The sequence below is a fragment of the Ruditapes philippinarum genome, unplaced genomic scaffold (assembly GCF_026571515.1).
Source record: "Ruditapes philippinarum isolate M1 unplaced genomic scaffold, ASM2657151v2 ctg1656_1_1_1_1, whole genome shotgun sequence".
Taxonomy (NCBI): domain Eukaryota; kingdom Metazoa; phylum Mollusca; class Bivalvia; order Venerida; family Veneridae; genus Ruditapes; species Ruditapes philippinarum.
In genome coordinates, this window is record NW_026863252.1 from 107,692 (window position 1) to 229,587 (window position 121,896).

At 34.9% G+C, this 121,896-nt stretch overlaps 5 protein-coding genes and 1 long non-coding RNA gene across 6 annotated transcripts in view; 4 read left to right on the forward strand and 2 right to left on the reverse strand.

The window, feature by feature from the left end:
- The window catches only part of LOC132721595 (uncharacterized), a 3,079-nt gene extending 2,580 nt beyond the window's left edge, over positions 1 to 499 (forward strand). The window contains 1 exon segment of the mRNA XM_060705916.1: positions 1 to 499. This exon segment is cut by the window's left edge and continues 191 nt beyond it. Within this exon segment, the coding sequence (XP_060561899.1) occupies positions 1 to 49 (49 nt within the window). The 3' untranslated portion in view covers positions 50 to 499.
- Positions 500 to 1,929: 1,430 nt separating this feature from the next.
- Positions 1,930 to 2,868, forward strand: LOC132721597 (uncharacterized). The gene has a single exon (XM_060705917.1). It carries the CDS (start codon positions 1,930 to 1,932, stop codon positions 2,866 to 2,868), a length of 939 nt encoding a protein of 312 aa, XP_060561900.1.
- An 18,424-nt stretch (positions 2,869 to 21,292) lies between these two features.
- On the reverse strand, positions 21,293 to 120,366 carry LOC132721599 (uncharacterized). The gene is made up of 18 exons (XM_060705918.1): positions 120,274 to 120,366; positions 115,116 to 115,237; positions 114,477 to 114,615; positions 113,792 to 113,824; positions 111,642 to 111,734; positions 109,799 to 111,014; positions 108,867 to 109,000; positions 106,218 to 106,354; positions 105,483 to 105,687; positions 104,190 to 104,698; positions 103,437 to 103,786; positions 102,804 to 103,115; positions 102,119 to 102,267; positions 96,891 to 97,007; positions 48,684 to 48,782; positions 47,304 to 47,489; positions 44,828 to 44,888; positions 21,293 to 21,488 (listed from the first exon to the last, which is right to left on the reverse strand). Exons 2-18 carry the CDS (start codon positions 115,230 to 115,232, stop codon positions 21,293 to 21,295), a joined length of 4,053 nt encoding a protein of 1,350 aa, XP_060561901.1. The 5' UTR covers positions 115,233 to 115,237; positions 120,274 to 120,366.
- On the reverse strand, positions 39,367 to 44,172 carry LOC132721602 (uncharacterized). Its single transcript, XM_060705922.1, has 6 exons — positions 42,286 to 44,172; positions 41,545 to 41,830; positions 41,175 to 41,291; positions 40,918 to 41,020; positions 40,434 to 40,589; positions 39,367 to 40,217 (listed from the first exon to the last, which is right to left on the reverse strand). The coding sequence occupies exons 1-6, from the start codon at positions 43,054 to 43,056 to the stop codon at positions 39,923 to 39,925; spliced, it is 1,728 nt and encodes a 575-aa protein (XP_060561905.1). The 5' UTR covers positions 43,057 to 44,172; the 3' UTR covers positions 39,367 to 39,922.
- On the forward strand, positions 81,513 to 85,849 carry LOC132721603 (adenosine receptor A1-like). The gene is made up of 2 exons (XM_060705923.1): positions 81,513 to 81,825; positions 83,813 to 85,849. The coding sequence occupies exon 2, from the start codon at positions 83,863 to 83,865 to the stop codon at positions 85,213 to 85,215; it is 1,353 nt and encodes a 450-aa protein (XP_060561906.1). The 5' UTR covers positions 81,513 to 81,825; positions 83,813 to 83,862; the 3' UTR covers positions 85,216 to 85,849.
- Positions 117,327 to 119,317, forward strand: LOC132721596 (uncharacterized). The gene is made up of 3 exons (XR_009624484.1): positions 117,327 to 117,523; positions 118,548 to 118,650; positions 118,911 to 119,317. It is a non-coding gene; the product is annotated as an uncharacterized LOC132721596 (long non-coding RNA).
- Positions 120,367 to 121,896: the final 1,530 nt, after the last annotated feature.

A 121,896-nucleotide genomic window follows, 5' to 3' on the forward strand; every position in this document is an offset into this window, starting at 1 on the left:
AATTTCCGGTCTGGATTATCTTAACTACAGATTTAGTCTCACATATTAACCTTGATATATATATGATACATGTACAAGTAAAAACGGATTTTTTTGCGTTGGACCTTAATATTTGACTGCAGAAATTTGCCAAGTCGGTTGTATAAATTGTAATAGCACTGATCGGTTGGCTGGACTGACTTTAAAGACATTTGTTGCATTGGGTGGGTTACTGACATTATCTATATTTCAGTTATCTCATTTTGTTTCATTTCGAAATATTTCTATTCAAGATATGGGCTTCTAAATAAAATTCAGAGTGAATGACAACTGGGAGGAGTGTACTGACAAAGAATCGTAATTGTAGTCATATCATAATCTCACATACATGTAGTTTGTAATGAATGCACAGAGCACATCTATAACCATTTCGACCTTCGGGTTTTCATTAACAAAAAAAGCCAAAAACACAGACAAACAAAAAAACGTTTCAACATGGCTCTTGTCTTGCATTTAATTTACTTAATAAATTGATAAGCAGATGTTAATCTATAATGACTTGTGTTGTTTTTATTTTTGTTATTTCTTTGTGTGACTATACAATGTATTTAAAATTCATTTCTTTACCTTAAACTAAATCATTGTAGCTTGATAATTAGGAAAGGCTAAGTGCGAAGCTTAACTGAACCACTATTATTACTCTTTCTCTCAAGTCATCCGCTATACACCAGAATTTTGTAACACCTTTGGTCAGCCGAAATGATATTTTCTGATTTGGCGCCATATGACCTATACTGCGTTGGTGCTCCGTAAAACCAGACTTATTTATTGGCTATGATTACAATTTTAATTTACCATTCACATGAGTCGGCTTCCTAAAAGTATTTTAAGTCGAAACATGGTCCAGGCCGTCATTAATAGGATTGAAAGCCAAGTTGCCTGGGTTGAGTCAAAACATGTTATAATTTAAAATTCCAAGTCTGCTAGTGGCAACATACTCTACCTATGCAACCAGTGCAGACCAAGATCAGCCGGCACATCAGTGCTATCTAATCATCATAGTCTTCAATATTCAGTGATTCGTTATTCAGTCAGTACATATTTTGAAATATTGCCTTAAACTGACATAGTTTTGTCCAGGTTCAAACATAAAGATATATGTCGCGGTAGGGATTATTGTGCAAAAGCTATGCTTACTGATTAGCCAGCTTCGAGATTAAATAATGCATGAGCACATGTACGTGTTTATTGAAAGTTTAAGTAGTATATATGTCATATATACGCCTGTCAGTTTAAAGAGGTCCAATTTAAGCAATACCAACAGCAGAACATGTCTATGAATAATGAGATAGTACTTCAGGCAAGTCACCTATCGAATATGTTGTTTTTAAAGCAGCATATGCCTCCATATGCATGCGTATTTTTATCAAAATTTCTAAAATGTATTGAAAGTAAAATTCAAGTAAGAAAAGAAGGTAAAAGAATCTGTTTTTACTTTTCTTAAAATCTTGTTACATTTTTCTCAGGTTTGATTTAAAAAAAAAAATATTTTGGCTTCTCAAGAGGCATGCAGCTTTAAAAGTTACTAGTCCAAACAGACACATGTACTTGCAAATATCTGGTGTACATGTAAAACGTAGTTTTATTTGCAGGTATTGTCCCAATAAATATTTGCTACATGGACCAGAAAATATACGAGTTCATACAAAAAGAGGCCAGATAATATAACACTAACTAAATACGGAATGTATGGGCATGTCAAAAAATCTTACTATGTTTCATATACAATACATGACTTTATTTATGACCTACATTATTTATACACTTTGGCCTATTTTTAAATAAAGATTGTAAACGGTTATGGCGTAACTTGTTGAGCATGACATTTACATAGTTAACACGATACTGCTTTGTGAAAAATCAGCAATAGCTATATAACCTAGAGGCAAAATGGCTAATTCAAATTCAACAATTCCAGTAATAGATTTTGATAATATTGGTGTGCACAGAAAGAGTAAAAGTATTGGCAAGAATGAAATTAAACATGTAGGTAATCTTATGAAAGAAGCATTTACCGATGTTGGATTTTGCTATTTGAAAAATCATGGAATCGAACAAGATATGGTTGATATATATATGGATATATCGAGAGAGTTCTTTGAACAGCCAGAGGAAGAAAAGATTAAACATGTTCGCGAAAAAGATCAAAACTATGGATGGGTTGGTGTTGAAACTGAGAAATTAAACCCAGCAAGACCCGGCGATTGGAAGGAGGCATTTAACTTCCACCCGGCGTTTGACCCGAACGATTGGCCGTCGGTGACATTTCAACAAGCCAGCAGGGATATGTTTTTGAAATGTACTGAACTTTCCTATAGGGTGTTAGATGTACTGTCCGTTGGCTTAGGTCTTGGAGATGACTTTATGAGAAACGCACATAAGGACATTGGTACTAAAGACAATCCTACCACGCTTCGTAGTGTTTACTATCCACCTATACCATCTAATTTAGACATAAAGTCGGGCCAGATCCGTCTTGGAGAACATACTGACTGGGGAACAATAACTCTTTTATTTCAAGACGATATTGGCGGCCTCGAGGTAGAAATACCAGGTAAAGGGTTTGTTCCAGTAACTCCAATTCCTGGAACGATTGTGGTAAATACTGGTGATTTGATGCAGAGATGGACGGCGGATAAACTACTTGCAACGAGACATAGAGTAGTTTTTCCAAATAAAGAAGAGAAGAAAAAGAAGTCCCGGCAGTCTGCTGTGTTCTTTGTTGATCCACACAACGAATATATAGTTGAATGTTTAGACGGGTCCAAGAAGTATGAGCCTATTTCAATTCTGGAATATTTGGCCTACAAATTTAGTTTAACATATTGAAAAAAACCCAATGAAACTGATGTACGACGTTTTAAAGACATAACTCGGATAAATAACATATTAAGCTATAATTTGTATTAAATAATATTCGCAGCTGTAATTAGAAACAGAGAAAATCATATTGTCTCAAAACTTTCCGAACAACCCTCGTACATTGTACCATGAAGTTTTGTCATTTTTGGTTATAATGGTTATTTTTTTGTCGTCAGACGATAAATAAATGTCCCCTGTAATTTAGTTTTAAGTTGTAAACGTTAAACAACAGGGGCATGATGGTCCTGAAATCGCTCACTTAATTACTGTTAAAACAATTTTATCACATTTTACATGTTCTTGTACAAATATTTTTTCAATTATTGTGACCAAAATATACATGTCTAAAAAGTACTTTTACCCTAGACAAATAGTGCAAGTGATTCAATATAATACTGTGGTGTTTGGAATATTTTAAAATGATACTGAAATAAAACATATTAAACTTCATTTTACATGATTGTAGCTTGTGTTACTTAACAAGAGGGCCATGATGGCGATCATCTGAAGATACGGTCTACATTGACAAGACGTTTCAGAGCTAGTGTTTAAAGGTGTTTTTTCATTATTTTTATCTCTGGCGCCCAAGTTGTTCAACAGACTGGAACCATTTGAGCAACTTTTATAGACGACTGTCCGAGGATCATTGTTCTTCACTTTGTGCTCTGGTGAGCTAAAACTCAGAAAAGTAGCCAATTCTATGACTAACACAGCCTGTCAAAATGCCTTACCATAAGCTGTTCAATTTCAGTTCTTAAATACAAAAAATGTAGCTGGGAAATTGACTGAAATAAAGAATCAGCAATACAAAATTTAAACTTCTTTTATTTAAGATTTGCATATAACAAAGGAAAGGTTTGAATTAATATCACAATCTATAACAATATAAAATGTATTTACATATAAAATAAGGCAAACAAAAAATATAAATTTCTTGAATGTTGTATGGCAAAAACAATTCTCTACAATTTGACCCAACAAGGCACTTTATTTACACTGATGGCAAGCACAACAAATAGAAGCTAGATTCTAGGAAATTGATGGCACTTTCTTGCTGAACATGATAGTAGAATAATATCAAATATTTCAAATTAAAAAAAAACCAAAAAAAAAACCTGAAACAATATAAGCAAGTTTAGCACTTCAAATACCTGTAAGGTAGCACCATGTTAACATGCCAGGCTGCACCACATTAACATGCCAGGCAGCACCGCATTAACATGCCAGGCAGCACCACATTAACATGCCAGGCAGCATCGCATTAATATGTCAGGGCAGCACCACAATAACATGTCAGGGAAGCACCACATTAACATGCCAGGCAGCTACACATTAACATGTCAGGGCAGCACCACATTAACATGTCAGGGCAGCACCACATTAACATGCCAGGCAGCACCGCAAATAAAATGTCAGGCTGAGGATCACAAATAATAATTGTACAAAAATACAGTCTGTATATCGTTATTCTAAAGATGTATATCATTTCTATGGAAATTATACTTTAAAGTTAACCTATAACTGGTTAACCTTTGCCATAAATGCTTTAATTTTCAAATCAACTTTTAAAAGTACAAAGCACAGTGAATAAAGCAAGGTTAAAAATCAAAACAATTTAGCGCAAGTTTCATGGAGAAAGTAACATTAGATCATTAACTTTCTAATCTATTCTTTAAATGCTTTAACAGACATTTCCAACACATTTTGTGACATACCTGGGAGGTCGGTTCACCAAACCAAATTTCCTTGACAACTTCAAAATGTAACCAATAATTACCACTTTCTATGCAAGCGATTGATTATTAAATTGAAATGATTTGAGTGAAATCAGTGGTGTGAGACAAATGACCATACGACTAAATGTCCGAGATAAATTGTCACAGGGAAATTTCCCCGTGCCCTAGACGAAACCAGCTACTCCTGAAATAGCTTGTCCCATAAAGTCAAACAGCATTATATGAGATTTTTTTTTTAAGAGAAAAAAAGAGTGATTCAGATTGCTAGACAAATTTTCAAAATGATATAACTAACAGGCTTATAAAACTCTGAATTTATTGCACTTACTTAACCTTTTCCCTTATATAAGCTTATTTTGACGGCTTTTTGCCCCCCCCCTTTTGAGGTCTCAAACAGTGAAAAAATGCCCTATTTAAACCCCAAACACTCTTTCTCGTTTGAGAAATGTTGTTAAAAAAGTGAGCATTTTTTCAGCGCCCTTCCCCTTCCAAATGTTACATCAGGGGGTTGCCAGAAGGGGGATGTGCCCCCTTCTGTTTGGGAGGTTTGAAGGGGGACGGCAGTCCCCCTCATCGCCAAGAAAATTTTGGACATGTGACAGGCTAAAAATGGCCTCAGGTCGATCTTAGGATAACTAGGAACTGACGCTGAAAAGCCTTTTACTCTATCTCAATTCATTGAGAAGTTGCAGCACTTTGAAATCAGTTTTGATGGAAAAAAAACCCAATGCAAAATAGTGATTTTTGGCAATTTTGAGACGTCCCCCCGTTGCCATGGTAACAGAAATTTACGATTGAGCATGCTGTTACAGAGGCTATGGTCTAGTCAACATTTGTGCCAAGTTTCATCAGTATTGAAGCATTTTTCATAGTTTCATAGCAGTTTAAACTTGTTGCAGGAGGCTTTTCAATGAAAACGACCATTTTTCGCAATATGCTCATGGGGTAAAAGGTTAAACAATTTCTGCATTTTATAAAAAAATTCTGTGTCTGATAAACACATTCTGTGTCTTAATAAACAAATTCTGTGCCTTAATAAACAAATTATTTATTAAATACAATTTCTGTGAGTAATAAACTATATTCTGTGCTTAATAAACAATTTCTGTGTTTAATGAACAATGTCTTTTTTGTGTATAGTAAAGAATTTCTTTATCTAAAACACATAAATGCAATTCAACCAAACACATAAATGCAATTCAACCAATCAGAAATTAGTAATTTCCCGCCATTTCAACGATTAAACAAATCTTCCACAGCTGCAAAAAGACCTCTCACATGCTCTTTTTAAAGAAGCAAACTTGTAACTATTTATTGTAAAAAGTGCATTAAAAGCAGCAAGCCTCCAGATTAATGCTTATTTTCGTGAAATTTTTTAAAATGTTATTAAGAGTATAACATTGTATAGTAACCAAAAGAACGCAGTAGAAATATAGTTATGCATAATGAAAAATTAACCATTAATCGCTCATAATATGTAAACAAGCAAATTCGTTGAATTTATATCCCCCGCCGAGTACTGGTTATTATTAACACAACAACTGAAGACATAAGGCTTTATTTATATATTAATCATGGCATAAACAGTAATATTCTTTGAACTTGATAAATATTCAGGGAAATAACAGAGCCATAACTTTGTGTTAAATAGTAAAATCTGGAAATGCCAATGAGATGTATGCATACTACATAACTAATCAAGGGCCATAAATCTGAGTTATAAGTATCTGACTGGAACAAGGCGACTATATGCACATCTCCTCTTAATATCCCATAAAGTTTCATTGAATTCCAGCCGTTGGTAGCAGAGAAGTAGCAGGGAAACAAATATTTTTCTATATTGATACTGCATAACTAATCAAGGGCCATAACTCTGAGTTAAAGTGTCTGACCGGAACAAGCCGATGATATGCGCATCTCCTCTTGGTATTGAAGGTTCCCATAAAGTTTTGTTGAATTCCAGCCAGTAGTTGCAGAGAAGTAGTGCGGAAACGATTTTTACTCTATACGCATACTACATAACTAATCAAGGGCCATAACACTGAGTTAAAGGGTCTGACCGGAACAAGCCGACGATATGCGCATCTCCTCTTGATATTGATGATTCCCATAAAGTTTCGTTGAATTCCAGCCAGTAGTTGCAGAGAACTACTCCGGAAATGATTTTTACTCCATATGCATATTGCATAACTAATCAAGGGCCATAACTCTGAGTTAATGTGTCCGACCCGAACAAGCCGACGACATGCGCATCTCCTCTTGGTATTGAAGGTTCCCATAAAGTTTCGTTGAATTCCAGCCAGTAGTTGCAGAGAAGTAGCGCGGAAACGATTTTTACTCCATATGCATACTGCATAACTAATCAAGGGCCATAACTCTGAGTTAAAGTGTCTGACCGGAACAAAGCCGATGATATGCGCATCTCCTCTTGGTATTGATGATTCCCATAAAGTTTATGTGCATCTCCTCTTGGTATTGAAGGTTCCCATAAAGTTTCGTTGAATTCCAGCCAGTAGTTGCCAGAGAAGTAGCGCGGAAACGATTTTTACTCCATATACATACTGCATATCTAATCCAGGGCCATAACTCTAAATTTAAGGGTCTGACCGTAACAAAGCGATCATATGCGCATCTCCTCTTGGTATTGATATGAAGTTTACCATTAAGTTTTATTGTATTCCAGCCAGTAGATTCTGAGAAAAAGCGCGGAAACGATTTTTACTCTATATGGCATATGCATAGTGCATAACTCGTCAAGGGCCATAACTCTGTGTTGAAGGGTCTGACCGGAACAAAGCGACGATATGCACATCTCCTCTTGATATTGATGATTCCCATAAAGTTTTGTTGAATTCCAGCCAGTAGTTGCAGAGAACTACTCCGGAAACGAAATTCGGACGGACGGACGAACAGACGGTCAGATGAGCATCTCCTCTTGATATTGATGATTCCCATAAAGTTTCGTTGAATTCCAGCCAGTAGTTGCAGAGAACTACTCCGGAAACGAAATTCGGACGGACGGATGGACGGACAACGCCAAAACTATATCCCCCTCCCGATTCCATCGGCGGGGGATAATTATTACTTGAATCATGAAATTTTCTACTTTTCCTAAAATCTTTTTCTCAAGTTTGAATTTATTGAAATATTTTCCCTCATCTGGAGGCATGGTGCTTTAACATTAGTCTCTTAGTGGCAACTGTGTCAAATGAAGACCAAGATCAGCCAGTACATCAGTGCCGTTTGATCATGGTCTGCACTGGTCACTCTTCAGTCAGTACTTGTTTTGAATTTTTTTCTAAAACTGATGGAATGAATCATTTTGTCAAGATTGAAAGATTTAGTGTATTTAGCTTTCTATGAATTTAAAATCCGGGGTTATTTAGCAAAATCACCAGAGACAGAGATAAGCAGCTCCTAATTAATAAGTAGTTCTCTTTAAAAATTGATGTATCATTTATTTAAATGGGAAATGTAAATATTTTTACCTGCAGCCATAGACAAATGCATAAGCTTTCAGAAAATGTATTATTTTCCTGATTTTAATATCTGGTTAATAAGGTTTACTTGCTAAGTTTTAAGTTTAGCAGGCACGCATGGTATTTTAACTGGTTAGGAAGTTGCCCATCTCTGTTATCTATGTCTCTGAAATCACTTACTTTATAATAAAGTCAGTATAAAACCAAAATCATTACCAGTAGCTTTTGACTAAATGACACTTAGTGGTTAACATACTATAAACTTCCTCCTCTATATAGTCCTGCCAAGTTTAAAGACAAAACCAAATTTAACCAACCAATTCCAAGATAAGGTTATGAACAGACAGACCAACCAATTCCAAGATAAGGTTATGAACAGACAGACCAACCAATTCCAAGATAAGGTTATGAACAGACAGAGGAATGGACAAGACAGTTTCAATATCCACCTTTCAAATTTTTGTCATCTAACAGGGGATAAAAATTACTTAACTACTGAATAAACTACATGTAAGTACAATTTTACATTTAAATGCTGACTTTTACATATGGCTGAAAAATATCAATGACAAGAGCACGGGATGTGGTGTTAATGCTCGTTTATTACATATTCAAAGCTAAAATGGGGCACAACTCAAAAAATTATGCTTTAAAAAAAATTATGCCCCTTGTCTGACAATTGCATCTTGTCATGATAAGCAAGTATTCCAAGTTTCATGTTGATACCTTTTAAAATGTTTGAATAATGGGCTACATTAAAGTTTTTGCACAACAATGCCACAGTGATCATAATAGTTAGACTTTTTCATCTCAAAAGACCTGCTACAATGATACAACTAAACAATACAATGATATAGAATGTATAATTTTATGAACACAGAACAGTTTGAACACAAATATTGGTGGAAATTGATCACTAAATGTCTTAAAAGACATTTTAACATAATCATATATAAACAATATAACATACTTATAAACAAACAAAAAGCTGTAATATCGTCCTTTCCTAAGAACAACAACAAAATCATAATAACAATCTCATCAATTACTTCTCCAATAATTTTACTATAGCTGGGAACCAGCTGCTCTTTCATTTAGTGCTTGAGCCCAAAATAACTGCGTCCACTTCTATTATTTCAAAATACATTTGAGCCGCGTCACAACAAAACCAACATAGTGCGTTTGCAACCAGCATAAATCAAGACCAGCCTGCGCATCCGCGCAGTCTGATCAGGATCCATGCTGTTGGCTATCAGTTTCTCTACTTGTAATAGAGTTGGTAAGCGAACAGCATGGATTCTGATCAGACTGCGCGGATGTGCAGGCTGGTCTGGATACATGCTGGTCGCAAACGCATTATGTTGGTTTTGTCATGACAAGGCTCAAAGATATTTGCTTTTTATTCATTAATGGCCCTGAATTGGATCGAAAAACCTTCCTAAACTTCCTGAACTTAAATTTCTCATTTCAGTCATTTAATAATTAAGCAGAATGCTTCTTCTCCATCCCTTGATTTATCAAGTACAGGGAACTTCTCTGCATTGAATTTTTAATCCATTGCCAATTTCAAATCTTAACCTTTGAGAAACAAAAGTGATTATCCTTTGACATCAGCAAAACAAGAGGGCCATGATGGCCCTGAGGTCGCTCACCTGTATATAGGCCCCCCCACCCCCCCCCCCCAACCTTGCAGGGCCAATTTAACCCAAGGGCTTTTATTTGCACAAACTTGGTAGACACCCATAAGAAGATGTTTCATGCTAAACATCTAAGCTCTAGCTGATTGGGCTTTTTAAAAGAAGATTTTTTTTAAGTTTTTACTATACACATATAGTTAAAAACAATGACACCCCTGGGGCCGGGCCAGTTTTGACCCCAGGGCTTTTATTTGAACAAACTTTGTAGACACTTACTAGAAGATGTTTCAAGCTTAATATCTAAACTCTAGCTATTTGGGTTTTTTCAAAGAAGATTTTAAGTTTTTGCTATACACAAATAAAGAAAATCAATGACCCCCGGGGCGGGGCCAATTTTGACCCCAGGTCTTTTATTTGAACAAACTTTGTAGACACTCACTAAAAGATGTTTCATGCTTAATATCTTAACTCTAGCTATTTGGGTTTTTTCAAAGAAGATTTTTTAAGTTTTTGCTATACACATATAAGGAAAATCAATGACCCCCGGGGCGGTGCCAATTTTGACCCCGGGCTTTTATTTGAACAAACTTGGTAGACACCTATTAGAACACGTTTGATGCTAAATATCTTAGCCATAGCTCTTTGAGTTCTTTAAAAGAAGATTTTTTAAGTTTTTACTATATGCATATAGGGAAAATCAATGACCCCCCGGGGCGGGGCCAATTTTGACCCCAGGGCTTTTATTTGAACAAACTTGGTAAACACTTATTAGAACATGTTTCATGCTAAATATCTTAGCTCTAACTCTTTTGGTTCTTTAAAAGAAGATTTTTAAGTTTTTACTATATGCATGTAGGGAAAATCTATGACCCCCTGGGGCGGGGGCCAATTTTGACCCCAGGGCTTTTATTTGAACAAACTTGGTAGACACCTATTAGAACATGTTTGATGCTCAATATCTTAGCCATAGCTCTTTGAGTTCTTTAAAAGAAGATTTTTAAGTTTTTACTATATGCATATAGGGAAAATCAATGACCCCCGGGGCGGGGGCCAATTTTGACCCCAGGGCTTTTATTTGAACAAAACTTGGTAGACACTCACTAGAAGATGTTTCATGCCAAATATCTAAGCTCTAGCTCTTATGGTTTTTTAAAAGAAGATATTTAAAGTTTTTTTCTTTCGGTTGCCATGGCAACCAGAGTTCTGCATGGAATTAAATTCTTTGAACAATTTTTAAAGGTGACCACCAAAGGAACATTCCTGTGAAGTTTGGATGAAATTGGCTTTGTGGTTTATGAGGAGATGTCATTTAAAGTAAAAGTTTACGGCCGGACGCCGGACGGACGGACGCCGGACGAAAAGCGATCACAAAAGCTCATCCTGTCACTGTGTGACAGGTGAGCTAAAAAGAGTCAACCTACATACCAGATAATCCGTGAAGTATGACCGCTAGGTCTATACTGTTGGTTTGCTCAATTTCTGTATTTTAATACTGAAATTTCTTCATTTATAATGGACTGTTCAAAATTCAAAGCAGGGCAAATACATTATATATTAAGCCACTGGGTTAAGGACTTTACTGGATTGACTAAAGACAGCTGGTTCTACAATGTATATATATGCTTAACATTTTTTGCTGATAGCCCTAAAACATTAAACATTTTGTCAATCCAAGATGGTAGCTTAAAAATTTCACTTTTGTAAGAACTTGACAATGTTTTTCAAAATACTTACCAATTTCCAGCTTGATTATGTTCTGAAGACACCAATGGTCTCAAAGAAATAAAGGTTTATGTGACAAAAAATAAATACACTTTCGTATAAACACTGTTACTAGTTTTCATTATCACAAAAAAAACCCTACTAGTAGGCTAATCCGATGTTCAGGTGTAATAAATTTGAAAACTTTTGTCTAGTAAGTTTTTCTCCCCTTTTCTTCTTCATTTATCAATCATGTACCATAGTAAAATGAGATTCAAATATATAAATCAAAATCAAAAGAACAGGCTAGACCTTTTTTGTGTGTGTGTGTAAAATAACTGTTGTACTAACATTATCACAGAACTAGAACTAATCAGGTTAGACTCCTACTCCTGAAAAGCACTGGCGCACAACTGATTAAAGTTGAACCGTATTCATCAAGGGAATAAACTTTAACATGATGTTCGTCAAAGCTTTATCCAGGTACCAGTAAAACCTCTCCAGAGGCGGGACTTAAATTGCTTGAATAATCTGTATGGGACTCTTGTGACTCCGCCTTCAATGCATGTCCTTGTTCTATAAGCTCCTCCTTAATGTTAATATCATCATCAGTGGACGTGTCATAAAGCTCCACCCACAGGCATCCATTCCAAGACCTAAATAAAATATAAGAAAAAACATAGAAGATCGTATTAAATCAAAACTGTATATGTTATGAATAAATATCATGCCTTTTATTTTATATTCATTTAACTTCAAACAGAATCACTTTTACATAATTATCCCTGTATATATCACAAATTCAACATTATGTTTGTAGATCTTTATAAAATCAAGCCTCACTGTGCAAAAATATCAATACTTAAAAATAGACAAAAAATTGAATGTCACTTTTTTGAAACATTTAAGCCTAAAGTGATGGTATGAACTCCAATAAGGAAAGAGGTGACCTAGTGATCGAAACATCTGCCTTTTAATATAGAGAGACTTATGGTTTGAACCATACTTGGGGGGTAACCACCATGTTTCCATCAAAAACTCACGAAAGGTAAGAAATAGCCCTCAGAGTGAACAAAATACCTCTTGTATTGAAAAAATATTCATTCACTCAATAAATCAAAATTATATTGACATGTATATAATATATGGGGGAATGAAGGCTTTTGTCAACTTTTGGGGTTTTTTAAATAAAGGTAAGGAGTCAGGAGGGGATGTATTTATCTTACTTTCATATAATTAATACACAGTCACAAGCTTCATCAAACCTAAAGCAGTAGTCATTTCTAGATGTCCATTACCTTGGTGAGAGTCACTTATATAGGCCAGAAAACCATCATCCATTTGGGCTGATGGCTGGCAATATGTAATAACCTAGATAGGGTTTTTGCAAGTCAGAAAACTTTTTAACTTCTCAAGTTGTAAGTATAGTCAACAATAAATATTTATACAGTTTTTTTTTTGTTGTTTTTTTTGTAATACGAGTATTTCTAAAATGTATTTATAATGTAATTATATATAAGTTGTGTGTTTTGAAATTCAGTAATATCTATGCCAATAAAACTTGGACCCAACTGGTCTATGCAAATAAAACTTTCTATGCCAATAAAACTTTGATCCAACTGGTCACCAATGCCAACAAAGCTTGGAAGTTTCTTCAATCAAACTTACATGTATATTCAATCCATAAAGATAGAAATGTGTACAAACTTCTGTTCATGATTCATACATTTAATTCCCATTCCCATAAAATAATCAGCTTATACAACATCTGCTTACATAAATAAAAAAAAAAACTCATAAAATTTACCGATTTCACAGATTTTCATTAGATACATCCAACTGAATATAACATAGGAAATGAAAACGTTGCGTAATGGATTAAACGAGTTAAAAGTCATTTGAAAAAGTAATACATTACCTCGATTTTATATAACCCACCAACATTTTGCCGTCAACCAACTCTCGAAAGGCCAGCCTTAAACAAAAAGGAAACAATTACTTTCATTAACTAATTTTGATGTATGAATTCTGCGAAATTGTTATCTAACAATTTGGATGTCTGATGGGACTACTTTCACCAGATTTAGTAGTCATGTAAATTAAAAAGCACTTAAGTTCCCATCCTCTTAAGACATTAATAATTTGTATTAGACCAGTGTTCTTGTGTAATGAAAGTGGCAAGATTTAAATAAATGCACTTTTAATAAACTTTTTTTCCCAATATAGGCAGATTCCCATATGTATTTTGTACATTATTTTTCCAATTCAACATAAAATTCATAGATTTCAATATTTATCCGTGATAAAAATCTTTTACTCAAAGATGGGCATAGTATATCTTTAATGAGAGAAAAATGTTGAAAATCTGAAAACCTATACAATGTACAGAACAAGTAAAATGGTTTCCTGCGGTGAACATTTTAATGATATAAAGATATTTCATTAAACTATTTTCAAATTTTTTTTTTTTGGGGGTGGGGGGGGGTGGGTGGTGGTGGTGGCGTGGGGAATAAATAAACGTTTGTATCAGGAATATAGTTGACAATTGAATAAACGATCAATATAGAAGAAGGTCTACGGAAACTGGTAACCGTTGAAGACCGGAGAAGGTCGAACATAAAACATTTATTTCTTTTTAAAAAATTGATTAAATAGGCCTACCATTTTATGAAATAATTCCGAGCAAAAAATAAATAACGTAAACACACAAGTTTACGCAGAAAATATCTCTATTATTATGGCAGATGCCCCTACGAATATTTTGATTATGTAAATTTTCAGTATAAATAATTCATTGTTTGTAAAATTTGAGATAGATATTAAAGAAATATTGATAATTTTCAAACACATCATTCAAATTTTTCCACCTTAAAACGGTAAAATAATTATAGAGAATTAGAAATATCACGTAATAGTTTTTTTGTTCTTGATTAAGCTGTAATTCGGACTTAAATCCGTAACGTACCGGCAAACGGTATTTAGCTAGGTTTTCGAAAAGGTCAATTAACCAATCATGTACGGTTTACAGATCACATGCTCCTCCATGTACCGAAAACAGGTCACGTGCTCCTCCATGCCTCAAAAGTTAAACGCGTACCAATACCCTGCGGTCTTCAGACCGCAGGGAATGATTGCCCTTGGAAGAAATTCATAAATCACAAATAACAAAACCATTGAATGGTTATCTTAAAAGGATACCAAACCTGTTTTAAGGATTAGTCGACATCTCTTTTTAGAGGCATCACCCTATGACCTATCTTTATCAGGCATCACCCTATGACCTATATTTTTTAAGACATCACCCTATAACCTAAGTGAGGCTTTACAGATCTAACTGTATTGCCTATAGCAAGTCTGCACAAAATCTGATTAAAGACAGCTAAACAAAATTCTTTCAATTTTGAGCTCCTTAAAAGGGGCATAACAAATTGACCAGACACGGATGTTTTATATACCACAACGCTATCTTAACCTATTCCGTCATGAGCATTTTGTGAAAAATGGCCGTTTTCATTGATAGTTACCAAATTTAAAAATACTAAAATTGGGCCACAACTAGAATAATTTCCTTCCTTTTTAAACAGTTTTAAACCCCCCTTTTTAGGGCCCGAGCTTTTCCCTAGCCCCGAGATTTTCTCCCTTTTTGAATAAAGCAAAAAACAAAGGGAGGTCTAAAAAAATTTTTAAAGTCTAAAGATACATAAAATATATAAATTGAATCTGATTTCTTTTTTGGTTTTTTTTAAGGGGGCCGGGTTAATTTCTAATTTGACGGGAGTAAAAATTTTTAATTTTGGAAATTTTTGTGTCCCCTTGTCGGGCTGAAATTTTTGGGCAACTAAAACATTAACAGCCCTTTGGAAAAAGGGAGATGTAGAAATCAAAGGGTTTTTTTTTGTATTTTTCTTCTTTGGGAACCCCTCAGTGTTTCCCAAAAAAAACAAAAAATACCTGAAAAAGGAAAAAAAATTGAAAAAAACTAGAGCTGTCATCGATAGAAATAATATTGATGCATCGTTGATATTTTTCTGTTGATTCAATATTTGATAAAAATTTCAAAAAGTCATATGTTTTGACTTATTAATTAAATGTCTAGAAATTAGAAAAATTCACCCAAAACATATACTAAAGCAGGTGCCCACGTCTTACATTATAAGTTGTTACATGGTGGAAATATTTCAATGATGGCAAAGAATGATCTGGATAAAAATCATACAAACAAGACACTGAACAGAACATGTTTTCAACTGAAATCATTTAAACAGGTATAAAGGTGAATGTAAGTTTAGGTAATTATCGATATATCAGTGTATCATTGATAAATGTCATCCAATATCAATATATGATTGATATGCCTTGTCTTGAATCAATGACAGCTCTACAAAAAATCTGCATATTTACTTTAAAATTACATGCAAACTAATAATTTAAGCATAGGCACTGAGCAAGTTTTTTAAATGACAGATTTCTTGTATTAGTACATCAGACAGACACCAGACGGCAGTTAACTTACAAGTGCTCTTGAATTTTCTACCAATATTCTAAAAAGCGATCAACTAAAATACAAATGTTACTGTAATCAGCAATCAAGAAAAACAAGAGCTGTCAAAAGGACAGCATGCTCGACTATTTTCAGTGCTTGTTAGTAAAATGGATGACAATGTAAGAAAAAACAAAGAGAAAGATTTCATTCACAAAAATACAAGTTATTCAAGTGAATACAATGAAAGATTTATGTCGCAATCAAATCATGTATTAATTTTCAAGTGAATACCTTCAGTATTTTTTAAGATTGATGTTGCACCAAGAATTTTCTATGTTTAAAAAAGGGCTATAATTCAGTTAAAATCCATGTCAGAATTATGGGTCTTAGATAGTGACCCCTGGTTATGATCTCAAAGACATAGATATTTATTAGATATTTATTCAGGTTAAAACACACATATACATAATACAAACACTTAAAACTGATGACACAATTGTAACAAGAGCCATGTCAACATGGCCATCCCCCGCCGAATGTGTTTGCTCATTGGAAGAATGTATATGTAGTAGAGCAGAATAATTCCATTTTAAGAGGTCTTTTGGTAATGAAAACTGATGGCTATAGTGATTACATACATTACATTACATACATTTGAAACCTATGTGAATACTGATGGCTGAAAATAACAAAGGGCAATTACTGAAAAATAATGCAGGGTAGGTTATCATTCTTGTGTGCTGCATCCCTCCTCAGTAAAATCTATCCACCTATGAAGTTTCAAGTTGATACCTCAAATACTTTTTGAGAAAAAAATGAATTGAAAAATTAAGTATGAAAAATAACAAAGGGCAATAACTCAAAAATTATAAAAGGTAGAGTTATCATTCTTGTGCACTGCACACCTCCTGAGTTAGATCTATGCACCTATGAAGTTTCATGTTGATATCTCAAAGGACTTTTGAGTTATGCTCTGGACAAAAATTAATTTTGAAAAATAACAAAGGGCAATAACTATACAATTATGCAGGGTAGAGTTATCCTTCTTGTGCACTGCACTCCTCCTCAATGAGATCCATCCAGCTATAAAGTTTCAAGTTGATACCTCAAATACTTTTTGAGATAAGCTCCGGACAAAATAGTATGAAAAAGAACAAATGGCAATAACTCAAAAATTGTATAGGGATGAGTTATCATTCTTGTGCACAACATTCCTCCTCAATAAGATCTATCCACCTATGACATTTCATGTTGACATCTCAAACACTTTTGAGTTATGCTCCACTCGGGCGAAAAATTAGGTATGAAAAATAACAAAGGGCAATAACTCAAAAATTATGAAAGGAAGAGTTATCATTCTTGTGCACTGCACACCTCCTGAGTGAGATCTATGCACCTGTGAAGTTTCATGTTGATATCTCAAAGGCTTTTTGAGTTATGCTCTGGACAAAAATTAATTTTGAAAAATAACAAAGGGCAATAACTCAAAATTTATGCAGGGTAGAGTTATCATTCTTGTCACTGCACTCCTCCATGAGATCAACCCACCTATGAAGTTTCAAGTTGATACCTCAAATACTTTTTGAGATAAGCTCCGGACAAAATAGTATGAAAAAGAACAAAGGGCAATAACTCAAAAATTGTAGATTGAAGAGTTATCATTCTTGCGCACAGCATTCTTCCTCAGTAAGATCTATCCACCAATGACATTTCATGTTGATATCTCAAACACTTTTTGAGTTATGCTCCACTCAGGTGAAAAATTAAGTACGAAAAATAACAAAGGGCAATAACTCAAAAATTAAGAAAGGTAGAGTTATCATTCTTGTGCACTGCACACCTCCTGAGTGAGATCTATGCACCTATGAAGTTTCATGTTGATATCTCATAGGCTTTTTGAGTTATGCTCTGGACAAAAATTAATTTTGAAAAATAACAAAGGGCAATAACTAAACAAGAGGGCCATGATGGCCCTAGATCGCTCACCTAACTTATCAAACTCATCCAAACAATTACCAAGACAAGCATTCTGACCAAATCTCATGACAGGTGAGTCAAAAATGTGACCACTACAGTGTTAACAAGGATTATCCATATTTGAGCAGTGCGACCTTGTTTTTTACCAAGGTGACACATATTCAAACTTGACCTAGAAATCATCAAAACAAACTTTCAGACCAATTTCCAGGATACTTGGATCAAAACAGTAGCAACTAGAGTGTTAACAAGATTTTTCTATTTTTAGCTCCGGTGACCTAGTTTCACATGCGATTTCGAACTCATCCAAGGAATTACCTAGACAAGCATCCTGACCAAGTTTGATGATAATTGAGTCGAAAACGTGACCACTAGAATGTTAAGGTTTTTCCATATTTGGGCGGTGTGACCTAGTTTTTCATCCAAGATGACCCATGTTCGATCTTGACTTAGAAATCGTCAAAACAAACTTTCAGACCAATTAACAGAATATTTGGATCACAACAGTAGCCACTAGAGTGTTAACAAGATTTTTCTATTTTTAGCTCCTGTGACCTAGTTTTTCATCCGAGATGTCTCATGTTCGATTTATTCCCAGCAATGACCTAGACAGGTTTCCTGACCAAGTTTGATGACAATTGAGTCAAAATTGTGACCACTAGAGTGTTAACAAGGTTTTTCTATTTTTAGCTCCTGTGACCTTGTTTTTCATCCGAGATGACCCATGTTCGAACTCATCAGAGCTATCACCTAGACAAGCATCTTGATCAAGTTTGATGATGATTGATGCAAAAATGTGACCGCTAGAGTGTTAACAAGGTTTTTCTATTTTTAGCTCTGGTGACCTACTTTTTCATCCGAGATGACCCATGTTCAAACTCATCCGAGCTATCAACTAGATAAACATCCTGACCAAGTTTGATGATGATTGAGGCAAAATTGTGACCTCTAGAGTGTTAACAAGGTTTTTCTATTTTTAGCTCCGGTGACTTAGTTTTTCATCCGAGATGACCCATGTTCGAACTCATCCAAGCTTTCACCTAGACAAGCATCTTGACCAAGTTTGATGATGACTGATGCAAAAATGTGACCGCTAGAGTGTTACAAGGTTTTTCTATTTTTAGCTCCGGTGACCTACTTTTTCATTCGAGATGACCCATGTTCGAACTCATCCGAGCTATCACCTAGACAAGCATCTTGACCAAGTTTGATGATGATTGATGCAAAAATGTGACCGCTAGAGTGTTAACAAGGTTTTTCTATTTTTAGCTCTGGTGACCTACTTTTTCATCCGAGATAACCCATGTTCGAACTCATCCGAGCTATCACCTAGACAAACATCCTGACCAAGTTTGATGATGATTGAGGCAAAATTGTGACCGCTAGAGTGTTAACAAGGTTTTTCTATTTTTAGCTCCGGTGACTTAGTTTTTCATCCGAGATGACCCATGTTTGAACTCATCCAAGCTTTCACCTAGACAAGCATCTTGACCAAGTTTGATGATGACTGATGCAAAAATGTGACCGCTAGAGTGTTAACAAGGTTTTTCTATTTTTAGCTCCGGTGACCTACTTTTTCATTCGAGATGACCCATGTTCGAACTCATCCGAGCTATCACCTAGACAAGCATCTTGACCAAGTTTAATGATGATTGATGCAAAAATGTGACCGCTAGAGTGTTAACAAGGTTTTTCTATTTTTAGCTCTGGTGACCTACTTTTTCATCCGAGATAACCCATGTTCGAACTCATCCGAGCTATCAACTAGATAAGCATCCTGACCAAGTTTGATGATGATTGAGGCAAAATTGTGACCTCTAGAGTGTTAACAAGGTTTTTCTATTTTTAGCTCCGGTGACCTACTTTTTCATCCGAGATGACCCATGTTCGAACTCATCCGAGCTATCACCTAGACAAGCATCTTGACCAAGTTTGATGATGACTGATGCAAAAATGTGACCGCTAGAGTGTAAACAAAGTTTTTCTATTTTTAGCTCCGGTGACCTACTTTTTCATCCGAGATGACCCATGTTCGAACTCATCCGAGCTATCACCTAGACAAGCATCTTGACCAAGTTTGATGATGATTGATGCAAAAATGTGACCGCTAGAGTGTTAACAAGGTTTTTCTATTTTTAGCTCCGGTGACCTACTTTTTCATCCGAGATAACCCATGTTCGAACTCATCCGAGCTATCAACTAGATAAGCATCCTGACCAAGTTTGATGATGATTGAGGCAAAATTGTGACCGCTAGAGTGTTAACAAGGTTTTTCTATTTTTAGCTCCGGTGACTTAGTTTTTCATCCGAGATGACCCATGTTCGAACTCATCCAAGCTTTCACCTAGACAAGCATCTTGACCAAGTTTGATGATGACTGATGCAAAAATGTGACCGCTAGATTGTTAACAAGGTTTTTCTATTTTTAGCTCCGGTGACCTACTTTTTCATCCAAGATGACCCATGTTCGAACTCATCCGAGCTATCACCTAGACAAGCATCTTGACCAAGTTTGATGATGATTGATGCAAAAATGTGACCACTAGAGTGTTAACAAGGTTTTTCTATTTTTAGCTCTGGTGACCTACTTTTTCATCCGAGACAACCCATGTTCGAACTCATCCGAGCTATCAACTAGATAAGCATCCTGACCAAGTTTGATGATTGAGGCAAAATTGTGACCTCTAGAGTGTTAACAACTAAATGTGAACGGACGGACGACGGACAATCATCAATCCTAAAATCCATGCTCAGGTGAGCTAAAAATTATGCAGGGTACAGTTATCATTCTTGTGCACTGCACTCCTCCTCAATAAGGTCTATCCACCTATGAAGTTTCAAGTTGATAACTCAAATACTTTTTGAGATATGCTCCGGACAAAAATGTCGGACGGAAGGACGGACGGACGAAGGAAGGACGGAGACTATTACTATATCCCCGCCGCCTTTTCGGCGGGGGATAATAAAATATTTCGGAAGTTTGTCAAACATAATATGAAAGGAGGCTCATTAAATAATAAAATATTATAATAAAGAACAAAATCTGAAACTCTTATGACTAGATATCAATTTACCAGTTAAATATAATGTGACAATGTAAGTGGAAGCAAGTAAAAAGTAGTGAAAGCCCAAAGGCTTATTTCCAATGGGGTCCTTGGATATATACTTACTAGAATATACAATATAAAAACAAAAAACTTGAAAAAAACAAAACTTTGGAAACTGGAAGATGTCATATAAATAAAATATTAAACTTTAATATTTCCTTTACATGTACTCAGTTTTAAGTGAAAACCTTCAGTAGTTTTAAAGACTGATGTTGCAACAAGAATTTTCTGAGTACAAATAGGGGCAATAATTCAGTCAATATCCATTCCATCAAAGCAATTTAGTAAATAAGGTACAATCAACTAAAGTCATACAAACGATTGTTACCTTGACCTTTTCTTCTGTCACTTCTATAATTCTTGCCCTATACCAATTATGGTCCTCGGAGAATCTAGCCACTACTACTTCACCAATGGCTCTAAGTAGGAGATTTCCAGCATGTGCAGGCCTTTTACTGTATTCTGTACTGTTAAATACGTAAACATATTTAAATATCATTCATCATCATGTAGTACTGATTTTCTCATAACTTTCATCTAAAGAATGGGACAAAGACAAAAGCCCTCTCATCTAAAACTGGCATAGTGGACAAAAGCTGTTACTTGGGGGTGGCATACATGTTAAAAACTAGAAATGTGTCCATAGGACACTGATGCCCCCACACGCCACTGTTCTGTCAATCTTATGACTCTAGGTCAAATATTTTTTGGACTACATGTGCCACAAGTTGAAAACTAAAAATCAACAAACGGCCATAATTCTGTTAAATTTGGTCGCAGCAAAATATCCTTCCTTTACTATGATCTACACATTAAGGTTGTTAATCCCTGGAAGTTTAAGCAAAATCTGCCATCCGGTTTAAGAGGAGTTGCGTTCACAAAATTTCTACATAGTATAAAGTGAAAAAATCAACAAAGGGCCATAATTCTTTAAAATTTGGTCGCAGCGAAAATTCCTTCCTTTACTACCATCTACACCTTAAGGTTGTTAATCCCTGGAAGTTTAAGCAAAATCTGCCATCCGGTTTAAGAGGAGTTGCGTTCACAAAATTTCTACATAGTATATAGTGAAAAAATCAACAAAGGGCCATAATTCTGTAAAATTTGGTCGCAGCGAAAATTCCTTCCTTTACTGCCATCTACACATTAAGGTTGTTCATCCCTGTAAGTTTAAGCAAAATCTGCCATCCAGTTTAAGAGGAGTTGCGTTCACAAAATTTCTACATAGTATCTAGTGAAAAAATCAACAAAGGGCCATAATTCTGTAAAATTTGGTCGCAGCGAAAATTCCTTCCTTTACTACCATCTACACATTAAGGTTGTTCATCCCTGTAAGTTTAAGCAAAATCTGCCATCCGGTTTAAGAGGAGTTGCGTTCACAAAATTTCTACATAGTATCTAGTGAAAAAATCAACAAAGGGCCATAATTCTGTTAAATTTGGTCGCAGCAAAAATTCCTTCCTTTACTACCATCTACACATTAAGGTTATTCATCCCTGTAAGTTTAAGCAAAATCTGCCATCCGGTTTAAGAGGAGTTGCGTTCACAAGATTTCGGGACGTACGTACGGACGGACGGACGGACGGACAAGTGCAACGCTATATGCTCCCACATTGTGGGGGCATAAAAATAAATAATTCACATGTATGGGGTGGGGGGCTTTTGTTTTACACTCCAATAGCTCAACCTCTATTTAAAACTGCTGGTAAGCTTAAGCTTCCTTGTGGCACAAATATTTGAAAAACCAAGAAATTAAACCGAAAACAAAACAATTTCATATGCACTTTGATAAGGTGAATGTTCTAAAATCAGGGTAATTTCTCCCCCAACCACAATATCCCAGGTTTTAAAATATTTGTAAGACATCTCTAATGGTAAATGAGTACATTGTCAAAGAACAATAAAATGGCAGTGACTTTCTAACACTTAACTATGGAGGAGCAATAAAAAAACTTTGTCATTATAGTCAATAAATGAGACCCACAACTAGATCAAGTACAATGTATATAAATCACCAGAGGACATTAGCAACATTATTCTGAACATTGCTTTTTTATGACTGACATAGTGGACAAAAATTCTACTAATGTGGGTTTTGGGGTGGAGCTTTTGTTCAATTCTCCTTTAAATGAACTACAATAGAGAGAAATAGAATTCTTAAAGAAAGCCCAAAACAGCAAAATTGAAAATGTTGCAGGCTCTATTTGATTGAGCCTGTTCATGGATGGTACTGGAAAGTGCAATCTACCATCCACACCCCCTAGCTCTTAATAACAATACATTTAAACAAGAGCGATCAGTAATCACATGTGTCGCCTCATGATGGCCAATTTCATGTTGGGACAAACTTTCTGACAGACGGACAGACAGACGGACAGTGCACAACTAGACTTGGTACTGATCATTCCTGTAAAGTTTGGATAAAATTGCACCAGTAGTTTATGAGGAGTAGTCCCGACAAGCTTTTGCGTATCTGGCAACACACAGAAAAAAAACACCTTTTTATCAAAGGGCCATAACTCGGCTAAAAATCATTCAACCGGAAAACCCGTGCAATATGCGCAAGGACTTGAGCTACAGATCAATCCTGTAAAGTTTCATTGAAATTGCATGAGTGGTATAAGAGAAGTAGTCCGGACAAACTTTAAAATTAAAAATTATTAAAGGGCCATAACTCTGACAAAAATCATTGAACCGGAAAATGCTGACAATATGCACAACTAGACTTGGTACTGATCATTCCTGTAAAGTTTGGATGAAATTGCACCAGTAGTTTATGAGGAGTAGTCCGGACAAGCTTTTGTGTATTTGGCAACACACAGAAAAAGAAACCTTTTTATCAAAGGGCCATAACTCGGCTAAAAATCATTCAACCGGAAAACCCGTGCAATATGCGCAAGGACTTGAGCTACAGATCAATCCTGTAAAGTTTCATTGAAATTGCATGAGTGGTATAAGAGAAGTAGTCCGGACAAACTTTAAAATTAAAAATTATTAAAGGGCCATAACTCTGACAAAAATCATTGAACCGGAAAATGCTGACAATATGCACAACTAGACCTGGTACTGATCATTCCTGTAAAGTTTGGATGAAATTGCACCAGTAGTTTATGAGGAGTAGTCCGGACAAGTTTTGTGACGGACGGACGGACAGACAGACGGACAGACAGACGAAGGAGAAGTGATCCCTATATGTCGCCACTACTCCGTAGAGGCGACACAAAAACTGCTGATTAACTTAACTTAATCCTTAAGGCACAAATATTACTGTTACAGGCCAAGAAATTAAAGTAAAGATAAAACAAATTCATGTATACATTTTGATAAGGTGAATGTTCCAAAATGGGGGTGATTCCACCCCCACCCCCTCCCCAGCCCAATATACCTTCAATATCCCAGGTTTTAAGATATTTGTAAGACATCTCTAATGGTAAATGAGTACATTGTCAATGAACAATTAAATGGCAGTGACTTTCTAACACTCAACTATGGAGGAGCAATAATTAAAACTTTGTCATTATTGTCAATAAATGAGACCCACAACTAGACCAGAGGACAAGCAGAGTTACTCTATAAATTGCTTTTTTATGTAGCTATTTTTTATTATGATTGTTTCTACATCAAAAGGCCATGTTTCATTCTTGTACTTTCATCAGATAATGACCTGTTCTTAATTAATGGACATTATCAATGTTACTGACCAATCAATGTGCTTTAAGTAGTTCTACCAAGTACTCAAAATGTAAGACACATTTGAGTCGCGTCACGACAAAACCAACATAGTGTGTTTGCGACCAGCATGGATCCAGACCAGCCTGCACTACTGCGCAGTCTGATCAGGATCCATGCTGTTCGCTGTCAGTTTCTCCACTTGAAATAGAGTTGGTTAGGGAACAGCATGGATCCTGATCAGACTGCGTGGATGCGCAGGCTGGTCTGGATCCATGCTGGTCGCAAACCCACTATGTTGGTTTTGTCGTGATGCGGCACATTTATACATGTAGGGCCTACATACCAAAATCTATCACATGGAAATAGCGCTCAGCAATTCTCAATTTTCGGCAGTTAAAAAAAAAGGGCTATGTGAATTAAAAATTATATCTCTTGGACCCAAGTGGTCACCTTCTAAGCCAATAAAACGTTTTCTCAAAGGGTTATAGAATAGTCAAGGGAGTTGCACATTTGTATAATAACAGTACTCTGACAACATTTCAAGGGGTAGGGCCAAAATTTTTGTGTGCAACCATCCATAGCTTGACTTTGTGGTTAAGGTAATGTTACGCGTTAGCGGTCCTGGTGTCCGGATGGCCTTGGTATTGTATAACACAATATGCTATAGACAATGTAGTGTCCGGATGTCTGAGTGCTCGACCTTGATACCAGCTCCACTTATTAAAAATATATGATGCGCTAGCGGTCCTAGCGTCCGGATGGCCTTGGTATTGTAAAATACAATATGCTATAGACCATGTAGTGTCCGGATGACTGAATGTGTGAGTGCTCGACCTTGGTATCAGCTCCACTTATACTGCTCAGTTCACCAGGCTGGTTATCCCAATGCTCAGAGTCCCTTGCAATATTGTCAGGATACAGGACTTAGGCTTCAGGGTGAAGGGGAAACAAATGGGCTATGGACTTCAGTACTCAATAAAGGGGGGGGGGGGGTCTCAACCAGTATGGGTAAATAATAATTAAAATCTATTTTCGTACACAATGACAAAAGACAAGCACTTGATAAAGTATAATCAATTTAATTTTCTGTTAAATCTAAAGCAACCAGAACATGCTCATAAATTAATAACAAAGTTTCATGTTTTAACAACTTGAGTAACACTCATTAAATAAATTATCTACCAACCTATGGCTAACCACTATATTTACTGAAATGCTAAACCCTTGTGCAAGTATATGAATAACTTATAATTTACTGTTCACTGTATATAGAACTTACAAGCCTCAAACTCATATGACAATGTAATAAATGATTTAAAATGCACAAGTTTACTTAAAGATATTTAGAAAAAACTATTATTACTTATCAATGAGAAACCTACAAAAACATTATAAGATTTCTCTTACAAAAATATTTCTTTGAAGATATAAAATCTTTTATTAAACCAAGAAAAATGACAATCAATAATTTTTGTCTAGTGTCTATTCGCTATTTTGTTAAGTCACACTAACCTTTAAGAAAAATCAATGCTTTAAATTGTTCTTAAAATATAGCTACTAGAGTAACGGATGCCCAGGCCGAAAAAATATCTGAAGTCCCCGAACGCAGCAAGAAGTCTGGTATTTATACAAAAACTGAGTGCTACCGATGTAGCATGCAACAAAATGATGCATAAATGCATCATTCTTGTAGCATAACACAAGAACGCATCAATGCAGCATTAATGACGTAGCTAAAGCGCGCATCTACTGCAGCAGTGATGCAAACTTAAAATTTTGATAACTGTACCATGTAGACACTAGAAATAATGATAGAAATGTAAGACAAAAATAATTACATGATATGGACGTTTTCTACAGTTTAACAAGCTGGCCATAGCTATCTATTCTCAAATCAAGACAATATAAACGATACGGAAAAAATATCCTTAGTGCACCGGCGTCCGTAGCAATACAACCGGAAGTTGTCATAACAAAATGGCCGCCTCCTGTACAACAACAATGTGCAAGTGCTTTACAAATTAAATCAATAAATTAGGAAGGTTTAACATGGATTTTAAGGTGACAACAGACACTTTCCGTGGGACTCACATAAATGTCATTTAAACCAACTTATTTTAGTAATAATTGTTATTTATTTAATCTTTGTGCATTAAATGTCGCTGATCATCATAAAAAATAACATATTTGAAAAAAAATGCCTTTGTAAATGATTGATTTTTAATAAAAATCCTAAAATTTTAAATCGTCATATCAAAGTCATTTTTTATTTTTTTGTTATCAAACTTTTGGAAAATAAACATACTTATAATATCTGGGGAACCGTGTCTCAAATTTTTTCTATCTTTTCTCAAAAAAATATTACGTAACGTCAAACATTTTATGCGACTTTTTTCACCATACATATTACGTAATTAAAGATAATTAAGTCGCTGAATGAGCAAACAAAATTCCCTGACACGGTTCCCTCCGTAAATGAATTCCTTTTCATGTGCTTTAAACCGCATGTTAATTGTTTGATTATTAAAAAAGTTATGCCGATTCAAAGTTAGTCCGACCCGCATCAAACGAAGTGTCATAATCGGCTGTTCTCTCTCGGACCCCTAAGTTTCATGCTAAATAATTGCATAATACACAAATATCGCACCAGAGAGGGTCACAGGTTGCGGTAACATACTCTAACAACATTTTATGACCCAGTGACATCTGACCAATTAAAAAGTTAATGATTAATATCAGTTTATAACAGAAATTTCTTCAAATCTTAACGTGATTTACTGTCGTCGCACATGTCACGTGACTTTCGGTAAAATTTGAGGCACTCGGTGGGGGGAAATGGAACGTATTTGCGCAACGCTAGCGGGGTATTTAATTGTTTCAGCATTATTATTATATTATAGCAGTGTCACTCTGTATGTGTATTCGTGTATGAAATTCCATTAAAATAACAAAAAACTGAGCTTCTGACGGTATTTTAAAGGCCATGGTAGATGTACAAATAAGAACGGGATATTATATATTTTTCCTCCAAATTGATATAAATGCTTCACATATTTTAGAAATGAAAGGTATCACTCGATCATTATGATCTGACATTCTTGACTTCTATTATCATGAAAATCATCTATGCAAGGCATAGAGATCCAGTTTCTACTGGGATAAACAATAAATTCCATAATTTGTCCCAGGTTTATTAGTACTGTGTTCGATTTACTGGCGAACAATTTATTCAAAGCATTCACTGATAATATATATTAATATCTTTTTTATTGATTCATAGAGAAATAATCATCCTTAAACAATCTAAAATGGTTTAGAAATTTGTCAGGGACACCTTACCACAAGTCATATAGGCGTTCACATAAAAAATGTTGTCTGTTTTTGTTGTTGTTTTACTTGACATTGTTAGAAAACGAGGTTGAATGTTAAGCAAGCCGTTGAATCCGTACTAAAGTCCATAAACTCAATATAATATCTATCAGATTAACGGGACAGACAAATTATTTTCACACATTATGGATATTTTAGCAACTATATTTTTAATCAACCCCGTGGTCGTGCGATTTGCCGCTATGCTTAATTATCTATGTTTCATACATTATGTTACGTACTTTGGCCGACAATTTCTTATTTAATAAAAAATGCCAAATAAAACGTAAACGATATTCATAAAAGATGTACGGTATTTGTACGATACATGAATTACGAGTAGTATGGACCAGTATGGACCGGTAATTCACGGATATATGGAACTACCGATTTCCCTCATTGATGCCTCAACAGGGGGCGGAGCGTTATCTATAACTGACAGGTTACGCGAATAGCAGATAAAAATGATACAGGTACCGTTTTAAAACGTTTAAAAACACATTTTTTGGACTAACTGCTTCCAAAATTAAATCACGAATGTGTTCAGAAAAGGTTGATAAATCTACTAAGCAAAAAATCTCATTTTAGGTATTTTCAGAGATAATTGACTCCGTTGTCACCTTAAGCAAGTTACTTCACACAATAAAAGAAAACATGTGTTATTAACGATTTAAACTGGATTTATCACAAATACATCACGGACTAGGATAAACGGAGCAGCAAAAGTGAAAATACAAACTGTTTACATTTTGAACGAAGACAGTGCGATGTAAAAGCTAAGAAATCCTGGCAAAAACACATAGATAGGGCAAGTTGAGCTGAATATTTAAACAGTCCAACTGTCTTGATTTATACGGGAAGCCAGTGAAAGCTGCAAATCTATTTACTGTTACAAAAAGAAAAAAATAACAAAAGGTCACAGAATAGATCTATGAAAATCACCAGGTAGGTATCAATTACCATTTAAATACCGGGGCACTACATTACCCCTGACTTCAGATGCAGCAACTCCTGTTGCTGGTATTTAACTACAAATTATTAACAGGTAAGTAAATAAAGACATCTTAATATGCATACAATATACACAATCAATAACATTTAAAAACAAGTTCATGATAAATTAAATATCACATTCTAAAATAAAATGACTAGATAAAATATTTTGATTAAATAATCAACACTGTTTCACAGAATCTATATAGTCCATTTATATGAATGAAAGTTCCTTCAGCGCGTTAAACTTTTCACTATTTAATAAGTCCAATAATTTAATTTCACTATGAAGCACTAATAAGTTTGAAGTATATAGTAGAACACAATATAAGTCTTTCACCGGTAGTAGTTAAACGTCCATTCCACCGAAATATTACGTTTACCAATCTTAAGATTAAACGAAATTGTGGTAAGTTCACAATTAATAGTTCACAATATAATTATCCAAGTTATAAGTTCATTTCCCCGATCTTTTTGGGTCCTTCACTATCGATTGCATTTTGGGCGGGCGGTTCTCCTTTGACTCTAGACGTGGCTTCTTGTTACCCGAATCTGAGCTCTCACTTCGGCGGCCCTGGACACTTTGCCGCATAACAACATTATCCACGGACCGCTCCATCCTAGTGATTGAATCTGCAACCGTTCCCATTGTACGATTCACCTCCTCAATTCGTCGGCTGTTTCTCTCCAGTGCCTGGTAAATCTTCTCCATACCAATTCTTATGGTTTCCGAGAGCTGGGTTATGGCCATTGATGACGCTGTAGGGGTCAGGTCCGTCTTAGTGTGAGTAACCTTGGTCTGTGACCCTTTATCAACCCTGGTTGTTACTGGTGAGAAACAAGACTCACTCTCATCCCTGCCTAGAAGTTGCTCACTGATGTCTTCCACTTCCGGTGTACTGGTAAAAATCCAAGGGTGTCCTGTGGATCACTGGGGTGTTGAGTGTCTCCTTGACAGCAGACATGACACTAGCGACTGTAGTTGTTGTTGTTGCTGGAGCAGAAGTTGTCGTCAGGGTCGGAAAGCTCAATAACGTATCCAGACTAGCATTTGTCAATGAATCCCCAAATGATGGCACATACTGGTAATCAGCAGGAACATATGGTGACGTGCTCACTGCTGTGAAAACAGAAGTGGAAGAGGCCGATGACACAGCTGGTCTAATAGGCATGAAAGGGCTGCTCACTGTAGCACTTGACTGGTACACAGGAAGAGTTGCTGTGGTAGCTGTCACTGCCTTGCTTCGTATCAAAGGGCTTCTCTCAGGAACTCCGACCATACCTGACGGACTCTTAGGCACTGCTGGCTTGAACAGGTTTGCCTGGCCAGACAAACCTGTAGGCGTGTACTCCGGCATCGTTGGATCGTACCCGGGTACGGAGATCTGCCTCTTGTCTGTAGGGGTATGGTTTTGCCCAAGGAACCTGCGAGCCTCGCCTCCCCTCATGCTAGCGTCAGACAGATGCTTCGGCTGAAGCGCATGCTTCTCAAGCACCCCCATCGTCATACACCGGAACTGGCACAGTGAACAAAAGAATGGTGCTTGATCCAAAGCCATATGATTGCGGTACACATGTATCGTCATCCGGTAACGCTCAGATACATGCACCCTCTGACCCCTCTCACAATGCAGACAAGTGTAAAGTCTTCTCCCAGAGCGTCTAGCGTCCATGACAGCCTGCAATATACAAAAATAAGGGGGCTTTTACTTTAAGGAATCCCTCAGCAATACATGAAGAGTTTAAGGCTTGTCGGTTCCAGTGTTCCCAAATTAGTTTTTCCCTTCCAAAACCCCTTGCACTTTCATTAAGATTGCTACTCTTGTACTTATGGCTCCTTTACCTCTACTGCTGTGGTGGTTTCTACCTACTGGCTACTATGTGTGTTACTCTACATTATTTTAACCTATTTAAGCTTTTTAAGTAATGCCTTCACCCATTTAGGCCTATTAGTACCCTCATACACTTTCAATTTGTCATGATGGGCTAATCTTTGTTCACCTTTTTGATTAATTTGTATTTTAAAAGTTATCGGCGACAGTTTTTGTACAACAATACATGGTCCGTCAAATTTCTTTTCAAGTTTTGGGGTAACGCCAACTTTTCTCGCTTCATGTAATAACCACACCACATCTCCAACTTTATAGTTAGTTAAAGAGGCTTTGATGTCATATCGGTCTTTGCTTCTCTGAGCGCTCACTTTAAGATATCTCCGTGCCACCTTGTGCGCTCTTAACATGTGATCACGTATATCTTGCACGTGCTCAACTTCTGATTTTGGTTCATTATGCAACGCATATCCGTGAACTAAATCCACAGGCATCCTTACCTCCCTACCAAGGCACATAAGGTTTGGCGTGAGCTTTGTCGACTCATTTGGAGCTGACCTATAAGCACCAGCGAGGCATCCGAGGTACTTGTCCCACTCATCTTGCTCCACTAGGTATGCTTTAACCATCTTGATCAGGCTCCGGTTAAATCGTTCACACTGTCCATTGGCCTTCGGATTCCGTGGCGTGGTACGCGTTTTCCGCACCTCAAACAGGCGGCAAAGTTCCCTAAAGATTTTGCTTTCGAATGTCGCACCTAAGTCCGAGTGGATTGAAAGCGGACATCCCCACCTAGCAATGAACTCATTTGCAATCTTCAGTGCGCAAACATCAGCCTGCTGAGAAGGAACCGGAAACACCTCGGCATATTTCGTGAAGTGGTCAGTGAGCACCATAACATATCGGTTGCCATTTTCGGTTATCGGCAAAGGACCCATAAAGTCGATGGCAAGCACGTCCCAGGGAGCACCACTTGGTAGATGTCCCATTGGAGCCTTTGGTGTCTTCTTTGGATCTGCATTGGCGGCACAAATATCACAGCCCCTAACAAAGAGCTTGACATCATCTTTCAGTTGATACCAGTAATAGCCTTGCAAGATCCTATGTTTGGTCTTCTTGGTACCAAGGTGACCCGCCAATAAATTTTCATGAGCCTGCTTCAGCATTTGTTTTTTCATCAAACTCGGAACTATTAGCTGTATGTATATGTCTGTGCCATTTTGCTTCTCAAACTTTTTGCACAAAACCCCCTCATACAGCACTAATGAGTCCCAGATCATCACATAATGTCTGGCTGCAGGGCTTTCAGACTCCATTTGTGAATTGTCTGGCTTCATATTTGCCTTCATTGCTTTGTATACTGTCGCAATATCTGGGTCAATTTCCTGTTGCTTTGCGACCTCTTGTGCACTGGTTGCTTCTGTCCATGGCACGTGCCTTTCTACCTTCTTGTTAACCGTAGCCCTGATCTGTGCCATGGACGTGTCCGGCTTTTGAGATATGCTTTCCTGTTCTACTTGATCTCCGGGTGGCTCACCTGTCACCTCAGGCCAGGACAACTCCATTAGATCTGCCCGCCTACGGCATTTACTGCAAGGCCCGCACTTTAATGGCTCACTAGTATCAATTTCGCTGCAAGTGCATGCCCTTGGATCTTCGCATCTGGATAGTGCATCGCAATGTGATTGAAGTCGACCAGGTCTGTACTGGATCGAAAACTGGTATGCGGCAAGTATCTCTATCCACCTTGCGATTTTCCCACTCGGTTCTTTCAAGCTAAATAACCATACTAGGGCTTGGTGATCGCTTCTCACGATAAATTTTCTACCTAGCAAATATTGCCTGAAATACTGAATGTAATACACTACAGCAAGCAACTCCTTTTCCGTTACACAATATTACGCTCGGCCTTGTTCATTGACCTGCTGGCATAGGCGATGACTCTCTCACGACCAGACTGCAGCTGTGACAACACTCCTCCCAGCCCAACCCTCGACGCATCAACATCTAGGTAAAAGTCTACTCCTTCCTTTAAAGGGTAGCCCATGATGTCAGCACCTGTGAGCTTTGCCTTTAAAGTTTCAAAGGCCATTTGGCACTCAGACGTCCAATTGAACACTGTGTCTTTCTTAGTTAACTCTGTCAACGGCTTGGCAATCTTCGCAAAGTCTTTAATAAACCGCCTGTAATAAGACGCGGTCGCGACAAACTGCTTTACTTGTTTCGCAGTTGATGGCCTAGGCCAGTCCGCCACTTTTGCGACATTTGTCCTTAGACACTATATGACCAAGGAAGGTTACTTCTGTCTGAAGCAGATGACATTTCTCCGGACGAAGCTTCAATCCCACACTATTTATTCTTGAAAGAAGCGTATCAACACGACACATGTGTTCATCAAAGCTGGCACTGTAGACAATAATGTCATCAACATAAACAAGACAAGTTTGCCATTGAAGATCTTTCAGTACCAATTCCATTGTCCTCTGGAAAGTACTGCTGCTGTTGCTTAGGCCAAACGGCATCCTGGTCATTTCAAAACAGTCCATACTTGCATGTAAAGGCGGTCTTGGGAATATCTTCCTTCTTGAGGGGGATCTGAAAGTAACCCGAGGTCAAGTCAAAATAACTAAAGAGGCTCATACCTGCCACTGCATCCAGGCAGTCCTGGACTCTGGGCAGTGAAAGGCATCTTGCTTGACAAGTGCGTTAACCTTTCTATAATCTAAGCACGGACAAACAGCACCAGACTACTTACGCACAAATACAATTGGGCTCGCCCAAGGCGAAGTGCTTTTCCGGATGACGCCTTTCTTTAGCAAGTCCTCAACCGCGGCCTTTTCTTCAGCAGCAAACGCCAAGGGCACACGTCTCGGTCTCTGCTTAACTGGCGCTGCATCGCCTGTATCAATAGAATGCTCAACAACGAAGTTACTCCCAAGTCCCATTCATCCTTAGAAAAATGTACCACTATGCTTGCACAGGAGGTTCTTAACCCGAACCTTCTCATAAGTGCTCTTGCCTTTTGTCGCCTTCTCATAAAGGCTCAATAGGTGGACTGGTACATCACCTTTATTCACCATCTCGGCATTGGCCCTAACACCCGGATCACTGTTCCCCTTCGGACCCACTCTTCGAACTCTATTCAGGTTTTCTTCCTCGTCATCATGCTCTCTCTCGGCTAACACAGGGTTCGTACAGACATCCAGTATCAAAATTCAAGGACTTTTTAAGCACTTTTTAAGCATGTTTTTCCATTTTTCAAGCACAATTTGTTGCGTGTCTATCCTACACAATGTTTAACCAGTATTAATTTATAAGTCATTTTTTGTTGAAAACACATTTTCTGGCTACAGTACACTTTAACAGTTCCTATAGAATAACAAGAAAGATACTGAACTGCCACCCTGTTTTATGGCCCCCTGTTAAAACCCTAACTTCAATATATCACGCTCTTTTGTAGGTTTTCCGTTTCTTTTAAATATAAATACTATAACATGATAATATGATATATATCTACATTAGTAAATTGTCTTACAAAAATAATGTCAATATTCATTGAATGGTTAAGTAAAAATCATTAGCACTATACAAAATCGCAGTGAGTGGGGTATTGCGATGATCTTGCGATGAGGGCTACATATCAGAATCTAGCTAAATTCTGTGTTGAAACCTTGGAACACAACATGAGCATTATAGAGGGGTTGCAGTGAAGTTCAAATTAACTGCAATTTGTGTCTGTTACATTGAGCAAACATTGATTTTGGTACTGAACAAGATCTTTTTTTATTGGTTTTTTTTTGGTAACTGTTGATTTTTACTGACACTTATCTGTCATTCAATCATTTTCAAGCACATTTGTAGCGAATTTAAGCACTTTTTTAAGCACTTTTCAAGAGAATAATCAAATTCAAGGACTTTTAAGCACTTTTTATCATTTTTAAGCACTTTTTAAGAAAGGGACTGAAATTTAAGCACTTTTTAAGACTGTACGGACCCTGTAACACACTCACTATTCTCTCGATTTGCTCAGCCTCGCCGATACAAGCATCCTGCTACAAAGTTACATCTACCGGAAAAGGATTCATTATTCGCACCTTACAAGTGGGACCGCAATTAATATCGATCAGTGTAGAGGCCATCAGTAAATTATATCGCTCTTTGAAATTTTCATTTGGTTCAACTAGATATTCGCAATCCCTCAGTAGATCATCATACTCGAGCCTCTCAACAAAAACATCAACTATTGTCTCAGCTCTACCCGGAAGGCTTATATCATCGGCCACGGTCACTCGCCTAGGCCCTTTCATCCCACCAATCTTTTGGCATGGTATTTGTACCCCATCAATAATTATCAGACCTTTACTCAAGAGAAGGTCAGCCGGTCCCTTCTCTCCACCCATGAGAATGTCAAACCCAAGAAGCGCATCATCCTCGATGTCAGCCACGACAACCTCATGAGTAAGCTCGTAACTGCCGAGCTTCAAAGTAAATTCCGCCTTTCCGAACTCTGCTATCGGTAAGCCATTTGCCCCGCGAAGGTTACCAGATTTAGTTAACTTGGGCCTCACGCCCTCATCCATAGCCTCGAACACCCTCGACGATATCACAGTCCTGACAGCCCCTGTGTCCGCTGTGAACAGGATGTTAACCCCTTGTATGGATCCGTTAACATACAATCCTTCACTTAACCTTCGCTTCGCAGTCCTATTTTTCCTCCCTAACTTTACTTTATCCTCAGCTTCTCCCATTACCCCCTTACTATCATGGCCTTCTATCTCTAGTTGGACCGCCTCCCGGCCACCGGGGCTGGTCCCTTGAAGTTTAAATCCACTTTATTACCCGAACCATTTTGACCCCTACCTTCACTTCTTTTCACATTATGTGAAGGTTCAACATTTACCCTTGGTCTCTTTTGAGGGCAGTTCCTCGCATAGTGCCCCATGGCATGGCAGTTAAAACACTCCACCGAGTTACTATTTCGAGGTAACTGGTCTCTTTTAGGCTGCTGAGCTGCAGATCTACCTGTCCCTTCCAACCTATCGAGTCTTTCCAAAATGCTAGCCAACATCTCTTCTTGCTTATTTTGGACTTGCCGACTACCGCTACTGCTTGAATGACATCTATCGCCTTCAGTTGGAGGTCTAGACCATGGCACCACTTTCTCCGGAACCCTACAAAGACTCTCGCTCGGACTTCCAAAGTCGATATCTGAGTCCTCGCTTCTCTGTATCGCACGCCTCGCAGCCCTATATTTCCTGTCAGAGCCTACACTGTTCCGTGTCTGCACAAAATTGACAACATGGTATACCGCTTCGTCAATTGTTTCGGGCTCCTTATGGAATTCGATTTCGAACCGTACCTCTTCATCGCGAAGTCCATCAAGAAACCTCCTGACTAGGTCTTCATCCCTGGTTCGCCTATCGCGATACCCATGAGCTTTGTCGTAAAGCATTTTCAGGTCAGCTGCATAATCTTCGGCAGTCTCTCCTGACTTCTGATTTCTACGACTAAATTTGGCAGCAAACGATCGAGTAGTTTCAACGACACGAAATCTATTGTTCATCTCTCTAACAAGCTCTTCATAGTCATTTATAAGGTGCCTTGGTAACTGTCCGTATAAGAATTGGGCGGCTTGACCCTCCATGCGGGGCAATAACTGGTCCAACCTGTCTTCGTTACCCCATCCAAACCTATCTGCTATGGCCTCAAACCTCGCTATCCAGACCTGCCAGTCCTCTTTTCCTGTAAATGATGGAATCTTGACGGTATCTGGCAACCTAGCTCCGGACGCATACCTCCTACCTGATTGGATCACGCTTTCCCTCGCGTAAGGTCTTCTGGGAGCAACATTCATCATGGGCTCCGCAGAGTTGAAATTAAAATCATGCCCATAACTTCTTGGTTCAGCTCTCCCATAGGGATACTGATGATCATTCCAAGTATTACGGTCTTGGCGCCTATGAGGCTCGTAATCTCCTCGACCTGGATCGGTTTGTCGATGAATAGAAGTGGGGACTCCATTTTGCTGAGCTGGGTGCTTCAAGTTCTTAAGTTCAACGACCACCTCTTTCAACACCCCTGTTATTTCATTAAACATCCTATCAGACCCTGCTTGATACTGATCAGTTGCGACAAATGGTGAAGTATTTGCCGCAGCATCTGTATATCTAGATGCGCCTGGATTTGTCGCTTGTCCTTCATATGGCCGAATTGTTAAAGACCCCTCTTCATCGGACAATGTTCGCAAACTGCTTGCTCTAGACAATCCGCTATGGGTTGACCCTTCATGATCTTGCCGTCTGAAAAATACCTCCCCTTCACTATCCCCTGGTATGTAATTTTCCATCATATCGAGATCTTGCGTGCGGGTTTGTATCACTGGATCCTTTAAAAATCAAGGATCCCACTTCTGACACCAAAAATATGTTACGCGCTAGCGGTCCTGGTGTCCGGATGGCCTTGGTATTGTATAACACAATATGCTATAGACAATGTAGTGTCCGGATGTCTGAGTGTGTGAGTGCTCGACCTTGATACCAGCTCCACTTATTAAAAATATATGATGCGCTAGCGGTCCTAGCGTCCGGATGGCCTTGGTATTGTAAAATACAATATGCTATAGACAATGTAGTGTCCGGATGACTGAGTGTGTGAGTGCTCGACCTTGGTATCAGCTCCACTTATACTGCTCAGTTCACCAGGCTGGTTATCCCAATGCTCAGAGTCCCTTGCAATATTGTCAGGATACAGGACTTAGGCTTCAGGGTGAAGGGCAAACAAATGGGCTATGGACTTCAGTACTCAATAAAGGGGGGTCTCAACCAGTATGGGTAAATAATAATTAAAATCTATTTTTGTACACAATGACAAAAGACAAGCACTTGATAAAGTATAATCAATTTAATTTTCTGTTAAATCTAAAGCAACCAGAACATGCTCATAAATTAATAACAAAGTTTCATGTTTTAACAACTTGAGTAACACTCATTAAATAAATTATCTACCAACCTATGGCTAACCACTATATTTACTGAATGCTAAACCCTTGTGCAAGTATATGTATAACTTATAATTTACTGTTCACTGTATTTAGAACTTACAAGCCTCAAACTCATATGGCAATGTAATAAATGATTTAAAATGCACAAGTTTACTTAAAGATATTTAGAAAAACTATTATTACTTATCAATGAGAAATCTACAAAAACATTATAAGATTTCTCTTACAAAAATATTTCTTTGAAGATATAAAATCTTTTATTAAACCAAGAAAAATGTCAATTAATAATTTTTGTCTAGTGTCTATTCGCTATTTTGTTAAGTCACACTAACCTTTTAGAAAAATAAATGCTTTAAATTGTTCTTAAAATATAGCTACTAGAGTAACGGGTGCCCAGGCCGAAAAAAATATCTGAAGTCCCAGAACGCAGCAAGACGTCTGGTATTTATACAAAACTGAGTGCTACCGATGTAGCATGCAACAAAATGATGCATAAATGCATCATTCTTGTAGCATAACACAAGAACGCATCAATGCAGCATTAATGACGTAGCAAAAGCGCGCATCTACTGCAGCAGTGATGCAAACTTAAAATTTTGATAACTGTACCGAGTAGACACTAAAAATAATGATAGAAATGTAAGATAAAATATAATTACATGATATGGACGTTTTCTACAGTTTAACAAGCTGGCCATAGCTATCTATTCTCAAATCAAGACAATGTAAACGATACGGAAAAAATATCCTTAGTGCACCGGCGTCCGTAGCAATACAACCGGAAGTTGTCATAACAAAATGGCCGCCTCCTGTACAACAACAATGTGCTAGTGCTTTACAAATTAAATCAATAAATTAGGAAGGTTTAACATGGATTTTAAGCAAGTTACTTCACACAATAAAAGAAAACATGTGTTATTAACGATTTAAACTGGATTTATCACAAATACATCACGGACTAGGATAAACGGAGCAGCAAAAGTGAAAATACAAACTGTTTACATTTTGAACGAAGACAGTGCGATGTAAAAGCTAAGAAATCCTGGCAAAACGCATAGATAGGGCAAGTTGAGCTGAATATTTAAACAGTCCAACTGTCTTGATTTATACGGGAAGCCAGTGAAAGCTGCAAATCTATTTACTGTTACAAAAAGAAAAAAATAACAAAAGGTCACAGAATAGATCTATGAAAATCACCAGGTAAGTATCAATTACCATTAAATACCGGGGCACTACAGTAACTGCCTTGGAATCACTTTAAACCCAACAAAACTAGAACTGTGTCCAAAGGACACGGATGCCCCCACTGACAACATATATATGGTATATAGTGAAAAAATCAACAAAGAGCCATAATTCTGTTAAATTTGGTCGCAGCATAAATTCCTTCCTTTACTACCATCTACACATTAAGGTTGTTCATCCCTGGAAGTTTAAGCAAAATCTGCCATCCTGTTTAAGAGGAGTTGCGTTCACAAAATTTCTATATGAGCGCCGTCACGACAAAATGACCCTTCGGGCAATTTTCTTCGATTTTTTGGTTTCATAATTTTCATAGAAACCAATTATTACAGATGATTTTACTTTTTATTTGACGAAAAAATCTTGAAAAATATCAAAGATATATATTTTTATGTACATAGACCAATGTGTTGCTTCGACGTCGGCGACGACGTTTGTTTAAACGTTGAACGTTTTTAAGAACGTCGTAGTTTATTGCTGAATTGCTTTGTTTTAAAAATGGATTTTGTAAGAATCAATAAAGACAGTAACTCCACGTGAATTTATTTTACAGTCCTATGAAGTTACAAACTTCAAATTCATAAATATTAAAAGATAACAGAAGAAATCACATAAACAGATCAGCACTAATGTGCCCAGTATATTGGTTAATTTATTACTAACGAAATTTTAAAACTTGCAATATATACATCATTCTTATTTCAAATAATATCTAGTTTATTGATAACACATATAAGGACTAAACACACAGTCAAAGATAATGCATGTATACATTTGTACATTCAAATCTAAATTGTCATTCTTCCCGTAACGGTGGGCACGTCACATCACGGTACGCCTGACGTACAAAAGGTCGTACATTCTTGTACAGATATTGCTGCCTTGCGCGGGAAAGTCCACCCGGTAGCAAAACTGCAGGGAGAATATCTGCTGGTACTGAAGCATTTCTCTTCAGGATTGTGACCCGCTGCTCTACGTCAGTTGAGCGTTCTTTCACGTATATAGCATCCTTCGTAATACGGAAAGCGTGATAGCGCTGTATACCCCGTAATGGTAAAAAGAAACGCGGCAGAAATGTCTTCCAGTCATACCTGTAATATATGTATTACGTAGTTAATAATATGTCAGTCATAAATTACTTGATATTTTACAATGACAAGCAGGTATTAATACACGTACAAGTAATATGCCAGCATTTATGCCGAGGCCGAATTAAGCTCTCTATTAATTTGTTTTGCTGTTTTATTGTACAAACTTATTTAAATGGGGTGTAAATTTTAGAAATTCAAATATTTGTAATAGAATACCAAGTCCAATTCTGACATCCATCCTCCTTGCGGAAGAGCACGGGGAAATTGCTTGAAGCAGACTTTCTCACGACAGATGCCACCTGCGAAATACTGTCGCAGTCCGTGCGCCTATACAGCTTCTTGATATGTCCAAATCCTCCATCCACAAGACACCTGAAATCGAATAAAAAACTATATCAAAAATTGCTTATTTATAGTTTATGTTGATTTTATTTTTATTTATATAGGAACATAATGATTGCAAGTAGATTTGTTCTGGAATAATCGATTTGTTCGACAGTGTTTTAATTTTAATCTAATGGCCAGATTGTCTAAAACATGCCCGCTGGTGTGCAAGCACATACATATTTAAACACATAAAAAATAGCAAATGCTCGTTTTGTGCCGACCAGAATTATTGTAGAGGACTGTCATAAACTAAAATACATAAGTTCGCATTATACGAGTATAAAATAAAATAAAACTTAAAAATATAAATTACTTTGTATGACCAGGAATTCCCATCAGGAGTGTTATCTCATCATGGAGCCCCATATGAATTCGCCATGCCAGATACGCTAACATAAAGCGATTTTTATTCTGCGCTGTAATAAAAAATATATTTTTATTTCACCATTTGAACTAAAACTTATAAATTAAAAATTATGCTTTGTAAAATGTAGCATTTTGAATATAAAACGGAATGTTCAATGCTATACTATTATTTAATTAAAAACACAAATACGGAAAAATACTCACAACCACAGTTGTCGGCGTGCATGACGCAAGCTTTCTCTCCAAATCCCTGGTTTTCGAGGCAATGATGTAGCATACTTATAACTGAGTTTGGCCCGTGAGTTCCTGTACCATCAGCACCTGTTAATTTACATTAATTCTAAGTATATTTCATATTTCGACAACACACATTTAAAATGACATTTTATTTATTATATGTTTATATGAAATTAATATTTTACAATACTGAAAAGCAAAATATCTCTATTATAGACAATGATAGAAAAAAAGCTAAATTTATTTACTTATTTATTTATTTATTTATCTATTTATTTACTTATTTATTTAATTATATTTATTTATTTATTTATTTATTTATTTATTCTTAACATACCAATTGATTCATCCTCGTCTATAAGGTAATTATATTGTTGTGACACAGAATCAACACGGACGCCAAAAATTTGTATTTTCCTGCCAGTAACAAAATACAAAGGGCCCATTTGTTGACTATGGTGTGGTATAGTCACATTTTGAGAATAGTCGAAAGTATAGTGCACTTTTGATAAATCACTAGTGCATGCCTGGGCAGGTCGATTGACTGTGACTGATGTGTGCCTCATTTCCTCACGAGCCTCTTCTATAGTCTGTCTATAAACCTGTCGCTCCCTCTGGGCATCCTACATAGTTTGTGTAAATAAACAAAAATATAAACAAATCACTCCAACTCTATAATTATTAACCTTACAATAAAATATCTATAAACATGTAATGCTAGTTAACACAAATATTATCTTAATAAATGTTAAGTTGTTTATAGCAAATTTTGTATCACATGTATCAAACTATAATTCAATTGATATGTCAATAATTTCAAAAGTATGGTTCCATTACGCAGACAAATAATTACCGCAAGAACTTTGCAAGGAAAAATCAGTGTTACTAATAAACATCTGGAAAAAGGTGATCCTTGAAAGCATTAATAACAACAAAATGACATGAAAATTGCAGACTTGTTTTGATTAATTAAGCGTAATAGGTGTTAAAGTCAGATTAAATTCCGCTGTCGAACGGATTTTAAATTTTAGTAACGCATATTTGTAGATGGAAGTCAGTATGATATAATTAATATTACCTGTATATGTTCTCGTAAAGCGTTTGCTGCCTCAAGTTTGTCCACCTCATGTATAGCATCAGCCACCCTTTTCCTTATCATCTCGCACTTATGACAAACGTCATCTTTTGCCGTCATTATCTTAATGTGTGGAAGGCATTGCTTCCAAACACATTTAAATGTAGTTATACCAAGAACTCTTACGCCGGCTTCTACACATGCTTGTTGGTATTTTGAATGTAAATCCACTTTTGTAGTATTACATGGTAATAGAACAGGTGCAGCCTCGTCTGCTCCGCGTGGTGCTGCTGGCATTGATAACCCGTTGATTTCTGCATATAATACCAGGAAATCAACACAGAAACGCACGTCCTCGTACTTAACTGCATGGCCTGGCTTTCTCCCGGTATTCCCATGTATTCGCGGCACCGGTCCATTTGAATTTAAATGTTTCAGTAAAGATTTAACAGTCCTCTGCCCAATATCATTAACGTGGCAGAACACAGATTTACAGACAGTTTTGCCATCAAATGTATATCTATATCTAACTCGTTTACGTTTACCTTTCCTGGTTTCCTGTGCACCTATTTTCAACAGACTTCCCATAACAAACATCTCCTTTTGGTCTTTCTCCATTTCCCTGAGAGACAAAATATGCCCTTGAATGTGTTCAGCATCAAACTGCGTCAAACAATTGGTTTTACACTTACATTGTACACTTGTGACATCATTATCGTCCGACTCTGATTCTAAATCGCCCTCGCCCCTCTCCTCATCTGATCCTTCCGGCATGTTCTCTGCAGCACTGTAGACAAACTCATGGACACGCCCTATGATTGACTCTGCATGTTGGTCGTCATCATCGTCTCCCCAATCACCATTTAATTCGTCCTCTGTTACATGTGCATGTGGCCCCTTCTCGACTGTCTCATTAACAATGCCAAATTCCTCATATAACTCATCTAATTCCTGCGTTAAAATAAAGTAAAAAATAATAATAATAATCTTTTGATAAAATTGTATGATCGATGATAGTTATAATCGATATAATCTAGAATAAAATATAAAATGATATTATATGTTGTCCCAGTTATCCAGTTAAAATAACTCAGGTAAGATAGTAAATGAGGTAATATATCTATTCCTTAAAAAATATTTCTTCCCTTCTTACAAAATATCTATGAAGCACTGTTACATGTACAATTTATTTACTCTATGCATACCATAAAGAAAATTTAAAAAAGAAAAAAAAAAGGAGGTGCGAGGTTTCGAACTTCGGTCCTCTAAGTCGTCAGTCCTTCACTCTCCTGACTGCGCTACAGAGACATTAGTATTGATTGTATTATTATAATTCCATAGTACAGTAAATCGATCGATAACATGAACGATTACTCTTGGTCTGTAACTATGTTATGAAGGGAGGCAATTCCTTTGTATATACTGTTGCTATGAAGTAAAACCACTGAAAATCGGGATTATTCGATAAAATTTGCATCTTAAACTTAAACTGCTAAATACTTTGTTCTATATATTACATGCAGGATGCAAGTTGACGAATAAAAACATGATTTCACCATAAATAAACTCATTTTTTAACTGAAGCGCTCAAATCATCTGTCAAATTTGACAGCAGACGCAACATCTTAAAAAAAATTAAAAAATCTAGTTTTGCACTTTAAATCTTTGTATTTTTTGTTTTTTAAATCATAAAAAGATACAAAAATACCTGAAAATCATTCTTCTCAGACATGGTGTCTAAATTCCGCCTACAAAACACGGAAAATCATGATCTAGCGACAACAAGGTACTTGAAAAGCCGTCATAAACTGCGAACAATTTCGCGGACTTTTAACCGGTGTTTGAAAAACTTGTCCGAAGGTACAAAATGTCATGACGGCGCCCATATGGTATATAGTGAAAAAATCAACAAAGGGCCATAATTCTGTTAAATTTGGCCGCAGCAAAAATTCCTTCCTTTACTACCATCTACACATTAAGGTTGTTCATCCCTGGAAGTTTAAGCAAAATCTGCCATCTGGTTTAAGAGGAGTTGCGTTCACAAAATTTCTATATGGTATATGGTGAAAAAATCAACAAAGGGCCATAATTCTCTTAAATTTGGTCGCAGCGAAAATTCCTTCCTTTACTACCATCTACACATTAAGGTTGTTCATCCCTGGAAGTTTAAGCAAAATCTGCCATCCGGTTTAAGAGGAGTTGCGTTCACAAGATTTTGGGATGTACGGACAGACGGACGGACGTACGGACGGACAAGTGCAATGCTATATGCTCCCACTCTGTGGGGGCATAATAAAATCATCATGATCTCAAATTATCAGACAAATCACTGTTGCCATAGTAACAATTTTTCATCTGGATTATCATCTGGTATATAATTTTGCATTGCTCCAAATTAATATCATACCAATCGCAGATATGTCTCTTCTATAATAAACAAGCCGATAATGTCAAAACTTTCTTCATTCATTAAAAAAATAATTTTATGTAACATGATGTAACATTATGCTTTATTTCATCCAATCATATAAAATAGAAATCTTACTTTAGGGCTTCTAGAAGGTCATCTAAAGTTTCTTCATTTCCCGATACTCCAAACGCACCTGCTAAAATACATTAATAACATATGACAATATTACATCAGATGTGATTTATCTCATTTTTCATTATGCTGAAATATCACATGTGAGATACAATATTAACGTGAAAGTTTGCTTGTACTTAAACATTATTTTAGCAGGATTCTGTAAAAAAGCCTGAAACATAATTATCTAAACCCCTCTCGACCGGCTTCCTGGAACTAACCAGTTCTAGTGTTTTATGAAGAAACATGGTCCTTACACAAGTAGGGCTCAAACCAACAATCCCTGGAGTGAGAGAAACATTTTAACCACTAAACCAACATTCCCACATTTAATACTTACAAAATAGCAAACTTTTACCCTTACCAACTGCTATCTATCTTAAACAGACTTGTTCATCGTTCAATCTCAACAAAACTATTCATAATTTTTAGGATTTTTTAGGAAAAATTCAAATATACTGACTGAATACTAAACAGCACCAACAATGATCAGATGTGAAATCTGATCTCGGTCTGTACTGGTGGTAAGGTTAGACTTTGTTGCCACCAGCCTTCTTATAAGGAATAAATATTTTTTTACTCTTTTTCGAAAGTTACCAACGCCAAATAAGAAATGCTATCCAGTTTTGTTTTTTGTTTTTTTTGCATGGTTTTATGTTGCACCTAGGTATTGTAGTTACTTTCCAGTGTTACTGATGGGAGGAAAACCTCAGTACCCTTCTGTGCATTAATTTAGGCACGAACGGGGCACCTTAGTAGAATCACCAACATTCCTTAAACTAGCTGGATAGCTTCCTCACATGAAAGAAATCTCGTTACAAGGTGTCTATTTATAGCAAACGATATAGACTGATATAACTCATATATTTTTTGTGTCTAATATGATTACAAAATTTATAAACGTCTGCTTTCATTCAAAATATCATGCTAAGTGCACCTGCTACATGTTTGTTTTTGTCCAATATTATACTAAACAACATGAATGAATTTTCTTCCTATATATGCATTGTATTATTTTGAAAATGTCATTTCAAATGCAAGCAAACATACGCATTCCAGATATATACATATATTTTTTGTTCTCCTTTAAATAAAGTCTAACATTTTAATGTTGCGCTTAAATGTTATGAATCTAAAATGTGGCCCAAATAAGCCTATCCTATTTACATGAATAAAAACAAATGTATGTAAAAGAGCTCCTCCTTCAGACTCAATTCCAGGATACGTTTATTTTCTGGTTAGGTTTTAACGTCAAATCAACAATGCTATGGTCATATGGGCACTTTCCAGCTTGACTAGTTGAGAGATACCTCAGTTTCCCCTCTTGGCATCATTTCTGGCAAGAAAGGGCACCTGAGTAGAACCACCGATATTCTATAAGCTAGATGGATAGCATTAAACATGACAACATGAAAGAATCTACAGTTTCTAGCCGGATTCAAACCCACAACAGTGTGGGGCACATGGGTTTTTTCGAAGAAGATTTTTAAGTTTTTGCTATACACATATAAGGAAAATCAATGTCCCCCAGGGCGGGGCCAATTTTGATCCCAGGGCTTTTATTTGAACAAACTTTGTAGACACTCACTAGAAGATGCTTCGTGCTTAATATCTAAACTCTAGCTATTTGAGTTTTTTCAAAGAAGTTTTTCTAAGTTTTTGTTATACACATATAAGGAAAATGAATGACCCCCGGGACGGGGCCAATTTTGACCCCAGGGCTTTTATTTTAACAAACTTGGTAGACACTCACTAGAAGATGTTTCATTCTTAGTATCTAAACTCTAGCTATTTGGTTTTTTTCAAAGAAGATTTATTAAGTTTTTGCTATACACATATAAGGAAAATCAATGACCCCCGGGGCGGGGCCAATTTTGACCCCAGGTCTCTTATTTGAACAAACTTGGTAGACATCCATTAGAACATGCTTCATGCTAAATATCTTAGCTCTAGCTCTTTGGGTTCTTTAAAAGAAGATTTTTTAAGTTTTTACTATATGCATATAGGGAAAATCAATGACCCCCTGGGGCGGGGCCAATTTTGACCCCAGGGCTTTTATTTGAACAAACTTGGTAGACACTCACTAGAAGATGTTTCATGCCAAATATCTAAGCTCTAGCTCTTTGGATTTTTAGAAGAAGATATTTAAATTTTTTTCTTTTGGTTGCCATGGCAACCAGAGTTCTGCATGAAATTAAATTCTTTGAACAATTTTCAAAGGTGACCACCAAAGGAACATTCCTGTGAAGTTTGGATGAAATTGGCTTAGTGGTTTATGAGGAGATGTCATTTAAAGTAAAAGTTTACGGACGACAGATGACGGACGGACGCCGGACGAAAAGCGATCACAAAAGCTCACTTTGTGACAGGTGAGCTAAAAATTGCACAGCTCCTGGAAACATCTACAAAATGCAGTCCATGTAAAAACACCACTTACTTTCTTTCTTTTCCGACTCGCTGCTTGTAGTATCAAGTGATTTATTTCCCAGCGGCAGTATAGCATAGAAATGGCAAGGTGACAGGATAGTGGCTATCTCCATAGCAACCCAATTTCCCATCTGAGGTAGAAATTCCTGTTGATTGTCACCAACAGCATAAACTGGTTCCTGGTCGTAAGTCCTTCCTGCAATACAAATTAATAGCTAGACGTAATCTTTATTATCAGTGTTAAACCTTACCCTGTTCAATTTTTTGAATGGACTTGTCCAGTTTCCATTTCTAGAACTGTCCATTATCAATTTTAGGGGGTATCAAGATGAAACATTTAAGCCAGTCAGCTAACAATACAGAATCTACATGTCGGACTATAAGATTATCTTATATCACAATGTAGGAAAATACTAAAACTTAAATCATTATTTACTTTCCAGTTATCTTTTCTAAAATTAATTAATAGATCGATCTGTTATTTGAATGACAATATATTTATCCACAAAATTTTGACATGACTGTATTCTTTTGCTTAGAAATTTTTTGAGGCAAATTCTCATTGTAATTCACAAATCAAATAATTCAAATTGAACAGATAAGGGTCATATAGGGATCTATGCATTTACCTCCTTAAGTTCAAAATTACAGGGAAAGAACATTTAAGAGTTGTCAAAGGTTTTCTAAGAGGGCCCCTTTTGAAAATGAGATGGTCATTTTTTTGGTCTTTTATGGCTGGCCAAAATGCCACATTTATTTTGGCCTAAAGCTACCGGACTTCTTATAATGATAACCCTGAACACTCATGACCTTCAGTTATGCTATGACCTTTGTCCATTTTCTATATCTAGCAACTAAAACCTTCACATCAAGAATGTCTATTTATAAGCATCCATTTGCATAAAATGTGAGGTGAAAATTTAATTTGTTCCAGACAACTTAACACTTACCATGCTAACTATCTTAAAAGGGCTTGTCTATATTTCAATCTGGTTAAGTTATTTTTTCTTAGGGAGAGTGCAGACCATGATCACAGGGTTTTCATTATCAACAGATTGGCCATCCATATCATCGGTTGAAATGCTGTTAAAATTGGTTGTAGATTAAAATCATGATAAAGTGTGATCCCTCGGAAGCATTAATCACAACCCTCGGTAGCATAAATCACAACAAAATTACATGAAAATTGCAGAATCGGTTTGAAAGTATCATCCCTTGACCCTTGGCTAAATCGGTCATTTTCATTGGCACATCTGTTGCCTCAGATAAGAATGAAAACCCTGTGATCAGACTGCACACTTGAGTGTCAGCTGATCTTGGTCTGCACTGTGTGCACAAGTATAACCTGTTGCTGGAAGCATGCCAAGGGTTTAGATATTACTACAAATACCTGATTCTACAAGGATATGTCTGTATGGACATTGTTCACCTCTCCAACAATCTCTACCAGAACTGAAAAACTTGCAAATCCTTTCTTCATCTTTTGCCTCTGAAAGAAAATACCAAAAAGATTAAAACCTGCTTTGCTGATTTAGATACATATAATTTTGTATATCCAAAGTAATAATTCTTTCCTCTAGCACAATGGCATAGTTTTTAAGGTAAAAGTCCTCTAGCATAACTGTCAGAGTTATATAAAATTGTTACAGTAATAATTGTCAGTTTTGTGAAAATAACACATAACAAAACAATGGCACATAATAATAGTATTTCTGTAAAAATCATGCCTGAATAACTCGAATAATGTATGAAAATCTGCCTTGAATTCCTTGAGAAATGTATGAAAAGGTTATAAGGCATTTTTAAGCTCAAACTCAGATCTCTGGTATTTGATTGAAATACCTGAGCAACCAGTTTCTGACCTATCAAATACATGAGATCCCAGTACAAAAATTATATTGAGTCCAAAAATATTTTTATAACCTTGAGGCAAGGCTTGAATTCCACAAGAAATATGGGAGAAAATGCTCACAAAAAGCATATGAATATTCTTCTGTCTAGTACATAATAATGTGGGGTACATAATTATGTGGGGAAAAAAACAAAGGGCTATAACTCTGCCAAATATGAATAAATCACACTTAATAACCTTACTAAAGTAAATCTTTGACTGAAAACCCAGGAGAAAGGTAGCGGGAATAACACGGAAGAAAATTGTTAACACTCAGTCCCTTGCCAATCAATATTTGCCAATGTAACAACAAGATTTTTCTGTAAAATAATACTTTCACCGCCTTATGTTTTGTTAATCAATTATGTTCTTAGTAGATAATTATGTCAACCAATGCGAATCATTTCCTTTTTTTAGATATTGTTACATTGAAACAGAAATGCACATGCTTCATTCTCTGTTCAAATTTTTTTTCAATATTCTGTTCAGTGCACAAAGGTAAAACCATTTTTATGTCTGATGTTCTATTTTCTTGAAACAATTAATCAATATCATATTAAAGGCAAGTCAAGATTGCCAACAGTATCAGTGGTGGTAGTTTTTGTTTAACCTGCAGATCACAGCCACGCACAAGCCACTTTGAATTCACAGGAGCAAAGTTCTGCCTTCAGATCTTTCTGGCATGGGCTGGTGGTCAAGTAGTTTACCAGAACTAGTGCCTTAACAATCCCAAATAAAAGATAAATTCTGTACATGACAGAGTAGAGGTACATTCTGAATGATCATAGAATACATTTCATGATCCACACAAGGAAAGTGACCTGCTTTGTCTGGGAATCGAACCAGAGTCCCTCGCTTCACATTCAAACACTACCAACTGAGCAAACATATTCCCTGAGTTCAATATGTACACAAACATGAGTAACAGAGCCCCTTTAAGCACTTTTAAAGATGTAAGTCTGAAGTAAGACAAAATTCAGTCAAAAAAACAACAAAAAAACCCATTTCAATTGAAAACCAGAGACATTTCTTGGGATTCTAACTGTTAATTTATAATAAATTATGAACAGACATATAGGTAAACTACCTCAACTGGCAACGCACCTTTTAATGAACACTCTAAATCATTTATCAGGGACATTTTGTTGACAGAATCTTAACAGTTCTTTTACAATGAGATGACATAAAAATGCTTTTAATCTGAACTAGAAACAGACAGCCTGTGGAAATCTTGGTTAGTAAATGACTGAAATTGTCAACCTTGAAATCAAGTTCATAAATAACACGACATAACAAACCATTTCCACAGGAAATAATATAGGACCATCAATACTCTTTTTCTAAAGTCATCCAATATAAACCAGAATCTTTAATGGCATTCAGAACATATCAATATATAGCACAGACAGCGATGATGACCCATTAAATTTACCATTTATATAAGAATATATAGACAGTAACCTTTCTTCATCTTTTGACGATGGTCAGATGGGTGCAAGCATTACTTTATGATAAAAAGTAGAAAGAAAACTACTTTAAACCTCTGTGGCATTGATATGATGTTTGTTTTTGATTGGTTTTACTAACAAGTGTCAAAACCACTGGAACCATTTAGATCACACAGGGAAGCTTCTAGAATTAATACTCAACATTGTTGCAAAGAGGTTTTGCTATGTGAGGTTGCACTTGCACTGTATATCAAAATGTCATACATTAATATGAGTGAAGGATTTCTTGCCTTGAATGTTCTCCTTACCAAAGATTATCACTAGGAACACATCTTTTATTATCATTCTTATATTTAAAAGGCTTTTAAAGACAAACACTTCTACTATAATATAGCCACTCTTTATCATATCTAAAGATAATGCTAATTGATTTCACAGTTTTCAAAGCAAATGGATTCTTAGGTAATCATTTAAAAACGCACCTCTCTAGTGGACAGAATCAATAAAACATTGCAGACTCCAGAAAAAAAGCCTAGTAACCGGAAATATTATGAAACAGTGATTGTCACGAAGCATTTACACTGTAAATAAGATAACAAGATCTTATGTCATCATCTCAAACATCTTACATGATTATCCTAACTTTATACTGGAGTACTGGAGATGTAGTAATCTGATATTCTGATCATAGAATAAAAGGTCCAAAGTTGGTTATGCAGGGTTTCTACTAGGAATTTTTATTTAAGAGTCCCAGGGACTCGTGCTCATAAAATATGAGGGTCCCAGAGAAAAATATGAGGGTCCTCATCATTTATTACTTTAAAGTAAGGTATTACTTATATATATATTGTCTAGGTTTAATTCTTTACATTAATATACATTGTTCAACTACATATGCATTTTTATTGACCTTGTTAAATAAAATAAAAAATATAAACTATTAATTATTTATTGTTACTTTTTCATTTCTTTCATTTGGCTGAATGTTTGTGCAACTTTCATAATGTCAAGATCTTTCACATCTGGTCCGACATACGTCTTGATGACGGACAAATGTATCTACTATTTTGGAAGTTCAAACATCCATTTTCCGAGGCAAATGGATTACATTGTTTGGTTGAGACGCAATGGCTGCATTTCATATCCGTGGTCGTCTCGTTTTGGACGAGCCACGGGTAAGTTAACTTAGCCATTAAAATTAGGGGAGCAGCCGACATGTTTTACGATTTATTTTAGAACAAAAAACGCATAGACTGGGACGCTTTTTAAGGTCGACTAAATTCTAGTGTGCGCCGTTTTATTCCGTATTTAACTGTAATTAATTGAAAGAAAGATAACTCTGCTGTGTTCAATATTAGAACCCGTCTACCAAATTAAGTCATTTCCTTTAAAGAAGCGGAAGAATTTCCAAATGATATTTACGGAGGAAAATTTAATTTGCGTCCCCATGGACGCACACTTAGAGTAATTAAGGGTCCTAGGTTACTATTTTAGCGTCAAGGACGCAGGAAATGTGCGTCAATAGAAACCCTGGTTATGGTTAAAGTTAAACACTTGCCTCTTATCAAAACTAACCTTTATAATCAACAATTAAACACTAGCCTTTAATAAACACTCAAAGTTAAACACAAGCCTTTTATTAACATTCAAAGTTAAACACTAGCCTTTAAAGAACATTAAAAATTAAACACTAGCCTCTAAAGAACATTCAAAATTAAACACTTGCCTCTAGAGAACATTTAAAATTAAACACTAGCCTCTAAAGAACATTCAAAATTAAACACTAGCCTCGAAAGAACATTCAAAATTAAACACTAGCCTCTAAAGAACATTCAAAATTAAACACTTGCCTCTAAATAACATTCAAAATTAAACACTAGCCTATAAAGTACATTTAAAATTAAACACTAGCCTATAAAATACATTCAAAATTAGACACTAGCCTCTAAAGAACATTCAAAATCAAACACTAGCCTCTAAAGAACATTCAAAATTAAACACTAGCCTCTAAAGAACATTCAAAATTAAACACTAGCCTCTAAAGAGCATTCAAAATTAAACACTAGCCTCTAAAGAACATTCAAAATTAAACACTAGCCTATAAAGTACATTCAAAATTAAACACTAGCCTATAAAGTACATTCAAAATTAAACACTAGCCTCTAAAGAATACTCAAAATTAAACAATGGCCTCTAATATCACTTATTTAAGTTAACGCAAGCCTCTAAAAGGGAGACGACACTCATAAAAGTTAAACATAATCAAGATTTTTGATTTAATGGAGAATAGAACTTTGACATCCTAAAACCATACAACATCAAATGTAATAGTGTCAGTATCAAACCTGTAAAGTGAAGTCAGAACATTCAATGACAGGTGAATCAAGAAATGCCTTATTCAACTTATATGACTTCTTCCTTAATGTACAGATCTTAAAAAACCAGACTGTTTTAAATGCCAGCATCTAAATCATCTTCATTAATTCATTTGTTACAAACATAAAACCTCCCCCCCGCAAGACTGCTTCAGAAAATTAATCAGGAAGTCACTAGTAACATAATACCTTGCAAAAGAACTGAAATAGAGTTATGGTTGTAGGCAATTAAAGATAGTTGTAATTCTTGTATGTTGCATTTCCTTTCAATGTAGTTGACCATTGAATTTATTGAATTACTCTGTAATAAGTCAAAAAAAGTTACGCTTGCCTTCTTGAGCACTGCACTTCCTCTCATTTTGCTTGACCATTGAATGAAGTTTCTTTGAATTCTAAACATTATTTTTTTAGGTTATGCACCTGACAAGGAAAAGGAACAAAGGGCTATAACTACAAATACTGAAGATGGAATTATGTTTATTGAACACTGCACTTCCTCTCATTGCGCTTGACCATTGTATGGAGTTGTATTGAATTCCAAATACTAATTTTCAAGTTATGAAATGGACAAAAAAAGTAACAAAGGGCAATTACTGTAATTAGTCCAAATAGAATTATGGTTCTGCTGCACTGCACTTCATCTCACTGCCCTTGACCATTGTATGAAGTTTCTTTGAATTCCAACCATTTATTTTCAAGTTATGCACTGGACAATGAAAAGTAACAAAGGGCAAAAAAAAACTATGAGTCAAGAAAGAGTTATGGTTTCTGTGCACTGCGCTTTCTCTCAATATACTTGACCATTGTTTGAAATTGTATTGAATTCCAACTGGTAGTTTTCAAGTTATGCTCTAGACAAGAAAAAAGCAATGGAAAAGTAACAAAGGGCAATAACTCTGAAATTAATTTAGATAGAGTTATGGTTCTTGTGCACTGCACTTCCCCTTATTGTGTTTGACCATTGTATGAAGTTGTTTTGAATTCATACCATTAGTTTTCAAGTTATGCTCAGGACAAGGAAAAGTATCAAAGGGCAATAACTCTGTAATTTGTCAAAATGGTGTGATTGTTCTTGTGCACTTCAATTCCTCTTAATGTGCTTGACGATTGTATTAAGTTGTATTAAATTCCAAACATTAGTCTTCGATTGTTTGAAGTTGTATTAAATTCCAAACATTAGTCTTCAAGTTCCGGACAAAAAAGCAATGGAAAAATAACAAAGAGCAATAATTACTTTAGATAGAGTTATGGTTTCTCTGCATTGCACTTTCTCTAATTGGGCTTGACCATTGTATGAAGTTGTTTTGAATTCCAACCAGTAGTTTTCAAGTTATGCTCCGGACATAGAAAAGTAACAAAGGGCAATAACTCTGTAATTAGTCAAGATGGAGTTATGGTTCTTGTGCACTGCACTTCCTCTCAATGTGCTTGAACATTGTATGAAGTAATATTGAATTCCAACCATTAGTCTTCAAGTTATGGTTCGAACAAATATAAAAAAATGGAAAAGTACCAAAGGGTAATAACTCTGTAATTAATTTAGATAGAGTTAGGGTTCTTTTGCACTGCACTTCCCCTTATTGTGTTTGACCATTGTATGAAGTTGTTTTGAATTCCAACCAGTAGTTTTCAAGTTATGCTCCGGACAAGGAAAAGTAACAAGAGCGATCAGTGATCACATGTGTCGCCTCATGATGGCCAATTTCATGTTGGGACAAGTTTTGTGACAGACGGACGGACAGTGCACAACTAGACTTGGTACTGATCATTCTTTTAAAGTTTGGATAAAATTGCACCAGTAGTTAATGACAAGCAGTCCGGACAAGCTTTTGTGTATCTGGCAACACACAGAAAAAAACACCTTTTTATCAAAGGGCCATAACTCGGCCAAAAATCATTCAACCGGAAAACCCGTGCAATATGCGCAAGGACTTGAGCTACAGATCAATCCTGTAAAGTTTTATTGAAATTGCATTAGTGGCATAAGAGAAGTAGTCCGGACAAACTTTAAAAATAAAAATTATTAAAGGGCCATAACTCTGACAAAAATCATTCAACCGGAAAATGCTGACAATATGCACAACTAGACTTGGTACTGATCATTCCTGTAAAGTTTGGATGAAATTGCATCAGTAGTTTATGAGGAGTAGTTTGGACAAGCTTTTGTGTATCTGGCAACACACAGAAAAAAAGCACCTTTTTATCAAAGGGCCATAACTCGGCCAAAAATCATTCAACCTGAAAACCCGTGCAATATGCACAGGGACTTGAGGTACAGATCAATCCTGTAAAGTTTAATTGAAATTGCATTAGTGGTATAAGAGAAGCAGTCCGGACAAACTTTAAAAATAAAATTTTTTAAAGGGCCATAACTCTGACAAAAATCATTCAACCGGAAAATGCTGACAATATGCACAACTAGACTTGGTACTGATCATTCCTGTAAAGTTTGGATGAAATTGCACCAGTAGTTTATGACGAGCAGTCCAGACAAGCTTTTGTGTATCTGGCAACACGCAGAAAAAAAACACCTTTTTATCAAAGGGCCATTACTCGGCCAAAAATCATTCAACCGGAAAACCCGTGCAATATGCGCAAGGAATTGAGCTACAGATCAATCCTGTAAAGTTTCATTGAAATTGCATTAGTGGCATAAAAGAAGTAGTCCGACAAAATTTAAAAATAAAAATTATTAAAGGGCCATAACTCTGACAAAAATCATTCAACCGGAAAATGCTGACAAAATGCACAACTAGACTTGGTACTGATCATTCCTGTAAAGTTTGGATGAAATTGCATCAGTAGTTTATGAGGAGTAGTTTGGACAAGCTTTCGTGTATCTGGCAACACACAGAAAAAAGCACCTTTTTATCAAAGGGCCATAACTCGGCCAAAAATCATTCAACCTGAAAACCCGTGCAATATGCACAAGGACTTGAGCTACAGATCAATCCTGTAAAGTTTCATTGAAATTTCATTAGTGGTATAAGAGAAGCAGTCCGATCAAACTTTAAAAATAAAAATTATTAAAGGGCCATAACTCTGACAAAAATCATTCAACCGGAAAATGCTAACAATATGCACAACTAGACTTGGTACTGATCATTCCTGTAAAGTTTGGATGAAATTGCACCAGTAGTTTATGAGGAGTAGTATGGACAAGTTTTGTGTTGGACGGACAGACAGACGACGGAGATGTGATCCCTATATGTCGCCACTACTCCGTAGAGGCGACACAACAAAGGGCAATAACTCTGCAATTAGTCAAGATGGAGTTATGGTTCTTATGCGCTGCACTTCGTCTCAATGTGCTTGACCATTGTTTGAAGTTATATTGAATTCCAATCATTGGTCTTAAAGTTATGGTTCGGACATATATAAAACAAGAGCCACCGCCGGGCGGGGGCAACGCTCGACTTTTTACTTTCTCTAAAAGCAAACAAAGAAATGTTTGAACAAAATCTTAACGTTTCCTTTTTATAAAATTAATCGATCTGTCTTGTCACATAAGTTTTGTCTATATATTTTGTATATATAAATATATTAAATTATATATATAAATAGAAACACGCAAATCTATAAATAGAAAATTCTATAAATAGAAACATGCAATTCTATAAATAGAAAATTCTATGAATAGAAAATTCTATAAATAGATACATGTGGTAGAGTCATGTGGTTGAGTCACGTGGTGGAGTCAAGTTGTGGAGTCACGTGGTAAAGTCACTTGGTGGAGCCACGTGGTGGAGTCACGTGGTGAAGTCATGTGGTGGAGTCACGTGGTGGAGTCATGTGGTTTCACGTGGTGGAGTCACGTGGTAAAGTCACGTAGTGGAGTCACGTGGTGGAGTCACGTGGTGCAGTCAGAGTCACATGGTGGAGTCACATGGTGATGTCACGTGGTGGTGTCACGTGAAGTCACACGGTGAAGTCACGTGGTGGTGTCATGTGGTGGTGTAACGTGGTGGAGTCAGGTGGTGAAGTCACGTGGTGAAGTCACAACAAGGTCTTGTCCTTAAGTATGTTCTGTTATAATATGAAGTTGATCCCTTCAATAATAGCAAAGTTACAGCCAGTTACAGCCAAAACAATGGAAATTTCAATTATTTGAACTTCAAAGTCAAGGTCATTAATGAGTGAAGGTCAAGGTCTGTCTGGTTATTGTTAAGGGTTATCCTTGAAAATTATTATGTTCAAGTTTGAAGACAATCCATTCAAAAATAACAAAGTTTCAGCCAATAATAGCCAAAAAATGAAAATTTCAATAATTTGACCTTCAAAGTAAAGGTCATTTATGAGTGAAGGTCAAGGTCTGTCTGGTTTTTTTTAAGGGATATCCTTGAAGATTAGTATGTTCAAGTTTGAAGACAATCCATTCAAAAATAACAAAGTTACAGCCAATAACAGCATGAACAAGCAAAATTTGGACTTTTAACCTTGAAGGGTCAAGGTCATTTATGGATGAAGGTCAAGGTTAGTGTGGTCTACTGAAAGGTCTTGTCCCAAGGATTGTTGTGGCCAAGTATAAAGACAATACACCAAGAAATAAAAAAGTTATGGTCAAGGTACAAGTTTGCGGCCGGCAACGGCAATGCCGCTGCGACTATAACAATACCTCTACTTTTTTTTTTCAAAAAAAAAAAAAAAGTCTAGCTAAAAAATGGAAAAGTAACAAAGGGCAATAACTCTGTAATTAATTTAGATAGAGTTATGGTTCTTGTGCACTGCACTTCCCCTTATTGTGTTTGACCATTGTATGAAGTTGTTTTGAATTCCAACCAGTAGTTTTCAAGTTATGCTCCGGACAAGGAAAAGTAACAAAGGGCAATAACTCTGTAATTAGTGAAGATGGAGATGTGGTTCTTGTGCACTGCACTTCCTCTCAATGTGCTTGACCATTGTATGGAGTTTTATTGAATTCCAATCATTAGTCTTCAAGTTATGCTCCGGACAAGGAAAATGCAACAGACAGCTGGACCGACCGACCCACCAACCGACCACCGAGCGACTCCTATATACCCCCCTTAACTTCGTTTGGGGGTATAATAATCGTTGACAGTCGTTATTGAATACCTTGTTTGCCTGTATAGTTATGGAATGCTATTTATTAATTAATTAAGACAAGATCTCTGCATTTAGGAGCAATATTCATTCATGGTATACGTAAAGATGTAAATGTTAAAATTTTATCATACTCAAATGAAAAATAAAAGAAAACAACCAATATAAGATACAACATAAGTGTTACTATGACCTTTGACATAATGACCTCAAAATCAATGGGGTTCATGTACTGCCATGGGCTTTGGACTTAATAAGTTTCACAAACCTAGGCTTATTTCTTCAGTGGAGTAGACACAAATTTTTTTATCAAAGTGTCACTTTAACCTTGATCTTTGACCTCAAAAACAACAGGGTCATCTACTTGACTGGCCTCAAGGTTTTAACTTTTTTCTGAGTTTATTGACTCTAAAATTACATTTTTCTGTGTATTGCCTGTAGAATTACATTTTTCTGTATATTGTCTGTATAACAAGATATGTTTGTAGACCATGTATGCCCCCTACCTGCAGTCAATTAGTCATGTGATCAGGTTATTAAGACTGACGTTTTACCCAGTGACCAAAAAAATCAATCTGACCAAAAAATAAATCAGGGTTAATTACTGGTTATGACTAGTCACTAGGTAATAGTGACTCCAAAGGTTGTGTGCAGCAATTTTATGACAAAGTTATTACAAATCTTACCTAATAATATAAGCATAAGTTTTATGGATCATGTAGGCCTCAAAAATGACAGCCAAGTTGTTATATTACATAAGACCTTGAAATGTGTCTATCAAAAGCATTTTTAGTTTTAACAAGATATGTTTGTAAAACATGTATGCCCCCTATGGGCAGCCAATTAGTCATGTGATCAGGTTATTATGCATGACTTCTGAACCAGTGAACAAAAAATTAATAAGGGTTATCTACTGGTCATGACTAGTCACAAGGTAATAATTATTGTGACCCCATAGGTTGTGTGCAGCAATTTAAGTTATTACAAATCTTACCAAAAAAATATGCATAAATTTTATGAATAATGTAGGCCTCATTAATGACAGCAAAGTTGTTATATTACATAAGACCTTCAAATGTGTATACCAAAAGCATTTTTAGTTTAATATAAAAATATCAACCAAGGCAACTTGACTTGTTGAGTTATTGGTCAGAAACCATCTTAAAGTACAAGGTCAATTTGACACTGACCCCTTGACCCCAAAATCAATAGGGGTCATCTACTGGTCATGACATATCATCATAATTATTAAGTTTGAAGTTCCTAGGCCTAAGTGTTCTTTAGTTATTGATCGGAAACCGTTTTTACTAACAAGGTGAATGTGACCTTGACCTTTGACCCCAAAATCTAAGCGTCCTTTAGGTATAGAGTGGGAAACCATTTTTAACTTCAAGTAAATGTGACCTTGACCTTTGACCCCTTGACCCCAAAATAAATAGGGTTCATCTGCTGGTCATGACCAATCATCATACCAAGTTTGAAAATCCTAGGCCTAAGCGTTCTTAAGTTATTGATCGGAAAACCATTTTTACCTACAAGGTGAATGTGACCTTGACCTTTGACCCCAAAATCAATAGGGGTCATCTACTGGTCATGACCAATCACCATAGCAAGTTTGAAGTTCCTAAGCCTAAGCGTTCTTTAGCAGAAACTGAAAATTCAAAATTTTTCCAACACTCAAGAAAGATAAGTTTGTCTAAAATCATTGAACCACAACCAAATTCAAACTTATATGGCGGGGCATAAAAGTATCAACCAAGGCAACTTGAGTTGTTGAGTTATTGGTCAGAAACAGTCTTAACATACAAGGTCAATATGACATTGACCTTTGACCCTTAGGGGTTATCTATCTGCACCTGTGAAGTTTGAAGGTAAAGGGCCCATTAGTTGGGATATTGATCAGAAAGCTTTGTTATCTATAAGGTCAATGTGATCTTGACCTCTGACCCCTGAATGCCAAACATCCATTGAGGTCATCTTCTGACCAAAAGCAATGCATCTGTGAAGCTTGAAGGTCAATGGTCCATGGGTTGTCCAGTTATTGATAGAAAACCATTTTGAAATATAAGGTCAATGCAACCTTGAACTTTGACCCCCTGACCCCAAAATCAATAGGGGTCATCTACTGGTCAAGTCCAATGCACCTACTAAGTTTGAGGGCCAACAGCCCATGGGTTGTCAAGTTATTGATCGGAAACCGTTTTAACCCACAAGGTCAGTATGACCTTGACCTGTGACCCCAAAATCAATATGGGTCATCATACCAAGTTTGAAGTTCCTAGGCCTAAGCATTCTTTAGTTATTGATCAGAAACCATTTTACCTACAAGGTCAATGTGACCTTGACCTTTGACCTATTGACCCCAAAATAAATAGGGGTCATCTGCTTGCTATGAACAATCATCATACCAAGTTTGAAGTTCCTAGGCCTAAGCATTCTTTAGTTATTGATCAGAAACAGTTTTTACCTCCAAGGTCAATGTGACCTTGATCTTTGACACATTGACCCAATAATCAAGAGTGGTCATCTGCTGGTCATGAAGAATCACCATACCAAGTTTGAAGTTCCTAGTTCTAAGCATTCAAGGGGCACATAATAATTACATTTTTTCTTTGTATTGACTGTATAATAAGAATTTGTCTGTCTATTGACTGTCGAATTACATTATTTCTGTCTATTGCCTCTATTATCTACTGCTTCTATAAATACATTTATCCCTGTCTATTGACTGTAGACATTAATTTCATGTTTCCATTCATTTGTTTTTTTTTTTTAAATCAAATAAATCATCAAGAGAATGTATCAAGAACAGCTGTTTTAGTTTAAGTTAGTTAGAAGTACCAGCTTCATTCAAGTAGAAGACTTACACGTCCACAAATAAACAGAAAACCAAGTACTTCCTTTTTTTTCTAATATTCTCAAGATAAGATGGAAATCTGTCTTCAATAAAGAGTCACTAAGCTAATATCAGATTTGATTAAATGTAATTCAAGAATCAACAGACTGCAACATTCCCAGCAAAGTTTCAGTATTAAGAAATAGAACACTTGATATTTTTTACTGGAAAAGGATTAACTGCATCTACAGATTTATTCTCCCGGCTGGAAACATAAGCCTAAAAGTATTCTTCTTTTTTTCCCTTCAATTACAAGTTTTTTAGGTCCATGCCAATTTTGACCCATTGGGTATAACTTATATAACAGTAAAATTTTGTTTTTGTATTGTGTCAGTTCTTGGTCTTGTAGTTGAAGAAGATTTTGAAAAGGAATACCTACATTTATAACAAACGTAACTCAACAGGTCCAAGGGGCAATTACATTTTTGTTAGTTTTGTATTGGTGCACTACAAAATTATGTTAAATATTGTCACTTTAGTGCAGTAACGTATTTCTTCTAAATTTAATAGGAGTTAACCAATTATTGCACTAAGGTGATGATATGTGTTTTCTTTTAAAGGCTATGAAAGAGTACCCAGGGCAGCTCAAATTCTAACTTTAGGGGCATAATTTATAAAATGTGATGTTACATGCTAAATGTCTTTGCAATGCAGATCTTTTTTTTATAAGATTGAATATTTGCTACTGTGACCTATTTACGCCTCCAAATGCCTCAGAATGGAACCCTCAAAGTATTATATAACTTCAAAACTATGGATCATTCCTATGGATTATGGTCAATTAGTTAAAAAGAAACTGGATAATAGCAAATGATGGACAACATGTAATACATGGAATCACAAAAGCTTACCTCTGAGCTCTTGTAAGCTATTGCAAGCAAGATTATATCAAAATACCTCTAATGGCTTCTATCTAATTAAGCATTCTATAAACTGACAAGCCCTAAATTTCACTCTTTTTAAACAGATTAAAAGTAGAGAGATTTTTATAATGATTCCCTGATAAGTTAAGTTATGATACCTTGAGGAGAGACATAGTGATTTATGTCACAGATTTCTACATTAATTGGATAGTGTAACAATATCATATATAGGTAATATTATTATCACTGTGAAATAACTGGTTTCTTCAATATAGTTAAATATTTTTATATTACAGTAACACTACAACAGATGTTAACAATTACTCAGCAAATATGGGTTTTCCCCATCTAATCCCAGTGTTCAATGTACTTACATGGAATAGACTTACTCCGTAATTAAGAATATTTGGGGTTTTCCCAGCTAATAACGTTAAGTACAAAAAAACTTTTACAGTAACAGCTCCGAAAATAAGCGCAACAGGTTGACTAATCTTTTGTGACGGGTAGTGCACCTTGAAGATATAACAGTAAAAATTAGTTTGTACCTACAGATTAGCTGGGAAAAACCCACTTTGCCGAATTCCGGATAATCTCTATTTTGTTCCCCATCTTTTACAGTATAGCTTTCAAATGTAAACACAACAAGTTGACTAATCTATTTTGAACGGATGGTACTGTGAAGCTTTAAGGGTAAAAGTTTGTACTGGAGAATAAGCTTGGAAAGACCTGCATTTGTCGAGTTCTAGATAATGTCTATTCCCAGCTAATTATACTGTTACACAAGAATAGAATGGTCAACATGGTGCAATAAATATCAATATATTTACAAAGTGGAAACTTAAATTTTTTTTTTTACCTAGATTAGATGGGAAAACCCAGATTTGCAGAGTTCCTGAGTATCTCTATTGCAAAAATATCGGTCAACTTTGTCCTTTATCATAAAAATATTGGTCAACTTTGTCATTCCACTCAATTTATATCTTAGTTCAATAAATGGAAAATAGTGACTTTACAACTTTATGGAATGATTTATATCAACTTCATTGGGGTAAACACAAATATGGTATTATTTCTTTACTGCAAATAACAATCTCATACGCAAAGCAGGAAAAAAAGTTCCATCATAATAATCATTCCTGGTCATACTGACATTTACCCTAATTTTAATTCTAAACCTACCTAAATTTGTGAAATGGCTTTTACCAGCTTTGAATTTTGGTCAGTCCTTCCAAAGTTTAAGGGATTGCAATATCAAAAATACAAAATTTGAGCTACTAACAGGATTGTGCCTGGTCAGACTGCATTGAATGTCAACAGGATTGGCTTTATACTAGTGAGAACTATAATTTCTAGACTTTCCTGAAGATCTTAAAATGCCAGACTGACAAACCCACATAGTGTAGTCATAATATATTTTTGAACCAGTTCTGTTATCTAGCCTTATTAACCCTAAGTCTGGTGGCTACAGAACCTACCAACACCACCAGGGTTAACCAAGATCAGCTGGTACATTATGTGCCACCTGATCATGGTGTTGCCTGCAAATTGTTCGCTGATTAACCAGTACTTACTCCGAAACTTTTCCCAAAACTGATGAATGCTTTTGTCCATATTAAAAAATGGACATGTCCTTTTAAAATATTAAGCATGTAAACTATAGGGATACAGATCCTGGTTTAAACCTTTCTGTAAAGGACTTCATTCACTGTAAAACTGAATAACACTAAGAGTTCATATATTTATTAAACTCCGCACCTTAGGAAATTTTTCACCAAAAAAAAGCTAAAAATGTAAATACTTTCAGTTTGTCTTTCTAAAAAAAAAAATCAATATAAAAGAACAAAAGGAAAAAATAAAAAGTTTTAAAAAAATGAAAAGAAAAAAAAACAAGCAAACCCTTTTTTTAAAACAATGAAAAAGAAAAAATGTAAATGAACAAACATTATTAATTTTCACATTGTAATTTCCAATAGTATTTTAAAATGTTAATTTAAAAATAAAACAAATGAAAAACAATAATTTTTTTTCCAAAAACAAACTTCTCATGTATTCCTTCAAATATCATAATAAAAATTTCCCTTTTTCCATAATCATCTTATAAAAAATTAGTTTAAAAATGTCAAATCAAACGGTGGGAATCGGTTTCCCGTCTTGTAACAACTAAAGACTGCTTGTGGACCCAGGTCACGGTAATGTCACCCGTGCAGACACTCTCCTTTGATGCTTGCCAAGTCCATACGGAGACGTTTCTCAGAAAGAAGTTTTGTTGAGTGAATGTTCTGACATAGAGATTTGTTATCAGTAAAACATTTAATGGAATGTCTTTTACTCTGAACATTTCTTGAAGCATACTTCTAACAAAATAACATGCATCAAGTCCCTCTACCAGTGATAGGGCTTCAGCTGCAAGTGTACTCTTCACAACTCGCTTTATCTTCTTTGCACTCCAAGCTATTGGACATAACTTCCCATTCTTCCCTTTTAAGAAGATAAGATAACCTCCAGCGCTAGAAAATCTATTCTGAAAGGTTGGCATAAGAGGCATCTGTGTAGAGTATAAGTTCAAAGTCCTCAAATGCTCCTAAACTTGAAAACACAATCTTGTTACTGATTGCACAAGGCTTTTCTTACACTTTGTTTGATTTTTGCCGGATGTTTGGGATACCCAAATCACAAAATATGTTGCTAGATCTATAGGACATCAAACGAAAGATCTGGTTCTACTCTGTGTGGCTATCCAGTGAAGCTGACCACAGTTTCTGGATAGATGTTGTTTCTTAACATCATTGGGATTTTGGATATCACGGTCAATTGCTTTATTTCTTTCTGTTGTAATCCTTTTGGCCCTCAGGTATATTCTGTCCATCAGTTTTGCTCAATGTCAAGTCCAAATATACCGAAAACTGCAGTCTAACTCTTTTCCACAATGAAAAACTTTCATTCCGTAGTGGGAAGGAATTACATCTTGCTTTTGAAACCTGTTCCAACTACCCAGCCCATAGGAAGGTCATCTACATTGCCATAAGAACATCCATCAAGTTTATCTCCTTTTATTTAGCTAAACAGACTTATTTCATTTCATCTATCAAAATGTTATAGACTAAATTTTTCTCATAAAGGCATGGAAACATGATTTTGTGTGTTCGAGTGTGTCAGTTCTATATAAGACGGCACTTGTCTCAATAGGGAAAATATTGGATTTGTAAGTTTGATCCTTGGGCGAGGCAACATCACTTTAAACGAACTCTACTAAAGTAAAAAATCCTGAAAGCATAAAATTAAAAAATTTCTTACATAAATCAACTGGGACACTTAAAATGGAAAAGTATGCAAAACTTAATAAAGAAATGTATTCAAAATTAAATTAAAAATAATTTTGTGTGTACCTCAAATCAATTTAAATTAAATACTTTGAATAATCATTTTGCACATTCAATTAAAATGATATTTCTTGAATAATGGAGTAATTGAATGATCTTAAAATTTGCACACAAATTATTATTATTGGTTCGGACATTTACAAATGATACATGAAGCGTCACTTTGACCTTGACCTTTGACATAAAGACCTGGTAACAGATAGGGGTCACCTACATACCATTGGCAATGTACATACCAAGTTTCACAAACTAAGGTTTATTTCTTTCTCAACTTATAGAATTGCCTGCTAGCATATGACTATAATGATATAAAATTGATGCCTAAACCCAAACAAAACAAGACATTCTAAACAACAAAATAAACGTAAACAAAATGCAGTTTGCATATTAGCACATTACATGTATATTTCTTGTTTCCAGATTATAAAATGTTCTATGACGTAAATATTATACACTCCTATACAATATTAACACTTTCTTACAAACATAATAATAAATTAAATAAATTCCTTCATCAATAACATATGGTAATGAATTTTATTGGGAACATGAAATTTATGATATACATGGCATAATAACTGTTATGATATTATTTTATCAGAATTATGCTTAAAGGCCCATTATGCCTCAGAAATGCTTTTATTTTTATTTCTCAAAAACTTTTCTAACTTTGGTGTACTTTTAATATACCAAAAAATTACCCATTGGTCAAAAATTACCTTAGCCATTTTTTTTTCCATCTGTTGCTTTCTGGCAATAAGTACAGTTACAGTGAATAAATATTTTGTATGAAAGTCAAAATACTACTTTGTTTACAATTTGCTACTTTAGTCACAAATTATTTCACATTTATAACTACTTTCATCTAGTAACAAGCATCTAACATTCTCTAAAATTGTTATTTAAACATTATAAAATTCATATTTTCCCCTTCTAAAGAAGTAAAAATTTATTCGCCTTTAAAAAACATTTATTTCATAAAATAGAATTACATGTATGTTATTTTCAAAGTGTAATAACTGTAAGAACATCTATAATAGTACAGGTGCCGAACAGTTTGATTTTACATCACATTGGCACAAAAAAAAACAATTATTTGAAAATAGGTGAGTTGCCTATAAAATGACACATTATGTAATAAACAATAATTAACAATATAATACCATAGTTCTCTATTACGCCAATTTTTCTATCAAGTTTTTCATGATTTCGACACTTCCATTGTATCCCTGCAAGACATGATTACGACATACTGGACCAAGCTGTGAAACGACACATTATACCCATCACAACTGTGTAATAATAGTTACAGTTATTTCATAACTATACATGAATGGTTGTATATATTTTCAATTAGTAAGGAAAGCCTTTATTTCAGAATTGTATGACATTTATGATTAATGAATTATGCTATTCCAGGTCAACTTTACTTGGCACTTCATTGTGTTTTTCTTATTACTTTGACCTCAATGTTATAATTCCTGAACTCTGTCACATTTCAGGATTTTCATTGGTCAATTTACATTCTGTCCAGGTTTTCTGACCAATCAAATAGCTGAGATTATAGTTTCGGGCTTAGTAAAATTCCATATAACCTTGGACCCAAATAAATGCTCCATTCATTTATGATGAATACATGTATCAGATCAAATTACTCTCATTCTAGCCTTGTAAATTATTACTAATAATTCTCTTCATACTTATCTTACACTTTTTTCTCTATTATTTTTTACAAAAATCACAAAAAAAGGAAAATCATAAATGAAGAGTTACTAATTGGTTTCTTTTTTTATCAAACAAATGTTATAAATCAAGACTTTTAGACAGAGGTAGGAACTTAAAACGGGAAACTATTTTCTGATATAAATCAAGAGCTGTCCTCAAGACAGAACTATTTTTAGTGCTTGACAGTAAGAAAATTAAGGGTTATAAAACTCTGTAAAAACATAAACATAGTTATGGAACCCTACCTGCATGGTTAGACAGTCACAGAATATTTGTGTGAGATTTCAGCCAATTCCCTCTGTGTGGTTTTGGAGGTACCAACTTGCAGTTGCACATAAAAACTTAACCAAAGTGTGACAGCAACTCAGTACAATAACTCTTGAAATTGTTTGTTTTGTCTGGTTTGATGGGCACTAACACTATTTATGTCATATGGTGCCGAAAAAGGAAAGATGATTTTGGCTAAGGTTGGGTGTTATAAACTTTAAAACATCACCAGGGGTCAATACAACCTCACCTGCTGGACTACAGTTAATTGGACCCATTTAATATTGCCTCTTACCTTCAAGCTGCTATTCAGATGCCTCAACTCTTAAAGGCAACCCCCTCAGCCACAAAGGGGATCTTCGAATAATACAGTTAAAAAGTAGCATGCCATTGCAAATATTTTAAGCTTTAAATTTTGAACAAAATCTAAAAAGACAGTTCTGTCACTTAACATGTACTTCTTTAATCATCTACTTGTTTGGGGTTTCATTTACTTTCATTTATATAATTTACTAAAAGCAAACAAACAATAGAGACACTCTGGGTTTTTCCCATCTAATTGGGGTACATACAAACTTTTATACTAATGGAACTTGATAACACACATGTCTTGCTCACTTTCAATTAAATAAACTGATAAATTTCTTTCATTGTAAGTTATTCTGTAATCATTTCAATTATAATCTAAACAATAATTTTACAATCCACAGACAGCAAATATAACATATTTCGGCCTAAGAAGCTCAACTTTTTAACTTTGATGATGTTCCAGCCTTGAAACTACATGAAAAAAAATTAATAATAGTAAACTACCAATCAAAGAATTTTCAACTCACTTTGACTCTTCACTATCATGCACTACAAATTAATGGTTTTTAAATGTTCTATTTTTACCTATTGTTGCTAATTTCCCCCCAGCAGGGGATTTATGAATGTCAATTTACTTAGGCTCATCATTTAACATCTATAATCATCTACTTCAGATAAAAAAGTGGTCTTCATTTTTAATAATTTTTTTTGCTTTGAAGTTATGATGACTAGAGTTGACCGATTTCTCTTATATTACCTATTTTCTGTCATTTGATCAACTTTAATATTAAATATTCTCTTTAACATTTTGTATACTCACATATATTCACTTTTCTCTCTAATATTTGCTTTTCTCTCTTATATTAGCTTTTTTTCTCTTAAATATTTACTTTTCTCTTAAACATTTACTATTTTCTCTCCCTTAATATTAAAGGGACTCCACCAAGTTTTTTGACTTGACAGGACTGGAAATATTTTCCAAAAATTGTGAACCATTTGATGACTGTCTAGACCAATAACTTTTGTTAGATCATTGAATTTCCCTTTCTTCATTTTCCAGAAGCATCCTTTTTATTGTGCAAATTAAAATTTCATTTTCAAAAATGAAAAGTGTTGCAATGCTTTCACTCAAATCAGGCTAAAAATTGAACATAAAAAAATCTTTTTCAATTTATTTCTGAGCATATTACTTTATTATCCTTCACAGATTTTTCCATTTTTGAGTGCTTCACTTGATTTAAATATGTAAGAATTAAATTTTTGCTGCGCATCCAGCACAGTCTAGGCCAGCAGCAAAGCATCCAGCACAGTCTAGGCCAGCAGCAAAGCATCCAGCAAGCTGCACAGTCTAGGCCAGCAGCAAAGCATCCAGCACAGTCTAGGCCAGCAGCAAAGCATCCAGCAAGCAGCACAGTCTCGGCCAGCAGCAAAGCATCCAGCACAGTCTAGGCCAGCAGCAAAGCATCCAGCAAGCAGCACAGTCTCGGCCAGCAGCAAAGCATCCAGCACAGTCTAGGCCAGCAGCAAAGCATCCAGCAAGCAGCACAGTCTAGGCCAGCAGCAAAGCATCCAGCAAGCAGCACAGTCTAGGCCAGCAGCAAAGCATCCAGCACAGTCTAGGCCAGCAGCAAAGCATCCAGCAAGCAGCACAGTCTCGGCCAGCAGCAAAGCACCCGGCAAGCAGCACAGTCTAGGCCAGCAGCAAAGCACCCAGGCAAGCAAGACCGAGCCTGGCCATGTTCCATGCAGTTTGGGAAGGCTTTACACTGTTAACTGTTTACATTTTAGTATATTTGTATTGAATTCTATTGCATTTAAAGCAAGCCATGTTGGCAACTCAAATTTTTGCTGCATAAAAATTGATAGAGGGTTAATGCATTAACTTTTGCAGAAGCAATAGGCTGAGCCCGCAACTTAATATATAAACATATATTCCATCCTGAATAGAGAGAGTGTAATATTGGTTGTAAAACAATTCAGTTTGTAAATTGATATCAAAACAACAAAGCTGTTAAAATAATTAACAAACAACCAAGGGGAATTGCAGAACTACAATAAAGTACTCAATAAAAAGTTGTAATTGACACCTTTTTTTTTAATGTTAACAATTGAATGAAAAATAATGATGAATCTCTGAGTGTTACAATTTTAAATCAATCTCATACTGAATTTCAAAAAGAGGCTCATATTTTGTCAATTCTGCGAAATAATTTATGATCTGTGAAATAATTTACAACATGGTGGGCGTAAAATCAAATGCATGAAGGATAGAAAAAAAATTGTGAACTACATGTACTACTTTTTGTGTGGAATTTACTGAAAGACAAGTTATTTCATTATAGTTTTCTTTTTTTTTCTTTTTTAAAAACTTCAAGCATGTATTTTTGGCAAAAAAAAGAAAAGAAAAAGAAATATTTTAATTCCGTTTACACATGTTTGTTTGGTTTTATGTCACACCAACACAGTTAAAGTCATGTGACCCCAAAACAAGAAAGATGACTCTGGCCACCCTCTGATGTTGCAAACTTCAAAGCAACACTCAGGGATCAAACCTCCTTACTTGCTGGAGCTAAGAGATGCATAAGACTCCAGTGTTTCAAAACCATATAGTTGCCTCATATGAAGTAATGCAAGAATACATGGTATTGCAATTCTGATGCCTCAACCATCCCTTAACCCATTACTTCATATACACGCCTTTTAACGCCTTTTTCACCCCCCCACCCCCTTTTTGTTGCCTCAAATGATGAAAAAATGCCTTATTTAGACCCCAAACACTTGTTTTTGTTTGAGAAATGTTGTTAAAAAAAGTGACCTCTTTTTCGGCGCGGCCCCCCAACCAAAAGATACATCAGGGGGTTGCCAGAAGGGGAATGTGCCCCCTTCTGTTTGGGGGGTTTGAAGGGGGGCAGAGTCCCCCTCATCGCCAAGAAATTTTGGACTTGTGAGAGGCTGTAAATGACCCCAGATTGATCATAAGGTAACGTGTAACCAACACTGAAAAGCATTTGACTCTATCTCAATCCACTGAGAAGTTGCAGCACTTTGAAATAAATTTTGATGGAAAAAATCAACGCAAAATAGTGATTTTTGGCAATTTTGAGATGTCCCCTTGTGCCAAGTTTGATTAGTGTTGAAGCAGTTTTTATAGTATTATAGCAATTTGAACTTGTAACGGGAGACTTTTCAATGAAAACAGCCATTTTTCACAAAATACTCATGAAGTAATGGGTTAAGCCATATTAAAGAGGCTTAAACTTTAATAAACAATTGTTTGAAAATCCTGTTAAAAATCCCTAAAATATAAACAAGACTACCTTTGTCACAAAAAATGCCCGACACAAATGTTTATCTAAAGTTAATACTGTAACTTGGTGTATCATTGCCTTAACTTCACAATTTTAGCGCCCCCACCCTCCCCCTACCTAACACTTTACATCAACTATCAAACAATATAATACTCGCTAAGATCAACTCAGTATGTGCCATTAAGGCAGTCAAAAACACTTCTTGTACAGTCATGATGACTATATTACCATTTTATTCCCTTTACAAGTTTAATCGTTGACTTTTGATATAAACTTCATCATTTCACTGAAAATCAATTGCCCGCATTTATTTTTATCCACAGAAGGTGTTTCAGTGCAAATTTAAATTGGCGGCAAAAAAATAAGCAATGACTGCATTCCGCTGAATTAGTGACATTTTGCAGGATTAGAATGAGATGAAGTTTTTTTCCAAGAATATCGAAGCGAAATTGAAACAAAATTAGTTAAATTAACTGCAAGTGCAGATATATAAGCTACTTCCTTTGCTTTATATTAACCGTAATAACTCTTAATGCCCCAGACACTTATTCCTTTCATTACATATAATATACGTTTCTTTTTGTAAAATATTTCTCCATTCACAGCATGATCTAATGTCTACCAACACATTCCTAATGAATCTAAATCCTAATGTGAGATGATGATAGTATGTTACAAATTCTGCTGAATTAAATTAAAGAGAACCTTGCAGAGTCTATGCCATTCAAACCTTGCAGAGTCTTTTAAATGCCCTTCAAACCTTGCAGTCTTTTAAATTCCCTTCAAACCTTGCAGTCTTTTAAATGCCCTTCAAACCTTGCAGTCTTTTAAATTCCCTTCAAACCTTGCAGTCTTTTAAATGCCCTTCAAACCTTGCAGTCTTTTAAATTCCCTTCAAACCTTGCAGAGTCTTTTAAATTCCCTTCAAACCTTGCAGAGTCTATGCCATTCAATAATTGACCTTGGAACAGTGTCAATTACTATAATTATGATAATTTGTTTGCTTTTTTCCGCCAATTTAAACACATTTTTTGGACCATCGTCTGATACCCGCAGTTGATGATTAACTTGTTATCAATATAAATTTGATAAATGTTAATGGTTCAGCCGTGGGTATTAGACAATGTTTTTGGTCCAATCTTGGCATCATCACTTAAATTTCACCTTTGCCATCATATCACTAAGACCCAGCTTAGCTTAGGCATCAATGCATCTAAAACTATCCCAAGTAATTACCAAGTTGTAATGGATAAAACAAGAGCACCACATGTGGTGTTAATGCTCCTGTTAAAAAGTTAAAAAGGGACATAACTCCAAAAATATTGACTTCAGAATTATGTTCTTGTCTTAAAACGGCACCATGTCAGAAAAAGCAAGTATTCCAGGTTTTTTGTTGATCCCTTAAGAAATGTTTGAAAAATGGGCAACAACACTGCAGCAATTACAATAGCTCAACTTTTTCTTGGAAACAGACAACTTTATAAATGATTGCATATACAGATTGTTACAGACTATTAGTTAATCATATTGGAATTAACAGTATATCGAAAGGAATTACCGATATAGACCCTTTCATTTAAGCGATAACAGTCAGGTAAGAGTTACTTCCCTTACCGGATGTGACGTAAATGGGGGATAAAACTATGCAGGCCGCATAGAATGTTAGCTTATTGAAATGTTAAATGCGTAAATACTAATCGTTCAATTATGATTATAACATGTAAAAACTTACGCATGCATACATAAATTCAATATCAATACAATAGAAAACAAGATTGCATTTGTGAAAAATGCTATGCCACCGCATTAATACAATACTAAATAGTAGTGTAGGAACAGATTTTTTTTGTTTCTATACAATTTTGAAGATTGTCATAATGCATAGATCCCTGACCTAATAAATAATCTAATTCTTATTTAATATCAGATTAGTGGTTAAATCTGTTGTTAACTCAATAAAAGATCAGAGTAGGAATATATCAATGCACGCGAGTCTAGTGAATTTGGTGGTGAAGGTCATATTTCACACAGCCTAAATTTCATGACTACATCAAAGGACAAAGACACTTTGTCAAAATCTAGGTCAGCTGAAATCAAAGTTCACTTTACATCTTAATCTGTGCACATTGTTCAAATTTTCATAGCTGTACATCAAAGGACAAGAAAGTAGGTCACATCATCAAAATCTAAGTCACCTGATATCAAAGTTCAATTTTAAAACTAAAACTGTGCACATGGTCAAAATTTCATTGCTGTACATCAAAGGACAAGAAAGTAGGTCACTGTCCCCTTGGGCAAGGCAAAATTTTGGACCCAAGGGTTTAATTCAAAACAATCTTGATACAGGTCCACCAAACAACATTTCAAGTCAAATATCTAAACTGTAGCTTTCTCCCATTCAGAAAACATTTGTTTTATTTTCAGTTTTTACTATGTGTACATAATGAGAATCACTGCCCCCGGGCAGGGCCAATTTTGACACCAGGGGGAAAATTTGAACACCTTTGGTAGAGGACCTATAGATGATATTATATAGCAAACATCAAAGCTCCATGTCTTGTACCTTCAGACAAAAATATTTTTTGTTTTTTTACTATAATATTATGTACATAATGAAAATCAATGATCCCCAGGGCAGAACCAATTTTGACCCCAGGGCTATAATTTGAACAATCTTTGTAACGGTTCACTTCGCAAAGTCTCATGCCATATATTTAACCTCTAGCCTATGTCAATTCAAAGAAGAAGATTTTTCAATTCAGAAAAGAAAATTTTTCAAGTTTTTACTTTATACATATAAGGAAAACTATCGCCTCTGGAGCAGGGCAATTTTAACACTAGGGGCATAATTAAAACAACTTTTGTAGAGGACCCATAGATGATATTATATACCAAATATCAAAGCTCTAAGCCTTGTACCTTCAGACAAGAAGATTTTAGAATTTTTTACTATATGTACATAGTGAAAATCAATGACCCCTGGGGATGGGGCCAATTTTGACCCCAGGGCTATAATTTGTACAATCTTGCTAGAGGTTCACTACACAATGTTTCATGCAAAATATCTTAACTCTAGCATTTGTAAATTAAGAGAAGATGATTTTTTAAGTTTTTACTATATACATATAAGGAAAACCTGTGGCCCCCGGGGCAGGGCTAATTTTGACACTAGAGACAAAATTTGAACAACTTTGGTAGAGTACCTATAGATGATATCATTTAACAAATACTAAAGCTCTAAGCCTTGTACCTTCAGATAATAAGATTTTTTGATTTTTTTACTATTATGTATATATTGAAAATCAATGACCCCCGGGGCGCGGGCAATTTTGACCCCAGGGCTATAATTTGAACAATCTTGCTAGAAGTTCACTTCTGAATGTTTCATGCAAAATATCTAACCTTTAGCATTTGTCAATTGCTAGAAGAAATTTTTTTAAAGTTTTTACTATATACATAAAAGGAAAATCAATGACCCCCGGGGCAAGCCGATTTTGACCCCAAGGCTATAATTTGAACAATCTTGGTAAGGGTCTATCAGACAATGCCTTATGCAAAATATCTAAGCTCTAGGCCTTTTGGGTCTTTACAAGAAGGCATTTTAAGTTTTTACTATATGTACATATAGTGAAAATCAATGACCCCCGGGGCAAGCCGATTTTGACCCAAGGGCTATAATTTGAACAATCTTGGTAAGGGTCTACCAGACAATGCCTTATGCAAAATATCTAAGCTCTAGGCCTTTTGGGTCTTTACAAGAAGGCATTTTAAGTTTTTACTATATGTACATATAGTGAAAATCAATGACCCCCGGGGCAAGCCGATTTTGACCCCAGGGCTATAATTTGAACAATCTTGGTAAGGGTCTACCAGACAATGCCTTATGCAAAATATCTAAGCTCTAGGCCTTTTGGGTCTTTAAAAGAAGGTATTTTAAGTTTTTACTATATGTACATATAGCGAAAATCAATGCCCCCGGGGCGGGGCCGATTTTGACCCCAGGGCCATAATTTGAACAATCTTGGTAGAGATCTACCAGACAATGCCTTATGCAAAATATCTAAGCTCTAGGCCTTTTGGGTCTTTACAAGAAGAATTTTTAAATTTATTCTTATAATTCCTTTTGGTTGCCATGGCAACCAGATTTCTGTATGGAATGAAATTCTTTGAACAACTTTGGAAGCCCTTCACCCAAGGATCAATCCTGCCAAGTTTGGTTGAAATTGGACTAGTGGTTTTTCACAAGAAGTTTTTTTAAGTTCACTATATAATCTATATAACACACACACACACACACAAACAAACACACAGGTGAATTGCTATATGCCACCGCATCGCAGATGCTGCGGTGGCATAAAAAACAAAAAACAAAGATTAAGATTAATTCTCGCTACGGAGTGAAACAGCGAAACTTCAAAGTGAATGTACTTATTACATCTAGATTTTCCCTAATTAATGTCAGGATAAAAAGCCAGTAACTAAATCACATTTTAATGTTTTATAAACACCCATACACACTGAAATTGCCTATTATAAATTTAAATGGCCATTTGCTAGTTTTCTGTATTATTTTCTGTCATTTAGAAAATTCCGGCGTATTTGTGACAAACAAGAAAATAAGATTGCCAATTGTTTTTCAAGCTTTAATAGAACAATAACAGAATGCATTGTATGTGTCAATACTTACTGATTCTTTTTCATTATGCCGTATAAAAATATTTCAAAGAACCAGTACTAGTGAAGGATATAATTTTATAAATATTTCGGAAAGAACGAAAACCATATGGCATTGACTTTTATAAATTTTAGATTCGCAACAGACGATAATAAGATAATTTTGATATTAAAAATCTATTCTTATGGTTATAAAAATAAAGACCTTTTCCCAGTAACCTATTTCATAGATAAATAGATGTGCATATATAAGCGCCACTGGGCCGTAACATATTAAATAACACATATGTTGTATTTACAAGTGGCACTTGGCTGTGATATCATAAATCACCAAGGTGTATTTTTTAGAGTTATAACATTACATCAGATTACTCATTTTTGTTAGTTGTCAAAATATTTATGGTCCGAATTTTGTTATGGATCATCCTAGGGACTTTATTGGTCATGCCTTACTGATTTGATACTCGATCCAGAGTCCTACCAACTGGCACAGTCAAAAATACGTGAAATTATAATTTGGTTAATAATGAATTTCTGTGAACGTGTTTCACAACTTGTTTTTGTTTTGGGTTTTTTTGTGATTTTTTAAAAATATTTGATAAGCAGAGTATGAATTTAAAAGTATCAAGTTGAAAATATTACTTTACCAGCTTAGATAATTTATATTGGTGTGAAGTAGTGATGGAAATCGGATGAAATTTGTCCCAATCGATCATCGGTTCAATCGGATGGGACATAATCGATAACTTTCCGATTAAAGTCGCGTTAAAAAGAAATAGAGGATATTTGTTAAGTTCGGAATATATTTCACCGAGTGAGCACCAAAAGGTATATTTCACGAGTGGCGCAGCCATGAGTGAAATATAAACTTTTGGTGTTCACAAGGTGAAATATATTTCGATCTTACACTAAGCTAAACAAATTTTCTTTTTATTACATGCAAAGAAACGTTTTAAAAAGACATTAAACCTAATACTGAATGAAAAGCGCGCCAAATAATAATACAACGTGACGTCATTTACGACGTCACGTCATTAAGTTGGTACCCAGTACTGTACACGCTGGTATTTCACTGAAACAACATAAGGGGCTTAAATTCAAAACAGTGAAATTATCAAAGTGGTAATTTCACTGTTTCAAACAGTGAAATTACCAATTTTATATCACTGATATATTTCTATAAACCACCGAAAAGCATGTAATAAATAGGGAAGAAACATTTTTTCCCAAGGAACTTGATTTTATTTTGTAACATGAACTTTATTTAGCACTTTTCAACACAGTTTTAACCCTACTTAGTTATTATTTTACGAAATAGATTTAATTTTCCAATGGATGTCAAATAATAACATTCACATCACATAATATATTACTATTGTTTACATCACATATTGATCCTATTTAACTCAAAATTGTCTCTGAGATAATTTTTTTGCGATCGGCAAGGTGTTCCTAAAAGAAAATTACCGCCAGAATTAATTCGTTTTGATACTTTAAACATTTTCGACGACGTCGCGGAACAATTTTTTGTGAATCGATTATTGTCGTTTTACATAACAGTAACTGATTATCAGCGACTTGCGACAATCGGAACATCACTAGTGTGAAGTACGATTTTTAGAGAGTGCATTTTTTGCCGACACAAATAGTATACAGTCATGTACATTCAAAATAATTTATACTTTTTATGCCTTTACATTTTTTTTGTTGAAATTACATATATTTATATTGCTGTTTATCTTTGTCTTAGTAATGCTTAAATCAAAATTATTTTTAATAAACCAGTATGCAATTAATTATTACGCAGCCGTTTTTCGAAACTACAGAATCCTTACATTTTTGAGACTCAAAATATCTTTTGGGTATTGTATATTAGCAGAGACATAGATACATTATCTATATCTCTGGTATTAGCAAGTTATTACGATTTAACTGCCTGGTAAAATTTTCATTATTAAGAATCTAACGAAAATGGTAATCATGATCAGTTACCCAGCAATATGGTCTACTATTAAAACAAATCTTTAACCTTATTATAGTAAACATTTTTATTCATTTCACCATCCTTTTTATGTTATATCTTATTCAATTACACAAAGTTTTGGCAATTTCAATATGCAAATCTTAGAAGAGAAAGAATTAAGATCTTTATATCCCTCTATTACTGTACTTAATCGTATCGGCATTGTCTACCGTATCCCCCAAGGACGTCATCCAAGGGCGACAACTTGAATACGGTCTTAAATGAAAGGGTCTATATGCAACAAAAACTTGTAACTTGTCAGTCAGGTATGCATTGCTCTCCATTTGTTGCCTATGTCAAATAGTGTATACACTAAAAACATAACATGATTACCTCCTATATATGTGATAATGTTGTTAAATCATTATATCACATCATTGCACAATTCAAAGCTGTCATGAAAAACTTGTAATCCAATCTTCATGTCCATCACTTCTGAACCCACTTGACTCTTTTCTTAAGAAATTTAGTACAAGGGAAGGGTAGGTGGGATTTAGGGGGATTTTACCTACCAGGGAAAGAAAGTTAGGTCTGACAAGTCATCTTTCCAGCTTATCTAACTCTACTCCCTCCAATTCCTGTCTCATCTGCACACAAAATTCTTTCCCTTTTTCAAACTTATCTCCATCTATCTACACCCCCACCCCCCTTAAAAAAAACTTAAATATCTAAATAAACATTTTTACCATCAAAAGTGTCTAAAAAATAATATACATGCATGCTAAAATACAACTTATATTATTATATTATAATGTTGCACACAAAATTTGCTTTTGAAATTCCAGTTACTCCAAAAAATGTTTACTGCAAAATATTGATAACTCTGAATACTACTAATGGGTTGTTTTAAATTTAAGGCAAGGAAAGTCTATTAAACAAACTTAAGGTTATTCAGCTTTTAATAGTTTGAGTAGGCAATAATTCGTTTTCAAAAGAATTTTTTATAATAGCAGAGTTCATACTGCTTTTCTTTAAAGGATTTCAAAGCAATCTTGTTCATTTTTTTATGTGTAACCCTTAACATAGTGAAAATCGAAGTGACTACAGCTTTTGCTACCAGTACACAGTTAAGCCAGTCTGCGCATCCATGCAGTCTACCAAGGTTCTTTCATCATGACAATTTTATGGACAGTACCAAAGATTGGAACTTGAAAAGTCGATTGAAGAAATGTAGTAAATTTACTTTAAAAAAATTCAGATGTTTGATGTTCAAAAACTCTTGTGTAGGAAATGCTTATAATTTATACAAAATGCTAAACAAAACAAGAATGTCGAACGACACATATACCCCCCTTTCTAGCCATTGACTCACATAATTGGTAATTTTATTACAAACTAGAAATGTGTCCATAGGACACGGGTGCCCCCACCGCGCCACTGTTCTGTCAATCTTTTTACTAAGTCAAGGGAAATAACTCTACAAATACTGGATAAATCCACAAGCCAAACCCCAGGTGCAAATCTAAATATGCTGAGCAACCTGCCCATAAGGTTTAATGACTATGTCAAATCCTTTTTGAGTAACTTGCGACACAAGTTGAAAATTGCAAAAATTTTCTAAGTGAAGGGCAATAACTCTAAAAATTCTAAATAAATCCAGACGAAAATACCTGGTGCACAACTGCACATGCTGATCAATATTCCTGTAAAGTTACATGACTCTAGGTCAAATATTTTTTGAGTTACATGCGACACATGTTGAAAATGGCAAAATTTTACTAAGTCAAGGGCAATAACTCTGAAAAAACTAAAAATATCCACACGAAAATACCCAGGTGCACAACTACACATGCTGATCAACATTCCTGTAAAATTTCATGAGTCTATGTCAAATACTTTTTGAGTTACATGCGACACAAGTTGAAAATTGCAAAATTTTACTAAGTCAAGGGCAATAACTCTAAAAATACTAAAAATATCCAGACGAAAATACCCAGGTGCACAACTACACATGCTGTTCAACATTCCTGTAAAGTTTCATGACTCTAGGGCAAATACTTTTTGAGTTACGTGCGACACAAGTTGAAAATTGCAAAATTTTACTAAGTCAAGGGCAATAACTCTGAAAATACTAAAAATATCCACACGAAAATACCCAGGTGCACAACTACACATGCTGATCAACATTCCTGTTAAGTTTCATGAGTCTAGGTCAAATACTTTTTGAGTTACATGCGACACAAGTTGAAAATTGCAAAATTTTACTAAGTCAAGGGCAATAACTCTGAAAATACTAAAAATATCCAGACGAAAATACCAAGGTGCACAACTACACATGCTGATCAACATTCCTGTAAAGTTTCATGAGTCTAGTTCAAATACTTTTGAGTTACATGCGACACAAGTTGAAAATTGCAAAATTTTACTAAGTCAAGGGCAATAACTCTGAAAATACTAAAAATATCCAGACGAAAATACCCAGGTGCACAACTACACATGCTGATCAACATTCCTGTAAAGTTTCATGACTCTAGGGCAAATACTTTTTGTGAGCTACGTGCGACACAAAAGTGAACGGACGGACGGACGGACGGACAAGGGTAAATCTAAATGCCCGCCACTAACGTGGGGGCACAAATATTGCCAAAAAAGGGTACATGGAAGTGTTCAATCACGGAAAAATCAACGAAAACCATTTTGACATTTAAGGCCCATGTGACATTGACCTTTGACCTAATGACCCCTAAATCAATAGAGGTCATCTACTACTTATGACCAATAACTAGGTGTGAAATATGAAGACTTTGTGATGAATACTTTTCAAGATAATCAGCGGAAACCCTTTTGACATTTAAGGCCCCTGTGACCTTGACCTTTGACCCAAAAATCAATAGGGGTCATCTACTAGTGATGACCAATCACTATGTGAAATATGAAGACTTTGTGATACATACTTTTCAAGATAATCAGCGGAAACCATTTTGACATTTAAAGCCCCTGTGACCTTGACCTTTGACCTAGTGACCCCAAAATCAATAAGGGTCATCTACTAGTTATGACCAATCACTGTGTGAAATATGAAGACTTTGTGATACCTACTTTTCAAGATAATCAGTGGAAACCATTTTGACATTTAAGGTCCCTTTGACCTTGCCCTTTGACCTAGTGACCCCAAAATCAACAGGGGTCATCTACTAGTTATGACCAATCACTGTGTGAAATATGAAGACTTTGTGATACATACTTTTCAAGATAATCAGCGGAAACCATTTTTACATTTAAGGCCCCTGTGACCTTGACCTTTGACCTAGTGACCCCAAAATCAATAGGGGTCATCTACTAGTTATGACCAATCACTATGTGAAATATGAAGACTTTGTGATAAATACTTTTCAAGATAATCAGCGGAAACCATTTTGACATTTTAAGGTCGCTGTGACCTTGACCTTTAATCTAGTGACTCCAAAATCAATAGGGGTCATCAACTAGTGTTGTCCAATCACTATATGAAATATGAAGACTTTTTGATACATACTTTTCAAGATAATCAGTGGAAACCATTTTGACATTTAAGGTCCCTGTGACCTTGACCTTTGACCTAGTGACCCCAAAATCAATAGGGGTCATCTACTAGTTATGGCCAATCACCATGTGAAATATGAAGACTTTGTGATTAATACTTTTCAAGATAATCAGCGGAATCACCATGTGAAATATGAAGACTTTGTGATTAATACTTTTCAAGATAATCAGCGAAAACCATGTGGTCTACCGACGGACAGACCGACAGACAGACCGACATTAGCAAAACAATATACCCCCTCTTCTTCGAAGGGGGGCATAAAAATTGCTTTAAAAATATTCAGCAGGCTTAGGGGTATGTGACACATCAAAAGGAGGCTACAAAAAAAATATTTCCTAAAATTCCTTCCATTACATACCTTGTAGCACCATAAACCCTGGCATTCTAAATAGCTTACAAATCAGCAACATATGCTGTACCATTACATTTATTTCATTTCATTCATATAAAACCGATAAAACTACTGTATTTAAGACATCTCAAGAATGCATGAAATTTCCTATGAATAAATGAAAACTTCTGCTGTTGCTAATGCCGATGATGCCTTCTGTTGTAGCTAGATTAACTGAATTATTCCAGTTTATCATAATTAAACATGTTCAAACCATGCTCTTATATATAAATGATTCAATTGCGCACGGAAATTTCTCAAAAGCATAACTAACAGTGGGAGTAACACATCATTGTTGTTTTAAAGCGGGGCTTGTGCGAGTATCCGATTTGAAAACAATCGTGTCCATGTCGAGATAATAACAATAACATACGAGATTATTAAATCATTCAAAAAAAGTGAGTTGGATAATTTTCCATTATTAAAATTTAATGGGAAAACAAATAGCCGCAAGTGTGTTTTGTTCCAACACTGAAATTATTAATTCAAACAGGACTCAAATTTCTGAAATGGTTTATGTTATTCAAAATGCAGAAACGGTACTTAAAACATGGAATTGCTAATCAGTTGTGGATTTATGTTATTTCCGACTCAGTGCTTTTGTTTGATATATGAATTTGTTACTCCGTCATTTCATTCATTTGTATAATAATGGAATCAATTAACTGATGTTTTATTTATATATTGACGAGGGAAAATTGTGAACTTTTCTGAATTTTTCTTCTATAGCAGTAGTTAAAGCGAGGATTTTCTTCTTTAAAGGAGGTTTTTGATTTTATAAATTTGCTAATCTTGTTTTTTTAATACAACAGTAGTGTACATTTTTTTATTTCTTGGAGGATTTGTTCATGAATTGTTTTAATAGTTAGGAATATTTAATAAATAACCAGTATTTTTTATTAATTGTTTCAACAATTTGAAACATTAAATTTTTGTGAACTGTTTCAATAATTTGAAACATTTAATAAATAATGGTTATTTTTGTGAATTGTTTCAATAATTTGAAACGGTATTTTTTGTGAATTGTTCCAATCATTGGAAGCTATCAATAAATTAGTTTTTTTATGAATTGTTTTAATAACTGGAAATATACATAAATAATGAAATGTATTTTGGATGTAAATAAGGAAATTATTTATTTGAATTTGTGACCAAGGGAAGTACACACCACACTTCTTGTGTGGATAAAAATGATAAAATTACGAAGTTCTTGTAAAGAAAAAAGGATTAAATTATTCTATTTTCGGATTTAAATTAAGAACAACATTCCTGTAATTATTTGTATTATACATCCCTGAACTGTTTAGCAAAATATAATTATGTAATAAGAAAAACAACAAAATTATTCTATTTTCATTCAAGACAGACATTTTCATTCTTTAAATTAATCACATCATATATTGAAACTTTTTGTACAAACTATAAATTCTACTTTTTCTACAGACAGAGTATTATTATGCTGCAATGTGATCCTGAAATGATGTAATGCTTTTGTTTGCAGACTTGAGGGGTTTTTTTGGGTGATTTTTTTTAAAGTTGTTGTTCTTCTTACATCTTTTTTGAAATTTACAAGGAAATTTATTAACATTTGTCACTTTTCTAACATTAAAACATGTTTTTAATTCAAATTTATTTCAAACAATTAAATTATTTGCCTTAAAAGAAAACTGATACTAAATTATCATTCAAAAATCTGAAATTGATAAAATTTGTCTCATTAGAATGGTACAGGTGAACTGCAGCAGTCGGATTAATTTGACTGGAAATTTATAAACAATTTGTTGCTTTTCTAACATGTATATGGAAAACATGTTTTTAAATCAAATCTATTTTAAATTGGTTCCATAAAGGATAAAAATTAAAAATAAATTATTATTTGTTAAAAAAAGTGTTCATGGATTACATAGGGCTGTCACGCCCTTAGAAACCATGGTACTTAATATTTTCGTAAATTTTTGAGAATGAATATGACATACAATCACCAACTTATTTTACTGTAACTGACTGTTGCATCTTTATCTAAAAGTAAACACACCAAAGGTTAATCAATCAGATGAAAGACAAAAACATTCAGGTTTATCTGCCATGTTTTTATTTAGTGCTTAATATGTAAATTGGCAAATATTCACATAACCACGCCATCTGTAGGGACCCAGTACCCTAAATCAGTAAGGTATTTAAACTTGGCTCCTTACTAATTTCAATAATGGTCGTTTTGATCATTTTTATCATTCTGATACTATGAAATCCCTGTAATAAAAAATGGACTGGTCTAAATTCAAAACGTGACAAGTTCATTTCACAAGTTCAGAAGGGTTATAGTAAGATATGCCTTTTGATCATGATACAATTGTAGTAAAACTTTTTTTTACCACTTCATTTCAGGTTGACACAGAATCTAGGTGTACATTGAAGAATCAATATAAAGATGTAAGATGAAGAATATTTCGTTATCTTCAAATTTTACTACAACGCTTCCAAATATTTTCAATTTGACGACTCATCAAAATTCATCGGCACATTTCCAAACAACAGAAGTTAATTATGCAGACAGCATCATCTTCAATAATACAAATGCTTCATACTACGCAGAAAGTGAACAAAATTTGTCGGATTTTACTTTCTATGGACTTGATTACGGAACAAGTTCAAACATTCTAAATGGAATCATTGTATTCTCAGCATTAACAGTGCTTGTAAATTGTGTTGTACTTCTTGCGTCAAAATTCACTACTGGCGGGAAAAGTTCAACTTTAGTGTTTATACGGAGCTTGTGTGTGGCGGACATGTTGGTTGGAAATTTTGGAATTTTCAAATGCATACTGTTACTGAATCTCGACAATCGGCTGATAAACTGCTTTTTACCAGAAAGTATTTTCATCTCTGCTTCTATGACCATCTGTTTGACGTTATTCTGGTTAAATGTAGACTCGTACCTACGTTTAACTAAACCGCTGGTTTACCGGGTGGACAAACATAGTGTTATAATTGCAATGATGGTGCTATGGAATGCAGCATTCATTATTGGCTTTTTACCGCAGATGGGTTGGAATAATAAAGAATTCGTCTGCAATCTTTTTAACTACTACAGTATACACTATGTGTTCTTCATATCATTGCTATGGTTACTGTGCATCGCCGGAAGCTGCGTAATGCAAGGGATTTTATACCGAACTCATAAAAAAATCGAATGCAATAATGAATTCATATCACCGCGGTGCCTTGAATACCAAAAATACACGCAATTAATCGCAACTATCAGAAACGATATCATTATTCTTTCAATATGTTACATACCATTCATCAGCTATATAATTTTTTATTTCATTAATGAACGACATAAAGTATCGGAAATGGCTCACATTAATCTAATATTTTTCCTTCCAATGTTTTTATTGCGGTCATTTATGAGTGCCTTTATACACAGCTATAGAACAATCCGAATACAGCGTGTCATGCGGGAAGTTTCCCGCACAATGAACATGCCACTGTTTAAGAACATGTTCAACGACACAAGTTCGGACGGGACACATTCGGGTCAAGGATCTTTGCAAAGGTCGCGAGTGAACAGCATCGCAACAAATGATTCCAGAGACAGTATTAATCGAGAGAAATCATTAAGTAATGGTAAAACTCAAGGAACGCGAGGTTTTGATAAAGGAACCAAAAATGGGAAAACAAGTTCGCTTGATTATAGACGACAACAGTTGTGTGCAACAGCATCCATAATAACAACAGTTTCTGAAGATGATGAACTAAGTGAAAACAGTGACATAACTAAATTATAAACCAATATAACATGTTCATAAATTGTTTGTCATAAGAGAAGAAAACAACTTAATTATGTAACATAATAAAAGATGTTTCACTAACAATGCAAAATTGCCTTGTATCAATTAATTCAATGTTAAAGCTGCATGCCTCCAAATGAGCCAAAATATTTTAAGAAAATCATCTTGAGGAAAAATGTGCAAAGATTTTTAGAAAATTAAAAATATCAAAATTCCAAAAATAATTAACATGTTATTATGTAATTAATAACTGATTTTGAAGTATTTATTACTACAGTTGACAATATTTTACTCTTAAATACAATTTCAAAATTTTTACGAAAAAATTAGCATTAATCTGGAGGCATGGAGCTTTAACTGTTGTCATATTCATCTTAACCTTTAACCTGCTAGAACTGGAATAAGTGATAAACCAGTAGTCAAACCATCACACTCTACTGTTGATAGCTCAAGTTTTCTATTTTTATACTGAAAACCATAAGTCAATTATTCAAGTTAATTTAGGAACCTGCATTTCACTGAACCTCCTAATAAAGCACAAGCAGCAACAATGTAAAATACACTAAGAAGAATGAATAATTATCAGGACTTTTTCTCTTCTATATGAGGGGCCATTCAATATTACCCCCCCCACCCAAGCAGTGATCTACATAATATTTTGTATTCCACATTTGCAAAAATACTTGCCGGTGCTTTCTACAAAATAAAGTTTACTGAATTAAGAAAATGATTTATTATATACTTATAAATGAAATATTGAGAAATATTGATGAAATAAAATGCGTATTTTTATTTTCCGTATTTTCACTGTAAAAATTTATTTTTCACTGCAGTGAAACATATTTTCCGTATTTTCACTGGTATCTTGCCGGACTACTTTCTTTTAAATTCTGCCAGTACACAAAATTTAAGGAAAAGTCTTTTCAATTTTAATGTCAAAAAAGAGAAAAATGTATATAATAAACAGAAAATTCAAGTTTTTTCTATAAATACATGATTTATTTTCATCTTGTGGCATGAAAATTACGATATTTCACTCGTGGCTACTGCCACTCATGAAATATTTATTTTCATACCACTCGATGAAAATAAATCATGTATTTATGGAAAAAGCTTGAATATCCTCTATTTATCTTTTTTCTACATATATATTTTTCACCTTCTCCAAAAATAATAGTGAAAAAGTAGAGCTAAAAACAATGTGAAAAGTCAGCAACTCTTATTATTTACTACAGTTTTATATTCAAATAATGAGATTTCATAGAGAAGAAAGTTCACATAGAGGTTACAAATTGCCTTAATTGATACCATTTTAAATCATCCAACAGAGAATAAAGGTTATTTCAAGGGAAGACTTTGACAGGAGTGTATCTAATTATTCTGTTATTATTTCATGTCTATGTCTATATATAGAGTAATTGGCCATGAAATCACTGATTTCCAGAATTTATTGTCTTCTTAATGTTATCAGCAGTTTTGAAAGATATTCTAATTCTCAAAAAAAAAAAGAAAAAAAAAAAAAAAAGAATGTGTTTGTTAAACACAAATGCCCTCGGCTCAGATTCTTGTCAGTAGCAATATTTCAAAAAAATGTTTACCCATTCACTCAGTTATGGACAGAAAAATTGCCAAAAAATTGTAAACACAAGTTATATAGCTTGACAAAGTCATGGCATTTTGTAATTGTGAAAAATATAAGTTGCCAAGTCATTGCTCTGACTTGTGAAGTTAAAAAATATTCAACTTCATGCAAGTTATCTTCCTACTAAATATGAAATACATCTGTCATTAAATAAAGGCTGTATGGGCAAAAGTGTAAAAATCGATTTTGAGCACTGGTGACCTTGACCCAACTGACCCCTTACTCCATCCAAAGGAAGAATACCATGCAAGTTATCTTCCTACCAAATATGAAATACATCTGTCAATAAATAAAAGCTGTATAGGCAAAAGTGTAAAAATCTATTTTTAGCACAAGTAACTCCCTACCCAAATCAAAAGGATGAATACCATGCAAGTTATCTTCCTACCAAAGATAAAATATATCTATTACTTAATAAAGGCTGTATGAGCAAATGTGTAAAAAATTATTTTTAGCACTGGTGACCTTGACCCAACTGACCACTAACTCCATCAAATTTTATGTTTCTATCAATTATAAATAACATCTGTCTATAGAATAAGGTTAATACACCTGTAAAAATGTAAAAATCTATATTTAACATTGGTGACCTTGACATTGGTAACATTGACCTTGACCCAAATGACCCCTTACTACACCCAAAGAAGGAGGACCTCCCTTGGCATGTTTGTATTAAACTAAGACATCAACTAAAAAATAAAGGCTGTATGAGCAAAAATGTGTATATTTATTTTTCAAACCAGTGACCTTGACCCTAGAGACCGCTTACTCCACAAAAAATTAGAGGACCATCAAAGGTATCCACCTACTAAATATGAAAGATATCATTAAAGAAATTAAGCTATTAGGAGAAATTTAAGATAAATCCAACTTGCCGAAATAGGTTAACCAGACAAGGCCCTATTTTCTAAGTGAAAAAAGGGAAATAACTGGGAAATATGGATGACACAGTTATATAACTTGGCAATATCATGTACTTTGTATTGATAAGTAAGTGTGGAAATTATAAAGCCATTAGTATAGATAGAACCTAAGATATTTCCAACTTGCCGTTTTAAGTGCTGAAAAGGGCAATAACTTGGTAAATATGAAAGCCAGAGTTATGTAACTTTTAGTTTAGTAAGTGTGTAAACTAAGAAGCCATTAGTACAGGTAGAACCTCAGAAAAATCCAACTTGCCATTCTTGGTTAACCTCGTACAAACAGGCGGACGTCCTTACATTTGTATTCTTGTTGGGTATTTTATTGTGTAAAAAAAGTACCCAACAATACATCAAAATTCATTAAAAATGCCCAACAATACATACGGAGTGAGTAGGATTGGTAGTTGTTGGGTATTTAGTACCCAACATATACCCTCTCGTGTGCTCGGACAGACGGACGGACGGTTCAATTACTATATGCCCGGGGGCATAAAAAAAAACGCTTGTTTTGACGTTTTCATTCTAAATTTTTGGACATACCAGCATTATAAGCTGAGCAGTCTGACCAGAATGCACCTGTGTATCAACCTGTGTCACCTGTGTAATCGGACCAGTGTCACAGTATATAAACGATTTGAACCCCAACCGGATCTTGTGAGAAGATTTTAGTGTCAGCCATATTCTGCCACTTCACTTGTTTATGATATTGGTATTTATATTGATACTGATGAACGTTAGGTTAGTAAATTTATATTTATATTGTAAGAGAGAAACTTTCTTAAACGTCTAAGTTATGCAAAACATAAACGTTAGCACGAAGGCTTTAAAATAATCGTAACTCACGAACAGCTTTCATGTGATCAACACTGAACACGAACAAAAATCTGTCTTATTCCAAGGTTGATTTATTAAACATTGAATTGTGATATCGAACTACTAAAGTAATCAATAACAAACGATAATTTAGTCATCTGCAAAAAACAGTGCTGTATCTTGAACATAAATTTAAGAGTTTTACCAAGGAGGTCATTTCCGTAAACTGAACGTTACTTGCTGGTGATTGTGAACCCTACTTGTGAGTTTACGAATTTTATCTGTACCCTGACTTGTGAGTATTTTTAAAGATTTATTGGAGAAAACGTTTACGTTTATTGCGATTTTGTATCAATTATTGCGAGAAAGTATAAATGATTGTAATAGAATTTTAGTATATAAGGTGGGATCTATGGTATTTACCGAAAAACTGATACTATTGTTAATCATTTGTTTATTAAAATATATAATGTTATGTATATCTTTCTTTCATATCATCATGGAAGAACACAACTGCATATACTGTTCAGTAAAGACTGTATACGAATTTCAATGCCATCATTGACCAAATAATTATTCGCCATCTAGACTGCAACTTGAAAATAAGAATAAATAATGATCAGAATAAAATTTCCTACTTAAAAACTTTCAGCGTCACAGCCAACAGCGTAAAAGAAAAAAAGAAGTTTATAACACCAATAGCTGAAACACTGACAATTAAAATTTTAAAAAATTCCCGAATATTCTCCGTTTAAAAAGATGCCAAAATTGTCGACGCCTATGAAAGATAAACAAGAATAAAAGTCGTACATGTCAGAAATAGAAAGTCAATGAATTTCTGAGAATATAATTTTAACCGTGTTTTAAAAAGCAGAATGAAATCAACAGAAGTTGTAAATCTTTCAACATGTTGAAATAAGTTATCTGCAAAAAATCTTGTATTGATATTTCGAAGTTTTTTGATACGTGACGTTATATAACGGTCACGTCAAAACGAACAATGCCGTTGAACTAAATGTAAAAAATTTATAGTACATATGTAATATTTTAGCTTTATATCTTTCCAAAGAAATATGAATGGTAAGTGAAGATGAAGTTTGTTGGTTAACTATTCCTATCAAGAAATAATTGACTTTCTGATTCGTATTACCAGCCACTTCATGCTGATATTTTCGTAGACAGTGAAAACATGATGAAGCTCCATTCATATGAAGTTTTAGTTACTTAATTATAGAACTAAAACATGTACCATGCTCTTGTGACACAATAACTTCATATTCTGCTCAATAAAATTTGGAACATACAATAAAAACACAATAAAAATCATCAAAAGTGACTCGCAAGTAATGGTTCAGTGAAAACGCAAGTAGGGTACAGATCATTAAAATTGTTTTAGCAAGACGGGTTCAGTTATCAAAAATGTCGCCTCTGTTATTTACTAAGTTTTATCAAGATTCAAAGATATTTTCACAGGTGTCGGTCCGGTATCATGAGGTTAAGACAATAAAGTAAAGATTCAGATATGAGTTATAGTGAAGTAAAACAATTTTAGGCATAAATTTGCTTGTGTAATCGGCGTGTGTTGACATAAACAAAACATGAGGCGAAGAGCACAGAGTTTTAGGCGCATATGTTTTACGAAGAAAGTTATGGATGTATATACAGTCTAACTTGCCCATGCGACCACGTGTATTAAGCGACTTTTGTCTTAAACGACCACTTTAAATTCCCCCCGATCATTTTCTCTCTATATCTTTAATGTATTAAGCGACTTTTGCTCAACGCGACCAGCGACCGCTAATTAGTCACCTAATTGACATCAATCTTTTCATTAAACGACCACTTTTACCTGTCAAGTAATTGTGTTTTTAGAGAACGCCACCTCGTTATGTCACAAGTGTCAGCAATCAAAACACATCAATAAACGTGTGAAAAACTCTATTTCCCATACCGTTTTAGCGTATGCAAATGAAGTTAAGTATACGCGTGACGTGTATTATCCAATAATATCGGATAAACAATGCAACGCTCCGCCCATATTGAGATGGTGTATACGCTTCGCTTGTTGACATTTAGACTGCATTGAATTGACCTTGAACTTGATCAGCCATTAAATTAATCGTAACAAATAGATGTAGTTTGTTTATTTCAAATGAAAAAATGCACAACAGAAAACATCTTCACTAATAGGGTTTTCGTGTTGGAGACAAGGAAAAACAACGGAGAAGTTAAAAAATTCTGGAAAAAATGTCAAACATGTAAGTAATGGATCAAAACTGTTTTGTCAATAAATATCAGAACGTTATTTTTACATTTGCATCCGTTTAGATTGTCGGAGCGTACTTATTATTCAACATTTATATAAAAATGAAGTTGAAAAACAATCCCATCGAATTAAAAAGATGTCATTTATAAATTTTGACTTTTATATCATGCTGACTGTCCTAAGAGACCGTTTCATTAAGCGACCGTTTTTGGTGTTTCCCTTGCCCGGTCGCTTAATACACGTTTGACTGTATAAGCAAAGATAAAGTATTTCTCAATATGATTCAAATATTAACATACCGTAACATATTAAATTCAAGCCGATATTTAATAGTTTAATATGTCATCCCGCCTGATTTTACGTTTAGATGCTGAGATCTTCTCACAAGATCCGGTTGGGGTTCAAATCGTTTATATACTGTGAGTGTTCATGTAAATGATCTGACCAGTATTCACCTGTATTATCTGACCAGTTCGGACATTTAGTCACCTGTGGCCAGCATATGCCTGTCTACTCTGACTATTCACCATTGTGTTGTCCATAAAATGTGTGAATGACATAATGGCTTAGTATCTTCAACTTTAAGCACCATCCAAAACATGTGTAGCACTTGGTACTTTTTTTCAAACTTAACAATCTTACAAAATTACCTCATTTATCTCATCTATTTCTAACGAAAGTATCTCCTTACCTCATATTGTTACAAAAGTACTTCATTATCTCATCTATTCTTTCAGAATAACCTCATCTATTCTTATAAATTATCTCATCACAAAATTATCTTATCATTTCATATATTCTTACAAAATTATTTCATTATCTCATCTATTCTTACAGAATTATCTCATATTCTTACAAAACTATCTCATTACCTCATCAGATTCTTTTCTTATAAAATTATCTCATTACCTCATCACAAAATTATCTCATTATCTCATCTATTCTTACATTACCTCATATATTCTTACAAAATTATCTCATTACCTCATATCTTTTTACAAAATTACCACATCTATTCTTACAAAATTATCTCTTTATCTCATCTATTTCGTACAAAATTATCTCATTATCTCATCTATTATACTGGACTTGAACATTGTCATCGCTTTGTGAAAAAAAGATTCTATAAACATGAAAGAAAAAAAATTAATGAAACAAAAATTGTACAGAGTTGATTAAAGAGTTACATGTAATCATGTAGAAATTAAACATGATCATTATTACTTTTGATAATTGGCGTATTTATCATTATCTGCAAGAATTTGTTCATGGATTAAGAAAAAGAGAATGATTATCATCAAAGGAAGATAAAAAGATCAATGAATGTGGATAATTACGCAAAAAAAAAATTAATATAATGATGTCATTGATTTGTGTGCAACATTTGTTGCCATTTAGATTTGGTATCGGCAAGGCTACAAATTATATGACTTGTAAGGCAGAATTTCTTTGCAAAAAAATAATGATACAGAAATGTTATGGCATTAAGATGTCACTTTTAGAGAAATTGCCAATTACTGGTTAATTATCCAAAACTGGTTGCACTTTACTAGACTAAATATCTTAAATGGACTTGTCTATCTTTCAATGTAGACAAAACCATTTATTAGTTTTAGGTAAAATGTGAAAATAAATGCTGTCTGAATAGCAAACAGTGCAGACAATGATCCGACTATACAGATTTACCGGTAGATCTTGGTCTGCACTGGTCACATGGGTAGGAACATGTGCTACTAACAGGCTAAGAGTTAATATAGAAATTTTTCCAGCTTCTCAGAAACAAAACCAGTAAGAACCAGTATGGAAAAACTTCTCTCCAAAACAACAAAATTGTTACATTTTATAATCGTACAATACTAGAAAGTCTTATAACTATCAATGGTATGAAAAAAAGACCGAACAATGAAAACTGAAAAATCTCATAAAAACAACGTAAAAACAACCTATCAATGTAAAGTATGTAACATCTTGCCTCCCGGAAACATCGGGAAATATCGGACTAAATTCCCGCCCCCACTTCTCCTCTAAGATATCTTGCTGTTCACTTCATTTACTAACTCAATTAAGACAACATTCCCCTATCAATATTCTCCATGTTCTAGAAACAAAATGATCGTATAACGGCAGTTTTATATACATGAAAACAATTATCTCTAATGATACTAGATAATGGAGGTCTATTAACTTAAATACCCGCAATATTTCTTCTTTTAATCTCGTAATTATCCATTGTTCAAACAAGCATAATCTTGTAAAAATTTGTTTCATGGTACGATATAATAATCATATTGTAGAATATTACCTCCCAAAGTTATTGTAACTACCTATATATGTTAAAATTGATTAATTTTACTGTGAACATAACTAATGTTATATATACAAAATATTTCCAGAATTTATGTAGCTGTAAAATTGTCAGCCAAATCTTGTATCTTCTTTTTATTTTGTGGGAAAAGTATGTAAATAGAAATTACCCAAGAATGCTTCAAGGCCCCTGTGACCTCAAAACTAATTTGGTGTCCCACTTTTGCTTTTTTTTCCCAGTGTCGCTTTGGTAGGACTTTTAAAATATTAAACAATCTATAGAAATATCATTAACAAAATTATTTCCAATAAGGTTTAGCCTTCTTGTTTTGTTTGGATTTACCACAACACCCACACAATTAAGGATAAAAGGTGGCTGCAATCCTTATGCCTCAACCCCTATAGGCAACCTCTCAGGCACAAGGGGGAGATAAGCACTCTAATTCATGCACCAGTCAGTTGTGATCTCTTGCGGCCCCTCTCATCCATATATTAGTATAGCGATAAGATTTACTTGATCAAGTAGTTATGGTTGTTGATTTCAAATCTGACTTTCCCCTCACTGCTGTGAGTATTTTGACTTAAAATCCAAAAAATTGTCTATCAGCTCCAAATTTTAAAGCAAGGAAAAGTAACAGACTGCAGTGATTTTTTTTACCTCTGCATCCTGAGTCCAGAACTCATTGAATTTGCCGTGGATGGAAAGTTTCAAATAATGTGCATCTTTTGGATGCATACTTTTTCTGAGTAAGGAGTCCTGTCTAACAGGAATTTTGGTAAAAAATACCAAATTGTGTTCAAGTTATATCAATCATATTCTAGGTCTGCAAATCTTTACAGATAAGAAATAATAATGTGCTATACTATAGATAAGCATAAAAATATTAAGGAAAATAAAGTTTTGATAAATCTCAAACTAAATTAAGGGAAATAACTTATTCAATTTATTTGACAGTTTTGAATAATTTCAGTATCAGAAGCATTGTAATTAATGTAGAAATCAAATTCATTTTTTCTTCATTCCATTGTTAATATACCTTTCATTTCACTAAAGCAATATTAAGCATTGTAACTTGGATTTGTCGGCTAAATTTTGGGACTCATAGATTTATAGCCCAGCGAGTCCTAGGACCCACACTGATGAGTTTGTAAAACAAGAGCGATCAGTAATCACATGTGTCGCCTCATGATGGCCAATTTCATGTTGGGACAAATTTTGTGACAGACGGACAGTGCACAACTAGACTTGGTACTGATCATTCCTGTAAAGTTTGGATAAAATTGCACCAGTAGTTTATGAGGAGTAGTCCGGACAAGCTTTTGCGTATCTGGCAACACACAGAAAAAAAACACCTTTTTATCAAAGGGCCATAACTCGGCCAAAAATCATTCAACCGGAAAACCCGTGCAATATGCGCAAGGACTTGAGCTACAGATCAATCCTGTAAAGTTTCATTGAAATTGCATTAGTGGTATAAGAGAAGTAGTCCGGACAAACATTAAAAATAAAAATTATTAAAGGGCCATAACTCAAATAAACAAGAGCTGTCGGAAGGACAGCACGCTCGACTATTCTAAGTTTGATAGTAAAAGAGCCTTGATATTGTTAAATTTTTCAAGTTCACAAAAGGGCTAATTTTTTTTTTATAAATTCATGTTATAGGCCTTAGAGAGAGTCTAATTATACAGTATTGGCTTGACTATTTGGAAGGTAATGTCACAAGGGTGTTTTATTGAGTATAATAATACTAATTACCTATGAATACATAAATTTGACAGAAAAGGTACAATAGCTTGTTATTAAGATGTTTTATCAAGTAAATCACTGCTTTATTATTATGAATGCATAAAATTGTCCCAAAAAAGGCACAAACCCTTCAGTAGTTATTGAGATAACAGCTTACAAGCAAAACTTTACCATGAATTTCTAAGTTGAAAAAGGGGAGAAAAATCAGCCTAAATGAAAGATAGAATTATGGATCTTTGTCAGTGACCTACAATTATGACCCTAAATGCATATGTGAAGTTTTAAATAAATATCTTTAATATTTATTGAGATATGTAAAACTTGCATGTAAACATTAACCAAGACACTAAGTAGAAAAGGGGATATGAATCAGCCTTAATGCAAGACAGAGTTATGGAACTTGGTCAGTGACATACAATTATGACCCTCCAATTATGACCCTAAGTGCATGTGTAAAGTTTCAAGTAAATATCTTTGAAGACCTTTAACCAAAATTTCTAAGTTTCAAAGGGGCAAATTATTCTGCAAATATTGCAGGCAGAGTTATGCAATTTTGCAAACTGATGTACATTGCTACTATAAAAAAGTATTTTAAATTTCAATTGAATATCGCAAGCAATAATTGAGATATTTGACTTTACAAAAAAACTTTGACCAAAATTTCTAAGTTCCAAAGGGGCATAATTCTGTCAATATTGTAGGCAGAGTTATCCAACTTGTCAATCTGATGTACCTTGTTACTATAAATAAGTATTGTAAGTTTCAATTGAATATCTCAAGCAATAATTGAGATATTTGACTTTACAAAAAACTTTAACCAAAATTTCTAAGTTAAAAAGGGGCATAATTCTGTCAATATTGTAAGCAGAGTTATCCAACTTGTTAATCTGATGTACATTGTTACTATAAATAAGTATTGTAAGTTTCAATTGAATATCTCAAGCAATAATTGAGATATTTGACTTTACAAAAAACTTTAACCAAAATTTCTAAGTTAAAAAGGGGCATAATTCTGTCAATATTGTAGGCAGAGTTATCCAACTTGTCATTCTGATGTACTTTGTTACTATAAATAAGTATTGTAAGTTTGAATTGAATATCTCAAGTAATAATTGAGATATTTGAATTTACAAAAAACTTTAACCAACGCAGACGCCGACGCGGACGCGGACGCCGACGCCGGGGCGACTACAATAGCTCTCATATTCTTCGAATAGTCAAGCTAAAAATCATTGAACCGGAAAATGCTGACAATATGCACAACTAGACTTGGTACTGATCATTCCTGTAAAGTTTGGATGAAATTGCACCAGTAGTTTATGAGGAGTAGTCTGGACAAGCTTTTGTGTATCTGGCAACACACAGAAAAAGAAACTTTTTTATCAAAGGGCCATAACTCGGCCAAAAATCATTCAACCGGAAAACCCATGCAATATGCGCAAGGACTTGAGCTACAGATCAATCCTGTAAAGTTTCATTGAAATTGCAATAGTGGTATAAGAGAAGTAGTCCGGACAAACATAAAAATTAAAAATTATTAAAGGGCCATAACTCTAACAAAAATCATTGAACCGGAAAATACTGACAATATGCACAACTAGACTTGGTACTGATCATTCCTGTAAAGTTTGGATGAAATTGCACCAGTAGTTTATGAGGAGTAGTCCAGACAAGTTTTGTGACGGACGGACAGACAGACGGAGAAGTGATCCCTATATGTCGCCACTACTCCGTAGAGGCGACACAAAAATCACTGACAGAGTATGAACAAGTCTACTTCGTGTTATCACAAGAATGGTACACGTTAAAATATATCAACCCCAAAGTAAGGTACAGTGATCAGCAGTAACATGTGCTTGTTACGGCAAGACATGGCTCACATTGAATTGTATAGGCTCTCAAGCCAGGCTACAGTGATTTGGTTTATTACTTTGACGGTGTGTTAAAGCGGAGTAGGGAAAATATAAACCGACTTACTATATCCTGTAGTCGCAACACCAGCATCATCTATGTCTATATTATAACTGTTTCGTTTGGAGAAAAAATCCTCTTCCATTGGGTTCCACTTCTCCAACCTTGTGTCTGGTGATTTTTCTGAAAAAAGCAACAAAGCTGTATGCATTTCCCTTTTGGAAAAAGACTGATTAATTTCACAAATATACTGATTTTTCAAGGGGCCACAACTCCGACGTGCGTGATGGAATCAGATATTTTTTCATGAAGAAAACCAATACCTTCTGATGACACAAGCTATGTATAGATCTGGTTAAAATCAGAAAAATTAATAGTGATGGAGATATCAAAGACTGCCACCAGTCCTAAAAGACCGCACAAGCTCAGGAGATAAAAAGCAAACATTAATTCCAAATACATGTATCAAAAGCTGCAATAAATAATAAGTAATAAATGACTTTAAGAAATCAACTACAGATCAATTATTAGTCATTTACTTCAGATATTTAAACAAGGGCCCCAATTCTTTACAGAAATAAACATAAATGTTCCGAATAACATTTACCCTACATAACTATGACGTTAAAAGAATTCTGAGAAAACAATTCATTATCAAGATAACGTTTCTGTACATGGAAGAATTATCATCGTGACTAGCTTTATAAATATCTATATATCACAAGACTTCCCTGTAATTAGCATTAACGAGTTTGAAATGTTTTTGTCAATCATTACATCAAGGTACATTAAACGCCGATCAATAATACATCTAGTTGTTCATACGTCTTACTATAATCCAGACTTTACTCTTGACATTTTAATAGGGTCTTTAAATCACACTGTTAATGTTAAGGCAATATGGTGACATTCCAACGAATCTGATTGAATATGACCCAAGAATTCCTTACTGACGTAAAAATCATTTTACTTACAAACCATTAAGTAACGATAATAGATTATATTATCAAAGAATAAAAGTATTATCGCATTATCATGTAATTGAAAATACTCTTAAAGATGTATCACGGTAGTAAAAGCATCTCTGAAACTTTTAACCATAACACAGCTCAATTTTCTTTATAATTGTTTTAACTTTAGAATGGTCCCATTTTGTGTAAAGGGGTTTAAATATCAATGTTTTAATGTAATGTTGTTTTTTTTAAAGCCAATTTAAAACATTTTTGGTCATATCTCACTCGTAGTCAGCTAACCAGCTTTCCTGAATAACTATTTACTAACCAGTATTACCTATTTCTCCGAAAGTAATTTCTCCACAAGTGACTGACCTACTTATCCCTCATGTTTTCTAAATAAGCGCCGAGGAATAAATGACCATAAGTCTCTCGGAGACCACAAACACCAGATAACCATCAAACCGGGACGGCCCCGAAAATGCGTGATTTGGATTTTGTGTTTGAGACCAACTGTCACAAAGAAATTTCATTCCCCAGAAGATCAACCCGGTGACCCCTGGTTTATGCATCTGCTGCTCTATTTCTTGAGTTTAAGTGGCCAGACAAAATGTAACATTGAGAAAATGGTTTCACACTGAAGTTTTTTCACGTTTCTGTTAAAATTAGTAAATGTTATATTGCTGTATTTATAAGAACTGGAAATATCAATTAAAATGCTTTTAATTGTTGCTTTAAAAGGCTTTGTAAACTTTATTATCAAGGGAGAAAACATGAAAACACTAGAACTATCACTAAATGTGATTAATACCCCCACAAGTCTGCTTCGGAAATGAGGATGTTACTAGTAACAGAATACCTTGTAATAGAATTGAAACATAGAGTTATGGTTGTGGGCAATTAAAGAAAATTGTGGTTCATGTATGTTGCATTTCCTTTCAATGTGGTTGGCCATTGATGAAGTTTAATTGAATTACTCTGTAATAAGTCCAGAAAGACAAAGAAAAAGAACAAAGGGCAATAACTCTATAAATACTGAAGATAGAGTTATAGTTCTTGTGCACTGCACTTCCTCTTATTGTGCTTGACCATTGTATGAAGTTGTTTTGAATTCCAACCAGTATGTTTTAAGTTATGCTCCGGACAAGGAAAAGTATCAAAGGGCAGTAACTCTGTATTTTGTCAAAATGGAGTTATGGCTCTTGTGCACTGCACTTCCTTTTAATGTCCTTGACAACTGTATGAAGTTGTACTGAATTCCAAACAGTAGTTTTCAAGTTATGCTCTGGACAAGGAAAAGTAACAAAGGGCAATAACTCTGTAATTAGTCAAGATGGAGTTATGGTTCTTGTGCACTGCACTTCCCCTTATTGTGCTTGACCATTGTATGAAGTTGTTTTGAATTCCAACCAGTAGTTTTCAAGTCATGCTCTGGACAAGGAAAAGTAACAAAGGGCAGTAACTCTGTAATTAGTCAAGATGGAGTTATGGTTCTTATGCACTGCACTTCCACTCAATGTGCTTGACCATTGTATGAAGTTATAATGAATTCCAACAATAAGTCTTCAAGTTATGGTCCGGACAAAAGAAAGCAATGGAAAAGTAACAAAGGGCAATAACTCTGTAATTAGTCAAGATGGAGTTATGGTTCTTGTGCACTGCACTTCCCCTTATTGTGCTTGGCCATTGTATGAAGTTGTTTTGAATTCCAACCAGTAGTTTTAAATTCATGCTCTGGACAAGGAAAAGAAACAAAGGGCAGTAACTCTGTAATTAGTCAAAATGGAGTTATGGTTCTTGTGCACTGCACTTCCTCTCAATGTGCTGGACCATTGTATGAAGTTATAATGAATTGCAACAATTAGTCTTCAAGTTAAGGTCCGGACAAAAGAAAGCAATGGAAAAGTAATAAAGGGCAATAACTCTGTAATTACTTTAGATAGAGTTATGGTTCTTATGCACTGCACATCCTCTCAGTGTGCTTGACCATTGTATGTAGTTATATTGAATTCCAACCATTTGTCTTCAAGTTATGGTACGGACAAAAAAAGAAGGCAATGGAAAAGCAACAAAGGGCAATAACTCTGTAATTACTTTAGATAGAGTTATGGTTCTTGTGCACTGCACTTCCCCTTATTGTGTTTGACAATTGTATGAAGTTGTTTTGAATTCCAACCAGTAGTTTTCAAGTTATGCCACGGACAAGGAAAAGTAACAAAGGGCAATAACTCTGTAATTAGTCAAGATAGAGTTATGTTTCTTACGCACTGCACTTCCTCTCAATGTGCTTGACCATTGTATGTAGTTATATTGAATTCCAACCATTAGTCTTCAAGTTATGCTCCGGACAAGGAAAATGCAACAGATAAAAAAAAAAGCAATGGAAAAGCAACAAAGGGCAATAACTCTGTAATTACTTTAGATAGAGTTATGGTTCTTGTGCACTGCACTTCCCCTTATTGTGTTTGACAATTGTATGAAGTTGTTTTGAATTCCAACCAGTAGTTTTCAAGTTATGCCCCGGACAAGGAAAAGTAACAAAGGGCAATAACTCTGTAATTAGTCAAGATAGAGTTATGGTTCTTGTGCACTGCACTTCCTCTCAATGTGCTTGACCATTGTATGTAGTTATATTGAATTCCAACCATTAGTTTTCAAGTTATGCTCCGGACAAGGAAAATGCAACGGACGTCTGGACCGACCGACCGACCAACCGAACGACCAACGGGTGACTCCTATATACCCCCCCAAACTTCGTTTTTGGGGGTATAATAACAGCCGCATATACAAGTAGTTCCTCACCCGTGTTTATTGGCAGTTTAATACCATTTTTTTTCTTCTTTGTCTATAGTGACAAAATCACAAGGAGTGTTAGAATAATGAATACGAACCAATTTAGTGTTTGTAATTACTTTCATAAACAGTCAATTTACTAGACTGATTAATAGGAAGTCGATTTACCAAAGTAAATGTGATACCATTCCTTTCTAAATACTGTTATCCTATTGGGCAAAAAATAATTTTATTTCTTAATATGACTAAAGTCCACTTCAATGAAGGAGGTGGGTGGACCACCAGAGCCCCTTCTCACACACACCTTACAGAGCCACTGGCTCTACAGAGAATGCTTGTTTTCCATCAGTATTTCAAATATTGATGGAAATAATAGAAATGTATAATTTAGATATTCTAATGAAAATATTATTTGAAATACATGCTCATAAAGTTCCAAGCGATTTATTATGATCATCTAAGTGATGAACAATAATATTTTGTTCTGGAACAATTTATTATCTGCTATTAAAATATTTATAATGTCGCAGCACATATTGCACACTTGCCAACAACTTCCATATGTAATACCTTTGTGGTTTGTTGATATGTCTGATACTTAATACAGTCAACATAATTATTTATGGTATTAAAGACCTTCCACTGTAGACCAAGTCACTTTAAGTTAAATTCAACTCAATATACATTGCAAGACTTATATCCACAGGAGTAAGACATGACTGACAATCTCACTTCATTATCTTCTTTTATCAATTGTAGTTTGTGGCGTGGCCGAATGATTAGCGTGTAAGACTAGTAATCTAAGGACTGCTAACCACGTGGGTTCAACCGTATCAGGGGCAAGCCATTATTTCCTCTAGAAAGAAACATTACATTTATTGCTTAGTACTGGTTGGTTCCAGGAACGGATTTGAGAGTGTTTCAATTAGCTTATAGCTTCCAACACAATCAAACTGAAATAAATTTGTAAACACTTACTGTAAAATTGTGGTTTGTTTAGTATTTACACGTGTTTTAACACACTTTTGATCATATGTAGATAGTCAGTCAACCTACCCTGCTTTTTCTGGATAACTTACCAGTAATTACTAATTTCTGTGCAAGTGACTGACTACCTATCCCACATTACTTCAGAATAAGTCATGAGAGACAAATAACAATTAGACTCAATGTCCTAGATAAATTGTCATTGAGGATCAAACCAGTGACCTTCGGATAACAAATTTCTAATATTATTTGTGATGTTTATTGAAACAGTATCAGATCAAACCAGTTACCCTTATGTATGTGTTCTGAAAAATATCACCAACAGTCCAACACACATACTTACTTAACATGTTCTTAATGGGAAATAACGCTTCCCTATTGTTTTGAGTAGGCTTAGGTGAGCCTCGCCAGCTCCCATCAGTTCAATGTTTAAATATAAAAGTAAATGATAAATCACTCTTTGTGTGACCTTTCACATCTTTAAATTAGGCAACACCTAGGTAAGCCACACCCTTTCTAATCAGTTCAATATTTACATCAAATAGTAAAATTATTACTCACCCTTTGTGCTTCCCTTCCCATGTTTCGATTGGGCAGTATCTAGCTGAGCCACGCCCTCTCTAATGAGATCCATATTAACACACACCTCCTCTGTGCCAGTGTTGTCTACCAGAAGAATACCAAGAATGGGCGAGTCTTCACAAGGGTTACTATAATATAAACATTTATTATATACTTATAAATATTCTGATTAGAGTGTAAAACATGACTTGGTAAATCTTCATATTGCTATCTTTTCAAATATTAAAATGTCATCAATATATTGTTTACAATCAATATGTTTCTTTGAAACCCAGACTGTCTAAAAGCTATGTCAATGTTCCCTTAATATGTATAAATTTGTTTGTATGTTTTACTATTTTTTCTGTCCAATTTTACCACAATTTTCATTGTATCTTGACAGGCGATCCACCTAACTTGCTTTTTCTGAATAAATGACCAGTAATTACCAATTTTTCCACTAGTGACCGACTACTTATCCCACATAATTTATGAATCAATGGTTAAAAGAGAAATAACCATAAGATTTAATGTCCAAGATCACAGGATCAAACCAGCAACCTCTGGATTACTTATCCAATGCCCTCTTAATAGAGCTAAATAGGCAGAAAAGATAATTTTTATACGACAGATTTTGGAAATGTTCGGTTAAAAAATAAATAATACAGTCAAACCAAATGCTTACCTTTTTTTGAAATCTTCAATGCTTCCATGCACTACATGCATGTGTAATGTTTTCTCGAGCCCGGCTATATCTATGAACTTTTCAACACTCTTCTTCGACCATTTGTTTACCATTTCCCCCTCATCGTCACAGACTGGTTTCACGTAAGCCAGGCTACATTTGATAGCCAGTCTAGGAACACTACAGAACTGAGATGGTAGTGGAAAGATTCTCCTTCTTGGCAGCCATTCTTCATCCCCAAAATCAATATAGTGGACCAGGACACGCCCCTTCATGATTTCATTCTCTGGTTTAGTACTTTGAATAATACCCCTGCAATATAGAAATAATTTTTTATTCATTTGCAAGCTTTTAAATTATTATTTTCTTCACACAAAGAAAACCTACAATATCTTAGTATATTAATGACAATAGAATTTCTCTGGAACTTTACACAAATTTCCCTAGATCTTTACATGAATTTCCATAGAATTTAAATGAATTTCCCTCAAATTTTACATGAATTTCCCTAGAACTTTACATTCCCTAGACCTTTACATAATTTCCCTGGAACTTTACATGAATTTCCCTAGACCTTTCCATGAATTTCCTTGGAACTTAACATGAATTTCCCTAGAAATTTATACCTCTTACCTATAAAAGTTATTGTCTTGTAGAAATTGAGCACAGCAAAGTTTCTTCTCCTCTGGCTGGAACGTTTTACTCAACTTCGTCAATTTTCTTCTATTTGCATTCTCAAACAAACCGTTCAAATTTTTCATCAATCTATCTAGAGTCTCGCCACTCTGCTGTGAGATTACGTGCACATAAAACTCTCCAGGTGACTTCACATGAGCAAGCATGACCTCTTGACCTTGAGGATTGAAATAAAGGTCATCAAGGTCGAAGTGAAGGTCAGACAGATGGATGCCCTTCTCAGGAGGGAAATCAAAGTCTGTTGTAAGGCTGGTTGTAGTTGAAACAGTTTCACAAGATTCTAAGTCCTGTAAAATAAACAAAAGTTTTACATATTAATAACATTGGGTATTATACTTATAGGTAAATACTGCACAGGACCCAAATCTTAAAATAATATTCTTGCAGACTAACATGATTACATTCAGAGAGGAATATACTATAGTTTTTAAAAAATACCCTGCAAATTTTTTTCAATTGGTACAAAATTATCAAAAATTTTGCAAGTACAATACATGTCACTCAAAAACTAATGTGCATGCAATTCTGTGTTAAATATGTCCATTTCTTCCAACTATATCAATATTTTGTCATCACTTTTCTTTTTTTAGTTAAAATATTTCTTTTGGTTGTTCAAATTTTTCAAATGTTTTATTAATGGCAAAGTTAAGCTCTAAAAGAAAAGCTTCTCCTTGAAGTCCTACTACTTACAACTGTCTCCTCTTTGATCCTGTCAAGATAGGCCTTGCTGTTTGTTCCCTGTACACCTTTTTGGCTCTTTTCATGCAGTTTACCAGTTGCTCTCTGGCCTTCATCTCGCTGTGACTCTGTGTCCGAGTTTTCCGACCTTGGAGAAATATGCTCCCTTGGTTTCCTCGTATCTGATGTAATTTGAGAAGAATTCCTTCCAGCAGACGTCACTTCAGCAGACGACAAATCTGAATCTTTCTTTAAATCTAACTGTTCTACTTTTAAGCTTTCCTGTTCAAGTCTTCTATTTGCCTTTGATTTAAACTCGTTATTACGTACGTCTGCTTCTGCATTTTTTGGCGGTTCGCATTGACTCTCACTCAATTCTGTAATAGCTAGCAGCGTTGAGGAAACCGTGTTTTGAGACAAGATGGCAACCTCTTCAGCACCTTCTTCCGACTTTGCCAACAACCCAAGCTGTTCTGATACATTGATTTGTCTAGCTTTTTTTGCGGAGACCATTAGCTGAGCTAAAATGTATAACCGTTAACATAATAATGTTTAAACATATCTTTGTTCATAGCTATTAAAGAGAGGCACTCTTTGTGTCAATCAAAGTGAGTAGGATTATATACATTCACTAAAGGCACTTTTTTTATTTAGTTGGGTTTACATCGCACCAACAAAGTGTAAGTTGTATGGCGACTTTCCAGATTTACTGGTGGAGGAAGACCTCAGGTGCCCCTTTGTACATTATTTCTGGCACAAACTGTCACCTGAGTAGAACCACTGACATTCCATAAGCTAGCTGGATAGCTTTCTCATTTGAAAAATTCAAAGGCAGGGCTCAGACCTACAACTGAGAGAGGCAAGTGGTTTGAAGTCAACAACCTTAACCACTCGGCCACTGACAACCTCTGAAGGCAATTAAGATCCCTTTAACAAATGACTGTGCTATGAAAAAGGTAAGGGATCTTCCCAGTGTTTACAGTACTATGAAAATTGGTTGAATGGCTATCCAACTGCTACACTGGAATAATACATGGTCACTGGTTTACCTACTTTATACAAAGAACAGATTTGTTTCTGATACTGTTAGTGAGCAACTGACCTACATAAGTTAAGTAGCATTGAATAGAAAAGGTGGAGCTAACTTTTTCACTGCTAAAAACTAGAAAGATCTATTTGACGGAAGGATGAAAAAAAAGAAAGAACAGATTGGATGGGGAGGAAAAGGACAACACATATTTTGGAAGCATGAACAAAGATTTCTGTAAAGTAAGTAATACAAATCTGCATTGTGTAGATACATACCTATACTAAACTGACTGAGGTATATTCCACCTTGAGGAATTATAGGCACTGGTAAACTAATGATCAACTCAACCAACAATGGAAGGGCCACCCCAGTGCTTCTGCAGGTGGGTGGGGTACAGCCTAATTGTTGTCCAGTTACATACTGTCTAAAGAAATGAATATCTTCCTCTGCCCACATACAGTACTTGTTGCATGGCATCACCTTTTTTTCAAATTAAAATGACATGTATTCATAGGCAACTTTATATTGTTCATATCCAGGACGTTATGGCATGTATGACATAAAACTTTATAAAGAACATGGCAAACTATTATCTATAGTAATTAATTCAATTAAGTTATATACAATAATGCACTATGATATGCACTGTGCCTTAAGTTAACGTATGCCAAAGTTTCTTTCATGCTAGCTTTTTTGCCAGTTATACATTATGCATTATACAGATCCTATTCAAACGTTATCATTAAGTACTTCAAGGACAGACCTCATTCTTACGCACGCACTGTGCGTATTGCGCATACTTGATGTGCATACTTTAAGCACAAAGATTGTGCGTACTTTAATGTTAAAGAAAAATTTCGTATACAATTTATAATTATGTTCTGATCGTATTTATAATAATGTTCATTTCATATGCTTTAATGTGACAGGGCCTTTATTATCTGAAATTTGAAATACATCATTGCAATGATTTACAGGTATAAACTTTTCTCTAATTTCTTTGTTATTACCTCCGCTAAAGCACAGCATATTGCTTGCATTGGTAAGGTCTTGAACTCATCTGGTAGTGTCCGTAACTGTGTTACCTTGACCTTCTCCTTGTTACCATAATCTACATACAGCACACTTACTTCGGAATCGGAATTCTCTACAAAATCATATCAAATCCATATGTTATAAACTTATAAAGATTAAATAATTAAAACTTCTTGTTTAGCAAACACAATTTGAGTATATCGCTCCTGAATTTAAATTTTGATTTCTGTAAGAACAGCTGTCTTCAATATTAATGAGAAGCTTGTAAAGCTTTATTTAACATCGTTAATCATTCCAGTCTGATGTATAGAGAAATGTAGGAGTTGCGCAGAAATGTTGCTCATAACTAAATTGGAGGAAAAAACAACTAAGGGCAATGATTATGCCAAAAATTATCCATTCTGATATATAGATGCATGCACTTCTAATGCGAGAAACTTTTCATGTGCAAGAAGTTCAATAGATTTATTTTGAGACTTTATATCATATAAATATTGTCCCCTAAGTGCAATAACAGGTTAAGTCCTGCTAAATTTAAAAGGAGTTAAACAATTATTGCACTAAGGTGACCATATAATAAACAAGATATGTTTGTAAAACATGTATGCCCCCTATCAGCAGCCAATTAGTCATGTGATCAGGTTATTATGCATGACTTCTGACCCAGTGAACAAACAATTAATAAGGGTTATCTAGTATCTTCTGGTCATGTCTAGTCACAAGGTAATAATTATTGTGACCCCATAGGTTGTGTGCAGCAATTTAAGTTATTACAAATCTTACCAAATAATATATGCATAAATTTTATGAATCATGTAGGCCTCATTAATAACAGCCAAGTTGTTATATTACATAAGACCTTCAAATGTGTTTACCAAAAGCATTTTTAGTTCAATATAAAAATATCAACCAAGGCAACTTGAGTTGTTGAGTTATTGGTCAGAAACCTTCATTAAGTACAGGGTCTATATGAGATTGACCCCTTGACCCCAAAATCAATAGGGGTCATCTACTGGTCATGACCAATCATCATACCAAGTTTGAAGTTCCTAGGCCTAAGCGTTCTTTAGTTATTGATCGGAAACTGTTTTTACCTACAAGGTCAATGTGACCTTGACCTTGGACCCCTTGACCCCAAAATCAATAGGGGTCATCTGCTGGCCATGACCAATCATCATACCAAGTTTGAAGTTTCTAGGCCTAAGCGTTCTTTAGTTATTGATTGGAAACCGTTTTTACCAACAAGGTCAATGTGACCTTGACCTTTGACCCAAAATTCAAAAGGGGTCATCTGCTTGTCACGACCAACCATCATACAAAGTTTGAAGTTCCTAGGCCTAAGCATTCTTTAGTTAATTGATCGGAAACCCTTTTTACCTACAAGGTCAATGTGACCTTGACCTTTGACCCCTTGAGCCCAAAAATCAATAGGGGTCATCTGCTGGTCATGACCAATCACCATACCAAATTTGAAGTCCCTAGGCCTAAGGGTTCTTTAGTTATTGATCAGAAACCGTTTTTACCTACAAGGTCAATGTGACTTTGACCTTTGACCCCTTAACCCCAAAATCAATAGGGGTCATCTACTGATCATGACCAATCACCATATCAAGTTTGAAGTTCCTAGGCCTAAGGGTTCTTTAGTTATTGATCGGAAACCGTTTTTACCTAAGAGGTCAATGTGACCTTGACCTTTGACCCCTTGACCCCAAAATCAATAGGGGTCATCTACTGATCATGACCAATCACCATATTAAGTTTGAAGTTCCTAGGCCTAAGGGTTCTTTAGTTATTGATCGGAAACCGTTTTTGCTTACAAGGTCAATGTGACCTTGACCTTTGACCCCTTGACCCAAAATTCAAAAGGGGTCATCTGCTTGTCACGACCAACCATCATACAAAGTTTGAAGTTCCTAGACCTAAGCATTCTTTAGTTAATTGATCGGAAACCCTTTTTACCTACAAGGTAAATGTGACCTTGACCTTTGACCCCTTGACCCCAAAAATCAATAGGGGTCATCTGCTGGTCATGACCAATCACCATACCAAATTTGAAGTCCCTAGGCCTAAGGGTTCTTTAGTTATTGATCAGAAACCGATTTTACCTACAAGGTCAATGTGACTTTGACCTTTGACCCCTTAACCCCAAAATCAATAGGGGTCATCTGCTGGTCATGACCAATAACCATACCAAGTTTAAAGTTCCTAGGCCTAAGGGTTCTTTAGTTATTGATCGGAAACCGTTTTTACCTAAGAGGTCAATGTGACCTTGACCTTTGACCCCTTGACCCCAAAATCAATAGGGGTCATCTACTGATCATGACCAATCACCATATTAAGTTTGAAGTTCCTAGGCCTAAGGGTTCTTTAGTTATTGATCGGAAACCGTTTTTGCTTACAAGGTCAATGTGACCTTGACCTTTGACCCCTTGACCCCAAAATCAATAGGGGTCATCTACTGGTCATAACCAATCACCATACCAAGTTTGAAGTTCCTAGGCCTAAGGGTTCTTTAGTTATCACTCGGAAACCATTTGGTCTACGGACCGACGGACCAACGGACCGACAAGTGCAAAGCAATATACCCCCTCTTCTTCGTAGTGGGGGCATAATAATGTACATACTTGAAGCCGAATGTATCTGCATTACATATGCTCTGTAGTAAGCGCCATCCTTGCTGTATTTTGCCAGACATAATGTTCCAATCTCTGGTTCCAGTAGCGGAGGTTCTGCAAGACCACCATGTGCCATATAAATGCTGGAATATAATATTAACTTGTTCACTTTTTAATTCAGTCTATGGCAGGACGGCCTAGCAAATCTCTATCCCCCTTCCTGAGTACTTGAGGTATTTTTTTTATTCTGTTTTAACGCTGCAACACAATATAGGTCAAATGGCGACTGTCCAGTTTTCCAGTTTTACTGGTGAATAAAGGCCTGAAGTGTCTTAAGCCCTGAACAAAATAGTTGATAATATATTCTAATTTAAATTCTTTAAAATTACAGCTTACACAAGAAAGACAAGAATGCCCACTGCCCTAAAAGTTAAAGATATAACATTTCTAAAACTTTTCTGCAGGAAAAGCCCATACAGTTAATCATAAAAAAAACTTTTATGCGGAGAAAAACAGTTCTACAAGCTATTTTATACACAATACTGAAATAAATTACACAAATGGAACACCTTTTTGAATAACTGAATACACGATGTATAATGATTGAATGCCATTGCCACAATGCACATAACTGCAGTTTGAATTTTACAGTCAACTTCTCAATTTTTGGAATAAAAGATATCATGAAATCCTTACATTTATAGCAGCTGACAAAATTTGAAATTTGACATAGATATTGAACAAATTAAGTTATGTAATGGGTAAAATAAACTCATTAAAAGCTTGATTTTTGTTTTGTGCCGTTTTTATACAAATTTCCACACATTTTTTGTCAAATCAGAGAGATTGGTCCAACTAATCAGCTTTCCTAGATTACAAACCACTAATTACCAATTTTAACTCATTGGAAACACTCAAGAAAACAAAGTAATAATTTTTACCATATCTGTTCCATAAGTTTATTCAACTCGGGATCATTCTTTTGTACAAAGAAGCACCAAGGGGAGACAACTTCACTCACAATAACAGGAGTTATCTTTCCGGCCAAAAGATTGGCAGACCTCAGTACACTATTGTTTGCATTACTCTCCTGTAGTACAGAAGCATCGTTTATCTCCCTTGAAGTTATGTCAACATTTGCAGAGTCAAAATTTTCAGGAATTTGTTCCCATTTCACACTACTACTGTCTTGATTTTGCACCACAGATTTTTGACCAGGATGAAGTTTACTCAAAGGACTATCTTCATTATCTTGATGATGTGTAAGAACTTCTTGCTTTTCTACTGAACTTTTAACATCTGAGGTTGTTGATATTTCACTACTCTCAGTGGCCCTAAGTTCATCTAGTTCATGCTCTAGTAAACTTTTCTCTGACGATGCCATAGTGCGTTCACTAGAAATCTCACTTGGTTCACTCTTCGTAACATTATTGTCCGACACTTTTTGATTGGAATGTTTTTCGATGTCTTGCTGCTTTACATGAATGGCATCTTTACCTACAGTTCTGATGTTTTCTTTTTCTACTGACACCTTATGTTTTGTGGCATTAGTTCTTTCACTTTCTTTACATTCATTTCCACCAGAAGTGCTCAAATTCATTTTCCCGCCTTTTTTCTTTGGTGACGTTTTCTTTTTCTTTGCACCGTTCTTTGGACTACTTGCTAGGATCACATCTTGACTGAAAGTCACTGAATCCACCTGACTAGAACTACTTCCATCTGTGTCTAGAACAGAGTCTTTATTCAAATGTCTCCTTACATTCATTGGAACTATTTTCTCTTTCTTGACTCTTCCTTGATCTTTCGGACTACTTTTAACTCTAGACTTACTACTGTTTTCTATAATGTCTTTATTTTGATTTGTAATATCTTGTTCTGTATCTTTATGCACCCAAGTTTCATAAAAATCTTTTTTTGAATCATGGCTGCTGCCATCACTGCTTTGTTTCAAATTTTTGACAGTCTGTTCTTTAGGACAGACTGTGTCCCTGTTGGTATTCTGTTGGGCTGAAGTATCATGTTTAGACTGTGCCATGCAAAAAACTTTGTCCTGTTTGGAAACAGTCTGTTCATCAAATACAAAATCCTCCTCTGGAACAGTCTGGCTAGCAGCCTCAGAACTACCATGCCTTTTTCTAATTGAGCCTTGTATCATTTCTGAAATCAAAACTTTCTAATCATCATAGAAAAAGACAAAATTATAATCGATCATCAAAATAAACAAAAGAAAACTAAAGCTATTGATTTTTGTTGAAATCCCTACATACTACTAATAACACTTTCTTCCTTTTTCTTCTTTGAAATATTTGGAAGAATAATGTTCATATTTATCGACAATTAACAATAGAAAATGAAGTTTTTCTTCATTACCCTTTTACACCTATGGGATCAAATTTTTTTTTAATTTCTATTCCTAACCTACCGAAGTCGAAGTCTAGTAATAAAAAAAATGTATTTTTTATTCATTTATTTTTTGATTAGGTTTAAAGTCACAATGCCATTATATTAGTCATATGGCATCTTTAAGCTTTAATGTTTAAGTAAAACCACAGCCCCTCTGTGAATTTCAGGCTCCAAATGGGAACCTCAGTAGAACCACTGACATTCCATAAGCTAGCTGAATAGCTTCCAAACTACAAAGAATTAAAAGTCCCACCCACAGAGGTGATGGGCAAGTGGTTTGAAGTCAACAACCTTAATCACTTGGCCACAGACACCATTATTGGGCATTCAAATAGTTCACATAGTTATATGTTAATTCTGGTCCTATTTTTAAGTACTTACCTTCAAGTTCTTTCTTAATGTCTGTATCTGAGAACTGCCTTGTTAGAGCTTTAGGATTTTTCTCTTGAGAAGTTCTAGTGCATTCTAGCTGGTCTGAAATAAAATAACAATTTGTAAGTAAAACACAGAATCAAATGAGCCGCGTCATGACAAAACCAACACAAGAGCACCGCTAGGCGGAGCATTATATGCCCGAAAGTGTTTTTTTTCTTTACTTAGGATGAAGCATTTGTAAGACATTACATAAATTAAATAAAGTATTACCTCCTTCAAATAGCAATCCTCCTATAAAGTTTGAATATTGTGGGTCAAATGGAACTTCAGTTATGCTCTGGAAACTGTTTTTAGTTTTGAGCTAATAGCTACCTTGAACTTTGACCGTGTGACCCCAAAATCAATAGGGGTGTTCTACCCAATATGGACAATCATCCTATGAAGTTTCAACACTATGGGCCAAATAGATATTAAGTTATGTTCTGAAAACTGTTTTTATTTTAAAGTAATAGTGACCTTGACCTTTGACATCGTGACCTAAAAATCAATAGGGTTATTCTACCCAATATGGACAATCATCCTATGAAGTTTGAATATTGTGGGACAAATAGACCTTATGTTATGCCCTGGAAACTGTTTTCAGTTTTAAAGTAATAGTGACCTTGACCTTTGACCTTGTGACCCCAAAATCAATAGGGGTCTCCTACCCAATATGGACAATCATCCTATGAAGTTTGAACACTGTCAGCCAAATGGAACTTAAGTTACGTTCCGGAAACTGTTTTCAGTTTTAAAGTAATTGTGACCTTGACCTTTGACCTTGTGACCCCAAAATCAATAGGGGTCTTCTACCCAATATGGACAATCATCCTATGAAGTTTGAATACTGTGGGCCACATGGAACTTAAGTTATGCTCCAGAAACTGTTTTCATTTTTAAAGTAGTAATGACTTTGACCTTTGACCTTGTGACCCCAAAATCAATAGGGATCTTCTACCCAATGTGGACAATCATCCTATGAAGTTTGAACACTGTCGGCCAAATGGAACTTAAGTTATGCTCCGGAAATTGTTTTCAGTTTTAAGGTCATAGTGACCTTGACCTTTGACCTTGTGACCCCAAAATCAATAGGGGTCTTCTACCCAATATGGACAATCATCCTATGAAGTTTGAACACTGTCGGCCAAATGGAACTTAAGTTATGCTCCAGAAACTGTTTTCAGTTTAAAAGTAATAATGACCTTGACCTTTGACCTTGTGACCCCAAAATCAATAGGGGTCTTCTACCCAATATGGACAATCATCCTATAAAGTTTGAACACTGTGGGCCAAATGGAACTTAAGTTATGCTCCGGAAACTGTTTTCAGTTTAAAAGTAATAATGACCTTGACCTTTCACCTTGTGATCCCAAAATCAATAGGGGTCTTCTACCCAATATGGACAATCATCCTATGAAGTTTGAACACTGTGGGCCAAATGGACCTTAAGTTATGCTCCGGAAACTGTTTTCAGTTTTAAGGTCATAGTGACCTTGAAGTTTTAATGTTGTGGGCCAAATGGAACTTAAGTTATGCTCTGGAAACCAATTTGCTAACGGACGGACGGACAGACAGACGGACGAACAGACAGACAGACAGACAGACGGACGGACACCAGGGGGTATAACATTATATGCCCGAAATTCTTTCGGGCATATAATAATGGGTTTGCAACCAGCATGGATCCAGACCAGCCTGCGCGTCCGCGCAGTCTGATCAGGATCCATGCTGTTCGCTTACAAACCCTATTACAAGTAGAGATACTGATGGCGAACAGCATGGAACCATGATCAGACTGTGCGGATGCGCAGGCTGGACTGGATCCTTGCTAGTCGCAAACGCACTGTTGGTTTTGTCATGATGCGGCTCAAATGTCTTCATTCCCTATATCTGAAATCTGTGAAATTACCTAAATTCTAAAAATTTGACATTTAAACCCTAGTAAAACCACAGACCTTCTGTGTGGTAATTAGACACCTTCTTGACAGGAAAGAATCCAAAGTCCCCACATAGTGAAGGGCAAAGTGCATTTTTCAAAGATATAAATTCTTTATCATCCAATATGTACATTTAATAAAAGTAAATATTTGTTTGCAGCTTTGTCTACATGAACATACCTTCTTCTACAACATCCCCTTGATCTGCACTGTCTGAAATAATACATAATATTCATATAGATTAAATAATTCAGAAACATACAATATAACTGTACTGTTCAGATCTAAATATAATACATTTCCTTCATTTTATCTGAAAAAAATTAGAAATAACAAAAAAATATTTAAGATCATCAAAATGTCAAAAAATCACAAAGGAATTTTTCAATCTAATAAACAGAGGATAATACTTTTCTAAGGTTTTTTATGTTTCCTGTTGTTTTTATTAATTTGGTTACACAACAAGTCATCTTTGACACCTGTACATACATACTAAATTTCTGTAATTAGTTAACAGTTAATAAATGAAGGTTGTATATGAGAAAGCTTGTTTGACAGGTTCCGTTTGAAGTTGCATCAACACAGTTCTGGCCATATACCAACTTTCCAGTTTTACTAGCGGAAGAAGACCTTCCATGCATTAATTCAGGCAAAAGCAAGCACCAGAGAAGAACCACCGAAGTTCCGTTAACTAGCTGGATATATTCCCCCTATAAGAGAATCCAATGTCTCTAGGAGGGGATTCAAACCCACAGTGGTGATCATGATAGGCAAGTGGTTTGAAGTGAAAAACCTTAACTGCTTGGCCAAAACACCAGTAATTAAAACAGAACAGCATAGAAACAAGTATCATAGGTCGTCTTACCAATCATGTCCTCAGCAGAGGATGTGAGTAGCTCCACCAGGTTAAAGGCAGCATCTAACAACTGCTCCACCTTACCATACTGGTTTAAGAATAGACCTGTATCCTCCAATTTCAACACTTCAGCACATCTTTTCTCTGCCTGATTGGTAAGAAAAAAATTAAGTTATACTGCTTCATTTTTAGCAGTACATAAACATGTACTCTTAGATAAATCATCATGTATACTTGTATCCATATTACGCAGGAATGTGAAAATAACGCAACTTTACTCATTCAGAAAGAAGAGAAAATAAGAAGATTAAGGTTGAAATGGCCTTATGCTTAATGTTTCTGCCCCTCCACAGAGGGAACAAAGGTTTGAGCCTTAATTCTTCACGAAAAGGATTCCTCATTAGACGTTTCCTCAAAGATATCTAGATATCATAACAAAAATCTTCAGTCTTTTAAGTGGTTTACTTACAGGTTATGTGTATTTTTCAATAAATTAATTGGTTGGATTTACACCAGCACTGTTAAAGACACATATGAACACTTTCCACCTTTCCTTGTGGACAAAGACCTCAGGTGCCCCTCCAGACATTATTTCATTACTATCGAGCTAATTATATATGTTTTAAACTATGACGACATCAGTATTACCTTTTGTACATGGTCTCTGACTACAGTGTGTAGGTTCTCCTCCATCGAGGACAGGAGTTCAAGCTTCTCATTCAGCCTCTTCACTACTCTCTGTTTATGGCGCTGCTTCGCAGACATCTTTCCTGAATGTAAAAATGTTAAATGTTAAAATTCATAAGTTTTCTTTGATTTACCTATTTAGTCAGGAATCAGAAAATAATATATTAATTTTCCAATACAGATTTAACATTTATAAAACTTTGGGATACAGTCATATTTGCAATATTGTTCACATGTCAGACTAGTAATCCAATAATTGTTAGCTACATGGGTGCAAACCCTGTCAGGGGTTAGTTGCTGTTTCCTGGAGCAAGAAACTTTACCCATTGCTCAGTACTTAAAAGTTGGTTCCAGAACGGTTCCGAAAGTGTGTCTATAGGCTCATAGCTTCCTACATAATTGATTCAAAATAAAGTTTCAGGTTATCTAAAGGATAGACATGAATAATAAATGTTAATCAAGTGAGCTTTAAAAGTATTTTAATAAAATAAATCAAATATTTGAGTTTACAAGCGCTCTTCAGAAAAGAATAAACCTAACTTGTATATAGACTCTATGTTTATTTAGTATGACGTGGGGAAGGAAAATACACTGGAGCCGCGATATAGCGCTCTTCGATATAGCGCTAATCTCAGTAGAACGCTCATATGCCTTGGCTCCCAAAAATAAAAAAAATCGTATTTTTCGCCAATTATATTTTTTTTTTCATGTATATCAGTACCGTACCTTATCCACTATAACGCTTGTTCAATGTGTCAGTCGAGTGCAATAAACAGTCATAATTACGTCACTCATGATCAGAAGGTGTGAAGTCATACACAGGTAAGCATTAATCCGCTCTTTTGTTCATTTTGAACTGTTGATCAGTCAGGTATCAAACTGTTAGCTAAGACATGCAAACACTGAAGAGTTGAGTAAATCACACAAGCGTACAATTAATTTTAAAAAGCATGCACTTTCGATATATCGGCAAAAAAGTTGTTGAAGATGACTGATTTTTTCACAAGAGACAGCAGGAAAGACGATTAATTTAGTCTTTAAGCAAGATTGACACAGCTCAGCTAGGTTCTTCTCCTAACTAACAAACTAAATTGTTTATTTCTGATTGTATTGACACTTATATCTGAGGCTTGACAAAGAGGGTATCAAAATTACCTAAATTGTATACACTACTGTACCATGTGTCTGGACAGATATGTACATGGCGTGATTTAATTCAGATAAAAGCTTGGGTGTTTTGATTTTTACATGATATACAATATTTCAGCAACAAATGCTGAAGTTTTGAATATTCCATTGTTTACTCTGCAAATGATTATAGCTGGTATATGAGGTCAGGCATTGCTTTCTTGACCCCCACATTTCAACGTCAACATTCTTGAAATAGTCATTTAAATGTTACCATTTGCGGAGGTTGAAATAAATTTATTTACTTAAATTTAGATGAAACATACATTTATTGTTAATAAAAAGTGACAGACAACCACTGAACAAAGAATATACTAAATTAAGCATTTTCAGGGCCGTCCGGGTTTGGTGGTTGTCTGGTTTTGGTAGTCCCCAACCAGTTCACATAACTCACATTAACACCGTTGTTTTACTGGAAATTTATAAACAATTATACATTTGTCACTGGTTTATATTTTTAATTCATAATTTTCATGTTTATATTAAACATATTCAGTAATGCTTTACAAAATAATAAATAATTATATATAAAAAAGTTCGGACTGATATCCATTGATAGGTAAGTAAACAATCATTTCCACTATCAACCCAGCAAACACCCGACGTTGACCCAACGTTGGATCAACGTTGAATTTTGGTCGCGACGTCGGTGACCTTCACACAACGTCAAATCGAATCCCCGACATCTAACAGACGTTTCATTTTGACGTCGACTCGACGTCTGGTTTTGGTCGGTAATCTGACAATAGGTAAATTTAATTTATGAAACCAATATATATATATATAAATGAAAGCATAAACAGCGAGAATTTTAAGTTTAAGTTTAGAAAGGGAACATTATATATTTATTTTCTCCATCAAAACAAAAGTATCACATGGGTGGCTAACGTACGATATTGGATAGGTGGCACTCTGTAAACGGATAGTCGCAGATCCGTATGAAATATATTTGCTCTATTTTCGTTTCAATATAAATATCTTATCTCCTCGAATTAGTCTAAGAAGTGTTTATATAATTTACAATGAAGCTGTTATCATTTTTGAGGTCTTCATTTTATAGTGGTAAATAATTTAGTAAATTCGAATTTGCGACTTATCGGATTTGAAATTCAATTGTATTGGCGGACAAAAAAAACGACGGGTTGACAGACAAAGTTGTATATTCCAAACAAAAGAAAAAGGTAGGCAAACATATATTGTTTTTCAATGTTAATTTACTGCATGTTTGCATGGTTTCGATGGTTATTTGATCATTGAAATGTTTGACTGGTAAAACGTAATGTAACGTGATTTCGCGAGATAAATATTTTTGTTTCCACGTAAGAACACTTTATCATTTGCTATAGAACAGTCTGTATAATCGGATCATTTTTCCCACACTATATCGCCATGCCAAATAAATGCACAATCAATGGTAGGAAATATCCTAGCAATTGAAATCAATAAAAAGTTAAATGCAGTACGTAAGACTCTTATTATTCAAATGCTGGTAAACAAAATTTCCTCTTATTTCTTATCAACATGAATTTCCCTTATATGAGGGGCTAGTCATTTACACATGTGTCAGATGCAGTTTGATTTTGATATCTGTGTAGTTGTTAAACTACTCGTTGTTAATTGAAGTACTTTACCCATACTGTTAGCATACCATGTGTTTCTTATATTATGATAATGATTCATGGCATTTGATACATGTAAATGATACAACTTTGGTAAGATATATCTGAAAGTACATCGTATTTGACTAGCTATCTTTTTATTAATGTAATCAAACAACATATTATCAATCAGAAAACACATTATCATAGTTATAAATCAATAAAAGTAATAGTTTGTTAATTAGCCTGCTTATAAACAAGTTGTATGCTCGTATCATAAAACGTTTTTACACTAAGCCAGTCTGTCCTATATACACTTAGCAGACCAGATCATGCTGGGCAGAGATGATATCTATAAAAATGACAGTAACATGTGAATTTCTTTGATGTTGTATGAGCATTTGTACAAAGTACATTGCCTATAAAAAATAACAATATCAATTTTTGCGGGAGTAGAATTAATTTCATTTTGGTATTTGTTATATCAGTTTTTCATGCGCTTATGAGTTAACTAAGATTAATAGTAATTGGATTTTGCCTATTGTATTAGACAAACACCCTTCCACCACATGGTTCACTTCTAAAACGATTATATTTCGTCTTTCAGATTGTGAAAATTATGATAATTCAACATGTGTCAAAAGTTCAGGAGGAAGATGAAAATATTTAGAGGAAAAGAAAAATGAAAACCTACCAAGATTTTGTGACAGGTATATTTCAAAATATTATAGAAAATACAGTGATCTTATTACCCTTGATTTTATAATGAAATTCACGAAGCCATTTTTATCAAAATTAATAGATATATACAGTAGGTACACGAAACTACATGGTTTAAACTAAATTAAAAATAATAAGTATCTTTTTAAGTAGTTGGAGAGTTTTGTTAGAATTTCGTTTAATTATAATATGTATAAGTGATTTATTTCTTGCACTTGTAACTGATTATTTTATTTTATTTTAATTTCAGAAAGTGTGATGAGATCTCAGGTTGGGGACGGTAATGATACGCTTAAAGTATGCCCCAGATCGACATAGTGGAGGTGGACGAAAGAAGCTAGAATACTAATGAAGATACATGAACATTGCTATTTATTATAACAAAATATTCAGAATATGTTCCATTTAACATTCAGATCTAGATTCAGTTATAAAATACAAAGACAAATATACAATCAGTGAGTTGGATAGATGATTGAAAAATCCCAAACTCAGAGTGATCAGTTCAGTGGTGATATAAGAAAAAACACATGCATGGATGTTTGCTATATAAAATGTCAGTGTTAATATTCAAGAAGGATTTTGTTTATCTTATTTCTAAAACATGCTTAATTAATACATGAAGCAATATTAAAGTACATACCATCAAGTTTAATAGTTTCAAAAAATATTATGTTAATCTTGCATTTGTTATAGTACCACATTTCTTGTTTTTGTACTTGTATAAAATAAATTGCTAAAATCATAAGAATGCTTATTTGTTTACCCTATTAAAGAGCTTCAAAATGAAAAAAAAATCATATTCCAAAAGTTTTGAATGAGGTTACGTAAATCATGGTCAGAAAATTTGGTCAGATAAGGTTGGCATATGGTCAGATAATGGTCAGAAAAGGTTGGATTATGGTCAGATAATAGTCAGAAAAGGTTGGATTATGGTCAGAAAAGGTTGGATAAAGGTCATTTTATGACGTTGTATAGATGTCGGTTTCTGACGTCTAAAAAACTTTCAAATCCAACCTTCTGCCAACGTTTACCCAACGTCAGGGTCTAACGTCAGTACAACGTTGGTACAACGTCTTTTGTTTGCTGGGAAGCTTTATATGTTTCGGCGGTGGCTGGGGTAATGCGATATTTTCGCTATAATTACAAAATGAGCGTTATAAGAAGTTACTCAATACAACGCTGTCTTGAGATCATGGACCCAAACATGAGCGCTATAACGGGGCTCCAGTGTAGAGAGATTCTCCAATGTTTGCATCTGGTAAATCGTACTGTATATCTACTTAACTTTCTTTTTTCTATTTTGAATGAATTTGTAAACAATGAACAGTACATCATGAAATTGTTATACAATTAAATCTTTAAACTAAGTTTCTATAGGATACATTTATTATTCTGATTGTTGCGATTCAGATGATTCGAGATCGCAAACAGACGAAATCTAATTTCTAATAACTTGATAACAATTTTTTACAATTTAACTTGCAAATGTTGCCGCCGTTTAAAATTTAATTAGTATAAAAAATCTTTTGCGTGTCATGCAAAATTAACTAATGCAATATATAGAATAAACATTTTTGTATCGTAAATTTCGGTTATCAATTGAAATGCACCTTTTTAAAATGATGTTACAAGTAAAATGAAACTGAAAATATTCCCGATTTTTCTCCACCATGTGATTGAAGAGTATCCAATGAACACAGTCTAAGACGCGGACGAATTTTGTCAATGGGACGGTATAATTTACAGACAGACTTTGCAGAAAAGTTTAACAAACAAGGATTAAAAAGACCATGGCCAAAATAACAAGATGGTATCATAGACGACAACACAGAATGTTTTTATGAAAAAAAAATGCAAATTTCTTTTTGTAAATGACACAGATGAAGACTTTTCGTTGACGTGAAAAAAAAATATTCTAAGGTCACAAAATAATAGATTAATCTAATAGATTTAAATAAATAATTAATTTATGTGATTTTATTTAGTTTAGAACACGTAATTTAATTGACACTATACAGAAATATTGGTCAGCATGTGTAGTTGTGCACCTGGGGTTGACTTGTTGATATTTTCATTATTTTGTAGAGTTATTGCCCTTGACTTAGTAAATTCAAATCTGTGTTTTGAACAAAAAAAATATTGTTGAAATATCTATTATTTCAATCTTATCATTAAAGAACATAAAACAGAGTTAAATTGAGCGTGAAAATTACACATTTACAACTGATCATGTGATCTGTGGATATCAATACAAGTATATGATCTTTCAAAAGGCACGGCAAGAAAATTTACATACAAAGGGAATAGCTGTAGGAGTAATGAGTTGACTGTAAGGCCCCCACGGTTACAGGTTTAAATGGATGCGTTTCGATTTTCATTCATCAACGTTAACGATATTTTTTACCGTTTAATCGAAATGACCATATTGTTTTACAAAATATCTTAATCTTTGCCTGTACTCATGGATTTTATCAATTCTAATTGGTTTATTCCAAAGTAAAAATGGAAAATGGGTGTTTACAATCCTTCACACAGCTTCACCGTGCAATAATCCCTTGGGACATAATACATTTTTGGTACAGTTGATTTTCCTTTGATCTTTCAAAAGAGCGCAATGGGCATACAATGCAGAAAATGTGTGCCGACACAATCGTGATGAGCCCTGAACATTATTTATTTCTACATGTATCAAAAATAGAAAGTATGTCATCATTTGGCAACTTGAATATATGGTGAAGTAAAGTACATAGAAGTACCACCGTTTAAACGGTATCATTTCGGTTCTTAACAATCGTGTAAACGTTTACAGTCATACAATCATCAAAACCTTTATAAAGCCTACCCACGGAAAACAATAATTTTGCAATTAATTTGCATATACAGGGGACATAATTTAATGAGTTGATTGCAGAGAAAGGCAATATTGACCAATACTTACATGCCAAAAATATACAGTGTAAAATAATAAGTCAAGTGTTAGTCAGCAAGTACATGTATTAGGTATTATAGTTGATATAGCTCCACCTAAATTTACATTGCATTACAACTGTAGTATCATTTAGTTTTTTTCTTTGTTTTTTGTTTGGTTGGATTTTCTGTCACACCTACATAGTTTAGGTCATATGGCAATTTTCATACTTTACTGGTGGAAGAAGATCTCAAGTGCTCTTCCTTGTATCATTTCAGGTACAAATGGGCACAATCATTGAGATCTTTTCAAAGCATTCATGTGG

Bases quoted from the DNA above. Each gene is read 5' to 3' on its own strand.
- LOC132721597 (XM_060705917.1), top strand. From the start codon at position 1,930: ATGGCTAATTCAAATTCAACAATTCCAGTAATAGATTTTGATAATATT.
- LOC132721602 (XM_060705922.1), bottom strand. From the start codon at position 43,056: ATGCCGGAAGGATCAGATGAGGAGAGGGGCGAGGGCGATTTAGAATCA. The intron at 41,292-41,544 runs GTATGTTAAGAA...GTAAATTAACAG, and splicing joins AGACGAGGATGAATCAATTG to GTGCTGATGGTACAGGAACT. The intron at 40,218-40,433 runs GTATTCTATTAC...CATATATTACAG, and splicing joins GGATGTCAGAATTGGACTTG to GTATGACTGGAAGACATTTC.
- LOC132721603 (XM_060705923.1), top strand. From the start codon at position 83,863: ATGAAGAATATTTCGTTATCTTCAAATTTTACTACAACGCTTCCAAAT.
- LOC132721599 (XM_060705918.1), bottom strand. From the start codon at position 115,232: ATGTCTGCGAAGCAGCGCCATAAACAGAGAGTAGTGAAGAGGCTGAAT. The intron at 114,616-115,115 runs GTAATACTGATG...CTTACCAATCAG, and splicing joins TCAGAGACCATGTACAAAAG to GCAGAGAAAAGATGTGCTGA. The intron at 21,489-44,827 runs GTAAGATTTCTA...CGTATTTAACAG, and splicing joins GACCTTCTAGAAGCCCTAAA to TACAGAATACAGTAAAAGGC.